Source organism: Hylobates moloch, unplaced genomic scaffold, assembly GCF_009828535.3.
Source record: "Hylobates moloch isolate HMO894 unplaced genomic scaffold, HMol_V3 SCAFFOLD_18, whole genome shotgun sequence".
In the NCBI taxonomy this organism is placed as follows: Eukaryota; Metazoa; Chordata; class Mammalia; order Primates; family Hylobatidae; genus Hylobates; species Hylobates moloch.
Genome location: NW_026652293.1, coordinates 28,669,482 through 28,813,660, shown reverse-complemented (window position 1 = coordinate 28,813,660; position 144,179 = coordinate 28,669,482). Strand labels below are relative to the sequence as shown.

General features: G+C 39.1%; 2 protein-coding genes and 1 pseudogene across 6 annotated transcripts in view; 1 reads left to right on the top strand and 2 right to left on the bottom strand.

Moving 5' to 3' along the window:
* The window catches only part of CUNH1orf21 (chromosome unknown C1orf21 homolog), a 254,200-nt gene extending 248,141 nt beyond the window's left edge, over positions 1-6,059 (top strand). The window contains exon 6 of the mRNA XM_032137430.2: positions 1-6,059. This exon is cut by the window's left edge and continues 3,408 nt beyond it. The gene's annotated coding sequence lies outside the window, so the exon portion shown is untranslated.
* Positions 6,060-67,687: 61,628 nt separating this feature from the next.
* Positions 67,688-132,551, bottom strand: EDEM3 (ER degradation enhancing alpha-mannosidase like protein 3). 5 transcript variants are annotated; one of them, XM_058430511.1, is made up of 22 exons: positions 132,183-132,541; positions 127,211-127,256; positions 115,325-115,425; positions 114,750-114,789; positions 112,275-112,387; positions 110,585-110,738; positions 104,790-104,924; positions 102,298-102,403; positions 98,459-98,556; positions 96,745-96,870; positions 96,465-96,548; positions 94,844-94,927; positions 94,186-94,310; positions 89,740-89,905; positions 89,030-89,184; positions 87,710-87,866; positions 85,468-85,659; positions 83,960-84,125; positions 80,126-80,311; positions 78,803-78,850; positions 71,231-71,659; positions 67,688-70,621 (listed from the first exon to the last, which is right to left on the bottom strand). In XM_058430511.1, the coding sequence occupies exons 1-21, from the start codon at positions 132,338-132,340 to the stop codon at positions 71,250-71,252; spliced, it is 2,850 nt and encodes a 949-aa protein (XP_058286494.1). In that variant the 5' UTR covers positions 132,341-132,541; the 3' UTR covers positions 67,688-70,621; positions 71,231-71,249. The 5 variants fall into 5 exon arrangements, with proteins under 5 accessions (XP_058286494.1, XP_031992472.1, XP_031992477.1 ...); XM_032136581.2 differs by having other exon boundaries at positions 67,688-71,659; positions 87,710-87,863; positions 132,183-132,551; XM_032136582.2 differs by lacking the exon at positions 67,688-70,621 and having other exon boundaries at positions 71,121-71,659; positions 78,803-78,847.
* Positions 100,461-100,925, bottom strand: LOC116457396 (riboflavin kinase-like; annotated as a pseudogene).
* Positions 132,552-144,179: the final 11,628 nt, after the last annotated feature.

Below are 144,179 nucleotides of genomic sequence, written 5' to 3'. Positions count from 1 at the left end.
ATGCAGCCCCCTTCTTGGTCCCATGTGACGTAATCCTGCTTTGTTATCTTCTATAACTTTATCCTGCTATAACTTTATCCTCTTCCCAGCCTCATCCCTGTTTTTCTCTTAGGGCAAGACTCTTCCATAAGCCTGCTAAAAAAAGAGATGATAACCTCTTACAAACTTTACCTCATGGCCTGTGAAGCAGGTTGGCATGTGGATTACAAGTCCTGCTTTGACACTGGGCAAGAATTTAAGAGTGTTCTATCTCTACTAGTCATAGAAAAGAAACATCGTTAAACATGTTGAGTTTTAAAGGAAGAAATATTTTCAAATTCTTAATCCAAGAAAATACTGAGTTGGAATCTTAGACTTCGGGACTCTGATACATTCTTTGTGAAAGGCAAAATAATTGGTATCTAAAGTTCTCTCCTTCCTGCCTCCCCTAAAGGAAAAGGATATTAGATTGCACACTATAATTTTACATAAGATCTGCCTTCCACACTTCCCTGCCGGAAGGCATTCTCAGAGCTTTATGTCTTCGTACCTCTCAGAGATTGGACTTTTTGTTGTTTAAAACCCCAACAAAAAAATAATAAGGCTTGATTGGTGGGGAGGGAATGTGTATTTAGGGGCATAATAAAAAGGTGGCTCGAAGCAGGAACTTTGGCCTCATGGTGTCGTGGGTGGATGCCTGGACTCCAGTGTGCCTGTAAGGAGCTGGGTTAGGCAGTCGGCTGTCACACTCACATGTGCCTGCAATAAACCTTTTGGAATTTCATGAACGAGGTCTATGAATTGCCTTTTGCCAGTGAATGGATGTATTTTTCCAAGGGGGGAATAGTATCCTTGACTTCAGCAGTCACCTTTTTGTGTGTCTCTGGAAAGGGGTCAAAAAAGTATGGTAAAGATGAGGCTTATGAGTGAATACCTCTGGGACAAACCTTTGGACTCACAAGCTATGCCATGTTTTTCAGGAGACTCTTGTACCTTATCTGGAATCTAATCTTGGGAGAAGAGGAAAAAGGAGCTAATATTTGTCATTTATACTCACTCTGTGCCAGATACTGTGCTAGGCATTTTATAATTGTTTTATGTCATCCTCATGATAATCCTGTGAAGTGGATCCATTACCCCCACGTTCTAAATAATAGATCTTAAGTGTGGAATGCATCTATCCAACATAAATGCCCATGTTGAAAGAAGGAAAGATGTCATTCAAGTATTTTTCAAATTCTTTTTATTATGACTATGCCCTTCGCAACACTGTGAAAACAACCCCTGTGGGCACCTGCCTTCCAGAATCTCTCTCTGGCTTCTCACCAGCTTGGTTTCCTCATGGGGAGTGTTTTATTTGGCCTCCCCTATCTGAGCTGCACACACACCAGGAGAGGCCATTGGCTAACAGGAGGACTTCAGTGCCCTGAGGAAAAGGCTTTGGGAATTTAGGCACACATTTCTCCCCTTGTAATACTTCTAGCATCTGGAAAAGGAACCTGGTATTTCTGCAGTTAGATACCAGATGCAACCAGAACAGGCTTTCGAGTGCTGTGATTTCTTTCCTGGGTTCCCAAGGCTTGTTGTTTCATCACAAGCTGTATCTTTTTAAGGTTAAAAGTCTTCACCTTCATGGGGGTCTGGGACAATCTGATCTCCAAGCATGGAGGAAAGGCAATGCCTGGACCACTGACTTGTATTGAAATCCTTTCTTGTGGGCTAGGATTTGATGTCTCTTTTTCATCTTTGGACTGGGGATCTGCATCTTCCAGGTCCATTTAAGCACTGAAACTAGATGCGAATCTCTTTCAAGACCTTACATGTTTTAGATAGTCATGTAATGACTGGGATAGACATTTAAATAACTTGTTCCAAGGTCGGAAGAGCCAAAGAACTCCTCAGAGTTCCTCTTCTTGCTTCTTGAATCACATCCTCTAAAGATGACTCACGTCTCCATAGCAACTGTTAAAGGTGCTGCCTAGAGGGGACCCGCTCCCACCTTTACTTACTTGGCTCAAAGGAACCAAAAGAATGTCCTTGTGTAAAGGGGCTGTCATGTCCAGTTTTCCTTTGAAATCAGGCCCCCGAGATCCTGCTTCTTTCTAACCTGGCAGCTGTCACGTCCCTTCAAGATGATGTGGGAAATGGCCCTTATAACTTGGGAACCACAGAAATTGCTATATTTCGGGAAGATTCACCTCTAAACTGAAGGCTTCATTCTGATAGTGTCTGCCCTCTCTACCCTGATTTCGCCCTTCTTTGCTTCCATTTTTAGCCCAAGGCTTTGAATTTGATTGAGTAAGACTTAGAGGCAGTATAAAGAACACCATAAACTCAGGCAGAAGTCCCTTAGGGTCTCTAGGGTTGAAAATAATTCTAGAATGTTAGGGGGACCTCTTGGCATTGACTCTAAAGGGAGAGAATAGCCCCTGTGTCCTGGCATTTCAGTCTAGACCTTCAGAGACTGTGCTCTCTTGACAGGCAAGCAAGCAAAGGAAGTTTTGCAATAGATTTCAAGCCAGTTTTTCCATTCAAACCAAGATGCAAATTCATAAAATTACTCTTTTCCTGGAATAGATCCAGGCAGCTGCCTTATTAGAACTTTAGATTCGGATCCATTTTCTTAACACACATACACATACACACGCATACATACATATACAGAGAGATACATGGAGAAAGGAAATTTACTCTTATCATTGAAATACTTCAAGAAAGAGCTGGATTTTGCCTTTCTGTAATCTCCAAGATAATGTCTAGGAAAGTAATGGTATAACTATAGGGATACTGAAACAGGAAAAACCAGCCATCACTCTTGAGAAAGTTTGAGTTCAACTCACATGGGAGAATCGAGGTCTGCTACTCATCTCGCTTGGTGCCCCATCTGTGCCTGGATGCCCTACTACATCTGCTTGACTCGTCTGGGCTGCTAGCCGGGGTGTTGTGGCTGACATCCTTTCCCGGCCTTACACACATAATGGACACATCCCTAACGGCCTGTGCCTGGTCCAGCCACATACAACCACCACATGTCTCACACACCGTCCCCCTCATCCATGTGGACTTGACTGTGGCATTTCAGCAGCTCCACTAGGATGCTCTAACCCCAGTGTGTGGAGTTGGGGTCCCTTCATCTAGGTTGACCCAGGTATAGCATTTTTAGCATTGCCTTTCCAGTCTTGATGATTCATTCATTGAACTTATGTATTTCTGGAGCCCCTGGTACACTCCAGGCACTGTGCTAATTGCCACAAAGCACAGCTGAACTAAATCCACCTTCAAGGAACCTAGCCATAACGAGGGAGGCAGCATGGAAGTAACCCTACAGAGGACAGTCCTGAGTGCTGTGGAGCATCTCACTGTGGCAGCCAGCCCAGTTTTGGCAATCAGGGGCTTCCTGAAAGAGGTGACATCAAAGCCCGGATGTGTCAGAGGACTGAGGGAGAGTGTTACTAAAGGACTTTCAGGCTGAGAGGACAGCATAGGACTCAGCCCAGAGGAGGGCCAGTGTGGACTGTCCAGGGCCGGCCTGCAGTACAGAGGCTGGAGCTTGGACTTGTAGAGGGAGAGAGAAGAGCAAGGGATGTGGACGGGGCAGTGAGCCCGGCTAGCCACAGAGGGTTCCTGGGGCTTTGCTGGGGATTCAGGGAGCATAAATAAGAGCTTTAGGTGGTGCTGTGTCCTCTGCAGCCCACTGCTGAGGTCCTCCAGACAGGTAAGATGTGGTCACAATCAGGGCCGAGGTTTCCCTCCTCACTGCGGCAGTGCAGGGGTGCTTGCTGAGATGATTCATCCCAGGGTGTCCTCTGTCCCTTACCCAGCCCCAACTCCTCTTCCTCTGCCAAAAGCTATTTGAATTCAAGGACTTTAACCTGGGCCGGATCTGGTTTGGAGACATAAAGGGGACAGCTCTGGGTCAGCATGACCTTCTTTAGAGCCACTAAGGCTAAGAATACCTTTTGGGACCAGGCTGGCCTAGACCCAGGGATGAGAATGCACCCTAAAATAAATATACGGGAAGCAGCAGAGGGCTTCCCTGTCTAGTGTGTGATCCTAACTAAAGGCAGCTCTCTTGGACAGCCTTCCCATGGATTAGGTCACATACACCTGGTGGCCAAGCCTCTGCTGGGTCCCAAATACACACCCAAGTCCTGCCAAAGAAAGGAGATTTGTGAAAAGCACAGACAAATTGTATGCAAGTGGAAAATACCCATAGGCCTAGACAGCTGTGGAGGGAAGACCTCGTGGGTACCTGGAGGCTGCCAGTGCTGGGAGCTCTGCAGGTATGAGTCAGGGAAGGCTCGGAGACAAGCGGAATCTCTCTATGGAGACAACTCGCAGTGCCTTTTAGGTTTTCCAAATAACCTCAGAGTTTAGAGCATTGGGTTTTTTTCTCCCCCTCCCCACCCCCAGAAAAATAATTAGAAAAATGTTTAGGAGAAAGGAAAAGAATCAGATGCATCAGAATACCAGCTATAAGCCAACACTGTTTCCAGAAACTCAAGAAAAAGCTCAGAAGACAGTTCCCCTGAGAGGCTGGAGGAGTTGGGGCTGAAGGCAGTTTTCCTAGCTAAGGGGCACTGGGCCTTGCTGCACCTTGGGGCTGACCTTTTTTGCAAAACCCCCACCCGTGCCCTCCTGGTGTACTCAACAGCAATGCCAGCTTTCTGGACCCTTGGAAAGGTGTTAGCTCAAACACCCACTTTTTCCAGATCTTCCTCTTGCTCTTCACTGAGGAATTTGTAATTCTGAGGCTAGCGATTCCCACTCGGATATTCCACAGGCCCAGGTGTTTAGATTAGAATTTGTCCAGCAGTAATCCTGATGCTGGAAACCAACAAACATTTGGCCTCACATTCACCTATTTAAAAACTAGAGCCCCTGGAAGGTCCCCTTAGGGCCATGTGTTCATGGAATATAAGCCAAGTTTGCCTTAGGGTACCTCTCCCCATTTTCTGCCCTGGCCCACTTCCCACTCACCTCCACCTCATTGCCAGAAAGGGATCAAAATGCCTCCATGCCAGTTGTTTATGGCTGCATATTTGCCCTTCCCAAGGGTATTTGCATTTTATTTAGGAACATGGCCTTATATTCAAGGAAAATCTAGCATCAAGATTACAAGGCATCACCTCTCAATCAGGTCTGGGAGGTATCTTGGGGCACTGCTCTTCTGAACACCTGCAGAAGCTTCCTCAGGTGAGTGTGGGAGCCCGGAAGGGTGGCCTCCGTAACCACTCTGCCTGCACATGAATTCTGCAAAGCAGTGGGCCCCCATCTGTTTCAATTACACATGCCTGTGAGCAAAAACTTCGTGAGATGCACTGTCTCTCTTATGTTTATTATTTAAAGCATATTTCCCTTTACTTTTGTACTACTATATTAGGCACATTATAAAAAGTATACAGCATAGAAACTTTAAATGAATAAGACACAAAATATAAACAGAGGCTCTGGCATTTTCTCTCTGAACTCCTGAGGGGGACCTTGGGTACCTCCTGGTATGTGCACACCCCACTTTGAACACCCTTGCTTTAGTGCAAATCAGCACACCTAAATAGCATCCCAAACCACTGTGCAACATTTGGCCTGCAGAATAAGAAAGTCCTAAGGCAGAATCTCCAGGAACTTCAAATCTGGGAGATGAGGCAAGAAAACTCACTCACAAACAACATAAATGTAAATAATTCAGAACCCTAAAGGAGAGCTGTCCCTAGACAGTAGTGGCTACAGGTGCTAAGCAACGGTCAGGTACACTGGACAGAGCCATGCGATTGTTCATCTTCCCTCTCTGGGTCTCCAGAAAAGGACACTGGCAATATCCCCAGCTCTCTCCTGATTGGAATTCTTTGAACCCTCGAAGTGCTCCAGCAGTACTACCCCCCACGTAGCAGTGGGCCCATGTCGCTTGAATATTATTTTTGATTTGACCACCAAGATGTAATGATGATTCTATTCCATTTTGAAAAGGGTCTGAGAAAGTGTACAGGTCTAATTATATATACATATTTATACATGTGTATTTTTGTTTATTGTTACATTTTGACATTGGACTTTCTATTAAATAATTTTTAAAAATTGGCCTGGCTTTGTTCTCTTTTATGTCTTTCTTCTTTCCTTTCTCATGGAGGAGGCCATTGTAAATATCTGCAAAAGACCCTGTTGGTGTCCTTGTCCCTCCTCTCTTTTGTCTTCCCTATTTCATGTACATAAGGGCTTCTCTTACCATTCGTAAATGTTCTGTTTTTACTGGATATGTGGTACAGCAGGCACCCACATGGAAGGCCCCCAACCTTGTTGTCACCTCCTCCAACTTCCAGGGACAGCCCACACTGTCCTATCAGCCTCAGCAAATTCACAAATTCAGACTTGATGAAGGTGCAAGAATGGGCAATGCATAAAATAACACCATGAACCTTCTCTCCTGCTCACTCCCCACCACACACAGACACGCACATACACGCCATGTGCACACACACGGTCCTGTCTATGAGACCTTGGACAAGTCATTTAACCTTCCGGAGCCTACTAAAAACAATCGTTTTCTCATGAGTTTCACTTGAGGAGATCCCACAGGAAGTGCTTAATGAACAACCTTCTGTTACACAATGACTCTTTTTTGTTTATTCATTCTACTCATTCAGCTGACATTTGTTAATTGCACAGTGTATGCCAGGGCCTGGGTCACCCACAGAGGGGCTCAGGAATGTGTGAATTTAAGGAATTCCGCACTCCAAGGTCAAAGGCCAGAGTGGCAGCATGAAGAATGAGGCCAGTACCATATAGTTTCTCACATACCCCACTGTCAACTATAACTACCTGGCACATTTTGGAGGCTGAAAACATATGGATTCTCCCACGCACTGGCCTTCCAGGATTTACCAAACAGAAATACACACACACATGCACACAAAGTCTCAGGGCACTTTGTCAAAGCATGAAGCCAAAAGCTGTTTCCCTCTGCTCTGTCTTCACTGTCGCATGAGCCTGTTTATTTCTGACAAGCGTTGGTCCCATCAGCCCAGCCAGCCTTCCGCCCTCCACCCTTGCTCTTGGGAACAGATTGTCTTCATGATTTCCAACTGGTGTGGTGAGAAGGAGGGAGGGAGGGAGGTCAAGCCAAGGACAGGGGAAGGAGTTGATAACTATTCCTAGGCTTCTTCCTCCAAGCCATGGAGCTGGAAGTTCAGATTTGCTGCTGAGTTTTATGAGCTGTCAAATAAGGCAAAAGGAAACTTGGGACCCAAACTACTTGTTCTTTCAGTAACAACAAACCTGTTTCTCCCAGCAGAGGCTCACTTGAAATCACAAAGGCCAGCCAAGCTGAAAGCTCCCTAACTCCACCTACCTTCCCCTCTCTCTCTCTCTCTCTCTCTCTCTCACACACACACACACACACACACACACACACACACACACACAAAGCTGGTCTACCGCACCTCTGACTGGAACTTGGGGAGCTTCCTTAGTCTCATGCCGAAGAGGAGTCAAGCTTAGGAGACCTCTGGTCTGCTTCTTGGTGCTCCCTGAATGCTTGTTAGTGACGTCAGCTTCCAGTTTACTGGTAACAGCTGGGCTGCTGCCGGAGGCCAGTAACCTGGAGTTCTCTTGCTTGGAAGCAGGTGATGGGAAGTGGGATGTGAGTGATGGAAGGAAAAGGAAGCTCAACTCCACCGAGCCTCAACACTTGATGGATGGGGAAATGTGAAGAAACAGACCACAGAAGCACAGGAGTAAGCCACTGTTTCTGCTCCTCAGGGGTCTCCAGGCCACCATCACCCCTGCCACTGGCACTGCCCAACCTGCCACTTCCTTCTACAAAGCTGAAATGCAGTAATGTGGTGGAGGACACAAACCTTTAACTTCCTCAGTTCACATCATGTTACTAATCCAGCCTTCTACTCTCCAGCAGCACTCAGCTTCTATCTGCTGGCCAGCTCTTTGCCTGGTCCTCTCCTGACACTGTCACGTTCCTTTGCCTATGCTGGCTCTTGCTGTCCCTTCACCAAGAAAACTCTCCCATTTCTCCTCCCCAATGGGAACCGAGCCTCCTCTGAGTTCCAGTTAATATTGAGCACTCACACAAAGTCTCCTCACCCTATGACCTAACATATGCCCTTCGTTCCTGCCAAAGAACATTCCCTTTAGGAGGGGCCGGGTGTGGGTGGCAAGGTGGGGTAGGAGTCCCTGACAAGGATGATCCAGGGAGAATTCTGGTGAGTAAGACCTGATCTTCAAGTGCAACTTGGTCTTCAAGAGCCAAGTTGCCATGCTGAGGAAGGGTGACCCCAGAGCAGAGCCTAGTCCAGGCGAGGAGCAGGTCTGAGAGCTGCGATGATCACAGAGAGTGGAACACCTGTGTTTAAGGACATGGCTACAGAACATACATTGTAAATAATGTTGTAGCATTATTTCTAACAGTAAAAAATGGGACACAATCTTAGCACCCATCAGAAAAAGAATGAATAAATAAATAATAATGAAGTTGATCTTGTATCAACAGGGATAAACCTCAAACACAACAGTGAATGAAAAACATGCAAAGGATACAGTATGACACCATTTATATAAAGTTTGAGAGCTTGCAAAACCGTATCATCTATTATGTGTGGATACTTACATGTATAGTAAAAGTATAAAAACATACATGGGAAACATAAATACCAATTTCAGAAGAGCAGGGAGAGGGCAGGAAATGGCATAGGTGAGGGTTAACACTGTTCTAGTCTTTTAAAACATCAGCTGAAGCAAATATGGAGACATAGGGACAATATTCTCTATACTCCTGCGTGCTTGTACTATTTTATCGTTTTTAAAGGAACAGAGTGCTCTAGGAGCAACTTCATGTTGGTGACAGACTGCAGCTGGTTGAGCTTTGGGTGCTGCAGTCCGCCACAGGTGAGAATGGTGACGGTGTGACAGGGAATGGGCACCACTCCTCTCAGAGCTCTGGTGGCTTTTCAAATCTGCTTCATCTCCTATTTCTAGGTCCTTGTCTCTAGTTTTCCTATGTAGATGACATGGGAAGAAGGAGACAAAGCTTTAACTTCCTCCGCTCACATCATGTTACTAATCCAAAGTCCCAGACTGTCTCTTCCTCTGAAGTCCCACAGCTTTAGTATGCTGCATGTGGGACTGGACCTCAACAATTGCTTTCGGATCAGATCTTACTCATCATCTTTGCCCTGGATGAGGCTCTATTCAGTCTTCTTGGGTGTGTTACAATTTGGCACAAAACACCTTGTCCACATGTATGTTCCCCCCAGGGCTGTCTGCCCCCCACCCACCAGACCCTCACACACAGCCCTTTAGGACTTGCCACAGCTCTTTCCACAAGGACTCAGAGTCCCTCAGGGGAGAGCACCCCCCAGAGTTTTGAGCAACATTGACTGACTGGCTGAGATGACCTGGGACAGCAGGTCCCACTCTGCAAATGCTTAAGAAGAATCACTGAGGAGGCTTTAAATACACACATACACGTGCATGCACACACACACACACACACCCGCCTCTGACATCTGACCCCTCAAAAGGTCTGATTTGTAACTACTGGAGTGGGGGATTCTGACAAGTACCAAGTTTGGGAGCCGGCATCTACAGTGTAGTAAACAGTGGCAGGTACAGAGTAGAGCTGGAGGAGAATGAGAGCACGCAGTCTGTTGCAGACAGGGATTTCATAAGACTAAGTGAGTTCTTCAGTGCAGTTCCAGACATGCCTGCCAATAGCTCTCCCTCCAGAACTTGGTTCTCCAAGAGTTGTATGGCTCAAATAAATGGTATTAACCATGGGTAAATGCTGAGGATGAATAGATGTTGAGAATCTGCTTCCTCACCACCAGAAAAAGAAATAAAAAAGGAGGTGTCACTTGGTCAGAGCCACCTTGTTGATTCATTGATGGTTTCCTTTGGGCCTCTGTCATGGCTGCACACTTGAATCACCTGGGGAGCTTAGACGGCCCATGTCCAGACCTCAGGTCAGTTGAGTCAGAATCTCTGGGCATGGGGCCCGGCATTGGCATTGTAAATATCATCTCACCTCAGGCAACCGAGCCACAGGGAGTGTTTGAGAACAACTTGTCCACCCTGCATGCCACTGAGTTGGGCACCGGCAAACAAAGTTGAACAGACTAAAGCCTGCCTCTGAAGAACTTGGGGATGGTAGGGTGCAGGTTTGCAAACATGTACTCCAACGGGCTGCAAGAGCCCAGGAAAGGAACTCAAAAGAATCCTTCAGGAGAAGGCGGTGAGAATGGGCAGCCACGAATGGGTAGGTTCTGTGCAGGGACTCCCCGGTGATGCATGAAGGAGCGTCCCTCTTGTTGAAATGGCACAAGAGAGTGAACCAACCCCTACAAGACCAAGAGTTCAGGCTAGGGAAAGGCCTCAATTCATCTGGCTCCCAGATATGCTTTTGCTCAAGCCATTTTGAAGAAAGAATTCTTGAAGCTATCTTGACAGGGGACCTGCTAACCTCTGCTGAGAACTCCTTTACTGTGCAGGAGTTTTATCCCTCTGAGCTAACCTCAGGCAACAGCTCAGACCTGCTCCTGTCCTACCCTTTCCTGAACCAGCTGCCCCCCATCCCTCAGAACACGCCGGCTGTGGGAGACACATTCAAGCTAGAACAGCCATCCAGGCAATGAGCCCCTTCCCTATAAGACATGACCAACAAACCGCAAGGAAAGCAAATCCCCAGGAACACCTTTGTATGAAGGAGGGATCCCTGGCTTAAAGGGGCTGAGGACAGTAGCTGCTTGTCCTCTCTGCAGGGTCTCCTCCACTGAATAAACAGAAAAAGCAGGACTTACATACCTGATGCCTTTGGAAGGGGGATTAGGGGTTGTTACTATAATGGGGGCTGCAGTGGTTGGATTCCTGGTAAAAGATCATCCCGATGAGTTTGGTAATTGCCTACTGGTATGTTACCCAAGACATAAGCATCCTCTCATGTGGTGCAGCCAGGCTCATGGCTGGAATTTCAAGCACTTGCTCCAATTGTTTGCAGAGTTCTGGTCATTGGTATGCTCGGCACTTGGCCATCAACTTGACGCTAGGTTCTCGTGGCTTGCTGTCCTATCAGGGACTGATAGCTTGGAATACAACCAACAGAGAAAATCCAATAAAAAGCCATTGTAGAGACTGATCTGCCACCATCCTGCTCCCTAGTGGCCCATCTAGGGGGTGGGGATGCTGGGCAGAGTGCTGGCTGATTTCCCGGAGGCTTTTTGTGTCCGCTGAAGACTCCTCTGGACATTTCTTGTCAATCACAAACTCAAGCTAGGGCCCACAGGCAAGCAAGTCTCCCATGATCAGACTGGAATACAAATTGGGTTTTAGATGTAAAGATCAGGTTTGATGGCATGTGATGCCATCAAACATGAAGGAGAAACCCCTTCCCAAAGCTCCATCACTCTACAAGTGAAAATTCAAGACTCTAACAAGGCTCTGTCTTGAGTTCCCACCCCCTACTCCCAGGCTTTGCCCAAAAAAGGAAAAAGGGAAGCTTTAAATCAGGTCACCCTAAATCCTCTTTTATCCTTGAGATTATCCATCTGGTATTTGTGTATTTGTGTTTCTGCCAATACAGTGGGATTTGGGTGCCCTGGGCCCTCTCTGGTTCCTGCTACAAGCCACAGAAGTAGCTTCAAACACCTGTCTCCCCCTTCCCCCTTTAGACGTAATTGGAAAAGAAAAGCTTGAGTAGCCTCCAAAATAGAAAGAAGTAGAGTCCTCAGGATAAGTAAGAAGACCCCAGGGCACACTGAGGCCTCTTCCCACATTGAAACATGGTCAGCCCTGAGTTCCTGCCCTCAAGTTACCAGTGAGATAGTCTTCTTAGCAGAAGCCAAGTCTGCCAAACTGTGGCAAAGTCCTCATCCTTCAGGTGAAATGTGGCATCAAGGCCATTGTTGGGTCCCCAATCGATCCATTCTCATAACAGTCTCTGCTACTTATTGAGCAGTGACTAAATGTTCTCTGATGTAATCCTGACAATCCCTTATAAATGGATGCTGATCACTCATTTATGGCTGGGGAAACAGCCTCAGAGAGGTTGAGTATCGTCCCCAAGGTCACACAGCAGGAAGTGATGGAGCCATGATACCAGCTCAGGTCCCCAGGCACATAACCATTCAGTGCCACTCACACATGTGCCTTGGGTCACCATGCCATCATCATCACACTTTGGTTACACCCTTTGCCAGCGTCACCACTGCCACCTTCTCCACCTCCCATCCAGTATGGCCTAGCCTTCCTTTGTTCAACCAAAACATCTGTCCTAAGTTTGTCCCTCCTGGACCAAATCTCACCAACAACCTCTCACTAGTGGAAGAGCACTGCTGAGAGTGTGAGCAGAAGCAGCCAGTCCCCGCCCCCGGCCAGCCTGGACCCAGGCAGACCTTCCTCCCAGCAGCTCCACGTGGAGATCCTTCCTCCTTCTTCTTTCTCCCACGCTGCCTTCTCAAGCTTTCTGCTATCTTCTGGAGCTTTTCTAGTCATCACCCAGATGACCTGGAGATAGTCCCTATTGGTCATGAGTTCTGCCCTTTTCTCTCCAAGCCACTCCAGAGAGACCTGTTCCCGTGAGTCACTGTGGCATCCTGGCCCACCAGCCCAGGTCTTCCCACAGCTCTCAGCAGCCTCCTGCTTTGTGTCAAAGGAACTTCGTTTGCCAAAGACTTGTTCATGTGTTGTCACTGGATTTATTTACATTTGCTACATGTCCTATTGGACTGAAGGACAGTGAAGGTAGCATCCCACTACCCACAAAGCCATCTCTCCCTGCCCCTCCGGAGTGCTCTGTTCCTACCGCTGATCCTGAGATGGGCAGCCACTGAGCACGCATGACATGAGTAATCATTCCATCCTCTTGGCCTGGGTTTCCTTCCTGGAGCAAAGGGGAGGTGGAGGCAGGCACTGATTGGGAAGGTGACTGTCAGATCACCTCTGATGGGTAAAAATCCTCAGTCTCACAGCATCTGTGAGCAAGGCAACTCAGCCTCCTGTGAACCCCCTAATTTCCAGGCTGGTGGGTGGTTATTTTTCCTCCAAAGCCCTCGGCTAGCCCTTCCTCTCACCCAAGGGCTGTGGTTTGGGGCATGTTTTGACTTGAAACAGTCAGACCCATGGCGGTATTTGGAGTTGTAAGCCCCTTCTGTGCTAAAGGGAAAACATGAATGGTCTATTTAGAACCTGCTAACAATTCACAGTATGAAAAACAGGCAACAGTTCTACTGCCGAAATGCCGGCTTTCTGAGAGTAGCCCCAGGGGAGCTGGCTGTGTGGCAATTCTGGCCCCTACCCTGGAAGACCCTGCACTAGTGGTGGCAATGATTCCAGAATATCACGCCTCTGTCCTGGCTTTTTCTCAGCCTCTCCTTAACCTCTTCCCAGAAGACTTTCCTCCAGGGGCCTGCGGTGTTCTTGTGCTGCGAGGGAGACCACTTTTCATAAACCGTATGAACTTTGCTCTGGACAAATGAGAGAAGGGTGAGTATTTGGGAGGGCCTCAGACAGATTCTCCTGGGCCTGAGTTGTTAGGTTTTCCCTCGCTGTCACAGACATACACAGAGTTCACTGAAGCAAGAAGCTGGCTTCCTCTCAGGACAAAATGGCGTCCCTGGAGCTGTAGATACATTCCAGGATGTTGTCAGCACCAGGGAATGACAGAGGTTTTATTTATTTCATTGCATCCTAGGATCAAAAGGCAAGGTGTCAATCACAGGTTTGTAAATATTCAACCTAATTAAAAATAACCAGTTTACTGAAATACCAAAAGCTTGTTTTCAAAGATTATCCACAATTTGGAGTGGCATTCATCTAATTTATAAAAACTGAATTTCCTCATAGATAACAAGTAATCCCAATAAAAATCCTGATTGGTTTTGTGTAGGAATTGGCAAACTGATTCTAGAATTTATGGAGAAATGAAAAGGAACTAGAATGGCAAGAAAAATTTTGAAAAAGAAGAACAAATTTGGAAGACTGGCACTACCTGATTTGAAGACTTACTACAAGGCTACAACAATCAAAAAAATATGATGTTACAATCAATATAGACAAATTAATGGAACAGAATAAGCATCCAGAAATAGGCCGACACATATATGGTCAACTGATTTTAGACAAAAGTGTCAAAGTAATTCAGTGAGGGAAAGGATTGCCTTTTTAAAAAAATTCTGCTGGTATAATTGGACATTCATATGTATAAAGTGAACCTTGACCTTTACCTCAAACCACACACCAAAATTAACCTGAAATGGATCATAGTACTAAATGTAAAGACTAAAATCTAAAATTTCTGGAAGAAAACACAGAAGACAAAGCCTTTGTGACCCGGGATTAAGTAAAGATGTTTAGATAGCAGACAAAAATCATGAATCAAAGAAGTAAAAATTAGCAAATTAGACTTCGCCAAAACTTAAAACTTCTGCTCTTCAAAGACACTGTTGAGAAAAATTTTACAGACTGTGATAAGACATGTGCAAAGCATATATCTGACATAGGTGTATATATGTTTGCACATATTTGATAAGTATGCCCAACATCATTAGCCCTTAGGGAAATATAAGCCAAACCACAGTGAAATACCACTCCACACTCACTAGAATGGCTAACACTAAAAAAGACTAAAAGTACTAAGTGCAAGGGTGTGAAACTATTGGAACATTCATATTTTGCCAATGGCAGGTGCAAAAATGGTATACAGTTGGCAGTTTGTGAAAAAGTTCAGTATTTCCTTAGTCAACCAGCAACACAATTCTTAGATATTTATCCAAGACAAAGAAAAACATATGTCCACAAAAGACTTGTATTTTAATATTCATAACAGCTCTGTTCATAATAATCAAAAAGTAGAAACCACTCAAATGTTCATCAACCAGCAAATTATTTAACAAATTGTGGTATATCTATATAATGGAATACTACTTGATAACAAAAAGCAATACAAGTGATAACCAACTCACAGATGCAGCAACATGGATGAATCTCAAAAGTATTTTGCTCAGTGAAAGAAGTTAATTACAAATGACTGTGTCCCATATAATTCCATTTATATGACACAGTGGAAAAGCCAAAACTGTAGGGACAGGAAACAGACCAATGTTGCAAAAGGCCAAGAGTGGGAAGGAAATCGTAAAAGAACATGAAGGCCCCTCTTGATCGTGTCGTAGTTACATGACTATCCACATTTGTTAAAACTCCTTAAACAAATTGAACACTTTAAAGGGGTGAATTATATGGTATGTAATTATACCTCAATAAATCTAACTTTCAAAAAAAAATGAATCTCCAAACTAGTTGGATAATGGAAACTCATTAATGTGGATCCCCTTTATTCACATTTTAGTGACAATTTATACCCACAGGGGCCAAATTTTACATTTCCTCTATCTAAAAATCGTTGTTAACTTTTTTTTTTCTTTTTGGAGACAGAGTCTCACTCTGTTTCCCAGGATGGTGTGCAGTGGCGTGATTTTGGCTCACTGCAACCTCCATCTCCCAGGTTCAAGTGATTCTCATGCCTCAGCCTCCTGAGTAGCTTGGATCACAGGCACCCACCACCATGCCTGGCTAATTTTGTATTTTTAGCAGAGACGGGGTTTCACCATGTTGACCAGGCTGGTCTTGAACTCCTGACCTCAGGTGATCTGCCCACCTTGGCCTCCCAAAGTGCTGGGATTACAGGCATGAGCCACCGCACCTGGCCTACTGTGAATTTTTATTATCCCACTAGGGGAAGGAGGAGAAAGATTCAAATTACTATGTACCAGGCTGGCATCATACTAGGCATTTTGTACTATAGCACAATCTAGTATAGTAGGATATGGTACCGTACAGTATGGTATGGTACAGTATGGTGTGGTATGGTATACTGTTTTTATCTGGTCTTTGTTATGGGCAAAATTGTGTTCCCCAAAATGTATATGTTGAAGTCCTAACCCCCAGTACCTTAGAATAGAACAGTATTTGGAGATCGGGGCCTTTAAAGAGGTGATTAAGATAAAATGAGATTGTTAGGGTGGGTCTAATCCAGTCTGACTGGTGTCCTTAAAAGGTGCAATTAGAGCACAAAAAGAGACACCAGGGGTACACAGGGGAAGGACTATGTGAAGACACGGTGAGAAGATGGCCATCTGCAACCCCAGGAAAGAGGCCTCAGAGGAAATCGACCCTGCCAACGCCTTGATCTTAGACTTCTGCCCTCCAAAAGTGTGAGGAAATAAGTATCTGTCATTTACGTTCCTTGGTCTGCGGTATTTTGTTATGGCAGCCCTAATCCAGCCCTGATACAGTCTCTTACAGTCCTCCCAACACACTAAGGTGAGATAGGCAGGGGAAAAAAGCCCAAAGCTCTGACAGTGTCGGTAGCCTGCCCAAACTGCAGTGGCTGGGGGGCAACCTGGGGTGAGACACGGGCCTGTCTGACCCCCAGAGCTCACACTTCTGCCACATGCTGTACCCCCAGCCCCCCACCACCTAGATTGCAGTTCTCAGCGGCTCAGAACTGGTTCTCTCATGTCTCTGAACAAGCTGCACGGCGCTTACTTAGTAAATGTTGAATTGATTTGAATAATTAAAGATTTCAGGATGCAGGGACCTACTTTAAATATCCAGCTATTTTCCAGGGCAAATAAATATCACTGATTTTTACAAACTGTGAATGCGATCACAAGAACTGAGAGCTTACCCACCCACCATGCCCTGAGTTCTGTGATTGCTGGGCCCAGTGACAGATGTAGAGTATGCCAAGGGATGGCTCCTGGTCCTGCTGTCAGGCAGGTCTTACAGGACCTGTGCAATGAATGCTGTGTTAGCCCCGATGTTCATTCATTCTGCAAATATTTATCAAGCACCTATAATAAAGCCAAAAGCCAAAATTTTTTTCTCTCCGACAGATTTATCACAGGTACTAAATTGTTCTAACTTCTGGCCCATTAAAACAAAGGGGCTTGGCCAGGCGCAGTGGCTCATGCCTGTAATCCCAGCACTTTGGGAGGCTGAGGCAGGTGGATCACAAGGTCAGGAGATTGAGACCATCCTGGCTAACACAGTGAAACCCCATCTCTACTAAAAAATACAAAAAATTAGCCGGGCGTGGTGGCGGACGCCTGTAGTCCCAGCTGCTCGGGAGGCTGAGGCAGGAGAATGGCGTGAACCCGGGAGGCGGAGCTTGCAGTGAGCCAAGATCGCGCCACTGCACTCTAGCCCCGACAACGGAGCAAGACTTTGTCTCAAAAAAAAAAAAAAAAAGGGGGGGGGGGGGTTTTGGTTTTTATTTATTTTGTTTTTTACATCAGATTTAATTTTTTTTTTTTTTTTTTTTTTTTTTTGGCCATTCTACCAAAACCAGGTGAAGAAAGCAACCCGGAGTTGAGGGTCTTGCAGTTCAGAAGTGGAGAAGGATCTCTTTATATTCTCAGCATTACCTGGAGGGCAGAAATTGATCTCGTGCTCATCTTTAGATTCTGAGGACTTAGCAAATAGTGAATTTTTGGTAAATGTGTTTTGGACTTAGAACTAAATTTTAGATAAATCAACTGCTCAGAGTAAAAGGCAGCCACTTGGGGAAGTGATTAAATGCACGTTTAAAACTCAGCCTCTGGGAGAGCCAGGCACACTGGGCTGCTCTGAGAGGTGTCCTCAGCTCAGCCAAGGTAAGGACAGGATGGCCCTGGCAACAAGGGGAGCAAAAAGCTGGAAATGGGACTTGACGGAAAGGAGAGTAGGGGACCATTGACTGAAACCAGAAAATGAAGAGGTGGAGATGATTTTATGCAGAATCCAGTGGAGCTTTGGGTTTGAGAGGCCAGAAGGCTATATGCATGGAGATGTCCAGCCAGCAGCCTGGAGCTGTGGAAGGGAGCCATCAGGACTCTGGCTGGGGAAGGAGAGCCTGAGGACTCAGCCTGGCTCTCCTTCTGCCTCAGTCCCCCTCTTCACCAATTGGCAGGTGTGCTGATGCTACCTTTTATGTATTCTTAAATCTTTTCCTTCCTGCCTACCACTTGAAACCATATGTCCTCATAATCTCTTCCTTAGATGACTGCCTTCTCACAGGTCTCCCCTGCCAGCCTCTGCTCCTCTGAGATTCACCCTTCACACCATCACCAGTCACTTGTCTGAAATGAAATTCTCAGGATCTCCTTTGCCTTCTCAAAGCCTGTCCCATGCTGGAATCCCTCTCATTCTTCAAGACTCAGCACAGGCATCCTGTCCTCCAGAAGGTGGTCCCTGAAGTTCCCAGGCTCAGCCAGGAGGGCCCTGTGCACTTAAAGGTCATTAAGTGTCCTGCGTGACCACACCAAACTGCAATTGCCTAGCGGTTATTACGTCTTCCTCCCCTGTAGCCTGTGACCTCCTCAGGGCTGCAACCATACCTGGGTGTCTCTCTCCTCAGCACCTATCCCAGTCCCTGGAGCATACAGGCATTCAGTTCTTCTTGGGAGGGAGAGAGAAAGGATGGAGGAGCAGATACTAATCTTGAAACATGTCTGTATATGGTGGGCTAGCAGCCAAGTTTCCCATATCCTACTTGAGGGGTCTTGGCTTCCTGCTGAGTAGGGAGAACTCAGGGCTAACTCCTGGCTTTGTCACCACCTAGCTGTCTGACCTTGATCAGGCTGTCTAACCTCTATGGGCCTCGGCTTTCTCATCTAATAAAGGGGTTGGGCCAGATGAACTCCACAGTTCCTTCAGCTCTGATTCTAAGGGCACTATAGGTCTCCTGACTATAGGAGTCTTGGCCCCATCTCTGCACCCAGGGAATCACCTCCCAGGGCCTCTAGCATTTTCCCTGCCCTGAACCTACCTCCCTGGTCCCCTGACTTCCCTCTCCCTGGGCTGGAGAAGCCCATGGCAGCCTCATTAAGTGGCACTGACTGTCACAGCCTGGCCCATGGAGCTTACCAAACAGCTTTCGATGGAAATTAAACGTACTTGGCTTCTCTTCTAAGTTTAACCAGCTGTTTTCTGGAGCCAAGATTACTTTCTCATTAAGAGCAGAAGTCCAGATGGCCAGGTCTTTGAATCTTCTTTATTGTCTTCTTTAAAAGCTCATTAAATTCCTCTTCCCACCCACTGCTGGAGAGGAGTCCACCAGGCCTCTGGGAAGCCCCGTCCCTCCTCCCATAGGCAGCCCCTCCTCCCTGCCAAAACTAGGCAGCAACCTCTATGAATAATGAAGCCCTGCTGGGCTCAAACCAGGCCACCTTTCCTTGGACCTGTGCCACTTGTGGAGACAGGAGATGAAGGACACAGTCTCTCTCCTCACGTTTCTTATAGTTTCTTTAAAAATGCAAGAAATAGCTATTGAGATAAGTTGCAGAATACACATCCCACTCCTAAATTATTCTTTTATCTCCCAATAGAATAACCCCCACTGGGTAGGGACCTTGTCTTGCTCACTCACCACTGGATTCCCTCCTCTTGTACATACCAGGCATTCAAGCTATCTGTTGAATGAATAAATAAATGTCATCTTCCTTGTCATATCCCCAGCTCCTAGAACAGCCTTTGAATCAACAAATTCTTGCTAAAAAATGAATGAATAGTGAATGAATGAATGAATGAAGGAATGAATAACTCGCACAATGCTTTGAAGGATGAAGAGGGGTTAACCAGAAACGAAACATAAAAGGAAAGGGGCAAGCAATCCCAAGAGCACAGAGGATGGCATTTGCAAAGGCAGAAGAAAGTGTGGAGCTTCCAGGAAACAGTGGCTTGTTGGAAGTGGCCCAACATTCTGTCTGAAAAATGAGTTTAATCGAAGATTTACAGGAAAGTGGCAGAAGACAACCTAGCTTTTCTCACTTCTTTCCCTTCTACCATCAACTTATCTCCTTTAGATCGTTAACAAAGTCACAGGGACTTCATATTTCCACCATATTAACCTCAATCTTTTTGTTTGCAAGCAACAGAAACTTCAAACTCCTCAAGCTAAAAAGTAAGCAGTTGTAGGAGATGGTTCTTGCTATTTATCTATGTTTCTATGTACACATGTGTGTATGTCTGTATATCTATCTCTCTCTAATCTTGAGTTTACTTCCTTCTGAAGTAACCTCATTCTCTCCCACTTAAACAGCTTCCTCTTTGCAACCAGGGGAACAGGTTTGCATGGCCCCCACAGTGTTGGAAGCACTCTTATCCAAATAAAAATACTAGGAGAGGGCAGGAGGTAGTGGCTCAGCCTGTAATCCCAACATCTTGGGAGGCTGAGGCAACCAGATCACTTGAGGTCAGGAGTTCGAGACCAGCCTGGCCAATATGGTGGAATCCCATCTCTACTAAAAATACAAAAATTAGCCAGGTGTGATGGTGTGCACCTGTAATCCCAGCTACTTGGGAGGCTAAGGCATGAGAATCGCTTGAGCCTGGGAGGCGGAGGTTGCAGTGAGCCGAGATCATACCACTGCACTCCAGCCTGGGTGACAGAGTGAGACTGTCAAAAAGAAAAGAAAAAAGCCCAGGAGAGGATTTTGATTGGTTCTGGTTGATCATATGCCCACTCCAGATCAATCTCTGCAAATATTGGCCAGCCTGGGTCATGTGCCTTCCCATGATGGACAGCACCATGACTGACAGACTCAAGAGAAAGAGAGGAGTGTTCCCCCAAAGGAAGAGATGCTGGGGAAAAATAAAACCACAGATCCCACCACATCAGCCATGCACACATCCCAAGCAGCCAGGTACCATGTTGGGACACACTGTAGTCATGTCCAGCTGTCCTCATTCAGCAGAGGAGGAGGTAAGCTTTATATATGTACTTTTTGTCTTACACTAGCCTCTTCTCTGGGGCTCAGTTTCTTCATCTGTAAAGTGAGTATGCTGGGCTAAATTCATCTTTAAAAGTCCCTTCCAAATAGGACAGTCTGGTATTTCTCAGAAGTTTACATTTCAAGGCTTGCTAACTTATCTTGGATAATGGAAATGTCTGTTTCCTTGATTGATTAATTCATGAGGTAAGCTTGGATATTTTATCTTTCTTGTTCTTAGTCATTTCAAAAACACTGGATGTAAGTTCAGCAAAGGAATCCAATCTCTTTCCCAAAGTAAATTTTTTAGTCTCATTCAGAATCAGGTAATTTGGATCATCCTCTGGAAGAATGAGATATTTGAGATGAAGTACTTTAGATCCATCCCAATTTTTAATTCTTGGGCCCCCAAATTTTATTATTTCGAATTGATCCTGGGAGCTATGGAAGGGGAAATCATTCCTCCTTAAGGTTATTTGAAACCCGCTTGACTTTAGTAGAGAATATTTCAGGTTAGTATCTGTAAGCCTGAAACTATTATTGTTGTTTTATACTTACTGAGCACCGTGATGTCCTTGTAAGGTGCAGAGAAATCGGAAACACTGATCCATTAGCCATTCACAGTGCTGTGGGACTTTGTGCCTTTTCCAAGTACATCCATCTTCTCCTGCACCCCCAAAAACTCTGGCCAGAAGCAGGACAGATCCAGAAAATAGGGCACAAAGAAGGACAATGATGTACTCATAGTTAACAGCTAGTTGGTCGTGCTAGAATATGAAATCCAAGCATTCTGAATTCCAGTTTAGTTCCCCTTCGATATAATCATCCCGTCTCCCCTTCCCTTCCAACCACATTCAAAGCCTCCTTCTCCCAGACCCAGAACCAAGCCCCAACCCTCCCTCACCCAGCTCCCAAGGCTTGTTGGTAATATCATGACCTTGGCCACTTTCCTCACTGAACCTTTCAATCTTGCCTCCCACAAGCATCTTGAGTTGGCACTGTGACTTCCAGGCACCTATGCTATTTGCAGAGAATGCCCTTTCCTTAATCCAAGCCCAATAATCTAAATGTTTGACTCCCTAAGGGATCGTCTAACACAACCAAGCCTTTGTTTGACGGTGGAGCCTGCCTCCCCTCATACCCCTCAGCTGTCTGAGGCCCACGCCCACAGCCCCACTCACCTGCACACAACAGAAGACCTGTGCCTGTCTTCTACAGCTGCGAGGGGGCCGCAGAGAATGTGGGCGCTGTCCACTGGCCCCAGGGGCTGAGGGAGTCTTCGGCGGAGCCCAGCTGGCATGACTCGCGAGTTCTGTAGCTGGTAGGATCCTGGGCTGCAGAGGCAGCACCTGCGTGGTATATCTTAGATCACGGGCTCAGGTAGCAAGTGACTCAACTTCTCCCCAAACCCCCTGCCACCCCTCCAGAGGAACCCTGTTCCTCAGAGATGACAGCTTTCTTTGATGGGCTTGAGTGGCTAAGCCTGACATGGTGAACAAAACCTAACTTGAGAAGAACCTCAATTGTCTTACTGATCATTTTCCCAAATAGTCTAGTACAAACCATATCCAGCAAGCCATTTCTTCTTGTATTCTTTCACTCATAAAAATATTTAGTGGAGGCCGGGCGTGGTGTCTCATGCCTGTAATCCCAGCATTTTGGGTGGCCAAGGCGGGCGGATCATGAGGTCAAGAGATCAAGACCATCCTGGCTAACATGGCAAAACCGCATCTCTACTAAAAATACAAAAAATTAGCCGGGTGTAGTGGTGGGCGCCTGTAGTCCCAGCTACTCTGGAGGCTGAGGCAGGAGAATGGCATGAACCTGGGAGGCGGAGCTTGCAATGAGCCAAGATCACGCCACTGCACTCCAGCCTGGGCAACAGAGCAAGACTCCGTCTCAAAAAAAAAACATATATATGTATATACACACATATATATATACATACACACACATACACACACACACACACACACACATATATACACAAATATATATATATTGGAGGTTGGGAGCAGTGGCTCACGCCTGTAATCCCAGCACTTTGGGAGGCTGAGGTGGGTGGATCATGAAGTCAGGAGATCAAGACCATCCTGGCCAACATGATGAAACCCTGTCTCTACTAAAAATACAAAAATTAGGCGAGCGTGGTGGTGCACACCCGTAGTCCCAACTACTCAGGAGGCTGAGGCAGAAGAATCACTTGAACTCGGGAGGCGGTGGTTGCAGTGAGCCGAGACTGCACCACTGCACTCCAGCCTGGGTGACAGAGCCAGACTCCATCTCAAAAAAAAAAAAAAAATTTACTGGATTTCACTATATTTTTGGAACATTAAAGAAGCTGACATGCTTTTCTAGAACACTCACTTTCCCCATGCCTCAAAGCCCATGATAAATGCTCCCTCATTCAGGAAGCCCCTCCTACAATTTCTATTTTAATTAAGTTAGATGGCACAGAGAACCCTGAGGGCTTACTGCTCACAGTTGTCTCCTAATGGCCAGACTTCTCTCAGCCACTGGTACTGCAGCTAACTCTGTTAGCGCTTGACTAGATGTGGTCTGAAACGTCCCAGAGCCAGCGTCTTTGATTCTCCTCTCCCCACTCAGAACCCTGCAATACATCACACTTTCTGAGCCCATTCTTTCTTGCAGGATCTCTCCTCCCTTGCTTGCAGAGGATTTCACAGGCAACCCTGCCTGTCTTTTTGCCACTTACTCTGGTCTTCTGCACATGGGAACCAGATTCATCTTCCTAACAAAGCACTGTGATTGTGCCCTGCACTGACTCAAAAACAGCCATTAATTTTCCACTGTTCATAGGATTCTTTCAGTCATTCATCAAGTACTTGTTGAGGACCTACCATATACCAATTACTCTGCAAGACCCTGAGGATACAGCCGTGAGCAGAATCGATTTGCAGTGTAGATGGGAAGAGCCACACAGGCAAGCAAAACAGTGATGTGATGAGCGCTGTCCTAGGAAGTACGTAGGGGTGTCAGGGAGGTGTCACGTAGAGGTGTCACAAGCACCTCACCTGGGCGGGGAAAGGTTTTCTGGGGTGGGACAGCTAATCTGGGCAGAAACTCCCTTGCCTGCACTCAAGGTCTAGGCCCCTTTTCCTCCAAGCTGTCCCCACTCTGAGTGTTGGCTCTGAGTAAGGCATTCCTTAGCCAACTTAAACACCCTGCCCGCTTGCCTTCCTCCCAGTCCTCAGTCCTGAATCCTTTCTCCATGTGTGGGACTGAAACTCCAGCAGGGCAGGACCAGCAGTCCTTCAGCCAAGTCCAGCCCCACGGTCAACACAAGATGGGCCCACATGATGTATTTTAAAGGTTTGAATTAGGTGCTCTGGCAGAGACCGTCAGGGCTGTAGCCAGGCCGTGGCCACCCCACTAAGGATGACATTTCCTCACCAGCCATGGGACATGCGTGAAGCTGAGGTGGGTCACTTCCAAGGCTGGGCTTTCGCAATGCTGCATGTGCCCCCCCACCCCCAACGCCCTTTCCTCTATTCCCCCTGCTGACACCTGGGCAGGTGGTGACCCAGCCTTGATCATGACCTTTCATATTATGACCAAGGCATGCAAAAGACACCACCGTCCTGGTCCCTTAAGCCACTGTATCGTTGGCACGGCAGCACAGGCTTATCTCAATGAATACAGTTGCCAGCGTGTCAGATTTCAGATTTCCAGCATCCACCAAAAAAGTGGAAGATCTAGCAACACTACGTCCACAGTCCTGCAGGGCAGCAGTCAGCAGGCACCGAGTCAGTTTGCCACAGACCCAGCCGTGCCTGGTGATCTGAGGTCTGGTGTCCCTGCCACAGCCCTTGAAGTGTTGCTTTTCTGACCCTTCACCCTTTTCTATAAACTGACTGATTCCTGCAGACAATTGTAATTTAAAAACAGCCCTGCAGCTTATTTGAAGCATTTGAGCCTCTGAGTAGAACATGACTCAGGGAATCCAGCTGCTGGTGAACCTCTTGCCTGGCTCTTCTCTCAGAACTTTGTGCCACTTAAAAACCCATACCTAGGCTTGGCACAGTGGCTTATGCCTATAATCCCAGCACTTTGGGAGGCCAAGCTGGCAGATGACTTGAGGCCAGGAGTTCGAGACCAGCCTGGCCAACATGGCGAAACCCTGTCTCTACCAAAAATATAAAAATTAGCCGGGCGTGGTGGCGCATGCCTGTAATCCCAGCTACTCTGGAGGCTGAGGCAGGAGAACTGCTCGAACCTGGGAGGCAGAAGTTGCAGTGAGCCGAGATCACACTACTGCACTCCAGCCTGGGCGATAGAGCAAGACTGTCTCAAAAGAAAAAACAAAACAACAAAACAACAGAAAACACCCACATCAGTTCTTTCAATCCTGGTTTAGGACCTAGATCAGACCCAGTACCTAACAAATATTCTGTGTGTCCACTTTACATCCCTGAAATTAAATTAATATTACCCACGTACACACACAATTTTAAAAATCAGTATAATGCCCTAATTGAAATATAAAACAGAAGTAAAAGTCATTTATGATGACATCATATGTGTTTCAATATGTTAAAGTTTGGTGCAACTACCTTAGCAGCCAGCAGGAAACAGTCAGATGCTTGCTTGCAGAAAAAGCACCATCGCAAATCTGATAGCTGCAAAAATGCAGATTGGTACAGGTGTGCGTGGTTTGGGTAACTCAAATACCACAAGTGGCATTGGCATTAGGGATGTGATTTTTCCGAAAGGTGAACAACACAAAATCTAGTTCATCCCTGATTCTCACAACAGTTGCATTCCTGGAAAAACTTCATGCATTTAAAAACATGCAACTAATACTCCATGGTCATGAGTCAAATGGAATTTGATTTTAGGCTCAGATTATTCTGAACATGTTCTCCACTCAAGAATGCACAGTGGTCTGGGTGTGGTGGCTCACACCTGTAATCTCAGCACTTTGGGAGGCTGAGGCAGGCAGATTGCCTGAGGTCAAGAGTTCAAGACCAGTCTGGCCAACATGGTGAAACCCCATCTCTACTAAAAATACAAAAAAAAAAAAAAAATTAGCTAGATATAGTGGCATGCAGCTATAATCCCAGCTACAACTACTTGGGAGGCTGAGGTGGGGGAATCGCTTGAACCAGGGAGGTGGGGGTTGCAGTGAGCTGAGATCGTGCCTCTGCACTCCAGCCTGGGCGACAGAGCGAGACTCTGTCTAAAAAAAAAAAAAAAAGAATGCACAGTGGGCACCCAGCCATTACACAGGACAAGAGCAGTCCTTCGTTGGGAGCCATCACTCAGAGCATTGCTGGCTATCTAGCATTTCTGCCTTTTCCCATTAAATGGCGAGACCATCCCAACTCAACGATTAAGACAACCAGATTCACCCCCACAGATGCTTTCCCAATGAGAATCACTGCACCAAACCAAGAAGACACACAAAGAGGTGAATGGGGATATTGGATAGGACTCCAAGATTTTCCTCAGATCTCAAAGAGAATGAGACATCACCTCAACATGATTTCCTGTGACTATCCAGACTTGTTAGGCTTTTTCTTAAGCAAAGGAATCAGCAATGAACAGAAAAGACTGTAGTAGCCTCCAAGGTGAGTGTCCCGCTGGCTTTTCCCACTCTGGACCCTGGGAGAAGAGGAGGAGGTAGACGACTGCTCGGCAGACAAGCCCTTCCTCCCCACCCCACTCAAACCTGACAAGATAAACTTCACTTCCTGATTTCTGTTTTTAAAAAGGAAGAACAAATAAAGCACGAGGCTGAAACTGAATGAAATTCAGTTCCCCTGTCCCTCACATCTCCTATTAATAGCCTCTTTGAATGAGTCACATTGAGACACTTATTGGCTGTCTCTGAGAGTGCTTTTACCCAAAATAATTCCCAAGCCATGTTTCTATGCTGCTGTGACGCTGGGGCAGCCAACACAGGCGCCGTTTCTCGAAGAAGAAACATGCATGTCAATCAGGTTTCACCTGGGCGGGCTGGGCCGGGGCCCAGAGTCAAAACACCAATTGGCCCCTCACAAACTTAAAAACACTGAGGGCATGAACGCTTCATCCTCCGGACTCTCCCCCAGAGACCAGCCTCCTGGTGTCTCCTTGAAGTAGCACCTCATTGTCTCCACAGACCTTGGTGTTGTCTCAACTCTTACATGGTTTCTTTAATGGCTTTTTGGGGAAAATGCTGTTGTGCTTCCACATGTGTGTAATGAGGGGACAGGGACAGAGAGAAAACAAGTGAGATGTTATTTCTCCCAGGACCCTAGAGCCAGGGTCTGCTCCTCCTTGTCCCTCAGAGCCTAATCCCCTCAGGGCAGGCACCTCACTTTCCTCATTTCATGCCACCCCAGCCCCTCATTTCCTCCTCTGTCCCAAGCCATTTTTAACTGTCTGACTGGGAAGGATCTGACCTGACAGGACAATTAAATATTAATACTGTGATGGAAGAGTCTGTGTGCAAATCGATTAAAAATAGGACATGTGGGGCTCAGATATTTTTAACCTATTTTTTCTTTCTGTCTGGAAAACTCTTGCTGCATAGCTCAGACCCGGGTGCCTTGGGGCTGGGATGGATTCTGGAAGGTGAGGAGGGCAGGCTGGGAAGCTGGTCACCACAGTCCTCAGATGGGTGCTGTGTGTAGGGGCTGATGTGGCCTTTCTCCTACCACGCAGACAGAAGGGGGTTCCATGCACCAGTCCCCTCCCCCTCCATCAAAACCTCCCAGGACTAGCTGTCACTCTCTTTGGGCTCCCCTCCTCCTCCATCAAAACCTCCCAGGACTAGCTGTCACTCTCTTTGGGCTCCCCTCCTGTGCCAGTTTACATCAGATGTTTGTAATTATTTGATTTTTTATTGCACTGTATTCTAGAATGTGAGGGAACACATTCTAGAGGGCAGGAACCATCTACTCCATCTTTCCACACAGGTCCCTGCCCAGCTGGAATCTGCTGGGCACTTAATAAATGTTTGTGCAATGAACCAACAGCAAGGCAGTGACATCTGCCACTTGTTACAACTTCCTTGTTTGAAACGGCAAACCTGTTTAATGACAATTAATCCTTCTGCCCCTTCCAAGTCAACTCGAGGTAGCATGTGGGTGAAAACAGTTTACATGGAGAAAGTATAATGTTTATAAATAAACATTTATTCCATCATCTCTTTCTGTAAAGAAGCAGAGTGGGCAGCTGCTCCCAGACCCTGAGATAAATTGATTACCCACCATCAGCAGGCACAGATTTTGGCTCTGAGCTTCCTGGAAGCCCAGGCCAAAAGGAAGACATTGTAGGCAACATGGTTATAGTTTACTCAGCCAAAAGATCACAAATCAGTCTGCAGAGACAAAGTTTTTCCAAAACTCTCTAACTCAAGAGTGATTTGGTATGTGAATCCTTCTTACACTGAAATCCTAAAGCAATTAGCTGGACATGGTGGTGGGCATCTGTAGTCCCAGCTACTCAGGAGGCTGAGGCAGAAGAATCACTTGAACCTGGGAGGTAGAGGTTGCAATGAGCCAAGATGGCGCCACTGCACTCCACCCAGCCTGGGCGATACAACAAGACTCTGTCTCAAAAAAACAAAACAAAACAAAACAAAAAAAACCAGAAATCCTAAAGCAAGCTTGTCCAACTCACAGCTCACGGGTTGCATGCAGCCCAGGACGGCTTTGAGTGTGGCCCAACACAAATTTGTAAACTTTCTTAAAACATTATGAGTTCTTTTGCAATTTCTGCTATTGTTAGTGTATTTTATGTGTGGCCCGAGACAATTCTTCGTCTTCCAGTGTAGCCCAGGGAAGTCAAAAGATTGGACACCCCTGTCCTAAAGTGTCATTTAGCTGTTCCTCAAATAAGCCACACTGACTTCTGCCACAGGACTCGTCCATCTCCTGGAATGTTCGGCAGAGCTTCTTGACATTCGCCTCTCTGCTCAAGTGTCCCCTCAGAGCAGCCATCCTGCCCCCCAGCACCCACTCCTAGCACCACACTCAAACCACACTTTGCCTTCCTTTATTTCTCTCCATTGCATTTACACTCCACTCATCCAAGTCCTTTACTTATGTGTTTGCCTGCTTGTTTTCTGTCTCCTTCACTAGATTATAAGCCTCATGAGGGCAAGGACTTTGTCTGTTTGGTTCATTGCTGTATTACCAGGTCCTAGATTAGTACTTGGTATCTAACAAGCATTAAATATATATTAGCTGAATTGTGAATCAAGGACATTTTCAAGCAGGATTTTTGGAAGTGACAGAAACACTGTTTTAAAAGAAGACTCCTGTAATTATGAAGACTCTCTGATGAGTATGATATAACATGTTCCAGGTACTTTGATTTCTTATAATACAATTTCATACAGGGATAGAAAGTGGAAGATCTATAAATGGGTTGCATTAACAAGTTCCTGGGTCTGTCATCTGTCTCAGACATCAGGAGCCTAAGTGAGATTTGGCAAGTCTTCTTTCACTCAGGGTCTCCTCTTAATTGGACTTCCCAGCAATTACTCCAAGTATAGCTCTTCAAGACTGCTTAAAATGCGAACCTTCTGGTTTAGCTACCGGACAGCAAGACAAAGTGCCACTCACCTGCAGATGCTTAAGAGCTGGATTTACAGCCTCGTCGCCTCATCCTCTGAAAAAGAGAACTAACTTCAGTAGGAACAAGGACAACTGGAGTAACTACAGGCAGAGCCAGTGCCTCCTGTAAGAGAACTCTGAACACTGTCTGGAACTCACACAAGTTCCTGGAATAATGCTTTAAATTCTATAATCTGTAATGCCTTAAATTCTATATCTGTATGATATATAATCTGTATTAGTTATCTGTTGCTGCATAACAAATTATCCCCAAAGCTTAGCAGCTTAAAATGACCAGCATGTATCATCCCACAGTCTCCGTGGGTCAGAAATTTGAGAGCAGCTTAGCTGGGTGGTTCTGGCTCAAGGTCCGTCACCAGGTTGATATCAAGATATCGGCCAGGGCTGCTGTCATCCAAAGGCTTGACTGGGGATGGATACTCAAGGTGGCTCACTCACGTGCCTGCTGACAGTTTCTCACTTGTTCCCCTCACCACCAGGGCCTCTCCATAAGGCCACTTGAGGGTCTTTATGACATGACAGCTGGATTCCCCCAGAGCAAGTGATCCAAGAGAGAGTGAGCAAAAGAGAAGCCTCAATGCCTTTATGGCCTCGTCTCAGAAGTCAGTCTCTTCCACTATGTTCTATTTGTTGAAAGTGAGTTGCTAATTTCAAGCCATATTCAAGGGAAGAAAAATTAAGCTCCACCTCTTAAAGGAAGAATTAAAGAATTTGTAGACATATTTTAAAAGCAGCACACTGGCTAATGTGAAGAAAGTGGTCTCAGCAGGAGAAATATGTGCAATAGCCATTACCAGGCAGAGAGGTTCTGTGTTAGAGGAAGCATGATGCACAGAGAAGATCCTGGATGAGGAATTAGACATTCCAGGACTCACATCTCAAACCCATCACTTACCAGCTGCATGAATTCAAAGAAGATGTTTACCTTCTCTGGGCTTCAGTTTTCCTTTGTTTAAGATGGAGATAATATTACTCATTTTGCTGAAATACTATGAGAAATAGAGAAAATCCATGTCAAGCTCTCTGGGCACACAATAAATACTCAAGAAATGGTAGGTCTTATTAAATTGTGCCATGACACCTCTGTGAATCCTTAATTTTTGAAGAATTATAAATGGGTATACTGTACACTGTAGGAAAATGGATAAACCACTAAAGAGTATTACTTAAGATATGCCACATAAATGGCAGTAGATGTGTATCTAATATAGTAATTTTGGTTTGATACCCAGCTTATGAATCTGGGATATTTATGTGTACGTGTGTGTATGTGTGTGTGTGTGTGTGTGTGTGTTTACCCTGTGCCCCTAGTTCTCCAATAACATTTAAATGGCTTACAAAAATACCAGTTGCAGCCAGGCATGGTGGCTCACACCTATAATCCCAGCACTTTGAGAGGCTGAGGCGGAAGGATTGCTTGAGTCCAGAAATTTGAGACCAGCCTGGACAACGTAGGGAGCCCTCATCTCCACAAAAAATACAAAAATTAGCTGGGCATGGTGCAAGTACCTGTAGCTCCAGCTACAAGGAAGGCTGAGGTAGAAGGATCACCTGAGCCCAGTTTGAGGCTACAGTGAGCTGTGATTGCATCACTGCACTCCATCCTGGACAATAGAGCAAAACCCTGTGTCCAAAAAAAAAAAAATGCCAATCTCAGCTGGGTGTTGTGGTGTGTGCCTGTAGTCTCAGCTACTCAGGAGGCTGAAGCAAGTGGATCCCTTGAACCCAGGAACTCAAGCCCAGCCTGGGCAATATTGCAAGACTCCATCTCTATTTTTTTTTTTAACGAATTGCAGAATAAAGTCATTGGAAGCAAAATGTTATGGCCATGTGCAGTGGCTCACGCCTGTAATACCAGCACTTTAACAGGCCAAGGTGGGAGGACCACTTGAGCCCAGGAATTTCAGATCAGCCTGGACAACATAGTAAGACCCCATCTCTAAGAATTAAATAAATAGTCAAGCATGGTGGTGTGCATCTGTAGTCCTAGTGGAAGGCTGAAGTGGGAGGATCACTTGAACCCAGGAATTCGAGGTTACCATGAGCTATGATTGTGCCACTGCACTCCAGCCTGGGTGACAGAACAAGATGTTATCTTAAAAAAAGAAAAAGAAAAAGAAAAAAAAAGTAAAGGAAAGAAAGAAAAAATTTTAAAGTATGCTGTGAAAAACAGAAACCCAGAAATATGCAAAGCACAAATGAAAAGAGAAAAAAGACTAAAGCGAGGAGGAAAATAAAAATAATCTGAGACAAAATTTTGGGCTCTAAGCCAAAATGAACAGAGAATCACGATCAGGGTCACAAGGAGATACTAAGTACTTTTTCTAGAGCTTAATTTTAAAGGGAATGTCTCATGAGAAAGTCACCATAAAACACCCAGGAAGATGTAAGACTATCCCTAGGGGAGCTATAATCACTATTTTTTAAAGCCTATGGCATCCTATGAGCATGCAGAGGGCATGATCTTAAAGCTGCCACTCGATAATGGCAATTCTGCCCGGGTCACGTCTGCTTGGCATATGTAGAAGAGTGCGTGGAAGACAGCCTACATGTCTTTTGGTAATACTTACCTAGTATCCAAATTAAGATGGTAAGAACAATAGTATGCATTTTTTGAACACTTACTAGGTATCAGGCAATAAACTTGATGCTCTCCATGCATGATCTAATTCAATCTTGACAAAATCCTGTGAGATTAATACAATAATTAACTCCACTTTCAGAGGGGGAAACTGACACACAGAGACTCCGGATCGCACAGATTGTGAGCAGAAGAGTCTGGATCTAAATCTGGGCAATCTAGAGTCTGTCCTCTGAAAGTTCTCACTGTGAGCCTGGAATACTGGGGACTGAGATGCAAGTGGAGGTGGGTGAGGACACCTGGAAGGCAGGGATGAGGCTCTCCAGCAGGGCCTGCTGGGCAGTGGCCTGTATTAATTGAGGAGCCCCAGGATGACAAGCAGCAGAAACGAGAAGGGTCTCAAGAACCAGAGGAAACTCCCATTACCTCTCATCGTTTTGTCTAAAACTATAGTGTTGTCCTAGTTCTGCTAGCTCTGGGGCTCACACAAAAGACCACAAAGGCATCTCAGTGGCCTGGGAGCCAAGGATGTGGTTCTTAGATGGACGCTCCCCAAAAAGAAGTCCATAGCCAAATAAGATCAGAAAGGCCACCAAGATCTATTAGCATAATAAAGGCCCTGGGACATTCTGTAGTCAAGAAATCTATTTAACATCCTTTCATCTGGCATTGCCCAAACTTTGTATTGTTGAAGAATGTGTTCACATCCTGCAGCACTAGCAAATGCTGACCTAAAAGATCTCTAAGGTCTCTTTCAGTTCAAGGAGTCCATAGTTTTAGTTCTTCTTTAAAAAAAAAAGCAACAATAAGAACAAGGAATGAAAAGGTAGAATGCTTAAGCTCAATTTCAATCTCTGCCCCTGGTTAGCTGCAAAACCTGAGTTAAAAATACATCATTTACTTTCTCAGAGCCTTGGTCTTCTTATCTGTAAAATGGAGATAATGATGGTGTCTCTATCATTATGCTGCTTTGAGAATCAAATTAGGTAATCTATGCACTCTGAAACAATGTATAAATTATAACTTGGCATATGAGTCAGCTATTACTATTGTAAACTAAAACAAAACCAGAAGTCGAACCTGAAAAGGTTTTAATCACCTGGTTATCTGTTCGGGACTCGCCATGGCTCTGCTTGCCCTTAGACTTTGTAGTAATGACACATTTTCCAAATGGAGCAAATCCCTTGAATTCTCTTTCCCATCCTTCAGATTGATACTTTCAATGTCATTTCAATTTAGTATTTGGGTCGGGAAGAGAAATCAATTAAAACCAAACAAATTGTTTGTTCTTCTACACAGGAAACCTCTGGTTGAATGAGTTTGAAGCCTTTCATTCAGTGCCAAAGGCTGGTGGTCAAATTAAAAACAGCACAAGACAAAAGGAGACTACTAAGAGAGGAGAAATTCACTGGAGAAAGCCGAATTCCAGTACAGCAAATCCCATACAGACAGTCCTAAGACACAACTCTTTAGGGACTAGAAAACATCCCAATCCATCCAGAGCAGCTCTCTTTCTGGATCGAATGCTTCTTTTTTACTTCTGAGTCTGGTAGCTGGTGAGATAAAGTGATTCTGGCCCAGACAACACCTTCCTGTCTTCTGCGCATAATGAATAATATAAATTTATGTCATGAGAAAAGATCACTCCCCAAATTCTTCCACCCCATTTGCTTATTTTCCTCTTTGGACTTTACCCAAGCCATGACTCTCCTAATCAGCCAGTTCAAAGAAACCTTTCATTTGAAAGGTTTCTAATTTTGAAAGAATTAGTGTTTCTAATTTTGAAAGAATTGTATCTTTCATGAAACAGTGAAGCTAAAGGTCCAATATGGAGTCTGCATGATGAAACTTTTTTTTTTTTTTTTTTGAGACAGTCTGGCTCTGTCACCCAGGCTGGAGTGCAGTGGCACCATCTCGGCTCACTGCAACCTCCACCTCCCAGGTTCAAGCGATTCTCGTGTCTCAGCCTCCCAGGTAGCTGGGATTACAGGCCTGCACCACCAGGCCTGGCTAAATTTTGTACTTTTAATAGAGACAGGGTTTGACTATGTTGGCCAGGCTGGTCTCGAACTCTTGACCTCAGGTGATCCACCCACCTTGGCCTCCCAAAGTGCTGGGATTAGAGACGTGAGCCACCACACCCGGCCTGAAACTTTCTAATGATTGTTTTATTCTGAAAGAATATTTCTGATTCTGACTGGATCACTGACTTAACATTGAAGGACGTTCTTGGACTCATTCTCAGTAGTAACTGGGATTCCTCAGAGGAAGTGTTAGAATTGTTGAGAAATGAAATAGCTCTTCCCAGGATTCCCAAAGATACAAAATGATGGTGCCATGAGTTGGAAACTATGGTTTCCTGCATTTTTATCTGTGGTGTGCAATCAAAAGTCCAGGTTCTGCATTTCTAAAATGTCCTGGTTAATGAAATTTCACTCACAACTTTTTTTTCCCTTTTGATTTTATGGAAAATGTGAAGCATTCACACAGGGAAGAAAATACAGCCTCTTTTCATTTTGCTTAAACCCAGGAAGGCTTTATTCAGTAGCACCTGTTTGGGTGGACTTCAACAAGCATCTCCAAAATACAAACGTTCCATTAGTAAACTGTTTAGGAAATAGACCATGCTCAGAAACGAGCCCGCTGAAAGAGCTGCAAAGTTATTCTGCTGTTTCATCCTTGCTTATTTTCCCCCCATGGAGTTCCGTGTCCTATTTTTAAACTATGTTTCACCTTAAGTGACAAAGCAGCCCTTTGGAAATTATATGTAAAGTCTATTATTTTAATTTGTTTATTAAAAATTATTTAGTCTCTTAATTAGTATTAGATCCAAAAGAGTGCTGCTGTGTTTATTTACATATGTATAGACATATGTATATATATGTTATGTATATTTCTTGCTATGCATGTAATATATAAGCATTGTACATTATATATTATATAACTTAGATAATATATAATAATTATATATAAATGTTTATATGCTATGTATATTTACATATATACACACATGTATATATGTGCATACATAAAGCACTAAGCATGGAACATATACATAAAGCACTAAGCATGATATATATATAATATATGCTTAATACTTCATGTATATTTTCCAGTCAATCCTTACAATTCTATAATGCAATTGTTAGTTCTCCATTTTTCAAGCAAAGAGCCTCATTAGAGAATTTACCTCTCTAGCCCAAGGACGTGCAGTCATAACAAACTTGGTATTTCACCTCAGTGCTGATTCTAGAGCCTGTGTTTTCCCTCCTGTCCATCGTTCTGATTTTCTCACAGCTAATAATATAGGAGCATCAGATATTCCTGTACTGGATGGAACAGAAAGGAAGCTAAGAGCTCATCCACTTCACCTTCATTTTACGGGAGGAATGGGAGCCCAGAGAATTGACATGACTTGCTCAAATGTACGTAATTAACTGACAAGAGCCATCACTTCTCAGCATCTCCTTTTACTCCAGAATTCTACTCACATAGTAGAATCTCACTCAGTGTGAGAGTTTATTGGAATTTACTCCCCCAAATGAAACTAGATTTATTTTATTTTCTTTATATGTAAAGGAATTCGTGATCTAAAAAACAGCATTCACTCTGTCCGCATAAAATTGTGAATATGCACAAAGAGATGTATGAAAGATGAACTCTAAAATACTCATGTTGATTATCCCCAGGTAGTGGGATTTCAGATTATCTGTCTCTTTCTCTACACTTTTTTGTGTTTGAATATATGTGTTTGTATATATATAATATATATATATAATTAGAACATGCAATAAGGTCAGATGCTCAATTAATAACCCAGTGTGTAGTTTTTCTAACATTCTTGTGTTCATATAACAATATAAAAACATGTATACATGTATTTAAGGGTTGTCAATATTTGTTTTACAAAAATGTTTTTTCCCCATACATTCTCTGAAGTTTGCTTCTATCACTTAACATTTTGTGAAAATCTCTCCAAATCAATTGGTAAAGCTCTATTTAAATAGTGCCCAACATTACATGGTTGAGAATATGCCATGGTTTTACCCATTCCCCTTTCAATGAATTCTCAGTTTGTTTCTTGATGTTTGCCACCAAGCAATGCTGCAGTGAATATCCTTATACTGGTGGCTTTATTTCTGTAGAACAGACTTCCAGTAGTTGAACTGGTAGGAAAGTCCTCCTTTGCTACTCTCTCCTTATTATTTTATGTGTATTCTTGGACATATATAGTCTTCCACATGAATCTTAAAAAATTCTGTCTCCAATTAAATAAAAACCTTACTTAAAATTCCATTAATTATACATGTTATTATTGAGGAAAATGACATTTTTATGGTGTGAAGTTTTCCTTTCCATACTATATCTTTTGATTACTTTTCTGATCTTGCTTTAGATCAGTTGATAAAATATTATAGCTAACTTCATATGGCTCCTGTGCCTTTCTCATCTATATTTATATCCTGTAAAATTTTCATACTAATTCTAATATTATGATATTTCTTGAATTTTCTAGGTATAAAATTACATTACTAAAGTATGATATTTCATCTCTTCTTTTTCCATATTTATGCAAAATATTTCAATTTTTGCCTTCTTGCATTTACTATAATTAACTAATGTTGAATTTTGGGGATAATGAGCATGTCTTTTCTGTTCTTGATCTTAATGAAAATGGTATTCTCATTTCATTATTTATAATGATGTTTGCTATTGATATTTGTTCATCTTTATCATATTTTCATATTTTTCTATTTATATCTTTACTTAGTTTTTTGACTAATAATGTGCTTTAATATACTGATATAATGAATTTCATTAATATATTTATTAATATTGAACCATTCTTATATTCTTGTATTTTTAGAATAAGCCCTCCTTGGTCAAATAGTATTACTATTATGATACATTGTTCTCTTTGCTCATTCTTTCTTAAACATTTTTGCAATAATATGTATTAGTATGCTTGGGTGATAGTTTTCTTCTGTTTTAAACTTTTTAAAGCTTTCCCACTCAAGTTATTCTCAATTTATTCGTAGGGAATTTTTTTCTTATTTTCGAAGTTATGTGTATCTCTTATGGAATCCTGTAGCTAGAATTTTCTTCCTAATTCGTTTTTTAACTAATTTTTAACTAATTTAAAAGCTGAAGAAAACAGTGATTTTAAAATGCAAGCCACTGTTTCCTGAAAAGACTGAAACTCAGATTCACTTTTGGTAGACTGTCCTTTTATTCTGGGAAAACCATATGAAGAAACCGTGTGGTTTCATAAAGTTTATTCAGAAAAAAACATAGTAAAATCATCCCTCTCCCAAAAGAAATATTTTTGCCTCAGAAGCTGAGTGTTCTGCAGGGTGATGCTAACACGTGTCTGCTTGTGCCAGAGCTCAGATTTCTGTAGACTGGGTTATGTTTTCTTCTGTCTGGAGCATTTCATGTTTGTTTTATGGTGAGGAGGGAGGGAAAGAGAAAAATCGGAGAAACGTTTTCCTTCTCTGAATGATTTAGAATGCATCCTGTATCAAACTCACGAGGATTTTTAAAGCATAATTTGCAAGATGTAGAGAGCTGGTAAGAAGCGCTACAGAACCAAATCCCATGTATGACACAGTAAGAAAGAAATGGACTGGCTTAGGGCAGCTCAGCCTAAACTATTTTGTAAGATTAGGCCACCCAGAATCTGCTGAGGAGAAACCAGCAGGAGGTGGCTGTCCCACCCCCTCCCCACCTGTGGGTGTAAAATGGCATTCCCCAAGAAAGAGACAGTCATTCCCCATTTGAAAACTGCTGAGAAAGGGTAGATCCTAGTACAAGAAATGGAGCCTGGGAAGCCAGGCACTGAGTTGGGCTGAGGCAGAGAGCATTTTCTTCTCTCCTGACCTTGGGCATTTGGGTCTGGACAGGAACTCATGATGCAGGGGTGAGCAGGCCCAGCCAGTGGAGCCTGGCCCCAAAACCCTCTGCAGAGGCCAAGGACAGGCCCACCTGGGCCTGTGAGCCCTGACACTGGCCACCTCTAACATTAGTTATGACCTATTCTCTACTGTGTCCTACTTCCTTTTTGATGTCCCCAGCCCTTCAGAAAATTCCTCTAAAGAGCACCAATACTGAGGGTGGTGAAGGAGGCTGCTTCCTCACTGTGGAGGAGGAAGAAAGCTGTGTCTTCTCTGCCACCTCACCTCCCCAAAAGCAGATCACTGTGGGAGTGTAGTTAGTCCCCCGCCTCTATCCCTCCAGGGTCTGCCTCAGTTGCAGGCAGTCTCCTTGCCCCCGACATTCCCTTCCTGGGCAGCTCTCATATGGAGACTGAGCAAAGCAGCTTATAAAATCCTGTCCCTGGCCGTGCGTGGTGGCTCACTCTTGTAACTCCAGCACTTTGGGAGGCCGAGGTGGGCGGATCACGAGGTCAGGAGATCGAGACCACGGTGAAACCCCGTCTCTACTAAAAATACAAAAAATTAGCCGGGCGTGGTGGCGGGCGCCTGTAGTCCCAGCTACTCGAGAGGCTGAGGCAGGAGAATGGCGTGAACCCGGGAGGCGGAGCTTGCAGTGAGCCGAGATTGCGCCACTGCACTCCAGCCTGGGCGACAGAGCGAGACTCCGTCTCAAAAAAAAAAAAAAAAATCCTGGCCCAGGTGGCACAGAACATTTGAAGGGCAATGGTCTCTCCAGAGATTCCTCACCTGGTTGCCGGAAGCTTTATTGGGTCTGCATTGAAGCTCTCTTCCCAGGCCCTACTCTCTTTCTTTTCTTCCTTTCCAAGGTGTTGGTCTCTAAAACACCGTGAAGTCCTCTTGAAGAACGCTGTCCTTGCTTCTGCCTTTGGAAACCCAAACTGCAAGGGCAAAGGGCACAGAAGCAGTGGTGTGCTGACAGAACAGAGAAGTGGGAGAAGAAGACTATAGCCTGCACCTGAGCACCTGGAGGTGGGTGTGGGGGATCTCAGAAGTAATTGACAGGGTCAGATGAAGAAGACGGACCAGTGATCTGTGAACCCTTCTAGCACATGGACCCTCTGACTCTGATCCTTGCCACCTGCTTTCTATGACAAAACAGACTGCAGTGTTTGTTCATCGATTAAACTCCTTCCCACAAGTTTCTCTTGGCCAAGAATGTCTCTTCAGCCCTGAGCTTCCCATTTACTAATAGGTCTTTGTCACTCCAAGTGACAAGGCTTCCCATCTCCTGCAGTCTTATCCTCTAATCCAGTTATTTCTGTTTTTGGAGCATAAATAATAACTCCCCTGGTTTGCCCTTTTAGCTTCCCCAAAGCTTATGCTTCCCTATTCTTTCCTCCAGTTAGAGCAAGAGCAATCAGACCAAGGTTTCAGCTCATGTTTATCACACACCATCTCAACAAAATCTACTAATGCTTTACAAGCCCTCATAAGCATTTCCTGCAGGCTCCACCACTTTGAGAAGCAGCAAAGCTTTTGAATTATCCCTGCTAGTGGCGTGGTGGTAAAATCAGCTCTCTGAAAAGTACATACATACATAAAGAATAATATAGCATTTGCTGATTTCCAATTTTGGTGGTGTAAATGCTCACACCATAACAGATTTCAAGCTACCAGTGAAATTTCACAGGCTTTTACAACCAGCTTGTAAAGTTCCTGAGTATTTAACATTGGCTTTTGATATCCTGTAGGAGCTGGCTACAGCAGCCACTGGCAGGGCTATCCTCCAATTCTCCAGATCACCCCCAACCAGCACCCATCTTATTCTCTTAGCATTGTCCTTGACTAACTTAATTTTGTCATGACAGCATTCACCATGGCCCACACTGCCTTAGAGACACATTGCCTATCTGATCTCATTTAATCCTCACAAAATCAACCATCTTTATCTCCATTTCACATATCATGGTTACTACTGGAGGCTTATCACCGTTCATCAGACCTGCACTACACATAAAACATAACACACTGCATTGTTGGGCAAAGCAGTGCAGCCCTCTTACAAGTATTTTTTTTAACACAATAAAGTTCTTTCAAGCATAAATTTATTTTTCCATGACAAAAGTAATGAATCACTTTGCAAAGAAAATTGGAAGACAACCATTAATTCTTATATGTGTTAAGATTATTTGATGTCATGGTAAAATGTTTATGAAATATTACATTTTAAAAGTGTAGTCTAGTAACCTACAATGTGATACCAATTCTGTAAAACAGTAAGTGTATTAATGAAACACTCTAAGTAAAGGAAAAATGAGTAATTATCTCTCTTTTTTAGCATGTTTTAATTGATATATCATGGTTATATATTTTTGGGGTACATATGATATTTTGATACATGTATACAACATGTAATGATCAAGTCAGGGTAATTGGGGTGTCTGTCACCTCAAACATTTATCTTTTTTGTGTCATGAACATTATAATTCTTTCCTTGTAGTTGTTTTGAAATATGCAAGAAATTATTGTTCATTATAATTTTTTAATCAAATATTTTTAAATTTTTTATTTTTATTTTTTTTAGAGACAGGATCTTGCTGGTCACCCAGACTGGAGTGCAATGGTGCAATCATAGTTCACTGCAGCCTCGAACTCTTGGACTCAAGCAGTCCTCCTACCTCAGCCTCCAGAGTTGTTATCCATAATTTTGAACAGTAGTTACCTGTGAACAGTGAGAAGCGAAAGGTTTCCTCTTTTACAGTTTCTGTATTTTCCATAATTGATACATCATCACATATTACAATTATGATGAGAAAACATGATACATATTTTTATTTGGAAAATATATAAATAAAAACAAAATCTATGACCTCACCGTTCAGACTCAACATCTCTTCCATTTTGATGTCATGGATGTTTCTGACGGAGGTTTAATTGAAAAGAAACAGCATCAATAAGCATGGGCTCCACAGTCTTCCCACATCCCTCTGAGTGCCCGGGGAGGGGCTGGGGACTCCTCCCACACCTTAACCCACAAGGACCTGTCACATGGACCTTACATTCTCTCTAATCTTTCCCAAAGCCTTGCAAGATGGGAGTAATATTATTATTCCCATTTCAGAGATAACAAAACTAAGAAACTCGTCCTCTGTGAGTTTCTGTGCTATTAGGCTGTGTCTCATGTCCCCGTACAAAGTGTCTTTGTATGGGAGGCCTAATGGTTAAGAGCATGGACTTCTGTCCGACAGAATTCATTAAGTTCCAGGCCAGACACACTACCGCTCTCTGGAAATGTGTCCATGGGCTAGGGGTGGCACTGAGCTTCCATTTCTTATAAACTAATGACCACAAGATCGTTTTCCTTAAAGGGTGGCTGTGAGCCTTCAATGACACAGTGATGAAAAGACCTTAGCACAGTGCTGGGTAACGGCTAGCTACTTCAGAGGCACAGCTGAGACTTGCACAGAGGTACCTGGCTGCAAAGTCCGGCTCCTCTACACTCTGCAGAGCTGTTTTCCCCACTCAGAGTTCCTCTCCTCCTGGAGGCGTTGCCTCGCCCGGTCCAGGATCTCTGCCTTCGGTTGAAGCGCAGTGCCCCCAGCCGTCCGCAGGAGGGATCGACGCCTCTGTCTCACCGAAGCGAGGGCGCTCGCTGCGGAGCTGGGGGTGGTCTCCTCTTCCCCCCATCGTCGCCCAGCAACCTGGGGGTCCGCGTGGCTTCTCCCTGGCCGGGGGATGGAGGATGCGCTCTCCTCTGTCCCTTCAAGGCCTCTTCCTCGTCCCAGGTCTAGTCTCCTCCTTGCTGACCAGGCATCGCGAGCAGATGAATCTCCCTCCTCTGGGCGGTTGTCCCTGTCAGGCTGTCAGGACCTGATTTTCCCCGATAAGCCTTCCTCAGGCAGGTGGCCTCGCCCAGGCCTCGGAAAATGTCTGGGCGCAACCTGGGCACACGGCCCTCCCGCTGGCGAGCAGGCAGCGCCTGCGTTCTTTAGGATTTGGAAGAGCCCTGCCAATTAGCTTGTACTCTGCCCACATGCCCAGGACTAAAAAGGAAGCAGGCCAGGCCCGAGCAAAATTAGACAATGGGCTCCCAGCACACCAAGGGCGAGGGCGGCCCGAGCACCTGCTGTTCTCGCCCCTCAGGGCTGAAATTGGGCATGGAGTTGGCGAGGGAGGCCTGGCAGGGAGGGAGGGGGTCGAGCTGTGCTTTTGCTACAGGGCCTTCTTCCTCCACGTTCCAGATGGGACTCAACGCGGGCTGCCCAGAGGAGGGGATGGGAAAGGGCCAAGCCCTGCGACTGGATTCTTTCGGGGCCACAGAGGGCGGGTGCTTACAGCTGGGGTCAGGCACACTTCCGTTCTGCCTGGAGGACAGGACAGAGTGGTGGCTTCTCCAGATACAGTGCTGGCCGCTCAGAGCCCGTGTGTGGAAGACAGTCTGGTGCAGGGGTTGAGGGTGAAGATTTTTGGAGAGAGGCGCAGGCGGATTCTTGTCCCACGTTCCTTATTGACCCACTCTGCAACCTCGGTTACTTGAGAAAAGTTAAGATTTCTTTCTCCAAAAAGCAGAGACAATAAAAATTTCTAACTTGTAAGGTACCCTGTGAGAATAAGAGGAAATAAAATGTGGAATCCATATAGTATCTGCTTATAGAGTTACTGAGTTCTATTTTGGGATGAAGAAAAATGTAAACCTTACAACGGGAATATTTTTATCTTTGAGGTTCACTAAAGCACCAGAAGGTATGAAGGCGGAGAGAGGAAACAGGGCAATGGAATGAACACTTCTCAAGAATCTCTCAGGTGCCACGGACCGGGCCAGGTGCTTTCCATGTGTTGACTCATTTTACAGGGCAGGTAACATTTCTGAAAGATCAGGTGGCTAAAAAGCAGACAGCTTTCTGGCACATTAGACAAACAAAAGAAATGTTGGAGACTGGAATGCCTGCTGTGTCAAGACACCTAATTAGCAAACAACGTCAGAGTGAATTTGTCGTGAGAGTCTCCAGCTCTGCCAGAAGAACTAAAATAAATGTGTCACCAGAGGAATCACAAAGCAAAGTCTATTATTGTTCTGGGGATTCTGGGGATTCGATGCACAAGTCAGAGGTCTGACAGGGGATGGGGCATGTGTTACGTCTTAGTAACGTGCTAAATGGTAGTGCTTCCAGATCCCCCACAGAATCCTACTGCAGTCAGAGATCTTGATGTCAGTTGAACTTATCTATTTATAATGAGGAAACATTAAAGTAACTCAAACCACCAAAATAAAACAGGTTGACAGTGACTAAGCAACAACAGAGTGCTAGATTTATGCAGAGATTCTTTCTTTCAAGTTGCTGAGACATTTCACAAAGGAAAACTGTAGATTATCATCAGCTTCCATTTGGGGACTTAGAAATCCACCCAAGACAAAGACAGTGTTGGTGTCATTCCTTCCAGCCCTTGGCTGAAACTATTCTTTCCTATGTCACCAGTGAAGTGGTGACTACTGGCCAACGCCCAAAGAATGCTTTCTCAGTTTTAGTTTAGAGACCTCTCTATTCCACTTGCATGGTTAGACACTAACTGCTGGAAACTTCCAATCTGAAACACTCCCTGGGGAATGTCTTATTTGCAAATTTTACAGCTAAAATCCCTCCTCCATAGACAATCTATTAATGAACAGTACCTGCAAATGTGGGACTCTATGGGGGAAATTTTATCACTACAGTTGGTGTCAGCATCATATTATAATTAATCCATCTTTACCTAAGATAAAGATGTAGGTTCAGATAAATAATGTCCCCCTCCCTTTAACGCTTGTTATAGTTGTGCTAGGCCTATTTGTGGCCACACCTGGGATTGAGTGGTTGAGATGAGATGCGGAAGAGATTATCTAAACTTCTCGGTGATTTTTTTGCTAAATGAATGTCTTTTAAAGCACCATTTCTGATCCCATTTGGCTTCTCTCTAGCCTCTATCAATTAATTGTTGACTCAAATTGGAAGAGAGGCTATATGGGGTCTAGAACTTTACTTTGTTCATTGTTGTTTCCCCAGGACCTCGAAAAGTGCCTGGGATATAACTCACAAATATGTGTGGAATGAATGAGTAGTTCTATCTGTTTCATGTGTGGGTCAATGTAGGCTGTACCCACGTGTTCCTGGAACATGTAATAGTAACAAAGACTTTGGCTAAGCTTCAGAGGCCATGAATTAATAGATTTGGGAAGAGGTCACTTTAGGATTTATCAGCTTCAAATCTTATATAAACTTCTTACTGGATCCAAAAGACTCCATTATTTATGGAAGACTCATGGTTTGGCCATTACAATGGTGAACGAGGTAAGGTTTTGGGACATACGTAACCAGGCCTGAATTGGTTGAATATGAACTCGAAAGTTCAAATTCAGACTAACATCTTTCTTTTGTCAGCTCTTCAATCTCAGCACTTGTCAACTTAAATAACAAACAGAAGAGGGGCTCTCTAAAATAAAAATGATATTTATTCACGAGAAAGGCATTGCAATAGAAATATGCGTGCCATAGTAAACTGTGTGCATACTAAGAGAGGTAAAGAAAGACAAAAATGTTTAAAGGAAAAATGAGATGGATTACATAATTGTTTGGAGATAATTATCCTTGCTACAAAGATCAATAGAAAGGGTGATGCCAGTACAAGGTTGGACAAGCAATTACTGGGCAGATATCTTTACAGAAGTATTCGTGTGTGTGTATGTGTGTGTGTGTGTGTGTGTGTATGTATAAGATTGTGTGGCCTTCGTGCAATGTTGTGGTTTTTACAGTCTTTTGTGATATTTTTGGTTATCAGGTACACAAGCAAGCGAACCCGCTCTTCATAGCCTTCCCCAACCCTATTTGTCAAGTGTTTTTTTTCTTTAATACTAGTGAAATAAGATAGAAAGGAACAAGTCTCATACCTGATGTATGGGCCAAACAAGAAGTCCATCATGCTGCCTAATGTCATGACCAGAGAAGTTCAGACTGCAAACCAGGAGAGTTGATGTTTTCATGCTTTTCTTAAGACATCGAAAGACTCCACATCATGAGACTCTTACCCCTTTTAATGCCTACATTTTCACTTGGCAAGATAATAATGTAAGTGAAATTTCATAATCAGTAGCTCTTGCTGGAAACTTGACTAAGAGATCCTTTAATATCCATTGGTTAAATAGGAAAACAGGCCACATGGTAATAACAGCTCTCACTTAATTCTCTTTCGTCATTTGTTTATCTTTAAGCCTCAGTGTATGGCTCAAAACCATTATTTAAACTGGGATTTTCATACTACTATTATTTTTACTTTGTTGTTGCTGTTGTTGTTGTTGTCTGAGACAGAGTCTTACACTGTCACCCAGGCTGGAGTGCAGTGGCACCACGGGTCATGGCTCACTGAAGCCTTGATATTTTTACTTTGTATTTTCCCTTTTTAAACTTTGTATCTGCAAGCCCTGTGGTCCCAGCTACTCCAGGGGCTGAGGTGGGAGGACTGCTTGAGCCTGGGAGGCAGACGTTGTGGTGACCCCGGATCACACTACTACTGTACTCCAACCTGGGTGACAGAGACCCCATCTCAAAACCAAACAAAAACTTTGTATCTATTACTTATTAAAATTTTTGCAGAAACACAACCCTAATAGGATAATACTAGCCCAGCACTTTGAGATGATAACAAAAGACTATGGAACAGACAAAATTGAACTTAATAATAGACTCCAGGTAGAATTAGCATGAGAACCACTTTCTTCAAATCTCCCTTATTGTTCAAATGTGGCACTGACTCTTAGCCGCCATTCACTCCCCACAAGGTGGGATGAGACCAGCAACTGGGACCAAGGGCCATCACATCCAACTACAGGATAATCAGTGATGCTTTCAGAGAAAGATCTTGATCAAAGGTGGGAAATGTGAAAGTTGTCAGAATCAAAATGGAGTCACCAGTATTTAAAAAAAAAAAAAACTTGACAAATAGGGTTGGAAAAGGCTCTGAAGAGCAGGTTTGAATGCTTGTGTGCCTGATAACAAAAACTATCACAAAAGACTGCAAAAACCATAACCTTGCACAAAGGCCATCACAATCTTACACACACACACACACACACAAACTTCTGTAAAGCTCTCTGAGATTCCTCCCTCAGCAGCTTGCCTTTTTGGCCGTGTAGTCTTCTCTAGGATTAACATGCTTAGGTTAAAATGTTTGTGAACACTTTTATGTTAGTTTTATTTGGACGACATGCACCTGATTTGGCTCTTTCCCCTTGCGTGTTTCTGAAAATCTTCCAAGAGCCAAGAAAAACAAAACAAAAAAACAAAGAAGCAAAAAATACTCAATAGTGGATGCAGGATGACTAATTGAAAGCCATTAGGGTAGTCACCACCGTTTAAATTATCAGGCATATTAACCAGATAAAATATTAGGCATGCAGACCAAAAGTGAATTCACCAGAAAAAAAAAAAAAAAAAAAAAACATGTCTCAGAGACAGACTGCAAATTCTGTAGAAATCAGAGCACTCAAACAGAAAGACACTTGTTTTTATACCAGAAAGGACTTACCAGAAAAGACATACAGTCTTTTATCATCCCGGAAGAGATGTAAGATCCTTCATTTAAGGCAGCCTTATAACCAAACCAGATCCCAAATAATATCAAAAATGCTCTGACAAAAAGAAATAAGCTCAGCCTAAGACAAGACTCCAGGGCCGAAAAGGCTAGCCGCTGAGGCAGGGATCTCAGAGGGCTCAAGTGAGGACTGCACGCCGAAGTCAAGAACCACTGATTCTTCTGAGAGCGAGCTTTCTTCAGGTCCCATTTTCTGACACCATTTATGTCAACCTAAATAACAAACAGAGAAAGGCTCTCCAAAAGAAAATGATACTTATTCATGAGTAAGGCATTGCAATGGGAATACGTATGCCCTAGTAAACTATGTGCATACTCAGAGAGGTAAAGCAAGACAAACATTTTTAAAGGAAAAAACAAGGACAATTAATGTAATTGTTTTGAGATCTCGGCTACAAAGATCAATAACAAGGGTGACACCAATCTGAATTTGGACAGGCCATTGTTGGGCAGATTCCCTGGCACAAGTATTTTTTGTGTAGGGTTGTGACAGCCTTTGTGCAAGTTTGTGCACTTTGCTGAGTCTTTTGTGATAGTTTTTGTCACCAAGCATACAAGCATGAGAATTCTCTCTTCACTGCCTTTCCTGGCCCTGTCGGTCAGGATTTTTAAAAAAATATCAGTGACTCCATTTTGTATCTGACAACTTGCACAGACCAAATGTGCGTATATCACAGGCTCCTGTCTGCTTGGATTCTGGTCATGTCTTCTCATTGAGTATAATTTAATGCCTCAAAAAAATTAATCACCTAATGAAGACCTCTTCCCTGAAGATCTGTTTGTGGTCTGCTCTGACTGGTAGGGGTCTCAGGCAATTTGCTCACCACTTTGAGCTCATCAGGAATTGCAGTAAATACAGTCTATCTCCTTCAAATTATTGCCTTATCAGTTTACTGGATATGTAACTAAATGCTACGCTCATTTCCTTCTTGATAAGGGCCAGCCTGAGGTTTCCAAAGCTACTCTGCCTGAGAATTCAGTGGTCCTCAGTTATGTTCCAGGCCCATGGTGCAATGATAGCTTCTTTTTTTTTTTGAGGCAGAATCTTGCTCTGTTGCCCAGGCTGGAGTCCAGTGGCTCAATCTTCGCTCACTGCAACCTCCGCCTCCCAGGTTCAAGTGATTCTCCTGCCTCAGCCTCCAAAGTAGCTGGGTTTACAGGCACGTGCCACCACACCCAGCTAAGTTTTGTATTTTTAGTAGAGATGGGGTTTCACCGCCAGGCTGGTCTCGAACTCCTGACCTCAGGTGATCCACCCACCTCATCCTCCCAAAGTGCTGGGATTTCAGGCGTGAGCCACCGTGCCCAGCCCTTGATAGCTCTTTATCAACTTGTGCAGGCATCTCTCATGAATAAACAGCAAGATCACCTGTTGTCCTGTGCTGAGCTTTCCTCAACCTTTCATTCTGTGGATTAAAGCCAATTTTGGATTTAGCTGCTAATGCTCAAAATAAAAGCTCAATCAGTAACTGTCCCTGCTTCATAAATGGACCAGCATTGTATGCTGCCTTCAGATCCGGGGTCAGTTAAGTATGGTTTTCTTAAAAATATACATAATTTTTTGGAGGGAGTCACAGAGGAGTGCCAAATAGGGCATGTTTTGTGCCTTTTGTTTAAAATGTATGCTAATGATTTACAGTCCCTTTTTGATCTTTGCAAAGAATGCCTGTATTTCCATCGACCCAACCCTTCCTGCTTTTGAGGGTGGAAAAGCTAGTCCTCTGCATGGTCAGAGAGCAAAAGCAGAGATTTTCCCTCTCTACCTTCAGATACAATGGCTTAGGATGAATTACTGCTAAGCCAAAATCACTTTTTGGCGTATGTTCCTAAAAATGTGATTAGTCTGTTTACACTCTAGGCAGCAGGTGAGCTCATTCTATTTCACAGAGATTCATTCCACAAGCAATGGTCACTGAAGGGTTCAAAGAAACCCATGCCATTTAAATGTGATACGTTGCAAGTATGTTGTTAGAGTTTTTCTGTAGATGAGATAAATGTTTGCTAACTATTATGCTTAATTTTTCTTCGTTATGCTCTCTGGTGAAAAACGGGAATTTCCTGTGTGTGTGTGTGAGTGTGTGTGTGCACGCGCGCGTGTGTGTGTGGTTATTTTTGGAAAAAGTCTCAAAAGTATCGTGTAAAGAAGCTCCTAACCCTGCCCACGTGGTATGTCTCCCTCCATCCCCCTTTTTCTTTCTTTAGCACTCTTCTAGGCACAAGAACAGAATGATGAACAAAAGTTGCACAGTTCTTCCCCTCATTACTCTTACATCATATTGGAACAAGAGTATTGGGTTTTGGCTTCTTACTTTTTATCCGAAGATTCAAGTCTTATTTTCCCATTTAGTTGCTTTTGAAATCATGTGGACCCGGCTCTTGGCAACACAGAATCCACATCTAACCTCGTTCTACTCAGCTCTGCTGTCCCAAACGTATTTCAGATCTACCCTCTTACCCTTTCTCCCATTAAGGTTCAAAGTACTATTACTGGTTTCCAAATTTCCTTTAAAACAGTATTATTTCTTCAAAAGAAAATTGATTTGGAAACCAATTTAATTGAAGCTACTCTATTTCTATCCAAAACAGGATGTAATGCTAACTGCCTCCCTGAGTTTCCTACTTTGTCCAGAGCTCTGAGAGAACCCTGCCAAGCCTACTTTAAAACACTCTTCCCTGGAGAACTGACTTACCTGGAGCTTGGCCTCTGGGGGCCCACACTCTAGGCTGAATGATAAATCCGGGGCTGGGCTGAGAGTCAATTTGGCCCTCAAACTTAACAGCACTGTTCCTCATTGTTTTTCTGTACATTTTTAAAAGGGTTGCCTACCTTTTTCAGAATCGATGAGCAAAATCTCACACATCCTCATGTCCATCTGGTGCTCTGTATTGTGTCCGAGGCTACTGCAAAGTGATAAAAACTAGGACTCAGTTTTGAAAGGAGAGGCAAGCGAGGTGCCATTGTTGAAACAGGCTTTCCGGTTGGAATTGTTAAGACTGAATTTCTTTTTCTCAGCAGGGCTTGTGTAGAGAGCTCCACACCTCACTTAGTGTAAACAGCAGGTTCTTACCCCACAGTCAAGTAAAAAAGAAAGATAAACAGGTCAGATCTCAGATACTTGTAAAGAGGGTTACAAAGAGAATAGCTTGAGCACATATTGCACAGAATAAAAATCGGCTGGTCCAGTGTTTGTATTTCTGGAGGGTGGGAGACGGAGGGAGGGAAGGAGGGAGGGAGGGAGGGAGAGAAAGAGAGAGAGGTGTTTCTAATTTAGACCTGCAGTATAATTTCACCATCTGCTGGAAAGAGTCCCCGTGACACAAAATTCTGCAGTTTCCCTACCTTCTCACACCTCCACACTGTTTCCACTCTATTGCTAGGAGAGGCTGTCTAGAACTGGAGAGTTTTAAGAAGCTGTTGGTGGAGGAGTCGTTTTTTTACATATCAAACTCCTGTGCCCCAAATCTTTCCCAGAATCTAGGGGAAGAGAGGACAAGGCAGTTTTGTTATTGCTGTTGTTTGTTTGTTTTGAAGAGCATTCTTCTTTTTCTGAATATAAAAGTAATACATCTGACAATGCCTGGTAAGGATATGGAGACATAGGATCTCTTACACATTGCTGATGGGACTATGTATTGATTAATGCAACAACTTTGGGAAAACACTTTCTTTTTATTATTAATTGACAAGTCATAATTGTATGTATTTATGGGGTATGATATGATGTTCTGATATATGTACACAATGTGAGATGATTAAATCAAGTGAATTAATATATCCAGCACTTCAAATACTTTTTTAACGGTGAAAATGACACTGCCATTACAAAATTATAACTGAAACAGGGAAAGATATCTGACCTAAACAACTCCATCTTGCTTCTAACCTCCAAGCTGTCCCTATTCATTCCTTGGCATAGGCCAAACTAACTTTGGGAGGAACTTAGTTTGTAATTTAAAATAAAAATGAAAACAGCCCTTTCCCAAAACAAACCTCTTTCTTGCATGGGGTCTAGACTGCCTTTGTAGGACTAACAAATTAATCAAAAGGTTAGAAATTATGGTTTAGGAGTCATGCTACTGGAGGCTACAAGATTCTGAGCCCTCCCCACATTGCTCCTGGGGATAAAATCACTATTGTAAAACCTAAGACCAGTGCTTGAGATATTTTGCAGACCCCACACCTGATGAATCAGCTGGCACCACCCAGATTGAAAAACTGGCTCATCTGATCTTGTGGCCCCCTACCCAGGAACTGACTCAGCGCAAGAGGACAGCTTCGACTCCCTGTGACTTCATCTCCAACCTAGCCAATCAGCACTCCCAACTCACTGCCCCCACCCACCAAATTATCCTTAAAAATTCAGATCCCCCATGGGGATACTGATTTGAGTAATAATAAAACTCTGGTCTCCTGCATGGCCAGCTCTGTGTGAATTACTTTTTCGCTGTTGCAACTCCCCTGTCTTGATAAATCAGCTCTGCCTAGGCAGCGGGCAAGGTGAACCTGTTGGGCAGTTACAAAAACACTTAAAATCCACTCTCTTCGCAATTTTCAAGTACACAACATGTTGACTATAGTCACCATATGGTGCAATTGATCTCAAAGAACATATTCCTCCTAACTGAAACTTTGTACCTTTTGACTAACATCTCCCCATTTCCCCAGCCCCCAGCTTCTGGTAACAACCATTCTACTGTCTGTTTCACTGAGTTTGTTTTAGATGCCACATATAAGTGAGAGCATACAATGTTTGTCTTTTTGTGCATGGCTTATTTCACTTAACGTAATGTCCTCCAGGTCCATCCATGTTGTCACAAATGACAGAATGTTCTTCTTTTTCAAAGCTGAATGGTATTTCCTTGTGTAGATTTGACACATTTTACAATCCATTCATCTGTTGCTGGGCACTGTGGTTGAATCCGTATCTTAGCTATTGTGAATAATGTTGCCATAAACGTGGGAGTGCAGACATCTTTTCAACATACTGATTTCAAATCTTTTGGATATATACCCAACAGTAGAATTGCTAGATCATATGGCTGTTCTACTTTTAGTTTCTTAAGGAACCTCTATACCGTTTTCCATGGTGGCTGTATTAACTTACATTCCTACCAGCAGTATACGAAGTTCCCTTTTCTCTACATCCTTGCCGACACTTATCTTTCACCTTTTTGATAACAGCTATTATGACAGGTGTGAGCTGATATTGTGGTTTTAATTTGTAATTTCTCTAATAGTTAGTAATGTTGAGTATATTTTCATGTATCTGTTAAGGGGATTGCATCAAACCAAAGAGATTCTGCACAGCCAAGAAAACAATTAGCAGAGTGAAGAGACAAACTGTGGATTGGAATAAAAGATTTGTTACTACCCAAAGCAATCCAGGGTCAATGCAATCCCCATCAAAATACTGGCTGGGCGTGGCGGCTCACACCTGTAATCCTAGCACTTTGGGAGGCCGAGGTGGATGGATCACTTGAAGCCAGGAGTTCAAGACCAGCTTGGCCAACGTGATGAAACCCTATCTCTACTAAAAAAAAAAAAAAAAAAAAAGCCAGGTGTGATGCATGCCTGTAATCCCTGCTATGCAGGAGACTGATGCACAAGAATCATTTGAACCCAGGAGGTGTAGGCTGCAGTGAGCCGAGATTGTGCCACTGCACTCCAGCCTGGGTGACAGAGTGAGACTCTGTCAAAAAAATAAATGAATAAATAAATAACATTATTCACAGAAATAGACCAAAAAAAAAATCTTAAAATTTTTTAAGACCCCAAATAGTCAAAGCAATCCTGAGCAAAAAGAACAAACCTAGAAGCATTGTACCATCAGACTTCAAAATATACTACAAAGCTGTGGTAACCAAAACAATATTGTACTGGCATAAAAACAGACACAAAGACCAATGGAACAGAAAAGAGAACCCAGAAATTAATTCACATATCTACAGCCAACCGATTTTTGACAAAAATGCTAACAGCATTCATTGGTGAAAGGATAATTTCTTCAATAAAATGTGCTGGGAAAACTGGATATCCATAAAGAGAAGACTGAAACCACCTCTCATCCTATACAAAAATCAACTCAAAATGGATCAAAGACTAAATGTAAGACCCCAAACTATAAAACTAATAGAAGGAAATATAGGGGAAATGCTTCAGCACATTGGTCTGGAAAAGACTTTATGAATAAAATCTCAAAAGTACAGGCAATAAAAGCAAAAACAAACAAGTAGGATTATATCAAACTAAAAGGCTCTGCACAGCAAAGGAAACAATCAGCAAGGGGAAAAGACAATCTAAAGAATGGGAGAAAATTTGTAAGCTATTCATCTGACAAGGGTTTAATATCCAAATATACAAGCAACTGAGAACAAGTTAAATAATCCAATTTTTTTTTTTTTTTTTTTTTGAGATGGAGTCTTGCTCTGTCACCCAGGCTGGAGTGCAGTGGCATGACCTCAGATCATCCCAACCACCACCTCCTGGGATCAAACGATTCTCCTACCTCAGCCTCCTAAGTAGCTGGGATTACAGGTGCGCACGACCACGCCTGGCTGATTTTTGTATTTTTAGTAGAGACGGGGTTTTACCATGTTGGCCAGACTGGTCACGAACTCTTGACCTTAAGTGATCCACCTGCCTTGTCCTCCCAAAGTGCTGGGATTACAGGCGTGAGCCGCTGCGCACCCAGCCAAATAATCCAATTTTAAAAGGGGCAAATGATTTGAACAGACATTTCTCGAAGGAAGACATACAAATGGCCAACAAATAAATGGAAAAAAAAATGCTCAACAACACTAATCATCAGGGAAATGCAAATTAGAAACACAATGAGATATCTCACTCCAGTTAGGATAGTTAGTACCAAAAAGACAAAAAATAACAAATGCTGGGGAGGATGTGGGGAAATGGGAACTCTTATACACTGTTGGTGGGAATGTAAACTAGTATAACCCCTGTGGAAAACAGTATACAGTTCCTCAAAAACTACAAATAGAATCACCATATGATCCAGCAGTCCCACGACTGGGCATGTATCCAAAGGAAAGGAAATCAGGATATTGAAGAAACATCTTTACCTCCATGTTTATTGCAGCACTGTTCACAATAGCCAAGATATGGAATCAATGTAAGTGTCCAACAACAGATGAATGGATAAAGAAAATGTGGTATATATACATAACGGAACATAATTCGGCCGTAAAAAGAATAAAACCCTGTCATTCACAACGACATGGGTGGAACTGGAGGACATTATGTTAAATGAAATAAGCCAAGAACAGAAAGTTAAACACCGCATGTTGTCTTCACATGTGGAAGCTCAAAAAAGTTGATCTCATAGAAATAAAATGTAGAACAGAGGATACTAGAGGCTGGGAAGGATAGGAGGAAGGAGGGGATAGGGAGAGATTTATTAAAGGATACAAAATTACAGCTAGGAGAATAACTCCCAGTGTTCTATGCCACTATAGGATGACTAGAGTTAATAATAATAATAATAATATATTATATAGTTTCAAATAGCTAGGAGGATATTGGATGTTCCCAACACAAAGAAATGATAAATGTGTGAGATGATGGATATGCTAATTACTCTGATCTGATCACAAAATATATATGAAAGCATCGCTATGTACCCCATGAATACATACAATTATTATATGTCAATTTCTTAAAAAGAAAATATTTGCAAACCATACATCTGATAAGATGTTAATATCCAAAATATATAAGGAACTGAAATAGCTCAATAGCGAGAAAACAATCTGGTTAAAGAATAGGCAAAGGACCTGAATAAGCATTTCTCAAAAGAAGACACAAAAATAATCCTATATTTTACACTATGACAAGCATTTCCATCCCCAGGTTTATATACAAAACGAATTGTTACAAAGGGACTCTGGGACACATGTATAAGGATGTTTACAGCAGTGCTGTTTGTAAGAGCAAAAGCCAGAAATAGCCTAAATACAGAATAAACAATAACATATTCACAAAGTGGAATATTACATAGTCATCAAAATAAATGATCTACAGTTGCATACATCAGTAGGGATGAATCTTAGCAATACAATATCAAATGAAAAGAAGTGCATTCCAAAAGTTAATATATAGCATGCTGCCTTCCCTAAAATTAAAACACCAACATTAAAAAATAAGTGTTTTAGGACTATATATCAAACAGATGCAATTTCGTTAAAAGGAAAACAAGGGAATGACACGTTTTGGGATGATGCTTACCTTGGGTAGAAAAAAGTGGTGAATGGGCTGAAGGAGAATTCACAGCTAGATGTAAATATAATCCAAATATATTCCACCACTTTTGTGTGAGTCTTAGCTTTCGTATTAACCAACAGGTTTATGAGTATGTATTATAATAAACAATAATAAATAATGGCTATGCATGGACCAACGAGTAGACTCCTTATTAAACCACCAATTATGATTAATTCAATTCTGAGTGTGTCTGGAGTCCAAAGGAAAAACAAAAAGGAAAACTTATGCATTAATTGTGAACAATGTAGCACCCTAGCAAAGTATGTGAAGAAAAACTCATCTCTAATTGTGTCTACCCAGAGATAATCAGTGTTAACATTTTGGTATTTTTTCTAATTCATATTTTTGAACAAAAGTATAATCATGACATTTAAACAGTAGTCTTATTATTTAAACTTAACATTGCATCTATTTTTCCACATGATAAAATAATCTTTGAAAATATGTTTCTAATAGCTGAGTTGTATTACATTTTACATATGCATGATAATTTTTTGACTAATCCTTTGTATACATTTCTTCTGGTTGTTTCAATTTTTTGTTATTATGAATAAGCCTGCAATAAGCTGTTTGCACAATAAATATGGGTGTCATCTTTGATGATGTACTTAGTATACATTTTTAAGAGTGGAATAAAGGTGTGAAAAAATTTTAAGTTAGGCCGGGCGCGGTGGCTCATGCTTGTAATCCCAGCACTTTGGGAGGCCGAGGCCGGCGGATCACGAGGTCAGGAGATCGAGACCACGGTGAAACCCCATCTCTACTAAAAATACAAAAAATTAGCCGGGCGTGGTGGCGGGCGCCTGTAGTCCCAGCTACTCGGAGAGGCTGAGGCAGGAGAATGGCGTGAACCCGGGAGGCGGAGCTTGCAGTGAGCCGAGATGGCGCCACCGCACTCCAGCCTGGGTGACAGAGTGAGACTCCATCTCAAAAAAAAAAAAAAAAAAAAAATTTTTAAGTTATTGTTACATATTGATAAATTGAAGGGCACCATTTTTATGTGAGAAATAAATTGAAAACTTTTTTCAATATATTGCACATAAAAGTGCTTAATATACATGTAATAGACATTTAATCAATATCCATTGACTATGAATGCATGTAATTACAAGGTTACTTAAAATATTTTAGAAGATGATAAAGGACTATCTTCCTCATCTGCCAGGCTATGAAAATTAAATGACTCAGTATTGTGTCTTAACTTTTAAAGGAAATATAAGTGTGTGCCATGGGAGCTATTCTTTTTGTTGCATTAATGAAAACAAATAAAATTTATATATCATGTTATTCCTTTAAAAGTGCTTCCATATGCATTATTTCATTTACTCTCCATGACAAACAATCATCTAAGATATTTGTTATTATATAACCCCCACTTTACAGATGAGGAGGTTGACACAAATTAGAATACTTAGGCAAGCTTATAAAGCTTAAAACTTATTGCATTTTATTTTTTACTTTTATTTTTTATCTTTTTGTCTTTTTTTGAGATGGAGTCTCACTCTGTCACCCAGGCTGGAGTACAGTGGTTTGATCTTGGCTCACTGCAACCTCCACCTCCTGGGTTCAAGTGATTCACCTGACTCAGCCTCCCAAGTAGCTGGGATTACAGGTGCCCGCTGCCACTCCTGGCTAATTTTTGTATTTTTAGTAGAGAGAAGATTTCACCATGTTGGCCAGGCTGGTCTTGAACTCCCGACCTCAGGTGATCCATCGTCTCGGCCTCCCGAAGTGCTGGGATTGCAGGCATAAGCCACTGCACCAGCCTAAATCTTAAAGCTTAGAAGAAAAGGCAAATCTTCTGAATTCCAGTTCCAATAATAGTGGAATGACATATTAGACTATCTGCACATAATGATTGTAAGCTGTCCACAAAATATTTTGCCCAATCATTTGAAAGGCAACAGAGATCAACTAAAAGCAGGCAGAAACTGGGAGAGAAATATTTAAAGTCAATGATCAAAGCTCTTACCTTAAAAAACAAGAAAAAAAATAAGTAAATTAAAGGTGTAGAGGGGGAAATAATAGAGATAAGAACAGAAATCAATGAAATAGTAAACAAACTGTAGGAAGAAATATTAACAAAGGCCAAAATGTGTTTATTGAAAAAATTGTTAAATTCCTAGCTAAACTGATGAGAAAAAGAGAGGAAACACAACCTGTCAATTTTGGAAATAAGAGTATCGTTAGAGAGTTTATGACAATAAAAAGATAATAAAGAATTATTATAAACAACTTTATATAAATAAATTCAACACTTTAAATGAAATGCACAAATTCCTTGAAAAACACAACTTGCTAAAACTGACAAAAGAAATGGGAAATCTGAATAACCATTTACCTATTTTAAAAATTGAATTTGTTATCAAACTTTCCTACAAAAAGAATTCAAGGTCCAAATGGCTTCACTAGTCAATTCTTTTTTTTTTTTTTTTTTTTTTTTTTTGAGACAGAGTCTCGCTCTGTCGCCCAGGCTGGATTGCAGTGGCACAATCTTGGCTCACTGCAAGCTCCGCCTCCCGGGTTCACGCTATTCTCCTGCCTCAGCCTCTCCGAGTAGCTGGGACTACAGGCACCCGCCACCACGCCCGGCTAATTTTTTTGTATTTTTAATAGAGACAGGGTTTCACCGTGATCTCAATCTCCTGACCTCATGATCTGCCCGCCTCAGCCTCCCAAAGTGCTGGGATTACAAGCGTGAGCCACTGCACCCGGCCTCACTAGTCAATTCTATCAAACATTTAAGGAAGAAATAACACCAATCTTATATTCTTTGCGAAAATAGAGGAGGAGACATTTCCCAGCTTGCTTTGAGGCCAGCATAGCCCTAATACCAAAGGCTGATAAAGATATTACAAGAAAATAAAATCAAACATATCCCATATCAATATTAACAAAAAAAATTCTGACCAAAAATATTAGTGACTAAAATTCAGCAATATATTAAAAACCAAAATACATCATTACCAAGTAAGCTTTATCCCAGGAATATTGGGGGAACCCACCCCCAATATTTCAAAGTAGGTTCTTTCTGTTTTCCATAAGTGTCGGCCAGCTGAGAATAAAGAGAGACAGTACAAAGAGAGGAATTTTACAGCTGGGCTGCCAGGGGTGACATCACATATCGGTAGGACTGTGATGCCCACCTGAGTCTCAGACCAACAAGTTTTTATTAAGGGTTTCAAAAGGGGAGGGGGTGTAAGAACAGGGAGTAGGTACAAAGATCACATGCTTCTGAGGGCAAAAAGCAGAACTACTACTAAGGGTCTAACAAAGATCACATGCTTCTGAGGGAACAGGACAAAGGGCAAAAGCAGAACTACTGATAAGGGTCTATGTTCAGCAGTGCACGTATTGTCTTGATAAACATCTTAAACAACAGAAAACAGGGTTTGAGAGCAGAGAACCGGTCTGACTGCAAATTTACCAGGGCAGAGTTTTTCCCCACCCTAGTAAGCCTGAGGGTTCTGCAGGAGACCAGGGCGTATCTCAGTCCTTATCTCAACTGCACAAGACAGACATTCCCAGAGTGGCTGTTTGTAGACCTCACCCCAGGAATGCATTCCTTTCCCAGGGTATTAATATTAATATTCCTTGCTAGGAAAAGAATTTAGTGATATCTCTCCTGCTTGCATATTCATTTATAGGCTCTCTGCAAAAAGAAAAATATGGCTCTTTTTCCTCGACCCCGCAGGCAGTCGGACCTTATGGTTGTCTTCCCTTGTTCCCTAAAAATTGCTAATATTCTGTTCTTTTTCAAGGTGCACTGATTTCACATTGTTCAAACACACACATTTTACAATCAATTTGTACAGTTAACACAATTATCACAGTGGTCCTGAGGTGACGTACACCCTCAGCTTATGAAAATCACAGGATTAAGAGATTAAAGTAAAGACAGGCATAAGAAATTATAAAAGTATTATTTGGGAACTGATAAATGTCCATATTAAGATGAAATCTTCACAATTTATGTTCCTCTGCCTCACCTCCAGCCGGTCCCTCCGTGCAGGGTCCCTGACTTCCCTCAACACGGGAATACAAGGTTGGTTTAATATTTGAAAATCAGTGAATGTAGTTCACTATGGTAAACAGTATAAAGGAGAAAAACTATACAATGTATGCAATAGATGAATCAAAGTATTTGACAAAATTCAATAGCCATTTATGATCAAATTCTCAGCAAATTAGAAATAGAAGTTACTTAGCCTGAAAAAGTCCATCTCTGAAAAGTGTACAATTAACATCATATATAATAATGAAATATTGAATACTTTCTCCCTAGTTTCATGAATAAGGCAAGAATGTTCACTCTCACCTCCTCTATTCAACATTGTACTAGATGTCCTAGCCATCTCTTTTAGGAAGCCAAAAAGAGAAATAAAGTCATCAATAAAGACTGGAAGTAAAAAAGTAAAACTGTCTTTTCTTGACAGACAGCATAATTTTTTATACAGAAAATCCCAAAGAATTTACTTAAAAGTTACTAGAACTAATAAGTGAATTTTACAAAGTTGTATGACATAGGTCAATATAAAAATTAATTATAGCTCTGTATATTATCAACAAATAATTTGAAAATAAAATTTAAAAACAATTCCATGTGATCATACTCACGACAAAAGATATGCAAAAACTCTACATTAGAAGCTTCGAAATATTGTTGAGAGACATTAGAGACCTAATTAAATGGACAGACATATCATGTTCATAGAATGGATGACTCATTTTTTTGTTTGTTTGTTGAGACAGGGTCTTGCTCTTTCACTCAGGCTGCAGTGCAGTGGCACAATCATGGCTCAGTGCAGGATATAGCTCACTGAAATAGCTCAATAGCAAGAAAACAATTTGATTAAAGAATGGGCAAAAGATCTGAATAAGCATTTCCCAAAAGAAGACATACAAATAATCCTATATTTTACACTATGACAAGCATTTCCATCCCTAGGTCCAAGCCTCAACCTCCCCAGGCTCAAGTAATTCTCTCACCTCAACCTCCTGAATAGCTGGGACTACAGATGCACACAACCATACCTGGCTAATTGTTGTACTTTTCATAGAGACAAAGTTTTGCCACATTGCCCAGGCTAGTCTCGAACCTCGGCCTCTCAAACTGCTGGGATTACAGGTATGAGCCACCATGCCCAGCTGACTCTACGTTTTAAAAAGTGTCCGTTCTAGATTAAATACAATTCTAATCAAAATATAATCAGGCGTTTTCTTTTTCTTTAAGAGATGGGGTTTTGCTCTGTCACTGAGGTTGGAGTTGTGATCAAAAGCACACTGCAACTTCAAACTTCTGGGCTCAAGCCATCCTCCCCGCTCAGTCTCCCTGGTAGCTGGAACTAAAGGCTCAAGCCACCATGCCTGGCTATGCGTTTTTGAAGTAATTGACAAGTCTATTATAAAATTTACATGGAAATGCAAAGGAACTATAATAGGCTGAAAAGGGGTATCAAGATCGAAAGTAACAAATCTTGAAATAACAATCCTGAAAATAACAAAATTGGAGGACTCACACTACCTGATTTCAACACCTACTAGAAACTATAGTAATCAAGAGAAAGTGAAAGTTGCATAATTGCCATGAGAACCTACGAATTTGATGTTACTGTATAAATACTCTTTAAGGTTCATTTTAATGTAGTCGATCATTTCTTACCTCAGGACAAATAATAGGCTATCTCTGTTAAAAAAAAACAAAAACAACCAGGGGCCTTAGAGTGTACCACAGTATTTCCCAAAGTAAAATTCATATACCACTGGTCTGAAGATCCTTTTAAGTGGTACATGGAAAAATACGTTATTTAAAAAAAAATTGTGTGTTTAAAAACTATTCTGTGCTTGAAGTTACAAAGACCATTTTTCTATTAACGATGGTCATATAAAGTTTCCTTCTGACATAAAATGAAGTTTTAAAAAAGCAGATGGACTTATGGACTAATACAGGAGTGCTAACACCTCATTCGGACATTAGGCAGATTTACACCCTCACTCCCACCTCGGCACTGGCAGAGCAAGAAAACCCGGGCTTCCCCTCATCCACACACTCCTTCCCCTCCAGGGCTGAGACTGCTTTCACTATGAAGTCAAAAGTACCAGGAAGGGTGTTTTCCACAGACAGGTAGGCTGGCTCCCAACTCACCAATCAGGTAACCGACGGACGGAAAGGCAAGCCAGGGGTTTACCTTAAGGAGGGCCTTCTCTGTGGAAACACGGGGTGTAGGAATCTAGTGTCTCTGTCTCTGTGTCTCTCCAACACACACACACACACACACACACACACACACACAGGCCATGGACCTCTCAGCATCACCTCTTCCCCAGCCTCCCGGGGCCCAGGTGTTGTTTCTGGATCTCTGAAGACCGAATGTAGTGGCTACCACCACTCTCTTATGAACAGATTGTGTGCGATCCTGCCACGAATTCAAAGCTCCAACTCAAAATCCAGGGTATGTGCATCTGACTGGCAGAATTAAGCAATGAGCCTGTCTCAGGACTGCAAGGGAGGCTGTCGAAGTAACTGTATATGATAGCCTTTATTTCTACAGTGGTGTTCATGTGGTCATTGGGGTGGGGCCCAGTAACAGAGGACATAGAGAAAAGTATATTGGGCAGACAAAACTAGCATTCTATAGAGGAGAAAACTGAGTCTCAGAGACGTTAGGTAACTTGCTAAAGTCACACAGCAAGTAACTAATTCTGCATTTACAAGATCAAATACTTTTTAATCAAGTTCTGGTATCTAGAGCCCCAGGAATTCTGGTTCTTATACATGAGAGAGAAAATTTGGGAGAAAATAAAGAAGCAACAACAAGATGCAGGCCTCAAGAACCAAGGAAAAATGATGCCCTACTCTGAATCTACAAGGCTCTGTGTGGTCCGAGCCTACACCAGGGAGATGCTCTCCCGACTTGTTCCAGAGGGATGAGTTGTGCAATGTCCATTTTTGATGGTGAGGTTAGAATTCCCAGGAAAGCAGTTTTGTTTGTTTTTCTTGTGAAGCCAGCACTTTATTGGAATAATTGTCTTGTTTCTATTCAAAGTCTGCTTTACCTCTGTTCCCATAAGCCTCTGACAATTTTGAGATTTTTCTGGTTTTTGGAGATTGTACAAAGACACTGGCACTTTGCAGCCTCATCTCTCAGGCTCTGGGTGTGCCACACACTCTGAAGCACACACTTTCCATGGTGGCGGTTCTCCTCTGGCCGGCCGCCCAGGCTGTCGCCTTGTCCATCTCTGCCAGCGCTATTGGGAGGCAGCTGGAGGCCCTATGCTGGAGAGCTGGCTGGCATCCCCGCTTGGCTGGCCCACTCCTGGGGATTCTCAGGACGGTGACCACAAGAACGGGCTGATGTCCTGAGGACGTACCCTCCCTCACATGTACTTTGTCTCATGCTGAGAGTCAATTTCTTACTACAGTCACAGAAAAGCTGTGTAAGCAATTCAGGCCACTCCTTGATCTTTTCTCCCCCTAAACGCCTGGCTTCTGAAAGCTCATTATTGTTTCAAGGGCTATTTTTCTGCCATCTTTTGAGAGATTGAGACAATTAGGTCAGTTTCAGCAGGTAGATCCTCTTCCTGCATCTCTACCCAGACCTATCAGAAGTCAAAGGATACATCACCCAGCCCAAACTGCCTCATGCAGTCACCCAGAACTGATTAACACAGAACTTACACGTGAAACCCAAGGACAGCAATCCGGAGGGACAGTAGGAGGAGGGGACTGAAAACATATTTGCATGCGGCACTTTATACAATAGCCGATGGTAGCAATTGTGCTGCATTCTCACAGTGAGTTTGGCGGTGAGCCACCTGCTTTGAATACAGCCATCCTTTGAAACAGGTTCTATTTTTATCCCCACTTCACAGATGAGGAAACTGAGGGACCCATTTCAAGGTCATACAGAGTACGGGCTGGAACTGGGATTTTAAGCTCAGCAGTCTGGCTCCAGGGTCTGTCCTCTTTCTCTTGTAGTGATACACGATATTTTCATACTTATGGGATACATGTGACTTCTGTTATGTATAATAAAGGTTGAGAAAATGTCAACTGCCCTCCCCCAGATCCTTGGTACCACCACTAGAACCCTCCAGGAGCCTTCTCTTTTTCCTGCATCTACCCTCACACACTTGCCTGTTTAATTTAGCAGTGTATTTCTTTGATTTCAGTTAAAACTCCATTGCTAAGCCTGTTTTCTCATCAATAAAATGGGAATAACAAAGGTATCTGTCTCACAAAGTTCTTACAAAACCATAAGTTCTAAGTACCTGATAAATGTAAACACCCAATAAATGAGCATTATTATTACAAAGATAGTAGAGAGTTTCACAGAGGATTGATTTTGTTTTTGTCCCCCCCACAACCCCTGTTGCCCAGGCTGGAGTGCAGTGGTGCCATCTCAGCTCACTGCAACCTCTGCCTCCCGGGTTCAAGCAATTCTCCTGCCTCAGCCTCCTGAGTAGCTGGGAATTACAGGTGCTCACCACCATGCCTGGCTAATTTTTGTATTTTTGTAGAGACGAGGTTTCACCATGTTGGCTAGGCTGGTCTTGAACTCCTGGCCTCAGGTGATCCACCCGCCTCGGCCTCCCACAGTGCTGGAATTGCAGGTGTGAGCTACCGTGCTCAGCCTCACAGAGGTTTAGAAAGTACTGGCTTAAAAAGACACGCCTCTCACTTGGTTAGCCTAGAATTTTCCATTATTGCCTTACCAATACAGAGATAAACAGGTTACCATTCTTTCCTGTAGCTCTTACTCAGAATTTCAAATTTAGAATGTCATATTCAGTGATTTTGGTCTAAACAGGACCATTTTTGCCATTACCACAAAGCTTGGGAACCCTTGGCTTCGAGACCCACAAGAGGGCCCACCCGGCAAAGGATCTGTATCTTGGTCTCAGCATTTTGAGCTCTGCCCACACTTGTGTTAATTCAGATGAACTCACAAAAGAAAGTACAGGATGTATTCTTTCATTAATGAGTTTACTCATCAGGAAAGGAAGAGAATAAATGCTGCTAATCAGAATAGCCAGTTTTCAGAGAATTAAAAGACATTTTTGCTTGAATGTGCTAAAAGTTTAAATGAGGAACAATACATTATCTAAGTCAGTAGTTTTTACACTGCATTCAGTGGAGCCCTGGAGTTTTGCCAAGGCATCTCAGGGGCAGCTCTGAAGTTCTGAAGTTAGTAATTATCCCTCTGGCTGAATGTCAACTTGAACAGAGTGGAGGAACTCAGGCTGTAAGGCCTGAGGACGACTGTGAAGCAGCTGTGCCAGAACCTTCACGCTGCCTAAGAGCATAATCAGTTCTGGAGATGTGTGACCTTGGTCAAGTCACTTCCCACCTCTGGCGTCTGTCTTCTCTGTCCAATGAGGAGAATCAATGGTGTGACAATTTAAAAAATCTTTTGGCTCTAAAATTCTGAGACCCTCACATGAATTGCGCTCTCTTCAATGTTTACTTCCAACAAAAAAAGATTTTTAGGGCTACCTTCATACAACTGTCTTCAAAACTGGCACATCATTTCTTTGACATTTCTCAGTGATTGCAAATCCTAGCTAGCCCTTTCAGGATCAACGTGATTTGGGGAAGTAACAGAAAACATCCACTCATACTGAACCAGGTGTTTCATTAAATTCACCCCACAAGAGCTTCGTGAGTGTCTTTCAAGAGCTAGACACTGGCAGAGGTGAGACAATAGTGACGAGGCCAAACTTTTCCTTTTTCTCAAGTGGCTCCCAGGCCAGTAACAAGCTGGTAAAACACATACATGGGTTTCTTGCGTGGTTTGTAGATGTTTCCTAGGTGGGGCCATTGTGGCAGGAGATGATGAAATGTTGGAGCCAAGGATCAGAGAAATTGGTAGTTGCCTTGGAAACAAGAAGACTTGTCTCTTGTATCTACCATTTTGAAGTCTGATAAGTATCCTTTGACTCAAGAGACCATAAGGCCTGAAGCTGTAAGCAGTCCTTTCTCCTATTCCCATCCCTTTGGGGAGTCACTGTCTAGCCCCTCACCATAATTTTTTCTTCATAAACTCATTGTTCTTTTCATTTACTTTATTTTCTATCTTCTTTACTACATTTTATTCATTTGTCCACTACAACCACCACAGGTCCTTTAAATACCTTCAACTCCCAGATCCCTTTGGTAGCTGGCTGGTTGGCAGGTGAATGTTGTTTGTAAGGGTATCTGAGTCAGCCTTCATAGCAGCCATATTACACACACTTGGTTCAAATAGATAATTATGCATAGTTAGGAGAGTCAGTCTGTATCGCAGAAATCAGGCTAATCTAGGTTCAAATCCCAGGCCCATCTAACTTGCTCTGTGGCTTTGGGCAAGCCGCTTAAATGAAATTATAGATATTTTGCAAGGTTGCCATATGGATAAGGAATCACATATATAGAGCACTCAGTGTATATTAATGCCTAGTGAGGGTTCAAAACGTGGTGGTTCTGACTAGGTGCGATAGCTGACACCTGTAATCCCAGCACCATGGGAGGCTGAGGCGGTCGGATCACTTGAGGTCAGGAGTTCGAGACCAGCCTGGTCAACATAGCGAAATCCTATCTCTACTAAAAATACAAAAATTAGCTGGGCATGGTGGCGCACGCCTATAATCCCAACTACTAGGATGGCTGAGGCAGGAGAACTGCTTGAACCCGGGAGGCAAAAGTTGCAGTGTCCCGAGATTGCACCACTGTACTCCAGCCTGGATGACACAGTAAAACTCTGTCTCGAAAAAAAGAAAAAAAGTGTGTGTTCTTTTTATTATTAGGACTGCAAGGATGATACCAGTGTTCATATAGCTTATTAGAGAGCTGGCCTGGACCAGTCCTCTTTGAGGTGTTGCTGGAACTTGAAGGAACCACTGTTGAGCTGAGCAGAAGCTTATAGATACACCCTAGGGGAGTATGTGGCTTAGATGGGGCTCCTGGAGACAGCGAGCCACCAGGAACCACAGAAGGAAGAAGGTGGGGTGAAGCTGAGTCAGCAGTCTGGCCAGACCAGTTGATGGAAGCACGACCTGAACTGGATTCAAGAGAGAAACTTTCATTGCCTCAGGTTAAAGATGGTCTCAAAGGTTGACATTAGAAAATGTAGAAAGGTGAAGCCAGGCGTGGTGGCAGGTGCCTGTAATCCCAGTTACTTGGGAGGCTGATGTGGAAGGACTGCTTAAGGCCAGGAGTTCAATGCTGCAGTGCACTATGTTCTCACCTGTGAACAGCCACTGCACTCTAGCCTGGGCAGCATAGTGAGACCCTGTCTCAAAAAATTGTTTTAAAAAGAGTAATTGTCGGAAAGTGAATGGATGTCCACTTTCCATTGACCTACTTGATTAAATGAATAATCTACATTCAAAAAGCCACTTAATCACCACCAGGGCCATTAAGACATATGAAAATCTCAACAGTTGAAAGAGGTCTGTGGTGCATATGATAAATTTGGAACTGGAAATTGGTGAATGATCCTCTAAAAACGAATGGGGTCTTCCTTGTACATACACATGTGGAGGTGAGGATCTGGCAGCTCGGAGGCTGCAAACTGGAGACCATTGCTGTCACATATATTTTGTTTAACTTGAACAATGTTTTAAAATAAGATTTCACCTGAATTTCTGGTTTTTCTCAAATGTTAAAAGATGGAGCCACACATTCTTCCATACCAACAGTCTGCCTGCACCAAGTACCCACTGTCTCCTGTGGATATTTAGTGGGGTAGGGGACTTCAGAAAAGGTTGCTAAAACCAAGAAACTACTTTTTAGGGGTTTCAGGCTATTTGCCACTCCCTCCTTGAAATGCTTTCTTGGTTTTTATACACTGCTCCAGCCTTGTTTTCCTCCCACCTCTCCAACTGCTCTTTTTCATTCCTTTCTACAAAAGTCCTTCCTCCTCTGCTGTCCCCAGATTCTAGGAATCTCAGGGCTCTATTTTAGATCTTCTCTCTTCCCTATTCCACACAGTCTTCTTGGTAAACCTCATCTCCTCTCAAGGTTTTGAGTCCCAGCCAAATGCTGCTTATGTCCATGGTAGGTGTGCAGTACACATGGGATTGGTTGAATTGTGCAGAAACACGAGATAGGAGGATTCTGGGGTGATTTTGTTTTGTTTTTGAGACAGGGTCTCCTATGTTGCCCAGGCTGGTCTCAAAGTTCTGGGCACAAGTGATCCTCCCAACCTCACCTTCTTGAGGAGGAGACGGGATTATAGGTGTGCACAACCATGCCCCACCTCGTGTGTATTTTTCATGTTCTCTTCTTTCGCTGACCTAAACTACTTATTTTTAAAAGCATAATGCTTATTTTGGAAACTTACGAAAATACTGACATACACAAATAAGGAAATAGCAATTGCCTACAATCCAAGATAACCACTGTTAGTATTTTGGCTATTTAACTAGACCCTCACTCCATGATTTCCATCACTCTCTATCCCCTCACCATAATTTTTTCTTCATAAGCTCATTGTCCTTTTTATTTACTACTTTATTTTCTATCTTCTTTACTACATTTTGTCCATTTGTCCACTACAACCCCAGGTCCTATAATAGTGCCTGGCATACAGAAGGCATGCACGCACTTAGTCTTTGTTGAATAAATGAGTCAATGTCATTATAGATATGTGTGTGTGTGTATATATAAAGTGTGTATGTATATATGTGTATGGAGAGAGTGAACAAGCACTGGATCATACTTTATATACAATTCTAGAGTTTTATTCACTTAGCATTACCTTTGTGCATGCTACTGACTTGTTGAAAACCCTTCAGTGATGTCTTAGAACAAGGTCCAAAATCCTTACTTTAGCCCACAAGCTTGGGTTTCTACAGCCTAAAATGTCCCCAGAATTCACTCCCCTGAGGATAAAATCAAAGTTTAAAAAACAAAAAAACAAAAACAAAAAGGAAAACAGAGTGATAAACATCAAGACATAAAAGTATAAAGATATGCACAGTGACTCTAAAAATTCAAATTAAAACTAAACTGGAATATTTACATATTTTATTAAATCTTTACAATCAGTAATTATAATCAAATACACAATTATATACAGGATTATATACATTTTGCCCAGACTTTTACATCACAGTACATAGTTTCCCTTAGAAATATTGTATACATTTATCACCAAACAATAAAATCCAACAACAGTAGTGTTACAGCACCTGTTAGTACAGACATCTTTTTCATAAATTACATCATAAGAAAATATACGGCTGTAAATTGGGCTTTTAAAAATGTCTTTTATAAAATCTGAACATACAATATTTCATTCACAGAATGTTTTTTTTTCTATGTTCTGACTGAAGCCTTGTGCATAAAACGACCGGCTGGAATATTTACTAAATTCTACCCCCCTCTAAAATTATAAGCAGTATTTGAATTACTTATGCTGAGCTTTCTTCATGATGAATTTGGCATGGGGTTTGGGGAGAGAACAAATGTTGGCTTTACTATAAAAAGGTTGTGTGATGGTAATTTAAATTTTAAAAGCTTCTTGAGAGAGTAATTACATTAGTGAAGTTAAAATCAGAAAGTGTACAATTTTTCATTTTACTAATACTGTAAAGAAAAAGGGAGACGTATAATGCCAAGAGTTAATTTGTTCTGAAACAATTATACTCTTTTTGGAAGCCTATTGCAATTTAAGAAGAAAAAAGAAAACCTGCCTAACAAAGCATTCCATACCAAACGTATCTAGTAAATTACAATTCTTTCACACTTAAAACTTTATGGGAAAAGTATTGCAAATAAGGGCATATCATTTCAATGAACTTTTATATGCAGAAAAAAACTCTAGCTATTTTATTTTTAGTAGGTAAACAGATTGTTTTAAAACTTGAAAATACCTGAATTAAGTACTTGCTCTGATATCTCTTAACTTTCAGCTAAAATCCTTACTTGATTCTAGATTTGTAAACATTATATAAATCTTTCTTAAACAATTTTATGGCTGTGGTGATCACTTCAGCTATATTTCTAAGCAGTCAACATTTAACTGAGGTAGACCAGATGTTTCTAAATTCGGGGTTTCATAGAATCCCCTGAATCTTTAGCAAGTTACTAAAATGTCTATAAAAGGTAACTAAAAAACAAAACACTAAAAAAAAAACAACTAATGCCTTTGGAATTTTTAATGAACTCAAAAACTACTTTGTGGCAGTACGTCAAGTAAGTAAATGAATGTAGAGTCAATTACAATGTCGGAGTTTTTTAGACGAACATTATATCCTCTTTTCTTAACTAGGGAAATATTGAGTATAATTCCTTCTGGGTATCAAGAAAAAGTGGTTAAATTTTTTCCTTTTCTTTTTTTAAGGATTTACTTCTCTAAACAAGTGAACAATTTGCTTCTAAGCGTCAATGAAAGGCAACACCTCCCTCTAATGGCCAAAGGAAGAGAGTGGCAGTAAGCGGGCTTTTCCAATGTGTCACACAATCCTTCATGCCATTAAGTTCTTCTTGTTGGAAAAGAAATTAGGTTGTTTTGAGAACTTAGAAAAGTTAGTTTTAGACAACAATGACTTTCAGCTACAAATACAAAATCAAATCCATGTGTATAAGGCTTCTGTAATCAATGTCTTAGAGGAACATCTGCTCATTTTCTCCAAGCCCCAGTCCTATAAATCAAGGCAAGTCAAGTAATTAAGCTTCAGCTATTTTGGCAGCTTTGCAATTAAAATGAACAAAGCACTATATCTATCCTTCCATATACTGTATATATTATAGTTCTATCTTGTTACACCAAATCTCACATGCAGAGAGACTAAAAATATCCATTTTGGTTTCAGGTATAATTAAAAGCCAATAGGGGTCTTGCATACTCTTCTTTTTCCCCCTCCCCGAAGTGAATTCTCCATCAGATTTACTACTCCCTGACTCAATTATATTTACCTGGAATATCTGAATGCAGGTATTTATCCTCTCAGAAAAGAATATGTTTACCTGGGATCTAAACATACTGTACACGAATATACATAACTACAATACAGCACTGCTGTTTTTAACAGCTCCACTTATAGCTCATCAGTACCTCAAAACCGTGTTTTAGGAAAAAGTTTTGTGTAATGTTATGGTAAAGAGAAGAAAATTACGTCTCTTAAATATTACTTTAGAACTGATTCAGGCAAGTTTAAAAAATAAATAAAATGAATAAAGCCATGATTTCAACTACAGGGCTGTCTACAGACATCAACAACAAAATTTAAAAATTTTTAAGACTTATATGTGGCCAGCACCAGACTACAACAACAACAACAACAAAAAAAAAAAAAAAAAAAAAGGGGGGGGTGGAATTCTCATTAAGCTATATGGCTATATGTAGTTGCTATTGTACTTTTTTTTTTTTAAACACAGGTCACCATAGACTAATTTTCAAGTCCATATCGGAAGGAATATCTGTTAAAAACAAAAACAAAAACCATGATTCAACAGAAAATGTGACAGACTACTTAGGTGCAACTTTAGAAACCTAAGTTTCAAAGGAGAAAAACAGTAGTTACTCCAGGAATTTTAAATCACTAACCACAGTTTTATCATGGCTCTATAAGACAGAAAAATGGAACAAAATGTATATAGCTGTTGGCGATACGAGCCTTGTGGCTCAAATTGCATACCAAACATGGGATGGAGTAAGGCTGATGGCTAGAGGTAATCACCTCTAAGAGAAATGAACCGGAAAGGATTTATAATCTACCCTACAAGGATATAATGCTAGGTTCCATTTCAGAGTAGTCACAGCTTTCCCTAGGGAAGGCCCAATGGGAGGTTCATATTGCAACATTATAGTTTCTCCCTTACTCCATTTTTCAGAAGTATTAAATAAGCAATCTCCACAATATATTATATGACCTTTTTACCTGGTCCCACTGATTAGTCTTTATGCAGAGAACTCACTGAGAAAGTACACTGGCTTCACCTTTGGTTTAAATAAAAAAGACATTGTTAAGAAGGAAAAAAAATCAAGTCATCTTGATCATTTGTCACTAAATGAAACAAGAGAAAGCGATGAGCACAGACTGTTTTCACCATAAATGCATTTGCTTCATAACCACTTAGGTCACTTAGAGTGTTTTGTGAAGGCAGCATAATCAGAATGCCACAATATTCGGATGCATCTTCCCAAAAGAGCCTCTAACCTCCAAACCAAGAAAGGCGAGTTTCCTTTAATTAGAAGGCTACCAAACTCCTATTCCCCACTCCACTACTAAATGAATGTTGTTTCTTGTCTATCCAGAGACTACAGAAATCTGGTTCGCAGGAATGCTCAGTAATCTTTCCCTGGCCTGAGGTGTTGCAGGGTGGTGCAGTGCTGCATTTGAAGGGGGAACTTTGGATTTCCATTTTTGATGGGACAGTTTTAAACAAGGTCAATTCTAACACAGCATGCTCCAGATTCCTACGATAACTACGCCAGTCAGAACGTGGTTTTTCATCACCATACTTAAAGCCTCCCATTAGAAAGCCTACTTAGTATTAGGGTGTCTATTAACCACACACAGTTTACCTTTTCTTTTTAAATACCTACCAACAGATCGTTTAGCAAGTCATAGCTCATCCTTCTCCATCATTTCAAATGCTTCTATATCTTCATTCCAGTCTGCTAATATGGAGTCTATAGGCTGGACCTTTTTACCCCAGCTAACATTAGGATTGGAATCTTCCTCAGTTTCTGATTGTTCTTGAAGCTGGTTATCTAAATCTGTACATTCACCATTAAGATTTGTAGTCTCATGGTTTTCTGTGGGATTAGAAGTCTGTTCAGAAGGGGAAAGGCTTGCAGCATTGTCCGTATCTGCTGGAGATAATGATTCTGGGTGAGAGTCTAGAGAATTTTCCTCAGAAGACTCTTGATCAACCAAATCAACCTCCTGAGAACTTGCTGAAATCTGTCCACCACTCTGATTCTGAGAATCATTTTCAGAGGATGGTTGTTCTTCATTTTCCATTTCAGGATCTGTATGAGAAAGAAACAAATCTCATGCTACTTCTCTAAAAAAATGTACTACTACACTTTCCAAAGCATATTGGTTTTTGCAAGAAGATGAAATAAAAAGTGAAAGAGAATCACGTTAATGCAGAATGGTGAGCATCAGCACTGAAATGAAGACTGTCTTTATGCAGTCACATTTTCCTATAGATTCACTGTGCAAAATGTGTCAGTGTTAGAAAATAAACGTTCTTCCAAATTGGAAGGAATGACAATAACTAAGACTGACATCAGTGGACATTAGTAAACCAAGAAGTACACTAACCAATAATAATATTAAAATATATAGAGATTTGCAATGTATGGCTAAAATGTATTAGATACCTAAAGCTTATGCATGAGAACATATTAAACAGAATCCATTTTAAACAGCATATATCATTGCTATATTTTTAAATAATATTCCTTTGAAAAGTGAAATTCCTACTCAGTAAGTCATAAAGATGCAGATAACATAGATTTTTTTGAATGACTAAGGGTATTAATGTGACTGATCAGAAATATTTTCACAAGAACTGAGATTATTTACAAAATTCTGTTATTTTAGGCCTATGAATTATAAGATATAGTCATTCTAAAATCCACTGGAAGGCTGAAAAATGAGTTAAACCTCTTATAATGAATATACAGTGAAACCACTAGAGGCATTTTATTTAGAGTTCCTACAAGAAATTGCTTAAATAGCATCGACGCCTACATGCTACATCCTGTTCAGTCTCTGCCTCTGTGATGCAGTCGGCCAGCAAATATCTTCCAAGTCATCATTTGCATAGTGCTAGGGATAAAATGAGGAGCAATACCAAATGCTATACCTGCCCTTATGGGTCTTATAGTCCAACGGGAGAAAAAGATATTATACAAATAATCACGGAAAATAAATAGAAAACTCACCTGTGACACGTTATGAAAGAGAGATAAGGATGTTGGATGCTCAAGTCCCTTATGTAAAATGACACAGTATTTACATACAACTGACACATATCCTCCCATGTATCATCTCTAGATTATTTTATAATCTCTCTATAAAATCATCTCTAGATTATTTTATAATCTCTCTATAAAATCATCTCTAGATTATTTTATAATACCTAATACAATGTAAATGTTATGCAAATCATTGGTATACTGTATTGTTTGGAGAATAATGACAAAAGATGTCTCTGTATATTCAATATAGATGCTTTCTTCTTCTTGAATATTTCCTATCCACGGTTGGTTGAATCCATGGGTGCAGAACCCACAGATACAGAGGGAGAACTGTAAGGAGATTTGAGAAGTTTCTTCAAAAAGTTCCTTCAGAAAGTGACACTTGAGCTGGGGTTTAAAGTATAAGATAATGTCAAAGAAGGGAGGGAAGAGGATTTATTTAAAAACCAGAAAAAAAAACAAAGGAAATGTAGACATGCAGGAAGGTGTGGGTGGGTACTGTTGGGGCACAGAAAACAATTCCCCAAAATATGGTGCTTCAGTGTGATGAATTCTCGGAAAACTGAAAGGTCTCAGAAATAAGCCTCAGAACCAAAATCTGTCTCTGACCTTCCCCTGCCTGTCTCTCTGATCCTCTTTCCTGAAGCAACTGGGGGGATTCTCTCTTGAATTTTCTTATCTAAGGAAGCTTCTTTCCAAATGAAATGCAGTTGTCTCAAGAATCCCTCCCTAGGACTCTCATCAAATAACGAGAAAAAAATGAGCCATCAGAGAAAGTAGAGACTAGGGGTCCTCACCACACCCAAACAGACTTTTCTTCTGTTCTTCTGAGGACAGCTGAGAGATTAACTGGGGGACTTTATCTAGACACTATGCAAAGAGAATCCTTTACCAATCATTGTCTGAGCATCGGACCTCTTCATTCCCTAGTATTCCTCTACCCTAAGAAGAGGGTATTTAAGCTTCAACCACCTGTCCCCTTTCATATTTTGTATGGCTCCTGTGCACACACGTACACATAATAAAATTATTATGCTTTTCTGTTGTTAACCTGTTGTTGTTGTTTTTTTTTTACCAGGGGTGTCAACTGTAACCCTTTATGATGGGGAGGAAAGGGATCACCCCTTTCTGCCCATACAATGCATATATGTTCACCCTGATTAGGTGGGATTACTTGACTCTGAAAGTTTACATTCTTAGGGGTTGTTTTTTGGAGGGGAGGGTCAGCGGGGGGGCGGATTGAGGAGTTCCACACAATCTCTGTCTTCTAAGCTGTGAAAAAGGTACAATTTAATTAGGCAATTAGGGAAACCAATGGTGCAGACCAAAGAAAGAAGGTAGCTGGCTACTTACAGCTTATTTATCCTAGGTTCCCTAAATTCAAGAGAGAACAAAAAAAAATCTCCAAGTTTCTTTCTAGATTGTATTATTCCAGATTAGAAGGAGAGGAAAAGGCGTAGGGTTGTTTTACCTGGTAATGAAGATTGTGCTTGTGATCAAAAACTCTCCTGGAGTTACATATACAATATTATTTTGGAAATCTAGCTGATGTAATCGGACAAGAAAGTAGAATAATCAGTGTAAATATAGAAAAAGATCAAATTATTTGTATTTTCAGATTGTGATCGTACACTGTCAAAGCAACTTTAATAAAAAAATACTATTAGAATTGATAAAATTTGGTAAGAAGACTATGCAAATACCAATAACTCCTTTGTAGTAACAATAAATAGCTAAAAATATAATCATTAAACCTTTTCATAATAAAAATAAAGCTACAAAACACAGAATTAAATGTATTATAAAAGGTGTAAGACCCATATTGCTTAAATAAAATCATGAGAACATAAAACAAGATTTGATTATATTTATAGGTATATTCTTAAATGAAAAGTCTTAATATTTAACATTTTCCTAATTTATATGTAAAGTATGCAATTATATAATTTCAAAATGAATCTCATTTGTACTTCTTGTTTTCATTTTAGAACCAGATACAATTAATCTAAAGTTTCTATGGAACAGCATATGTCAAAGAGAAGTCAAGAAATTCTAAGAATCAGTGAGGGGAGAGTTGCCCTATCAGATAATAAAATGTACTCAAAACAGCAAACTGTTTTATTATTGGCACAGGAATAAACAGATTAGTAGAAGAGAAGGGTAAGTCTAGAAGCAGATCCAACTATGCAAGAATATTTGATATATAGCAAAGATGGTAGTTTAACTGAAGGAGAAATGAGTGGTTTGCTTCATAAATGGTATTTAGTAACTGACAACTCAATTGGAAAGACTCCTAACTTATATTTTAAAATTCCATATGATTTAGAGACCAAAATGTAAAAAATGGTAAACATGCCAGAAGAATTTAGGAAAATATTATGTAAAAATAGGATGGAGTGATCTTCTGAAGTGAGACAGAAGACCCAGGAGCCTTAAAGGAATTAGTATTTCTGATTACATAAAAGTGTTATGAAAGTTACATAAACAAAGTGAAAAGATGACACATTGGGAAAATTGTGTGATGACATGTTGGGAAAATGTGTGTGTGTGTGTGTGTGTGTGTGTGTGTGTGTTTATGTGTAATCTCTGTCTCTATATGTGTGTCTTTTCTAGAAAATTTATAGAACCTCTATTTCTTTATGAGTATGTATGTAAATATAGGAAAAGAAATGCACACACACACAAACAGAGAGGTCCTATAAAATATCTAGAAAAGACACAGAATCTTATTTAAAGAAGGCAAAACACGAAACGTATGACTAGGCAATCCATAAAGAGAAAAAACAAAAAATATACCTATAAAGGGAAATATGCTGACTAAAATAGGAAGAAACATGTACTCTCATATCTTGCTGGAAGGGATGTGAATTGCTACAACCTTTTTTGGAATGCAACTTGCAACATCCATTAAAATGAAAAAGACCCATATCCTTTCTGCCAGCATTTCATTTTAGTAAATCTCAATATTCTAGAAAAAAGTATGCATATCTAAGAAGATATGTACAAGAATGTTACCTACACCATCGTATACAGTGGCAAAACAAAAACCTGGAAATAATTTGGATGCCTAATAGTGACATGGTTAAATAAATTGCAGCTTTCAAAAGAATAAGTTATGCTATCCTACTAGCTTGGAGGAATGTCTTTAATATAGCTTTAACTGTAAAAGGTAAGTTACTGAATGATACATATATTTAGAAATGTATAAAGCACTAAGAAGAATATAAAAGATTACACATCAAACTGTTAACATTGGTTGGTTATCTCAGAAAGATGAGAGATTATTTAAAAGTTTTTAACACACTTCTGGATTGGTCAATTTGTTACAAGTTTAATTTTATAAAGTTTTCAGAAAGATACCAATAACTATTCTATGCAGCATTATAGGAAAGTCACCAGGGGCCAACTAAATTTAAATGCAGAGAAACAGAGAGAGAGAGAGAGAGAGACAGAGAGACAGAGAGAAGAACTTTGAAGAAGATGCCCATGGAAGAAAATATTTTGGTTTTCGCAAGCTGAAGGAGCTATAGAACCAGAAATAAAAGCAACAATCAGGAAAGTAAAAATGGCAGTTAGAGAACTACAAAAAGATAGAAGAGTTAAAGTCTGCCACATTGCTACAAATCTTGATCCTAAAGTGCCTGTTTTCACCAGTATGTGAGATCAAAGTCCTAAGAGCATAACAACCACAATATTAAATTCAGGAATGGTACATCAGAAACATAGAAAGAATGGAGAAAATCTCAAAATACAGAGAAACGAAATCAGTATGTTTTAATAATAAAAGAGGAAGTGAACCTTGGCAAAGACTTAGAGATTGGATGTTTTACAACCAATCATTCATTCATTCATTCGTCTGTACATTAAATGTTTACTGAAAGCAAGGAATATAGAGATGAGAAGCAGCTAAAGAACTATTTAACTATCATAGTAGAACTGTATTAAAAGGACACCCTTAAATTTTACCTAGGAGAATAAGAAAAATTTCATAAAGAAGGTGGCATTTGAAATTTAGGATGTCTAAATGTTCTCAAAGAGGAAAAGGGCCATGGGGGAGGAAAAGGGATTGATGGGGAACTTCTAGAAAAAGGGAAGAGATGGTGCAAATGTGAAAATGCATGAGAAAACATGTCTTGGATGGAGAAGGGAAGGTTAAGTATCAATTCTGCTAAGAAGAATGTTTCAGATGTTTCTCTCCAGGTAGAGTTCATCTGCATATGTACTAGATTTTTCTCCTAGGAATCAAATCCTTTCTAACAGAAACTTAAGGTGTGCAGTTCAGCTGTAGAACAGATTCACGCCAATCAAGTTCGGTAGGGGATAATCAGGAAAAGTGACCCTGCCTGACTTAAATCAGAGCATTGCAAATGATGGAATCTTTTTTTTTCTTTCCTCCATTTTCTCTGTCTGGCTCTTTACCAGATAGACACAAATATAGTAGCTTGAAAGCATTTGTCTAGAGCCCTTAAGGCACTATAGGCTTACACTCTAAGTTGCAAGCATGACAATGTATTGGAACTTAAAAATGCTGATGTTTTTTCCCTGTGAGAAATACTATTGAAAAAAGGAAATTTACTATTAATTGTAAACTGCTTCAGTTTGGACCTAAAGGTAACAAAACATTGCCTTTTCTTTGTGGGCACAGGGTTGGAATAATTAAGTACCTTTACAAACTGAAATTTTGGAAAAATGAAACGCTGAGAGATATGATACTGAAAATTCTGTTCAACAATAGACTGTGGATAGCTTAACTTTCAGAAGTGTCACAGGTTTGACCTAAGGAAGCAACATCACTTGATAAAATGCTAATGCTTTTTGGCTTCTAAATGTGTATTAAGATGACCAGAAAATTTCTGCTAGCAGAACAGTTTCAGATATGTCTATACTAATGGCATGGACTTATCAGAATAAGAAGACAGGAGTGAAGGCTTTTTAAGGGCTTCTATTTTCTGTATTAAATATGAAAAGGACTTCTTAATCAGCATTGTGTGACTTCACAAGGAAAAATATGTATTTGTGGAATGACATTTCTAGAAAAGGCAATCTGGAGAACATTTTATTGTTCAGATTTTAAGGATGTTGTTACTTAGTGTACTTATATAATCTGTTAACTAGTACCCGTGATGGTACAATATGGCCTGATACATAGCTGGGAGACAGAAAAGGGGTGCTTTATGAATCTTGTTCAATATTTCTCAAAGTGTAGCTGAGGAAGCAGCTACAACACAATCACCTGGGATGTTTGTTTGAAGTTTCAGATTCTGATTCCCAATCATAAAGTCTGTATCAGAAAGTCTGACTGAATATTTGGAGCAGGACTCAGGAGCCAACATTTTTAACAAGTATATCTATTGATTCTGATGCAGGGGAGAAACACTGATGTATGTAGTAATGGTATAGGACAAATGATAACTGCTACAGACTGTGTAGCTTCTTAGGATATCCTAAGTGAATACATTTGTTGATTTCATAACACTATTATCACTGATTTCTGTTACATTAATAAACAATTAGACTGTATTTTGTTGCTAATTAATATAGCTGTACAGTTCTATAAAGAGCTATTACACAAAAAGGGGGCTTTTCAATACTTTTATCAAAAGATCACTCTATAACAATCACAGTTCAATAAATTTATAGACTAAACTTTTCAAAAAATATCTTTTAAATAATGCCCTTTTAATGCAAGGTCCTTAAGGGGATACTGTTCACCAAGAATTTTTATTTTCTGGGAGAATTAATCATGTCTCATACCCTTTCTCTGGTATAGGAAGCACATGCTTTACCATAATCCTGTAGTCCTAACCCATGTACCATACATACACAGGAGCTTTTAAAACAAGTCAATACTTTAAATATTTTACATTGTGTTCAAATAAAAAGTGATCAAAGTAATAAATACTAAAACAACAATGCCTTTGTTAGAGTGACTCTTGTATGGACATAGACATAGAATTCATCTATTATATGGGATGTATAATTATTAGAATTTGTTATGACGGGATCAATTAAAAATTATGTGACTGCTGACTAGACATGAAAATAATCTAATTATGTTACACAAGGTATTATCATGGTATCCACTGAAACAAAATTATATATGTATTTGTGTGTGTACACACACACACACACAAATACATATATACGTATATAATTTAAGGCTTGTTAATGCAAGATACTTACTACTATTAATAATGTAGCTTGGAATCATTTTACCTTTTAATATTGCTGCTGAAATTCCAGTGGTAGCACAAAATGGGGGAAAAAAAGCAAATGCATTAAAGAGTTACATGAAATAATAAAGAGTTACAAGAAATAATAATTTGCCTATGTTAGATGTGCCTAAATGCATATATGTAAGCAAAAAGATCTGAGTTTAGAAAAGGGCCCAGGAAAAAAATAGAGGATTTAAGATTAGAAAACCTTTGTATTCTGTTCTGTTTCCATCTATACATTGTTATATACAAACAACCTACTTGCTCACTCCATTGCTCATAAATAACTGACATTTCAAAGAATCTCAAAGAAGAATAAAGCAATACAAGAAGACAAAATTAGGCTAGCATGATTATGCTAGCATGATTATCACCGAACATTTTTTTTTTAAATGTCCCACTTTGAAGTCACATTGAATTGAATCAGTTTCCTACATATCTGTCAAACACCCCAGGGGATGTAACAACCCTGTACTATTATGCAACTTCATCTATTTAACGGTATGGGAGAACTTTAGCTCTCTCTTCAGGTCTCTCCAGCAGACGGGAAAGACTGCTACCACAAGCAAGATCTGAAGGCTCACATTGCCTCATTTCTCCTCTATCCCTGGGTGTGAAACTATGTAAGAATACTAGTAAGGCCTTGCATTTATATTGTAATTTGGGTTTCAAAGAGATTTCAAATTACTAACAAACATTTTGGCCTACAGAGGACTATCTACTCTCATAAATTAAGACATACTATCTTGTTTTTCAGAAACAGCCATTTGTAACTCTTATATCCATGTGATAAACTTAGATCTCATTGGGAAGAAGCTGCTAGATTTCTATTGCCTTCACCAAGACAGCAGTCATTTGATTATAGGTGGCCTGTTGAGACCAACTACTATGATATTGTATACAACATTCTATATATGTCTTCTTATTCATTATAAAAGACATGTAAGATGTAGTATCAGTGAAATCAAATGGTGAACATTTCCGGATGTTAAAATGGCTTTCCTGAAGTAGTCTCTTGTATTTTTATCACCTGAACAGACTCATGGCAAAAATTACAAATTACACTTAAAAACGTACGTCTAAAAACATTCTAACTCAGAAAACAAAGCAAAATAAATGTTTTATTATTCTTATTTCCAAAAGAAAAATATATTTTGAAATTATCTTCTAAAAGTTTTACTTGTTTTCCCAGTGAACCCCCAAAAAAAATTTTTTGTGACTCATTCTTGTTATCAAACTAGCAAAATTAATACTAAGCTGCATAAAAAAACAAATGGTATTTTACTCTTACCTCGATCTTTTGCTTTATCAGAAAGGAGCACTTCTACCTCCTCATATTCCCGGATGGCATCCAGTATGATACTTCCTTCTTTGCTGAATAAGAACAGCATGGGGATCTTGATGTCATCCGTATCCTTTCCATCACCTGCCATCTGGAACAGAGGGGCAGTATCACTGCTGCTCCCCTCATTGTCATCTAGCCAGAAAATAAATACAGCAAACATCAAAACATCTAGCCATTAAAAAGATCTATCTACTAATTGTTACTGATTTTTTACAATGACAGAATTAATTTTATGCATCAAGAACCATAAAAACCAACATAATTTTTGGACCCACTAATTCTCATAGAAATGTATCCAAAAGAAATAATTCAAAAGAAGCAAAAAGCCCTATGCCCAAATAATTTTACTAGACTATTTATAATTGTAAACAACTGTATACCATTATGAAGTAAATTATAATGACCTACTTGATAGGACACACAGAATAATAATACATTTAAAAAGTAGAATACAAAATTCTATGATTATGACTATAAAAATCTCATATGCTTATGGTAAAGCCTAGAAATGAAAAAAATCAATGACTTGGATTACAGTGATAGAACTATGAATGAATTTTATTGTTGAAAATTTCCACTACTGGTATGATTACATTGTTTTACCAAACTAAAAATGGACATTTCTTTTTTATATAATGCACACAAAGAATAGTTATGACTATAGTGCTTCTTCCTCTGTAAGCTAAACTAAACAGTATTGCTATTTTGCGTTGGTTAAATAATAGTAGTAGAACTATTAATAGTAGTAGTACCAGCAACATGCTGTTTTACTGGAGACGACAATCACGACCACCTCCAACTCGCATGCCAGTCTCCCAGAAGAAACTGTCTGTCCTGTCTCAGGGTGCTCACTCTCATAGGTCCTGCTAAGTGCAGAATGTATGACCCATCCTCTTAATAATAACTGATTAGACAAAAGATGGCTACCTGATCCTGAGTCTCTCTGGGGGACCTGGAACTGGCACACAGAAAGACTGTTTCAGTTAGCAGGGGGTAATAGTCCAGTTAAATGACACAGACTTAGGGGCTGAGGCTGCAAACTAGAATGGCCATTTTGGAACTGATGAACAAAGAGAGACCAGGCTGGTGAGAAGCTGGAAAATGAAGCAGAATTGCAAAGAGAAGCAGGGAAGAAAAGTTCAGAAGGACCCAGAGGTAGAGATATAGAGAGAAAAGTGAAAAACATTCACTATCATGGATCCTGGTGATTTTTAATTCCCACTTCTACCTCCTGGTGAATCCTAGTTGTATTTGTACTATTTAATTCATTGAAAATAATCCATTTCCGTGTAGTGAAAAAACCTCCCTTCTTAAACCAACGTAATTATCTCCTGCAGTCACATGATTTCTAAGATAATTCGTACTTCCAACCCTTCCAACAAAAAACAGCTAATTCCTAATTTATTCATTTATATACAATTAAAACATAAAAACAAAATGCTTTGTCAGAAACAAAAAACTTAGGAGAAAGAAGTCAACCCAAGAAAGTTTCTCATTAAAAATTAAATTTTTGGCTGGGCGTTGTAGCTCATGGCTGTAATCCCAGCACTTTTGGAGGCCAAGGCAGACCACTTGAGGCCATGAGTTTGAGACCAGCCTGGCCAACATGGCAAAACCCCTTCTCTACTAAAAATACAAAAATTAGCCAGGTGTGGTGGCGCGCGCCTGTAATCCCAGCTACTCAGGAGGCTGAGGCACAAGACCCACTTAAACCTAGAGGTGGAGGTTGTAGTGAGCCAAGATCATGCCACTGCACTCTAGCCTGGGTGAGAAAGCAAGACTCTGTCTCCAAAAAAAAAAAAAAAAAAAAAAATTCTGAGAGTAAGGATCATCATCTCTTATTTATTTATCCACAGAACCCAGTATAGCATTTTCCAACTAATAGCTACCAAAAAAAACATTTGACAGGCCGGGCTCGGTTGCTCACGCCTATAATCCCAGCACTGTGGGAGGCCAAGGCAGGTGGAACACCTGAGGTCAGGTGTTCAAGACCAGCCTGGCCAACATGGAGAAATCCCGTCTCTACTAAAAAGAAAAAAAAAATACAAAAATTAGCCAGGTGTAGTGGCAGGCACCTGTAATCCCAGCTACTCGGGAGACTGAGGCAGGGAGAATTGCTTGAATCTGGGAGATGGAGGTTGCAGTGAGCTGAGATCATGCCACTGCATTCCAGCCTGGGCGACAGAGCAAGACTCCATCTCAAAACAAACAAAACAAAAATTGACAATTATTGCATACTATAGAAGATCATGAGAATTAGACTTCACTGAAAAATATAAAAAACCAAAATACCACACAAAGAAATATTTTTAAACATTAATGCATAAATTCTACACTTCATACTTTACATTTTCATTTTGAAGTCTTGGTAAGAAATGTTCAAAATGATAGTGACGGTTAATATACTAAATTCTGCAATAAAACTAATCTAAGTGTGGGAAATACCCAAGGATAAAGAGGATGATTTAAGTCAGGGGTAGGCAAATTTCTTCTGTAACTGGCTAGATGATGAATAAATATTTCAGGCTTTGCAGTTCTCTCCTGTAAGTACTCAACTCCATCACTGCAGTTCAAAGCAGTCATAGACAATACACAAACAAATTGGCATGACTGTGTCCCAATAAAACCTTTATTTACAAAAATGGGCAATGAGCTGGATTTGGCCTATAGTCTTGTAGTCTGCCAACTGCTGATTTAAGTCATTAAACAGGACTTCTCCTAATGTTTATTAATAAAATTTATGCATCCATTAAATCAACATAATAAGTGTTAATATTCTATTTTACCTCAACTATTTTTTTTTTTATTTACCTTAACTATTGGGTGGCGGGGAAGGGGGGGAATCCAAAATGGATTTCCGTGTGAGAGAAGCTGTACAAAAGAACTCACAATCAGCATATGACCCCAGGTCTTTCAGTTCTTTCTGAATGTAAACTCCTATTTACTTTAAAACAAAAATTTATATTTCCCCTGATAGTCATGGCCTATTTATCATGATATAAGTGATTGTCTATGAAAGATAAAAAAGTAAAACCCACTAGTTGATACATATAGGTAAGATGATTTAAAGGTGGTAATTTGTCATTTCAGTGGAAAAAGATCCAAGGGGATAAAGATCTGCTAGCAATACTGTAAACATTGTTATAGTAGTACTTATCCTATGTCTGCTATTATGCCAAGAAATTTTATATATATTATCTTTAAACCTTACAACCACCTAAAATATATTTATTATCACTTCCACTGGAGCTCAAAAAATATTCTACTATCAAATCAAAAAATATTCTACTATTTAATCTACAGATTAAAAAACTGAAGCTAGGCCAAGGTTACACTGCAATTTTGTGGTAGAGCCAGAACTGTACTCTCATGTGTCTGCCTCCAAAGCCTGCATCTTTGTGGAGTAATGGAAACTTTCAATGGCTCCCCACTGGAGGTGGCACAGTGTAATTCTTGCCCTTCGGGGGTTATGGATCTCAAGGGCACCTTTTCTTATTCATGGTACTGAATTCTTTTACCACTCAGTCCTACCCCACCCTCACACCTAACCCCAAGTATTTTCACTGACAATAATATACCGAAACTCAAATCTAGACTTTTAAAAAAGATGTTAGATATCTAGAAATTAAAAGTCATTGGATTACCTATCCTTTATGTTGTCTAGGTGAGGTAAAAAAAAAATATGACAAACTCTTTGATAAAATTTTAGAAAATAAAAGGAAAAAAATTCTAAAAATTGTCTCCCCTTCAGTCAACACAATGACATGGATGATTACTTACCAATAACAATGCCACCAATGGCTCCAGCATTCTGGATGTTGCGTGCCTTTTCTGCAAACATGCACTGTCCTCTTTGTATCAATGCGATTTTTCCCATCACTGCCTCTGGGTTAGTAAGCTCTGAACAACCATTGTATGGTTTACTGCTTGCAACAAATCCTCTTGTCTGTCAGAAATAAAAGGAACTTAAATACTTTAATCTTCTCAAATGGCAATCAAGTCATTAAACCTGAATATCTAGAGTTTTAAGAGAACTAGAACTCATTTCTTTTCTAATGATAACATATCTAACATATATTCAGCATAAAATTTTGTTTTAAACATTTTGCATATTACAGTACTCAACCAATATTTCTAGTGTGCTTTGCAGTTTATAGAACATTTTTATATAAACTACAAAATCTGTTATTTATAATGACCCTGAGCAAAACAATATAAACATTTCCCTTTCACATATGGGGAAATTGAGACTCAGGTTACCTAATTTGCTCACAATGTTAACACAATGTTTTTAAGTGGTAAAGTTGGGATCTGTAGGCAGATTCACTACATTTACAATAGCTGGGAACCAATTTGAAATGATCATTGGTAACAAGAAAAGTTTTTGAAAGAGGGGAAAAAAATGGACTTAGTCTATATGAATCTGCAAGCAGTTCTTTTTACCAGAAAAATTAAATCCACCAAGGAACCAATTTTTTAAACACGTTACTATAAAGATGTTTTAATATCCCTCACTCTCCTAAAATGTAAATTCCATAAGGGCATGGATCTTCATTGGTTTTGTAAACTGATACAGCAAGCAGTGCACAGAATATAGTAGGCACTCAATCAACAGTTGAAGGAATCAATCAATCTATATAGCCTCTACATAGTTTAAAACACACATGAGAAAAAAGTCTAAATTAGCAGTATTGGAGTGAAAAGAGCATTGGCTTTAGATTGTCGTGATACTTGGGCTCTGGTCCCAGCTCTGCAATCAATTAGTTAGATAACCTTGTGAATTGTTTAGTTATGTAAGTCTTTGTTTTCTACGTTATAACTATGTTATAACTATAGAGGATGGACTAGCTTAATGATCTTCAAAGTTTGCCCAGTGGAACCTCAGGGTCCCAGGCTTTCTCCAGTCACTTGAGCCAGAGCTTCTGTGCTTTTAGCTGTTTTTTACATTAAGCTCTTGGTTTAGACTTTTGTTCAAAGAAAGGTTCTAGTGCTCTTAGAAAGTCTGAAAACCATTTTTAGATCAATTACGGGTACTAAATTAGAGAAGAGACCAAGAAATTGAACAGAACCTGAATAATACTTTAGTTAAAATTCTATAAGCATATTATATACATAAATTATGACTCAAAGTTTTCAAGACATGCTTTTACTTTACTTAAATCCAGGAGATTGACTATTTCAGTTTTTTAAATAAATTAAAACTACTAAATTAGAGAAGAGACTAAGAAATAAGGCAATACTTAATATTTTAAATTCAGTTTCAACAACTATATTTTAAGTATACATACCTCTTTATGTTTAGACAGATCCAGCCCAAACTGAGCTGGTCCAGCAGTCAATACTACCCTGCCGAAAAATGGGTGGGAAACAATTTGTACAGCTCGTGGAGGCAGCTGCTGTTCTTTTTGTTGCTGACTTGACAATTCAATCATCTCCTGCATGAACCTCAACCCATCTTCAGCGTCAATTGAACTAGCAGCCTATGAAAAAAACAAATTCATTTTATCCTTCCTTTCTGGAAACTTCCACCAATTTTTTGATTTCCTAAAGACACTGTACTATAGTATTCTACTCTACAACTTCTTCTTTCACTTTAGGTCACCACCAAGTATTCATGACCTTATTTGTACTCAAAAATAATACTTTCAGAAATAGTATTTCTGAAAATAACTTATCTGTGTTTTTTTTTATCAATGTCACTTTCGCTATTCTATAAACCACTTTCGATTCAGATTGAGAACTGGACTTCTAGCAAATGCTCAAATGCGCACTTTGCTTATTTTCCCCACTGGCTTTCCCTCTGAAGAAATAAACCTCATACCTGACCCACACTTTCCCTCCTTGAAATAGTAAACAACCAGATTCAATTTGATTCAAAACATATCTGTCAAGCACTTATTCCATCTCAGCACTTGCCTAGGCTTTGGAGAGACAGTCCTTTAAGAAGTTTGTGTCTGGAGAAGAAAGACATGTAAAGTTAGCTATGATAAAACTTCTCAAGTGGGAAAGTGGAAAAGGAGCACAGATGAGGGAACAATTGATTCTGCTTGTGTGTACCTGGGAAAGATTTAGAATGACACTTGAATTGAGTCTTAACAGAGGGAAAGTTGAAGAATGACTGACTATAATAGAAAAAAATAAGATGATTCCTGATACTTTACAGGAAAAACCAACAAGACATGATAGAAGTTAGAGGATGGAAAAGGATAAGAGGAACTGGGAGAGAAGAAGAGTTCAAACCTATCCAGAAATTTCCAGCTTTGATGACTTAATGATGATAGGTTTTACTGACATGGAGAGCCAAAGAAGGAAACAGAGGTTGAGGTGAGGGTAGACAGAGAGTAAACAAGAAAGAGATAATTCAAGTTTGGACAGATTGAGATTGAGATGCAAGATGTATGAGAGGTAGATGAAAGTTGAATTTAATAGTAAAGTTAGGAATCAGGATTCACATACAGAGCTAAGAAGTCATATGTATAAAGATGATAGCTAAGCTTGTAGAAACAGGTGAGACTGTTGAAGAAGAGTATATAGAGAAAAGAATATCATCCAGATTCTTGGAAACTGTTTACATTGAGTGGTTGTGCCAAGGAGAGCTACAAAGCAATAAACGGTGAAGTAGAAAAAGAACTTTGTTTCTGAAATATCCTGGGAAGCCAAGAAGGGAAAATGTTTTATGAAGGGTTCAGCCAATAGTTACAGAAAAGTTAAATCCCATAAGGATTAAGAGGCCACTTGGCAGTAATTATGTCATTGGCAGCCTAAGTAAAAGCAATGTCACAAGAGATGTCACTCCCACTGAGTGCAAATAAAATATAAGGAAGAAGGAAGAATACTCTTAAAAGAAGGAAGGATGTGGCAAGAATATGGATGAGATGAAAACTTGAGGGTGTGATCAAGTTGTGGGAGGGTTGAATTTCAGATTAAGGGATACCTGAATATGGTTCTAGGTTAAAAATTATTCAGCAAACTATGTGGTTTTCTCAGAATCAATACACTAATAAGGTAAATAATTTAAAGACTTCGTGTTATAAAAACTTTCAAAGTAAAAATCAATAAAAATTTCTCAAAAAGACATGTTATTTTTCCTAGGCACAGACAAATAAATGCCTGTGATGAACAAAATACTTAAGATTCAGTAGCTCTTTGGAGACTAAAATGATGTAAAACATGGAGATATGAATATTAAAACTAATTACTAGCTTTTGAAGTTATGTTGTAAATAGAAGTAATGGGAAAGCCAATGGACTAAGAAACAGAAAACTTAGAGTCCTGCATTTGATTATATTATATTAATTTGCTGAAGCAAATTACCCAACCTATCTCTGATTTATTTAATTGATTTCTATTTTAAAGGAGTTGAATTAGATGACTTTCCAAGATACTTTCAAGTCCTAAAATTCTCATTCTCTCACTTTAAACAATATATTTAAAGTGTTTAGAAAGTTGAAATCCATTATCTTATTAAAGCTAATGAGACCAAAGAAAGCAGGGCAGAGACGGTATCTAATTAGTGTAGCAATGTCTTACTTGGATTGCATGTTGGACCAACTGGACTCTCCCATCTTTGAGGTGAATCAAACTCACCCCCATCTTCTTCAGGATTTCTAAATGCTCAGGGTTAGTGGCCATGAAATCTCTGGCTCTCAGAGGGGGTTTAGCTCCACTCCTGAAACTCTCCTCTCTGCTAAAAGTAATTACAGGCAAGGCTTAAAAAACTATAAATTAAAATTGACAAAAAGCACATGTCAAATAAAAATAATGTTACTCGCAAAATTGCTAGTTTTAGAACTAGTGAAACTGGAATAACTAGAAACAAGTATTTTCTTATATATAATTTAGGTTAACAAGTGGTATAGCTTTCAAATATAACATTTTCTAGTTATAAAAGTATGTATATTATCTACATAAGGCAGTATTAGTCAAGAGAACTATAACTATTTAAAGGTACAGAACAAGTTTGCTTGGGGATTTGTTACTATTGATGTTATCCTTTAAAAACACAGATTTTTCTCCCAATATTTCAAAAGCAAATCAATACTTGCATCAGTGAATAATAACACTTATGTAAAAATAATTTTTAAAAAGTCCTTGTAATGGCCTTTCTAATATAACTACTCATCAGAAAATGAACTCATTAAGCCAATTTTAACAAGCAAGAATAAGTACTCCCTCAAAAAATCAAATCCCAACAAACAAAATACCTGTATTTTCACTACACAGAAACTATAGACAAAAGGAAATTTTTTTTTTTTTGAGACGGAGTTTCGCTCTTGTCACCCAGGCTGGGGTGCAATGGCGTGATCTTGGCTCACCACAACCTCCACCTCCTGGGTTCAAGCGATTCTACTGCCTCAGCTTCCCGAGTAGCTGGGATTACAGGTGCCTGCCACCATGCCTGCCTAATTTTTTGTATTTTTAGTAGAGACAGAGTTTCACTATGTTGGCCAGGCTGGTCTCGAACTCCTGACCTCAGGTGATCCACCTGCCTCAGCCCCCCAACATCCTCAGATTACAGGCGTGAGCTACCATGCCTGGCTAGAAAATATTCGATGAAACTATTCCATGAAAAATGAGTTATGGAAGTTAAAAACTGTTACATGCTGCCCACTATTATTACTTTAGTTCATAAAAGATACATTGAAAGTTTCCAAAATAATAAAAAAGTATACTGCAAAATAAGCTTTACTATCTAAATTTACTACTAATTTTTATTTTGACCAGTGATAGCTACATATCTCTTCAGCCTATGTCAGTGTCTTCTTGGCTGTTGATACGTGCTCCCTAAGTTCTCTGTCATTTACTAAGAAACAACTTTGATATTAGAAAATATAAGATAATACATCTTACACTCTGATGATGCCTCTAGGACAGCTCTTATCCACCACATTTTTCAAGGGCTCACGAATACTTTGAGCATACAATGGGTCATTAGGGAAGAGGATCTGAGTATTTGGACAAGTCCAATCAAAGTTACTGTCATCCAGTTCTGTATATTCCGAGGTCTACAAGATAAAAACATTTTATGTAAATAGAAATAATTATTTTACTTAACATATATACATATATATTTTTTTGAGAAGGAATCTCACTCTGTTGCCCAGGCTGGAGTGCAGTGGTGCAATCTCTGCTCACTGTAAGCTCCGTCTCCTGGGTTCACGCAATTCTCCTGCCTCAGCCTTCTGAGTAGCTGGGACTACAGGCACCCGCCACCACGCCCGGCTAATTTTTTGTATATTTAGTAGAGACGGGGTTTCACCATGTTAGCCAGGATCCTGACCTCGTGATCCACCTACCTTGGCCTCCCAGAGTGCTGGGACTACAGGCCTGAGCCACCGCGCCCGGCCTACTTAACATAATTTTTAAAAGGAAACAGTTAATGAAATATGTAAGTGTATACAGGATGCAATAAAAGAAAAAAAAATAAGAAAATGTATATATTTAGTTTCTTCTTACCATACATATATTTATTGAATTCTAGTCATGGATTACTTTTCACTTGGAAAAATAAAACATATAGAAATAAAAAAGAGAATAAGACATTTAATTTAAAAACTCACTGTGTTCTTTTTAGAGATGCTTTGATTTGTAGTAGAGAGCCAAAGAGGTAACAGATGAGCTTCTGTTGTAAAGATGTAATCTTCTATGTCAAAAATAATGTCTTCTTTATCAGCAAATAACAGGTAAAGATATTTAAACATTTCGGCCAAGAAGAAAGAATCCATTCTAAAATAAAAAGTCACAAATATATATAAGTAGATAAAAATAATTTAAATGCCAACTATATGAAAGCCATAGAGTCAAGTTTAATAATCCTATCTACACCAACTTAGATGTTCAAAGAACTATAGAATGTATCAATCTACCAAGGGCAGAATAACCTTGACTCCAAGTACATTCCATGTTAATGAAAAAGACCAGAGGAATTGTCTACCACATTGATACACTTAATCTTGTGAATAATGCAGACAAGATTTTTCTATAGGCATTTCAATGAGGGAAAGTTCTCCATCTCTTCTATAGAGAATCAACAGCAGGGAGGTAACTGATAAATTTTACTAGTGAGAATCATGTAAGAATCTTCAACTAAATTAAAGAGCTGGAAAAAGTCACACAAATTTGATGGAATTTATTATGTAGCTATTTAAGTGATTTAAAAAGAAGGCTTTAAACATGAAGAAATTACTGCATGTAATTTCCTGGCCAGCATGGTGAAACTCCATCTCTACTAAAAATACAAAAATTAGCCGGGTGTGGTGCCAGGCACCTGTAATACCAGCTACTCAGGAGGTTTCAGCAGGAGAATTGCTTGAACCCAGAAGATGGAGATTGCAGTGAGCCGAGTGCAGTGTCACTGCACTCCAGCCTAGGTGACAGAGCAAGACTCTGACTCAAAAAAAGAAAAAAAAAGTTACATGAAAAAAGTACAATGCAAAGTCACATGGGCTACCATCATAAAATTCTAAATATTTATTTACCTGTTAAGAAGGGAATGTGGAGAAATAAAGACAGTAAAACTATATGTGTTTTTACAAATGATTTAATGTTACAATGTTTTAACAACAATTAAGAAAAGTTTAAATTAAAAGTGTCAGGAAAAAAGCATAGCTGGTAGATGGAGTCATAGTCACATCAAATTTAATTCACTACTCCCCAAAGCATCGTAGGTTTTGGCAGTAATAAACAACTTCTAGCTTACTGGACAAGTTGCACAATTTCATACCTCTGGCCAACCACAATTCCTGGCACATAGTAGGCAGTCAATAAATGTTTACTAAATTAAACGCAAGTTTAAACAGCGTGATTAAAGAATGAGCTGGAGAGGGAGTAGAACAAAGAAGTAAAGAACATGGGCTTTGGAAATAGAAAGATCTTCCACTAATTAGTTCTGTCACCATGGGGATATTATGTAAGGACTATGAGCTTCAGTTTATTCTTCTGTAAAAGGAATACAACAACACACTCAAGACATTGGTGTGAAGACTGAGATATTAAATGTCAATTATTTAGCATAGCACCTGGCATACATATGAGATTGAAACTACAGCTATCATTTTTCCTACATATATATGATTTTTTATTTTGGAACAAAAACTCACCTGAAATGTTTCAAAACATTTTTAGCCATTTTGGATATTAATCTTTTTAGACAATATAAAAACACTTTCCTGTTTATCTGCAATACACTTATCATAATTTAACCTTTTCTGATGGACTGACAGTTATTACATGAGCAAATGCTATCTTGAGAACTGCAGACAGATGAGCAGGATACTGATAATTGGCAAATACTAGAATAGACAATTTGTAAATATTTAGAAAAGAACAAGGCATGGTAAGATAACTACAATATGAATTGGGCAAAGCTAGCAAGTTCAGCATCAGATCATATGATCTATTTTATATTTTAAAATCATAAACATACATAAATAAAAATACACAGGCATTAAAAATGTCTGGAAGCCTTTATAAAACTGCTAACAGTGGTAATCTTATGCAGTTAGGGGACAGTGTCTTAGCAAATATTTTCCTATTATTTTTGCCATTTACATTCTTTTTAGTAATTATGATTAGGAAAATACAGATATTTCCATTGTGAAAAGTATGTGTGTATGTCTGTGTCTGTGTAGATGATGGTAACCTGGAGGACAGTGATAGTGCTTAGATCTATAGGGTAATAAACCACCACATGCAAAGAGCCTGTAACTGAAAGCTCCTGAGTGCAATGCCACAAGGCACTGGTTGTGGTCCAACCAAAAGTTCTTCCTAACAGTTTGGATGAAAAAAATGTAAGGCATGCTTATCTAAACTATAGATCATTGAAAACTGGTCGTTTAGCTAATGAGATTCAACCTCTAGACCAAAATCTAGAAAAAAAACAAAAAAAGAAATTTTGCTGAGTTAAGTATAAAAGTTCAAAGTTTACACTAAAAAAAAGAAAACTTGGCTGCTCAAAGGCAGGGTGGAGAACACTCATTTGTCAGCACACTATACAGTTAAGTATGTGAAACTAGTTGATCACAAGCTCACTGTGAGCTGAACATAATAAAGCTCCTAAAAAATCTAAAGCACATCTAATAACACAATATGATGAAGAATGGTAGTTCTCAACCTTTCGTTTGGCTAAATACACCTGAAAGGCGCAAGGATCCCCTGAGGAACAGTGAGTCAATGAAGCAGTGGTCTTCAACTGGATAGAGGGTGGAAACTCATCAGCCTCATAGAACATTAGTGACCCTTTGTCTGAATACAGACAGTTATGGTGCTGTTGTGCCAGACACATCTTGAGTATGGTTAATTCTGGATATGATATTTTAAGAGTTATTGTATATACTGGAATGCAATCAGAATGGGGCAATGTCAGTGGTAAGAGGTCCAGAAACAATGTCACAAAAGGAGCATTTGGTGGGGAAAAAAAGAAGGATGTTACACTTTGAAAAATGGAACTCTAAACAGTAAATCATGTCTTCCTCTGTAATTCTTCAGCTTGTTACCTCTTTTGTATTTTAGAACATATCACATGGTTGTGATTATTTCTTTACACACCTATCTTATTCACAAGTCATGGGAGTGCAGGGACTGGTTCTATTTTATCTTTCTACCCCACACTTAAGTGCAGTGGCTGGCATACAGTAGGTGCTTAATTATTGTTCTTTAATGAATTGCCAGTATAACATCATTGTCAAGAGCCAATCTGCCTAGATTAGAATTCTGATTTAATCTTACTAACTGTGTGACCTTAGGCAAGTTCCCTAACTTCTCTTTCCCTTGGTTTCTTCACCTTTAAAATGAAGACTATAATAATACACTTCAGAAAGCTGTTGTAAGGATCAAATTAGTTAAACACATAAAATGCTTAGAAGACTGTCTGGAGTGCAGGAAACAGTCAATAAATGTTCCAGGCAAATACACAAGGTATCTGCTTTTATTTCTTGCTATTATTTGTATGCCTGCTTCCAGAACCTAACCATTTCTCATTAGCTGTGGTTAGGGATGGAGATTCGAAGCCTAATTAACCATTATCCGAATACTAAGTGAAGAACTAAGGGACAATTCTATGGGTAGATGATGAGTGCTGTGTTTCTCATGTCTTCAGTCTCACTGCCTGGAACTTCTTTTACATCTTTCTTCTTCTAATTCTGGGTTATCCTTCAGGACATAGGATCCTTCAGGAACCCTTCATTGACTATCACATCCCAACTTGTGCTTGATGCCCCTTTAGTATGTTTCATAACACATATACAATGTTTTAAAAGTCTGCTTATTGGCCTGCCTTCAGTGATTCAAAGACAGAAAGGACTTATCTTCATATCTTTAATCCTTAAAAACTAGTAAGAGCCCTGGCACATAAGGGGTCTCAGTAAATATTTCTGGAATGAACATTTGCTAACCAAATGAACAAACAAGCTTTGGCATTCATTTAGAGATGTGATAACCAGATAAGTGATCTTAGAATTATCAGAATGCTTGTGAATTTCATGTGGAGCACTTTTTATAGCTTGAATACTTCATACCATCTACATCTATCCACTGTCTAATGAAACAGAAACTACCACTGGTCTTTCCCACCCCTGCAAGTCAGCAACGGTGTAAGAGTACACACAGCTTTTGAGGAATTCTTGGCCGAACACGAATCATATTCCAGATCATTCCTCATCTTGGTAATTTCTAATGTCTTATGTAATATAAAAGGAAACTATTATCAAAGAAGAAAAAAAGCCACATTTTAGATAGTCCTAATACCAAAGTTCTGATATTTAACATCATTGATTCATTTATTTAAAAATCATCTGAGCACCTACTATATGCCAGGGACTATGATAAAAATACAAACTTTTCAAACAAATTAAAATTAGTCTATTCAACAGTTTAAAAAAGTAAACACAAGGAACAAAGGTTTCTAACCCTTGTAAAAGAATTAAACTTATTTGAATCCTAAATGGTAGTTGCATTTTGTGTTGTTTCAGAGAGACCCTGAGGAAAGGGGATGTTAGCAATTGTCTTACCTGTCCTCATGGCTTCCAGTACGAACATCCTTCATGGCAGCAAATCCACAAGGCACTCTAGCATATTTATTTAAATTTTCAATAAGTGTCTTCCCTACTTCAAGGTAGTAAGGATCTCCTGTAGCCTATTAAAAAGGAAAATATATGTATACATATATATAGCTTATATATTACCACATATCCATTCATTTATCAAATATTTATTGAGTACCTACTAGGTGCCAGGCACTGTATCAGGCACTGGAGCACATTATATAGAACTGAGTTCTGAAAAAAAGCTGTGAATCTGCTTTACAGAATTTCTTAAATACACAATTATAAAATTCAACTATATAACCTTAGTTTTTAAATTTCTAATGCTCAGAAAGGCTGCCTGACTGAAGAAAGGCAAGAGACATGCTTTAGGAAAGCAGCTCTAGAACATAAAGTTTCTCTTTAAAGAAACGTTTACATAATATTTTTTAAAGAAAAAAACCTTACATGTCAATTCTTGCATCATTCAATAATTCTGTGGACTAGATGAATAAGAACCATGATATAGCCAATCATTATAATATTAAAAGGGGACTCTGAAAACCCAATCACAATTATAAAAGAGTGAGAGATCCAACAGAGAACGGGGGCTAAACTTTAAGTAAAATGGGGTATATTTTCTTACTTTATATAAGAAGTAGGTACTTTCTGCAAATTCTGGCCTTAAAGGATGTTGAGCCCAGTGTACTCTGAAATCTGTGGTAAACGCCTGAACAAAACAACATACAAAAGGCATAAAAAATGTGATTAAATAAACAAGTAGTTCTAGAATATATAGAATAGATATAAATAGGTAAAAGCAATTAAAATAGCAATCATGACATTTTCATCAATAAAACATCAATTTTCATTGCTTAAAATAACAATTCATTTTGCAAAGGCTGCTATTTTTACCAATTAAATTGATTATTTTTTCAATGATCATTCTGGCTATTAGAAAACTCAGAAAAACTCAGTAATGAAACTCAGTAATGCCACTACATGGGTCCTGGTGGTAAACATAATTGTGTTTTCTTTTTATCCTTCCCTCTACTTTTTCTTCTGAATTATTACTTCCCTGGTTCTCATATTTATTTTTAAATTTTTTAAATCGACAAATAAAAGTGACATATATTTATGGTATACGACATGGTGTTTTAATATATGTATACACTATGAAATGGCTAAATCAAGCTAATTAACATATGCATTATCTCACATACTTATCTTTTTTTGTGGTGAGAATACTTAAAATCTCTCTTAGCAATGTGCAAGCATACGTATTTCATATTTTAGCTTATACTTTCTAACAGCCTCAAATCCTTTGTGGAATATGACACAGCATTATTTAGAAATAAATAAAATTAGTCTATTTGAAATTTATTCAATAACAACAATCAATTGGTTTTTAAAAGAAAATAAAAGCAAACAAAAACTTTTATGGGAGCTAAATAAAAACTTCATTTGTGATAGATGTATTAATTGAAACCTCAGTTTATTCTGTATGGATATGAATTGTCTACAATGCACAGTCCTACTCACCTGAAGGCTAATAAAACTATACTTTCCAAAACAAACACTTTAGGAACCCTTCTAAGTTGGTGGAATGCTTAGATATCTCACAGAGGGTAGTCAATAAGCAGGGATAGAACAAGGCCATACACACATTTGGAAATTTTTAATGGTACATTTCTGGAAAGCCAAAAAGTATGCTATTAAAATTTTGTCATATCAAGCTAGCAAGAATATTTATTACTAATATGATGTATAAAAATCAGGAAGAATAATTCTCAATCAGCATGAGGAGGAGATGGCATTCTCTACATTTCCAGAGGGCATGTGTGAACAACAAAAGTATATCTAATATACGCAGTTTTCATAAGACAAGCTTTAGAAAATAAAAAGTGACAAAATCTTCCTAGCTGGTAGGTACATACAAGAGTTAGAATGACAGAATATTACAATGGCATTAAGTTAGGAAGAGTTGAGAAGAACTAAGCCTGGAATTTTTTTACATAAAATTTTAAAAATGTCAGCATTACCCTAAATCAGACTTCTCTTAACACACAAAGAAAAGCAGAAACATATATAATACTGTACAAACCAAAAATAAACTATTTAATAGGAAAAAAAAAAGAACCAACAAGCCTTGAAGATGCCATTTTCCACCTTTATATTAGCAACTTATAGTGTATATGTGTATGTGTGTGTGTGTGTGTGTGTGTGTATGTGTGTGTGTAAGATTATTCCAAAAATTATTTGCTTACCTCTGGTAGAAAATTGTGTTTTTTAATCACCTGATACAACATTTCATGAGTTTCAATAGCAGGTCTAATATCCCCCTTTAACACCTAGAAATCAACAACAATAAAATTACCTAATAAAATATGAGCTGATTTTATCTCTAATCATTACATAAACAGAAAAATGTATAAAATACAATTCTGAACTGCAACTATGTTTTGTAGTTCAGTTTTAAAGATCAAAAATGCGCCTAATTAACATCATCATCTTACGTTCATATTAAGAAGATACAATTCTTTATACCTGCAAGCCTGGGAAAAAGGCAAGCAAAGCATCCATCCAAGTCCGAGCATTCAGCATTGGTTTGTGGATATGCACATCAAGTAGAAGAGGTGGCTGGCTAATATACCTCATTATGGCATCATAGTGCTAAAAGATCACAACATGTGTTCATGAAAGTTAGATGAAAAAAGAGGTACTACTCTAAACACATTAAATAGCACTGTGAAGAAATTAAACTAGAATTTATATATAAATTCACTAATTACCAATTTATATAAATATTTAAGTTATTTTAGATGGAGACCTTTCTAAAATATGTATGTACTCCTGTATGTCCTCTAACTCACAGGCAGACTATTAAAGACTACCTGTAATATAGGACCTTCTGAGAAAAATGGAACTGAACATCTCTATGTCCTGTGGTGTTAGCCCGTGGTTAGTACGTCTTTGTGGCCCACTGATGCTCATAGGTCCCCTTGGAATACAGCTATCAGCTTCTATATTACAGAATTTGCTTTTTCCTGTATCTTGGAAGTTTGATCCCTTCTCGGCTAACAATATTTTGGCACTCACTACTATGTAAACTAATGCAGTTAATCACTGCTGCCACTCTTATGGTTTGCTATCTCAGCTTACTATGGTCTTAGAAAACTCTTTTTCCCTTCTTTTGTCTTCTCCTAGATATTTCTCGCTTTGACAAAAGGTTGAGTTGTGATAACAAGCCAACAAAAACAGTTATTTGTCCCCATTCACCTCAATAAATTCTTGTTATAATCTAATAAACAATCCGTGATAATTTTATAAAGTATTCAATTAATGACATTAACTTTTACTAATTTTTTTGCAAATTTACCTATTATTTAATCACTATTATTGAATATTGGCCATAGGTTAAAGGCACTGCTCTAATCACTCTGAATGCATAAACTCGATCCTCCCAATAACCCTATAAAATAGTACTAGTACTCCCATTTTGTAGATGAGAAACAGGGGCAAATAATATTAGTTAACTTTCTCAAAATCACAAAACCCATAGGTGGTACAATCAAAATTTAAACCAGTACCTCTCTCATACTTTTAATCACCATGTCATACTGTCTCATACATATAACATGGATGAACCGATAGGTGAGCAAAGAAGTGGTAGATTAGTTTAAAAACAATATAGTGATATAACTGATGAGTTTGCTATATTCATTTCAGTTTGCTTCAGTTAAAAGGGTGATTCAATTGGGTTCAATAATCCTCCCACTTTTCCCAAAAAATATGCTTGTGGTTCTGAGGCAGTCTTAAGACTTGCTTTTGAAATGAATACTCACTAGTTTCTCCAGGTCTTCAAAGCCCTGTATCCTTGGTGTAATCAAAGACTAAGCCAAACTTCCAAGATTTCAAAAAGAATTGGAATCCAAAGGAAAAAGCTAACTAGTAACATATTTCAATAATTCTTATCCTTGTACAAACAAGATTAGGTAAAACTCAAATCTATTACATCTCTTACTGGCAGATCTGCAAAGTTTCTGATAAAAGGTGAAAATAAAACTACTTTATCAACTAATTTTTTGGAATGCATATCACTTTTTACGCTGTCCCTGTTCAACATCATCAGGAAATACTGACACAAAACCACTACACATTTTAAAAATTATTTTTACAATGTCATTCAGGTAATGGAGTTTCTATAAAAATCTGGACTCAAATGAAATTGATTATAAAATATAAAACTGTATCAACTTACTGTGTTAAATCTTTCCAGAAAACTGTCATCTCCAAGCAAGACATAGGCTTTTAACAGATATTCATAATATGAATCAATCCCTGCTCCAACTCCACTATCTATGGAAACACAAATGAGATTTTTCATTATACAACTGTTCAATTTTTTTTAAAAAAAATATCACTTAATCAAGATATCAAGGCCTGAAAACATTCAGACTAATCACAGTGATACCACTATAACTTACTACTGTAACTTCTTATAATCAATACAAAACTTTGGAAAATGTACACAATTAACTAACCCCTAAACACACTACCTGATTCTCAAAACCAATGGTTATTTAACAACATGCAAGGGTAACAATAAAATATCAAAGAACTTTCACCCACTTAAGGAGAATATAATTAGTGGCAAATAAGACACAAATGTTTTTACTTTTTCCATGTTTGTTTTTAACTTTGCTTCATAAAGCCACTAAAAATTGAGTCTTCTTTCAAGTATAGGATTTCTAACTTAAAATTTTGATAAAGAAATGAAAAAACCACAAATGGCATTTTTTGCCATAAATTCATATACCAAAAAGTAAAACATAATCCAACTGAATTACATATACTTCCCTCTTCTCCAACAGCTTCAGACATTTTTCTATATATTTTGTATTATTAAAATCAATTCTAATTTATGCAGATAAGAAAAAAATGATTTATAATGAATCATCTTCAAAATTACCTCTAAATACTTCTACTCCATCCCTCCATCACCACCAAATCTGTTGCTAAAGTGAACCATGATGCAATATACTCTTTGAGGGGGCCCAAAGCAATCTGTAATGTTGATTTATTAATTTTCCAAAGACTTCAACTTTTTGCCAATATAAACAAAAAGATGCAAGTAGCCAAAAATCATACAGTTAGTAGGAAGAAAAATCCATACTATATAGATTATTTAATGTTTATTTATGCCTTTCCCTCAAGCTATAAGCACTCCTTAGATTAGCTTTAAATTACATTGTGCATATACACAACTACACCAGTTTAGATTTGCCCTGGAACAGATAATTATATTTAAAATAAATAATTTTCTAACTATTTCATAGTTTAATTAGCTCTTAGTTTCACTAGCTGGAAAATAAGCATCTTGTGTTCTTTAAGAAACTGGTATGTATAAATGAATAGTAAATTCACTTAAACCTTGAGGAAATCTAAAGATGAAGTCTCTTGTTTTGCTTTTTCCAAAAAAGGAAAAAAGAACCAAAATCAAGAAAAAATTAAACAACAATAATAATATCTACTCTTAAAAAGAAATGTTATCTAACACAAAAATGAAACCTACAGATTCAAAAAACACCAATTTTACTGTCTTAACCAGTAAAAAAAAAAAAAAAAAAACGATAGGCAGGTGGAGTCTAGACCACTTAGAACTGAACCAACTCTAGACAAAAATGAAGATGGTACAATGATATGACTGCAAGGAAATGATTTAAAAATTTTCACAGTTTTCATGTTTGTAGCAATATATTGATGCACAAAATATCAAAAACACAAAGTCTGGATTTTTCCTCTTAGGTTTATAATACACTATCAAACGTCTATTTAATGCATTTGTATTTGCATTATAAATACATTAAGCCTTCTCTGTTTATGTGTATGCTATACAAGCACATACATGCTGGTACGTTACCATGAAAATAATAGTTCTTATCTCAAACTAGTGACTTGTCTTTTTATCCATATTTATATACATTTCATTTCTATTGTAAGACACAACACTTTTCTAGTGGTACATTTAAATCAACATATTATGTTATTTTAAATCTTCATTTTTAAATGAGTATTTTTAGTGTTATGACATAATGGATTTAATTTAACAGCTGAAGTACAATATGGTAACTACACTGTACTATTTAATTCACAGATGTAGGAAAATATTTGTTTTTTAAACTATAACCAAGATGAAACTAGACAGTTACAAGCAGTGAAATACTAGAAAACAGTGAATGAATACATAAGATGATTTTTCATCAGTGGCCATTCAATATTTTGCTTTTAGGAACTTGGAAGAAACTGTCTTGAGTTTCAAATGTTCTGGTAAATCTAGTCATTTCTTAGCTTCCTCAGTATCACCCTGAATTACTGAAATAACTGACTCTGAAGAGTCAAAAGTTCTTTTCTGGTCTGAGGTTGCCAACAATGGCCACATTGAGGATTTCCCCATAGAAGTCCTCTTTGAAGATATACATGATATGAGTTTCCATGGACTTTTTTGTGTTCCTGTAGTATGGGTTCCATCCCATGCTCACCACCATCTTATTGACATCTCCACTTCCAAAACTAGTCCAACCACAGTAAACGCCAGTGGATACATCACCTGGAAGATTATCTACTACTTGTTCAGGAAAGTTAACTGTGGGGATGCCAAGATCCTTGGAGCCACGGCCGAAGCTCTGCACTACTTGGCTTCAGCAGAAATATGGCAGGTGCTTCATTCTGCTGGGGTATGGGCTGTGTCTGGGTCTGTGCATCCACAAGGTGGTGCTTATTACATTATTGAAATGACTAAGTAAAATGGGCCATGCATGAACCACTAATAAGACTGTTGTGTCATAACACAATGATTATGCTTAATTCAAAATTAATTACGATTAACTTGCACCTGAGGTCTGAGGTGGGTTTAAAAGAAAAAAAAATTACAAAATTCTGAAGGCACAATTCAGATCTGTTTCAGGAAGCATTTAGATGACACAGAAAAATTTTATACAATACTGAATAAAGGTAACAATTTTATTTTAATATGTTTGAATTAATAATTTTATAATTTTTATTTATTTAAATGTAGGCAGTTACCTTTTATTTTACATATAAACAAGATAAGCTTTTTAGAAATAGAGAAAATGTATAAAAAAGATGCTTTCATTAAGAATATTCTAGTTTTGTATAATAATAATAATAAAAAAAAATATTCTAGTTTATTTCCATTCGTCTGTGCTTATCAGGGTGTTTTATAAAGATAAAATCACATTCTTTGTACAATTCAATATCCTGTTTGTTCACATAACATTGTTATATGTTCCTTCCCATGCTTCTGATTTATTTTACTGACATAAAATAATTTTTTTAGCTTTTTTTATTGATGGTTATTTAGACTGTTTCCCAATTTTCTGCTATTAATAATTGCATGGGAACATCTTGGGAACAAATAATTTTCTCTGTTTTGTATTATTCCTCAGACTAGATTCCCAGAAGTAAAATTATTAATCAAAGGGACTAACATCTCGTTACTGGGCACTTACTTCATAGTAAGTGTAGTACATGCTCGACACTGTTCTAAGTACTTTACTTCGGTTAACTCATTTAATCCTTATACAGAACAACTAATTACTATTAATATGCCCACTTTACAGACATGGAATAGAGAGGCACATAGAGGTTAAATAAGTTTCCCAAGATCACACAGCTTGAATCCAACAACACGACTCCAGGGTCTACGCTCTTAGCTACTATATTTCTGTAGGTAGGAAAAAAAAAAAGAATTTATTAAACCCAGATTCTTACTAAACCACACCTTAATGTGAGATGGCTGCGGAACTCTGGTTCTCTAGTTTTCAAATGAATTATAGTGTTTCATCTGTATCCTATAGCTATAATGCTATATCCATTAAGAAATAGAATACTAAATCATCTAGAAGAAGTGTGCCACATTTGGCATCAAAAGAAAATCTGGCTAAATTAAAATTCCAGCAATCTGGTGAGAATCTATGCTTTATAGTATCCCAAAGATTATTTTAACAAATGAAAATTCTTTATTCCGAACCATTTTGAGGATGCAAAGGCTTGATTTAAAAAGCCTAACTTACATACCTTTTCGTACCCAATCTCCAGTATGAATATTTATAGTCACGCCCACTAAATTACTACTTCGCTGTCTTTTTTCCCAGAGAAAATCAAGAGCTTTTCTGGCATATTCCTGTAATTTAAAAAATAAATAAATAAATAAATGCATATTTGAAGAACTAAGTATCTTTGGCAAATAGGAAACAAACAAAACTCAAAGACCGATAGGATATTTTAAGAATTAGGTTAAATTTCAAAGATAACTATTTATAAAACAAATTTCCTTAAAACTCAAAGCTTGGCTCTTTTTCAACCAATCAGTGTAGTTAGGAAAGACTGAATACGCTATTCAGAGGAAGGCTCACTTTCCTCCACTCTTTTTGTTTTTTCTTCATGTCATCTACTCTTGTAGCACAAGTTCATATTCACACACATGTATTATTAAATTATATTAATTGCTTACATAATTAGATATACTTGTTAAAGTAATTTCTACCACTTAAATGCAAAGTAAAAATCTCCCTACTCTTGTTTAGAAAACTGGATGAGAATTTCAAAGGTAGTATGCTATCTTTGAAAGTCATTTCAGATCCTACTTTTTAAATGGTATGCAAGTTCATTAGTAAAAAGCTATTAAATCAACTAGGCTACCAAATATTTGATAACAACAAACTTGTAACCTTATGACATGTTTTTCTTTTTCTCATTTATCTACTAGATACTAAATAAAATGAGTTGGAATCAAATTTTTGGCTTTGGATGAAAAGATGTTACAAAATATAAATGCAAAGGGCAAGTACAGGCAGGTTTCTAAATTAATTTCAGAGCATGAACCTATTTAGCACTGCAGAAGGACTTCTACAAAAGAAAAAGTCATTAAACCAATTTGCCACTTGGTAGATTACAGAGTGTAAAATAGTTATAATTCTTAACTCAAACTATGCTGATTTCTCTTAAACACAAAGCAGGTTATAATTTTAATTAAATGGCAGAATTTCAGAGCCAGGAAACTTTAAAAAGATTCTATTTCCCTAGTCTTATTTTACAGCTAAGAAAACAGGCCTAGTGAAATTCAAGATTAGCTAGAGTTTAAAATTGAATTACAGGACAAAAAAAATAATATGAGAATTCAGATCTCTTTATATATTAGACCAAGGGTCAGCAAACCTTTTCTGAGAAGGACCAGGTATTTTAAGTGCTATGGGTCACACAGTAAATGGCACAATTACTCAACTCTGTTACTGTAGCACCAAAGTAGGCACAAATAAAAACAAACAATTGAGCATGGCTGTGTTCCAATAAAGCTTTACTTATAAAAACAGGCAGTGGCTGGACTTTGCGCACAGACTGTAGTTTGCCAACTCTGTATTATATCAATGCTTTGTCAACTGCATCTTCTCTGATAATAAATTACTGCATATTCAAGAATTTTTTTTTTTAAATCATGACTTTCAACAGATTTATTCATAAACACAAAATAGCCCACTGGAAAGAGTATGGGTTTCAAATTCAGAAAGACATGGATTCTAATTCCAACTCCATGCATCACCTACCAGCTGTGCAGGTCTCTCATACTCTTTGAGCCTTATTTTCCTCACCTGCAACTGCATCAATACCTGAGAGTGTAGTTATTAAAGTATGCAAAAGTGTCCACACTTTTTAATGAAGGGAAAATATTAGTGAACAAGATATAGAGCAAAAATTTAAGTTTAAAAGATTAACCAACCAAACATGATATATCTGTCCTTGAGACATTTGAACATACACACATACATTCAAAGGCATAAATACATACAAAGTAAATTTGTTTTCTTTACATTCAGATCTAATATCTGTAATGTAAGTATACAGTCCCTATTTCTGCTTGTTCTGTTTGCCATTTGTTGGATTTTTAAACATTAACCTAAGTCATATGCTTGAAAAAGAGGGTGCTTTGTGTTACCACTGCACTCCAATGACATGCTTAAATAATTAGATTTTTTAAATGAGAGACATAGCTAGTCCACAACAACTATGTGGGGATATTAAGTCTTTTGGATAATGAATAACATTTCCCTTGCAGTAAACAAATTTACAGATTAGAGTCTCAATCAAGACTTAAGTACAAAAATTTCACTGTGTTTTAGAAGATTAGTGAAGGTTTCAGAAATTTCAGAAGTGCAATAGACCATCTGGAAGTCTAACAAATAAAACACAGGGACATAGTATTTCATATAAGACATTTATGATATCAAGGAGACATCAAATTCATTTAAGTAATATGGCTACAAAAATTTCTAAGACTAAACCTAAACATACACTTTATAGTCGATGAACAAAATGCAAAGTTGGATTTAACATAGCTCTCTTACAATGTTCTAGGTTTTTGACAATTAAAAACCATGTAAAGGAATTTAGACAAAAAGTTCACTAAAATAACAGTAATTCTCCAACTAATAATCCTAATATTTAACCAATGAAGAAGATATAAAGGTAGTTATGCCCAATACCCAGGATATCAAAGATCATAAAAAGCAAACCTCAAATATTGTTGCTCCTGTGAATCGACTTAAAGCAGCAAATTCAAGGATCAAGGTACCTGCACAAGCTGTACAGGTATCTGTCTCAGTTCCTGTCCGAGCTTCTGGTTTTCTGATGCCAAACTTTAAATTAATCTGAATACAATTAGAAAATTGTCATTAGCAGTTATCAAGACAATGACTTTCTGATAAGAAATTACTTTTCAATCGAGTCTTTGTATAAAATCATGAAAATAATTCATAAAATAACTAAACACTGAAATTCAATCTGATGATCTCTGTGACTTTCCAACTAGCATGTAGGGAAATATATTCTAAGCACATAATATTCATGAAGTAAGGAAGCTTTTATTTCATTCCATCCTCAATGACATCAAAACTCAATATAATCATTTCCCTTGTTTACGCCAAGGGAAATGATTATAATCCAAGGGAAATTACACAGAGAAGGTATCTTTTATAATAATTTTGTTCTCTGGACAGTTTGAACTAGTAAGCATAAGAATAGGGAAGCAGACCAGCCTTAGAAGAAATTAGGGTTGGTTTAGAATTTGTGAAAAACCAGTCTATATTATATATTAACTAGTTCATCATAGAGAAAAAACAGATTGTTACGGTATATATTTGAAAGGAAATTAAAATTTCATTTACGGGTTTTAAGAGTTTTGAAATACAGAGTGTATCACCTTGCTGGCAGGCTAACAACACAAGGGAAATTTTTTCAAAGGGGTATTTCTTTATTAAGTCGAAGACAACCAAATAGGCCACGAGCGGTAGCTCATGCCTGTAATCCCAGCATTTTGTGAGGCCAAGGCGAGCGGATCGCTTGAGGCCAGAAGTTTGAGACCAGCTCGCCAACATGGCGTAACCCCATCTCTACTAAAAATACAAAAATCAGCCGGGCATGGTGGCGTGTGCCTGTAATCCCAGCTACCTGGGAAGCTGAGGCACAAATCTCTTGAACCTGGGAGGCGGAGGTTGCAGTGAGCCGAGATAGCACCACTGCACTCCAGCCTGTGTGACAGAGCAAGACTTTTACTACTACAATATGAACCTGCATTAACTAGACTCAAACTGAGCGGACACTGATTAAAATTAGAATATTTTTCAGCAATCCAAATAACCAACAAAAAAGGAGGTATATGCCAAGGATTCAGCCAATAATAAATAAACAAAAAAAAATCAAACATAAAACATCACGGGTATACTCTTGGTTCAGTTATTATCCAAACTCTATATAAAGAGAAGCTCAAAAAAATTTATGTTTCAACTTATCTGCAGAAATCAATTGCTAGGTATACCTAGTGCCTTAACAGTGTCCAATCAACAGATTCCAGGCATTTCTAAACAAACACCCCCTCAACAACAAACAAACAAACAACAAATGTGAAACGTAGGTGAGACATGGAGATTTGATCACTGTTAATGTTGTCCTCAGTACTGCCATTTATCTTACTTTGTAGACTGCCACTTGAGGCATTTTCATGTGCTATTAGTCTAGCAGTACCCCTCCATCCCTTTCCAAACTTATAATTATCTCTAGCATTTGTACTTTTGTAGCATTAGCTAGTTTTAGGTGGTTCTGAACCATAAACAAGAATGAAAAGTATCTCCTGCCCCCTTATGCTGCCTGTATCCCTATCTATAGAACTAAAATTGAAAATTGATACTAAGAATAATTAACCTAAAATGAAGCAATCCTTAATAACGAAACAAAGATGTAATCGCATGAATTATACTAAGGTAAAGTATAATTTTACAAATATTTGCAATAAGAATCAACAGTGAAAAATATTTTCTGGTCAGTTCCATTAATTACTACAATCAACTGATCAATATTTATTGCTTACTTACCTACCATGTGGGGGATATTATGATAGTACACAAAGGAATAGATCCTTGTCCTCAAGGAGCTTAAAATCCAGACAGAGCAAGTAAGACAGATATATAAATAGAGAAAATAACTAACAATGAAAAGTCATCAATTAAGTGCCAAACAAATGGAAGCCACAAGTGCTAAAATGTGAATTTCAGAAAAAGAAATAATGCTGAATTGGGAGTAGTTGAGAGCTAAGAATGACAAAGTCTAAGAGTAGTCACAAGAAAGCAAAAGCAAAATAGAAAAGAATAAACATCTCTGTATCCCACTTTCAGTATCTTTTCCCTTAAAATGGAAATACTTTGAATCATTAACATTTTAGTACAATAATACTTAAGATGTTTGTATATTGAACTGTATCCCAAGATGACTGCTATAAAATTTGTAAAAGGACTATTTATTAACACAATTATCTATAGTATCTACTCATTTAAATCTTGTATCCTTCCTGAAGATAAGTGGTATTAAACAACTTTTTTAGGGGGGGTGGGGATGGAGTCTCACTCTGTCGCCAGGCTGGAGTGCAGTGGCACGATCTCAGCTCACCACAACCTCCGCCTCCCAGGTTCAAGTGATTATCCTGCCTCAGCCTCCCAAGTAGCTAGGATTACAGGCACACACCACTACATCCAGCTACTTTTTGTATGTTTAGTAGAGATGGGGTTTCACCATGTTAGCCAGGATGGTCTCGATCTCTTGACCTTGTGATCCACCTGACTTGGCCTCCCAAAGTGCTGGGATTTCAAGCGTGAGCCACTGCACCTGGCCAGTATTAAAGAACTTTTAAATGCAGAACCAAGATGCATTTCGGCATCCAAGGGGCATTACCATTTCCACAAATCAGGGAAGAAGGGATCCTGTGGTTGATCTAGGGGCTGGTAGATAGGTTCCTGTCCTCCTGACTAGGACTCAAATGACTGAGTTTAGAGATGGCACTGGTAGTAGTATCTATTACTGCAGAAATTAGTAACAAGGAGCTTATTGTCCTGCTTTCTTGAGAGGTTTAAGACAAAAAGAGATGAAAGTATTTACTAAAAGTAAACTGAATTAAATAAATGTTTATATATTGTTTAAAAAAATTTTACTTTTAATTTTAATATGCTAAGAAAAAATGATCAACAAATTTAACTGTACTAATAAGCAAAGAAATCCATATTAAAATATAATTCAATTTTTCCTCATTAAGTTGGCAAAATAATAATATACAGTAACAGTTAAATGACACATGTACTTTTACACAACACTGAGAAGTAAAAAAGAATCTTTCTGGAAAGCAATTGGGCAATAAGTACCTGATTACCTTAAAAAGCATTCCCTACTCTGTGACTTATTACTTCCTCTTCAAGTAATTTATCCTAAGGAAGAAATTAAAAATGTGTAAAAAGATGTGTATCAGAATGTCCACAGAGGCCAGGCATGATAGCTGCCATCTGTGAGTCCAGTACTTTGGGAGGCCAAGGTGGGAGGATCTCTTAAGCCCAGGAGTCTGAGACTAGCCTGGGCAACACAGTGAGAACCCCATCTCTACAAAATTTTTTAAAAAAAATCAGCCAAGCATGGTGGCACGTGCCTGTAGTCCCAGCTACTCAGGAGGCTGAGGTGGGAGGATCACTTGAGCCCAGGAGTTGGAGGCTGCAGTGAGCAATTATCACACGGAGTACAGACTCCAGCCTGGGTGATAGAGGGAGACTATCTCAAAGCAAACAAAAAGAATGTTTACCGGAGAGCTATTTAAAATATCAAACTAGAAATTTAAATAAGAAGAGATTTCATTCTAGTCTGTTTAATTTTTAAAAAGTGCTAGTCACAACTCACTAAATTGATAGGTAAAGCATTGCCCTATATCATGCTATATCTCCAGTCAAGGATGACTTCTTGATGGTATTTGTAGAGAAGTTATGCCAGGTGATAGAGATGGTAAGCCTAAAGGCATGGAATGAAAAAAAAAAAAAAAAAAAAAAAACTTAGAGACTCTGGGGACACTATAGATTATTCTGGCTGAAATGGAACAATGATTTCACTGGGATATGGAAATAAGAGAGAATGTCAGAAAGTCTACTGCCAAACTGCAAAAAATTCTGAAAGTTAAGGGACACTCAATATAATACAAACAGCCATACAATTTTTGAAGATAATTTGACAAAAATTAGATTTTAGTGATACTGGTTTTTCAAGTGCTCTGAAGCATAAACCAAGAGAGAAAAGAGTAAGACAGGTGTAAGAAAAGAAAAAAACTGACAGAGCTTGGTAATGGCTGAGGTGTCTGTCTTGGATAAGAGGGAGAGAGTAATAGTGTTAATAAAGAATGAGAAATAAATCAGAAGAGCTCTTCCCATCTTCAATGGCTTCTTTCGCTCTGCTTTAAATATAAAATTTTCTTAGGGGAAACCAATAAAGCTCCTTCAACTGACTTTGTTGCCAACTCTCCTTTAACTACCAACACAGAAGAAATCTTAAAATGAGTGGTTCATTCCTACTTACTTTCATCTACTTTGAATCCTTTCCTCTTTATTCACTACAACTTCAAGGCTCTGTTTGCACCCAATTCTCAAGTTTTCTAGAACATTTCCTCCTTTCGAAGTTCCCTTCTTTGGATTTTATAATACTGTACACTATGCTACTTTATGGTTCTCCTCTTAAATCTCTGTGTACTTTACTTTCCACTGGCTGTCCTTCCTCCTCATGCCCTCCCTCTGTCCTGTGAGTTCTCTCTCTATCCTCTCCTTTGGACAGTTAACACCTACATACTAACTGCTTCAATTATATCTTCTACACAAATAATTCTGTGCCCAAGTTCTGGTCTAGTATCTATTCTTCCTTCTGCAGCATAATCTAATCTGTAATGTAATGACACATTAAAGCTTAAATTATACATATACACAATGGAATACTATTTGGCCATAAAAAAGAATGCGACCCTGTCATTTACAACAACGTGGATGGAAGTGGAGGACACTATGTTAAATGAAATAAGCCAGGCACCCAGGCGTGGTGGCTCATGCCTGTAATCCTAGCACTTTGGGAGGCCAAGGCAGATGGATCACGAGGTCAGGAGATCAAGACCATCCTGGCTAACACGGTGAAACCCTATCTCTACTAAAAGTACAAAAAATTAGCCGGGCATGGTAGCGGGCGCCTGTAGTCCCAGCTACTCAGGAGGCTAAGGCAGGAGAATGGCGTGAACCCAGGAGGCAGAGGTTGCAGTGAGCCGAGATTGCACCACTGCACTTCAGCCTAGGCGACAGTGCGAGACTCCATCCCAAAAAAAAAAAAAAAAGAAATAAGCCAGGCATAGAAAGACAAATTTTGAATGTTCTTACTCATTTGTGGGAGCTAAAAATTAAAACAGTTGATCTCATGGAGACAAAGACTAGAACGATGGTTATCAGAGGCTGGGAAGCGTAGCTGGTGGGGATGGGGAATAGGGGATGGTTAATGAGTACAGAAACAGGTCAGACAGAATGAATAAGATATAGTATTTAATAGCACAACAGAGCGATTACAGTCAACAGAAATGTATCATACATTTTAAAACAACTAAAAGAGTATAATTGGAATGTCTGTAACACAAAGAAATGATAAATGTTTGGGGTAATGGCCACCCCATTTACCCTGATGTGATTATTATGCATTGTATGATTGTATCAAAATATATCATGTACCCCATTAATACATACATACTATGTACCCATAGAAATTAGAAATAAAACTTTTTTAAAGCTTAAACTAATCTAATTGTCACATCACTTAGAAGTATAATCAGTGAATTGAAATGAAAATATAAATTTGTTATATAGCTTTGAAGCATTTTTTTCAGCCTCAAGCAGGTGAAGAACAATGGCTCTGATCACAAAACTTCATTTTATAAAACAGCAAAGAAAGTATATAAAGACTCATATTTTTCAGAAGTACTTACTCTTGGATAAGGAAGGCCACTGGTAGTGTTGAAAGCCGGTAAAAGTTTGTAACCTAACTGCTTTGCCATTTGGAGAAGTTCATCATTGTACCACTGCATATATTCACCTTTTTCTTTCAGCATGATTGCCAGTGAGTGCCCACCCAAAAGACCCCTAGGATCACAGAGATGAAACATGATCCGTATCTTATAGACGATTAAAAGTTACCATCTAAAAACGTGTGGGTACTTTGTTATACAATTTAACATATTTAAGGAAGGACAAAAATTGTTTAAACATTATTTACTTAACACTGCTCATTTTACGGCAAACCATTACAATTACAGAGTCAATATATTTTTTTAAAAATTAGATATTCTATCCTGTTGTGAAGTGTTTTGTGTTCTTAAATAGCTTAAATTTTCTTAAAGAAAATCCTAGATATTACATTTAACAAATCTAACAAATATTTCAACAAATTTTAAATTTAAAAATTTAGTTGTAACACCATGAAGTCTTTAACTTAGAATATTATTTAAAACATAAAACCCTCTCACTCTAGATTAATAGACTCTGTGTAAAACCACATAACAATTTCTTATATTTAATTGAAGAGTAGACTCACTTTGACAAAAAGGAGTTACAATAACAGACATTTAATCAAAACTATAAAAATTAAATAATATTGAAACCTGAACTAATAAATCCTGTAATTTCATCTTTTTAAAATATCCTGGCCAGGTGTGGTGGCTCACGCCTGTAATCCCAGCAATTTGGGAGGCCGAGGCAGGTGGATCACGAGGTCAGGAGATCGAGACCATCCTGGCCAACATGGTGAAACCCCGTCTCTACTAAAAATACAAAAATTAGCTGGGTGTGGTGGCAGATGCCTGTAATCCCAGCTACTCGGGAGGCTGAGGCAGGAGAATCACTTGAACCAGGGAGTCGGAGGTTGCAGTGAGCCAAGATCACGCCACTGCACTCCAGCCTGGCAACACAGCGAAAGTCTGTCTCCAAAAAAAAAAAGTCCCAAGAGCATTTCAAACTGTTTGTTGAGAGGTAATCTTATAAATTCAGTTTCATTTGGCTTACCTGAAGAGGTGCTTGGCTATGGTTAACAAACTACGTAAGCTGGTGAAAAAACCTGTGATGAAGCTGACTAATGTTCAACCTATATTCCCTTTTTAACCAATACAGATATTACCTTTGAGTCTAGAGATGTCTGTGAGTGATTAAATACAAGGTAGTGCCACAGACTCTGTGTTTCATAATGTTCCAACTTACATCTTTTAAACACAAGAAACTTCTTGCATGATTACTATCAAGAAATAAACAGTATATCCTAAACTTTTCTGATATTAAAATTATAGACTGGGCGTGGTAGCTCAAGTCTGTAATCCCAGCATTTTGGGAGGCCAAGGTGGGCAGATCACTTAAGGTCAGGCGTTCAGGACCAGCCTGGCCATCATGGTGGAAACCTCGTCCCTATTAAAAATACAAAAATTAGCTGGGCTTGGTGTTGTGCACCTGTAGTCCCAGCTACTCAGGAGGCTTAGACAGGAGAATCGCTTGAACTCGGGAGGTGGAGGTTGCAGTAAGCCAAGATTGTCACTGCACTCCAGCCTGGGTGACCGAGCAAGACTCTATCTCAAAAAATATATATAAATAAAAATAAAATAAAATTATAGCTTTAGTGTCTTTCATACTTACCCAAGAACTCTGATATTTGTTTCAAAGACTGATACGACTACATCGTTATCTAAATTAACATCTCTTAAAACTTTTCTCACTGCATCTTCAAATTCTTTAGTTTTATTTAATACCTGGGAGAAGAAAATTATGAAATAAAGTTCTTTTCTATCAAGTCAAGGAGAAACATTCTTAGAATGAGCTATTAAAAGTCAGTCTACTTTAAAACTCTAAAAAGTGACAAACACAAATAATATTTCTAAGTATAAAAATGTAATAATGTCTAAAACTGAAAAAAATTAAGTATCTAATTATATAGCATCTTTATACACTTCTTTGCATACACTGAATATTATGAGGACTTTGAAGCTACCATCATCAGACCTGTTAACTGGATTCTTAACGACCCAGGCTACATGAGGTGAGTTCTAGTAGAATTTGGCTTCTAAGTCAAAACAAAATTAAAAACCATCCTATTCACCAGATACATTCTAAAAGTTGCTTTTATTCTCAGAAGAAAGCACTTGCTTCAAGGCATGTTCAATTGGTCCTAAACTATACATCCCCTGCTAGCTTCACTCCATGGATGCCCTGTTCACTAAGGAGGCTATACAATGTTGTGGTCATACAATGTTGTGGTCATGCCCTGATTTGAATGTTTCACTCACTACCTTTGCGATCCCAGCCAAGTTACTTCCATTTCTGAGCTTGTTCCTTCATCTATAAAAAGAGGAAATACCTACTCTTATAGGGTTGTTTTCTTAAATAAGATAATGTATGTAAAATGATTTTAGTAGAGTGTCTGACTTAAGTGCTTAAAATAATTACAACTATTAACCATGCAGATCTAGAATCTTGACTAAACTAAGAACTTTGTGGATTCTTGCAATGAGCAAAAGTGGTTCCTGCCATCACATAGGCTGCTATGATTTTTCAGTCTAAATTAAGGCCGCACATGAGATGTTACCTAGAGCCTAGGTGCATTAAAAGTAGTTTTCCTTTACTTAACTGTTTAATCTCTCCTTGTTTGATAATAATTTGTTGTGCTTTTTCACTTGATTTGATACTTTCAGTAAAAATTCTGATTTATAAAACATTCCATAAGAGTATCTCCCTAAATTCAGTAAAAGTAAAATTTAGGGTAAGTGTTGACTAAAACATAATATGAAACATGATTTTAAACTGACTGCTCTCCCTTCTCAATCTCAAAGTCCACATCAAGTCGGCAGCAATAAATGCAGTGCATCTATCACTTTTGGAATGAGACATAACTGTTCCACTATCCCCACCCTCCATACACATATACATTTTAGTATCATTTTGTTAATCTAATTCTTCTCCCTGGGTTTATCTTCTCGGAATTTTTCCCTCTTGAACTCTTCTAGCTTGTAATCAGACTCTTCCATGTGTTTTCTTTAAGGCCAATAAACCAAAAACAAGGCACACAGTATTTTCTCTTTCTCATAGTTACTGTAATATAGTTTGCATATTCCATTAATCTCTGAAAAATGAAGCTGTGACTTTCAAACCCTGAGCAGCTAAAAAGATCTAAGATCATGATTTTTCTCAACCATAACGCCTTTTTGAACCACAGAGCTTTGGAAGGGATGCCCAGTCCCACTCCACAACAACTGAATCAGAATAACTTAGGAGGACCTATTTTTTTTTAAATCACAAGTGATCCTCCTAAGCTGCTTTTAGAGTTGAGAATTTTTGTTCTTAAAAAAAAAATAATCCAGTGAAAGAAGAATGCAGAAACAACATTGAGAAGACTAGTTCCAAAAAATTTCTGACACCCCAAAGGTTTTTTGTTTTGTTTTTTAAATATTAATCACCACTTGGGACATTAACTGGAAGTTGAGAATTATGCCTTAAGGAAAATTCTCACAAAAGCCTACTTTTATACCATAATGATCTAAGAGTAAAAAACTAAAAAGATACTGTATTTAGAAATCATGACATCTGTAGCTCAATCTTTCCCCTCTGTCATCACAAACAGTCCTGAATCAGAAATAAATTTCTGTATTATATGAGGTTGAAAAGGAGTACCAAGAAGTGATCACCTGATGCTAAAAATCACTGCTGGGAAAAATTAATTTTTTGCTTATGTACACAGCAATATAAAGATTCTAATTTAACAATTTTGGTATCATTTTGGCATGTCATTATGGAACAACATCAATGGTATTTTCTAAAGTTACTTTTTTCCAATAGCTTCAACCTCCTTGTCCAAAGGGGGGAAAAAAGGACCTTCCTAATTAAGGTGTCATCACATAAGCTGACATCCCCATAAATTATTTGGGTATCTCCGTTATATTACATAATTCTATTTGACATCATCAACTCAACAGTGTAAAAGATTTATTTAGAAGCAAAGATCAGAACATCTTTAATTCTGAAGGCTTCTATTTCATACCGTGTTATGATCATATTCACAATACTTAAGTGTGCATATCATGAAATTAACAAAATAAATCCAAGAAGAGTCAAACCTACCACAAGAGTGTCCAAAGAATCAATCAGTGTCAGAGAAAATCTAAGAAACAGGTGTAACAAGATATAAAACATTAGAATCCTAGTTTATGAATGTACAAGTAGACTTATCTATATTCTATTGACTTGTAGTTTCTATAAATTAGTACTTCCGTGTATCTATAGTACAATGTACCTATAAAGCTCTGAAACTGAAAAGCCTTTACATTTATGTTCAATGAATCTACGTATCTTCAAGATGCATAGAAACATTCACTAGCTCTGAAAACAAATGAAAATATTAAAACATCAACAGTCTAATGTGCTAATGACTTTATAAATATTTTTAAAGTTACATAAAAGTTACATATATTTTAAGTTAAATGCAGCTTAACAACTAACTTTTCTCTGATCCAAGATGTAAACAGATAATCTTTTATAAATGATAACAGAAGGGAATAAAGGAACATAATGTAATACATAAAACAGTCTTTAAAATTTAGCCAATCCCTAGAAATATTATTATATGTAAACTGCCTCTAAAAGTCTAAGACTTGGGAACTCTGAGATGCCACGCCATGCCCTGTGTTAATACTCACTTTCCCAAGGCATCATCGACGTCACCGCGACTTGGCTCTTGGCCTCTAACTCGACCTCTACAGGTTAAAGGCATGAGTTCATCAGCAGGGTAAGCATGTTCCTGCAAGGAAAACTTTAGTAAGTCACTAAGGAAAATAAGAGAAAGCACACATCATTTTGAGAACATAACTTTTTCACAGTTAAAAAATAAAATAAAAGTTAGTCAAAAGTTGTACTAAATTTACACCCTGTGGAATCTTTTCAAAAATCTTTAATTACAAATGTAATAAAAAAGTCAAACAACATCAAAAAAATTTCTTTAAAAAACTGATAATCTGCTTCCCCTCGCCTCCCCAATCTCACTTCCTAGAGGTAACTACTGATAAGACTGGCATTTAACCTTCCAGATTTATCCCACATACATTCAAATACATACACATATATTATTCTAAAATTTTATTTACCAACAGGTGTTCATGCCGTATGCACATATTGCTCTAAAATTTGTTTACTTAAATCATGGCGTTTTCTTCCCATGTTTTTAGAATGTTACAGATGTACTCATTCTAATAACTACAAACTGGTAACATTAGCTAATATTTAATGAGTACTTATATTCTAAGCACTATTCTATCTATATATTTTAGTTAATTTAATTGTCACAACGCTCTGAAGTAGATTCAGTTATCTCCAATTCATGGATGAGAAAACTGAGGCCCAGAGAAGTTAAGTAAGCCTAGATCACATATCTAGTAAATGATCTAGAATTCAAAGCCAGGTACCCTGACTCCGGAGTCTATCCCCTTAGCAGTACCCATTCCTCAAAGTATCCCTTTACTGATGAACATGGAGGTTGATTTCAATTTTTTACTATATAAACAATGATGCAATAAACACCTATGTGCATGTATCTTTTGAACATATGCCAGTATTTCTATGTATCAGATACCTAAAAATAGACCCATTAGGGTCAAAGGTATGTATAACTAATTTTTGGTAAATGCTACAAATTGAGGACACCAATCTACACTCAATTACACTCTCACTAACATAGGAAATGATTAATAGTTCACATTTTGCCAATCTCCTAGGAAAAAGATGGTATCTAAAGATTCATTACTAATAAGGATAAAACATCTTTATGTATTATCCATTGCTATTTCTTTTTTGAAACATCTGTTTATCTTTTGCCCATATTTCTATTGGTTGCTTTTTTTGGCCAAAAGAGACTCTCATACATTATGTTTGTCACATACAGTAAACATTTTTCTCTTTTGTTTGGCTTTTAACTTTATCTTGCTTTCACCTTATGGTTTCTGGCTTTCAAGCATGCTTAAAAGGATACCCTGAGCCTCTGAAAACAGCGCTGTTATAATTTTTTTATATTTAGATATTTACTCCATCTGGAATCTATTTTCATTTATAATATGAAATAGGAATGTAACTGCATTTGCTCCCCAAAAATAGATAATTTTCTAAATACTACTTTTAAAACAATCCATCCTTTCCCCAATGGCTTGAAATATTGGGTTCATTAGTTCTAAACTTTACACAAACACGTTTCTGTAGTATTTATTCATTTTACAGACCTATTTGCCTATTTCTACTCCAAAACCATTATTTTAATTATTTTATCATTAAAATTATTTTAATTTTAATAAAATAATTAAAATTAAATTAATTTTAAATAAATTTAAATTATTTTATCATTAAAATTAAAATAATTTATTAATTATAAAAATTAAAATTAAATTTTAATTATTTTGTCATTAAAATCAATAAACCATTATTTTATTATATAAAAATTATTTTATTAAGTTTACTCTTCTGGAGAACTTTGACATTTCCTTAAATTTTACTTAAATTTTAATTGGAAGAACCGAATTTGGGGAGAATTGATATCTTTAGCAACTGAGTCTTCCCTTCTCAGAATACAGTAGGTCACTGTATTAATTCAGATCTTCTTTTATAAATTCAGTTCATCCTATAGGTTGCATATATTTCTTAATATTTACTAATAGGTACTTTATAGTTTGGATTACTGGGATTTTTGTTGTTTTAAGAACGACCATGACAGTTCATTTCTGGTGTAGATGGTAATGAAGTACATGGAGGAATCTTCTTTCCCTATCCACTACAAACACAATGAAATGCTAAATAAATGTTATAAATTATTTTTTAATACATAGTTGAGCCTGAGAATAAGAAATTTTCAAGTACCAAAATTAAACGGTGGAGTACAGAAGATAAAGCTGCACTGACCACAACATGGGTATTAGGAATAAAGACAGATTTTAGAGGGAGTTATGTTGATGCCCAAAGGACACAGGAGTTGATGCTGGTGGCCCTGCATACATGGCCACAAGCCAGGGCTAGGTTCTTTAAGTTGGGTGGTTGCTTTTGTGAAACTGGACTAGAACATTTCTACCTACTTGCCACGGTTCTTAACAGAAAAGAATAAAAACAATAAAGACCTGCTGATCTTTATATTTCCTTCACCAAGGGACAGTTTCTGAAAGATTCCTCTAAAATTAATAAAATATAATTATGAGAAATATTTTGAGGTTAGAATCGTGTTAAGTACATGATTCAACTTTAGGTAATACTAACTCCCTGTGCCAAGAATAATAGGATTAACATACTCATAATTCTCCCCCTCAATATAGGATTTTTGTCAGTTATGTTATTAGAGGGAGTCTCACTTTGTACGGTCTCACTATGCACAAGTTTCAATTACTACAATTTCGTTACACACCCAACAATATGGTTCAAATTTCAGTTATCATGATATATTAACTGTAATTACATAAAACACAAACTTTGATGCTAGCTCTTTAGTCCACAAATCACTATGTAAATAACATGCTCATCATGATCAGTGATCAATCACATTACTTCTTTCAAAGTCTGTCAAGTGAATGATCACTCTGTTTACTCAGTTCACACAGAGATAAGTGTATGTTGCCTCCTTAGTCACCCCATGATAATCCTACGTAAAAGTTTACAAAAATGAACAATCAAAGGGGAATTAGCCAACAAACATGAGAGTCTGGCAAAGAAATAAAAAGTGACAACAAGAAGTGAAATTTGCATTGAACATAAATGAGGTTATCAACAAATTTTAGCTGACCATGGGAATGTCAACACTTTCTCCATTCAAGAGACTATAGATAAGCAGCCACAGAAACTTAATAAAGGCCAAGTTACTGACACACATTAAGAAAGTGGTTGTGACATAAAGGTTGAAGATGTCACAGAAAAAGCTATGCCCACAAAAAAACTTCCCATTAAAGAAATCCTCAGAGATACTTCATGACACTGAAAGAGCAAAGGACAAAATATTTGAAGCTGATCCAAATTTAGAAAGGAGTATTCCAATTCACCAAGTATAGAAAAGATGCCTCCTCCATAATGGAAGTTATACAATGAGAAGGCAGCAAGGCAAGCACTGTTTAAACTACTCTTAATGAGTTTTTTGTTTAAAAAATAATAATAATAAGGCCAGGTGCGGTGGCTCATGCCTGTAATCCCAGCACTTTGGGAGGCTAAGGTGGGTGAGTCACCTGAAGTCAGGTGTTCGAGACGAGCCTGGCCAACATGGTGAAACCCCATCTCTACTAAAAATACAAAAAATTAGCTGGGTGTGGTGGCAGACACTTGTAATCCTAGCTACTCAGGAAGCTGAGGCAGGAGAATCGCTTGAACCTGGGAGGCAGAGGCTGCAGTGCGCCGAGATCTTGCCATTGCACTCCAGCCTGGGCAACAAGAGTGAGACTCTGTCTCAAAAAAAAAAATAAATAAATAAAAAATAAAATGAAAGCACTTTAAATTTCAATGTTTCTAATATTTTTAATTACTGTATAGTAAATAATAGTTTTGCTATTTTTTTCATTTCTCTTATAACCATCAGAAAGAAAAGTTTTGATGCTTTGACAAAGACTTTGAAGGTTTATAACATCTACATTCTGGTCTGCAACCATAATTTCCCAAGTTGCTAGCGTTAGAACTCAAGTGGAGCTGATGCACAGCATTCTTCTAAGGCTTCTCCAATTTCTTAGTTTTTACTTTGTTCGTCTTGATTGCCTGATATACTCAGGTATTTTATTGCTTATTTGTTTTAAAATAAGAGTAACATGGGTATTGTAGTTCTCTGATATTCCTGGGTTAGGCTGTCTTTTGCCTTATTGGAAGAAAAATTTGAATGGTTATAAAATGGCTGGAACACTTTTTTTCCTTCAGAAGTTTGAAGATAGTTTTATACTCTTCTTGCATTTGCTGGGTGTTGCTATGGCAAAGTTTCTAAGACTAGAGTGGTCTTTTGTATCTTGTATATGACTTGTTTTTATTATGTGAATGTCCATATGATTCTTAGTTCTTGAAATTCAGCAAAAAAAACTCCCGATTCCATGTCCAACTCTCTCCTACTGCTTCTCAGTCAACTTATTTAGATTCCAAACTTATAGCAAATTAGCAGCAGAAATACAGACTAGTGGCCAGGAACACTAAACACATAGGAAAGGGAAGGAAAAAATACACACAGAAAGGGAGGGAAAAAAAACTTTTAAAGCAGGCTAAAGAATACTTAGCATTGAAGATGGCAACCTTTCAGACATTTAGAAAACTGAGTGCTCTGGTAATGATCCATTCCTGGGTAGAGGATTCTAGGCAACAACTGTTTTGATAACATCAGAATCCACATACAGCTACTAAATTCTGAGCTCAATACCATGTAATTGTAATATTATATATAATATTTCAGCATAAATTCCTAATCACTTTTTTTTTGAAATGGAGTCTCACTCTTTCACCCAGGCTGGAGTGTGGTGGTGCAATCTCAGCTCACTGCAACCTCTGCCTCCCAGGTTCAACAATTCTCCTGCCTCAGCCTCAAGAGTAGTTGGGATTACAGGTGTGTGCCACCACACCCGGCTAATTTTGTCTTTTTGAAGAGACGGGGTTTCACCATGTTGGCCAGGCTGGTTTTGAACTCCCGACCTCAGGTGATCCACCTGCCTCGGCCTCCCAAAGTGTTGGGATTACAGGCGTGAGCCACCACGCCCAGCCCCTAATTACTTTTACATGTCTGTTTTCATGTGTCAAATTCCTGACTACTCTTTTATGTGTCAATTCCAACAGAACTGATTTCCCAGAATGTACATTTTTATTGCTTTATAGTTTTATATTTAACACATATAAACAACACTTAGAAGAAATACAAAAATTTTTTAAAGTTCCTAATGTATTTCGAAAGAATCTTTGTAAAACATCATTCAAATGTTTAGGTTGTAAACAGTTCCTTACTATTTTAAACACTGCATAGAAAACTTCATACTGCTGTTTTTTAGGGTTTTGTAACACACACACACACACACACACACACACACCTCTGAAATTAATATAAATTCAAACTCTAAATATGAAATTCAAATCCTGAAATTAATCTAGATAATAAAAATATTAATAGCAATTGCAACCCAGAATAATTAAATAAGGGAGTTTCAAACCAGGTGTAAAAATACTTTGTCTCTTTGTTTCAAGATTAAGAATAAAAATACAACCACGCCTTTTTCTTTGGGTTAACCACAAAGCAAACTACAGACAGTCTGCACAAATTCAGAGCAATGCATACGTGGCAAATTAACAGCCTTATCGAGCTTCAAACATCCTGGCTTTTTGAGGCACAGTAATACCTCCTCTCTCTTCACAGTTTACTGCTGAGGGATAAGTAATTCATATTGATATGACTCAGAGCCATGAGAAACATTTAATAATTATCACTCAGAAATAAAACTCAGATGATAAGAGAGTCCTATATAAATTAAGTAGGACATGTACCTAGCTGAAAGCAAAGAGCAAAAATAAAATAAAATAAAACAAATCATAATAGACCCTCCATATCAGACTCCAAATTTACCAGGGCTTTGAGGTAACAGACTTCTGCTCTAAACCACTCAAGTCAAAGCAGCATCAAAAACTGACTCTTTGCTCCTAGATCTGGTAACTTCAGCAATTTTAAAAAAGAAAAACAAAGCTGAAAGACTTAAACTGCCTGAGTTCAGGACCCACTATTAAACTACAATAATCAGGACAATGTGATATTTGTATAAGGGTAGATAGATCAACAAAACAAAATACGGAGTCTAGAAACACACCCATGTATATACGATAAACCAATTTTTTTACACATATTTCAAAATAATTCAGTAGGGAAAGGATATTATTTTCAACAAATGGTGCTGGAATAACTAGATAGCCACATTAAAAATATATATAAATCCACCTTTACTTCACATCATATACAAAAATTAACTCAAAATCGGTTATAGATCTAATGAACAAGCTAAAATTATAGAACGTCTAGGAAAAAAACAAGAAAAAATTTGTGACATTGGGCTAGGCAAATATTTTTTAGGTAGGCTATAAAAGGCATGAATCATAAAAGAAAAATAATAAACTGGACTTGATCATAATTTAAAGTATTTGTGCTTTAAAAGTTCCTGTTAAGAAAATTAGAATGTAAAGCACAGACTGGGAGAAAATATACCCAAAGCATATATTTGATAAGGGACTAATATCCAGAACATATTAACTTTTATAACTCAGTAATAACAGAAAAAATGACCTGATTTTAAAGTGGACACAAGATCTAAACAGATTCTTCATTAAAAAATATATATGAACAGCAAATAAGCATATGGGAATATTTTCAACATCATTAATCATCAGGAAATCAAATTAAAATCACATTGAACTACCACTATACACCCAACAGAATGGCTGAAATTAGTAAGACTGGAAATACCAAGTGGAAGGACACAGAATAATTAAAACTCATACACTGCTGGTGGGAAATGCAAAATATTATAGCTATTTTAGAAAAGATTGGCATTTCTTATTAAGTTAAACTTACACTTACCATATGACCTAGTAATCCTATTCCTAGGTGGGAAATATATGAAAATGTATGCCCAAATAAAAACTTGCACTCACAGGTTGACAGTAGCTTTATTAATACAATAATAGCCAAAGACCAAAAATAAGTCAAATACTCATTAAATGGTGAATGGACAAAGAAACTATGTTCTATCAAATCAACTAATACTACTGAGTAATAAATAAGAATTACAATATATCTCCAACATTGTGTTCTATCAAATCAACTAACACTACTGAGCAATAAATAGGAATTACAATATATCTCCAACAACATGGATAAATCTCAAAAGCATCATGGTAAATCAAAGAAAGTAAATCAAAAGACTATGTATGTATGATGCCATTTATATGAAATCCTAGGAAAGAGAAATGTATAGTGACAAAACACAAATCAAGGTTGCTAGGGGTCAGAGGTGGGGAGAAGGAATTTACTGCAAATAACTATGAGTTAAATTTTTGGGGTGATGAAAATGTTCTGTATCATGACTGTGATGGTGGTTAAACAACTGTATACAATTGTCAAAACGGAATTGTGCACTTGAAATTTTATTGTCTGTAAATTTTATCTAAAAAAGATGAATTAGCTGAACAATCTGGTTCTACTGAATTAAAATTCTATGTAGAGTATCAGAGTGTGATTACAAAATGTTTTGAGAGGATACTATAGAATTTCTTGTGTAATTTTGGTAGGGTTTTAGGATGTTCTGAAAGCAAAGGCCAAGGAACAATGACTCATAGATGACAGTCCCACAACAGTCTACACAAAAAGAGGTAAATATAAATTTATATCTCCCTTACTCCCATTAGTACCATGCCTAAAATACTTTGTTTACAGAATTACTGTTTTCGATGAATGAACCATTAACGAGAAACACTGAGTACAGAGTTTCAGATTGGGAAGATGAAAAAATTTCTAGAGATGAATGCACAACAATATGAATGTACTTAATGCCACAAAACTGTAAACTTAAATGGCTGAAATGGTAAATTTCATATTATGTATATTTTACAACAATAAAACATTTTTTAAAACATTGGGGGTAGGGGAGAGGCACTCCAAAAAAATGTACATAAATCTAGCACAGGAAGTTCATTTTAAAACAGTTCCTTTGGTTTGATTAATAAAGACTATTCTACTGTTGCCTTCACAAAATCAAGCTTAATAGTGGTTATTAGGTATGATTCTACGAAAGGAGATTGTGCTTACCAACTCTTTCCAAGCTTATTTTTAATCTTTAGGGCTCTTACCAGAATATAGTTTTTGCTTGTAACAGTTTGAGTTGTCTAACATAGACAGGAAAAACACTGGGAGTTCCAAAAAGGTTCTACATTTGGATGGCCCAAATACATGTCATTTTGTCATCTAAATTAATCTGCAAACTAAACTGAACACAAGTACTCAAAACACGCTAACAGAAGCCCTAAAGTGACTGTGGCTTGAGGTTAAATAAGGTCACACAAGAACTGCTAAGATAAACACCAAATTCATGTTATTTGGTAAACGAGAAAGCCATCTGTGCAATTCACTGTGGGTAAACTGCAGCCTGACTGGGGCTAGAGATTTGTCAAACGTAGTCGTTATAATATTAATAGTTATGCCAATAAGTGTTAAAAATCCAAAAATCCCTAGATTTAAGTCCAGAGATGGCAGAGATGTAGTAATCTACCTAAAGCTGGCAGGACATTTTTATTAAGAAATAGCATTAACAGAACCTTCTATTGCATTAATAGAAAATAAGTTCAAAGGGCATATGCCAAGAACAGGAAAGAACGTATGTGCTTTAAGCAAGTTCTATGTACTATCTCTGGAGAACAAGTTCTGAGTTACAGGCTAAGTGGATTTTAGGAGGGCAATTTCAATTTAGGCAGGAAATAAATAATAATGATAGTAGTAGTCGTTATCAGTAGCAGTAGTAAATTCTTACATCATGCTTCCTATTTGCCAGACACTAGTTCTAAGCACTTTCATTATATTAACTTGCTTAATCCTTCTAACAACATTGTGAGGCAGACAAACCATTGTCTTCATTTTGCAGAGACGAAGAAACAGGCTCAGGAAGACTAGGTAACTTCCCCATTGTAACCCAGATGAGAGGTGGCAGAGCCATCTCAGGGTATCCTGTTCCAAGTCCAGAGTTCTTGCTCTTAATAATACTATATTGCTTGTCTTTGGAAAACACCACTGCTTTCCTGGGAAGCAAGAAGGTTAAAGGAATTGTTCTACTGTAGACCAGACTGGAGAGCAGTATTAGAAAGAACTAGTGAGAAATGAGGAAAAACTTTCAACATTTATTAAAAGCCTGCCATGTACCAGGCATTTTATATTTTAGGATAGTAGGCAACTGACTACAAAAAAGTAAATAGATTTACAGGCCCTGAAATTCACCTTAAACTCTTATTTTTAATTAAGTTTACTATTTCTTTGCATTTAAAACACAAAGATATATCACAATGATCAAATGCCAAAAAAAACACATTATTTTACTTCATCTTCACAAGAATTCAACTCAGTTCTTTCAAAAAAATGTACTAAGCATTTATCTACTAGGCACAAGACATATAAAAAAGGTGAATTTATTAAAAAATAAAGAAATTGGTTACTGTTCTTTAAAAAAAATCTATAGTCTACAATAACTCTTTGCAATTATTCTCATTTTAGATAGAAAGACATTGCTCAGATGGGTTAAATAACCTGTTTAGGGTCCAACCTGTAAATAGCTGAGACAGGATTTTACCTCAAGCCCTTCCAACTCCAAACCTATACACTTTTACCCTACAGAAAGCTAAAAGTGTTTCTGAGTATAGGGACAAGAAAAAAATTTCCAACTGACTTCAAATAACAAATACAAGGCAACTGTATTCTCTTTAATATTTTAGAACTGTGTCATGTTAGTTGAGAACTTGAAAAGAGGAAGTGTAAATTCTAGACTAAATCTTGGATTATAGACCTCACACAGATTGAATATAGAACAAGTACACAGCAAGAGTCACTCATATTGTAAAATAGTTGAACATTTTAAGATACATATTATAGTGGACAGGTATGGTCCCACTGGAAATATAGAAAAGAATGTTATTTTCAGGAGTTCCCAGTCTTTGAAGCTGAAATCCCTCTCTCTTAGATCTTGTAAGTAGTTAATTGTAGCAGAAAGTTACTCAGTTAGGTCCCAATAGGCACAGGCCAGAAGTCCTCTGAAAGCTGCCCTCAGTACCTGCACTGTCACAGACCTACTAAGTGTATTCTACAGTTAGAAAAAAATGTATTGATATAACTTTCTGCCATTGATATAACTGTTCTACCTAAAAAGAACAAGATATTAAAGATATCATGCTTTATAAAGAGATGATCCTATTCATTGTGAGAAATTGAACATATCCAGCTATATGCTATTTTATTCAACTTTGGAACTGCATTCGTGAGTATGCATTTATGAGATGGCTAAGGTCTGAGGGTATAGCATGGATCCACTTGGCCATCTCAAAATCATTAGCTGAGATTTGTTAAATTATGCTTTGCGCAAACTGAATTAACCAGGGATAAATGATTTTGAAAGAAATAAGGGTTGACATGTGGGTGACAAAAAAAAATTAATTAAAAAAGAGAACGGGTGTAATGGCTCATGCCTATAATCCCAACACTTTGGGAAGCCAAGGTGGGGAGATCACTTGAAGTCAGAAGTTCGAGACCAGCCTGGCCAACATGGTGAAACTCCATCTCTACCAAAAATACAAAAATTAGCCAGGCATGGTGGCACACACCTGTAATCCCAGCTACTCAGGAGGCTGAGGCAGGAGAATCTCTTGAACCTGGCAGGTGGTGGCTGCAGTGAGCTGAGACAGTGCCAATGTACTCCTCAGCCTGGGCAACAGAGCGAGACTCCGTCTCAAAAAAAAAAAAAGAACATTAAGGGAATGACTGAGGTCTTGAGAAATAAATTTGAAACTGTGTTTTTAATGTTGAAATACATCCAAAAAAATCATATTCTAAAAACATTTATTAAGAATTCAAAATGTGCTCTCTCCAAATTTGCAATATAAAAGAGAACAAGGACTGTCAAATATAAAACATGTTTTAAAACTAAAAATGCATAAATTATACATATTTAGATGTTCATAGATAACAATGATGTTGGTGTATGAAGATATTTGGTTAAAATATGATAAAAAATGGATTCACAGAATCAGCTGAAAAATATTTTAAGCAGAACTAAAGTTAGTCCTCTGACAAACTTTCCCAACTACATTTTATAGGTTGTAATCATAGAAGAAAATCTGCTGACATATTTTAAAATGTAAAAACAAGGTTATAAGGGATAATTGTCAGGATAATATGATTAAACTCTTTTCAAATTACAATTTATGAGCAAAATTTTTTCTGAATTCCAGAATTTGCTAGCTATTTCATCTACATTGTTGCACAACAGATCTCCAGAACTTTTCATTTTGTAAAACTGAAACTGCTATTTAATCTTAAGTGAGCCCTAAAACATTTTTAAATAATATGAATCAGCAAACTAGAAAGCAAAATATATTCAATGCAGAGTCCATGAGGATACAATTAGGACAGAGGCTAATAGTATCTCTTCTAAGCATTGGTTTTCTTCAGTGTATAATATTGTAAACATTTTTTTAATTAAGAAAATAATTTCCCTTAAGACCAGAGATAACATCTTTTTCATGTATATATCCACAATATCTAGCTATATAAAGCACTCAGTGAACATTGTTGATGGCACCCAAGGAAGCTGTTTAAATAACAAAGTTTCAGAATCTAATTTCAATTTATTCTTATCTGTTCAATAAACTGGTTCCCTAAAAACCACTACCAGAAAGACTAATTTTATCCTGTTTTTTAAAAACTTCGTTTTAAAAAATGTAGTTGTATTGTAGGTTTCAAAATTCCTATTTGACTGTGCTCACATAACAATCAACTCACATAAATGGTAGGTAAAGATAAGCTTCCTACTTACCATATAGTTACCATAAGCATGATCAAACATTTCCAGTACTTGACTCCTAATTTTAAAAGAGCAGAAATGAAAAAAAAAAAGGTAAGTATATTCTATTCATTATCTTTCAAAAAGTTAATTCTTCCTCATACAAAAATATACCAATAAAAACAAAAGAAAAATTTAGGTAGAAAGGGACATAAACTGAATCAGAAACTACAACAGTTAGCAGACAAGCTTTCATGAACTCACCACATAGAGCTGAGCTACACTTTAATGATTACTAGTAATTTATGTATAATTCATCTTATAATTTTTCCTAAGAAAACTGATGAATGATAGATGCCATCATCAGAGAAGGAAATCTGATGCAGAAAAACAATGACCTCTTAACACAATTATTTAACATCTCTGCCTTGAAGGGGGGATTTTGCTGGAGAGCCCTTAAAAAGAACCATTATTATTGCCATTTATTGCTTCCCCTATATGTTCTACTAAGAGAGAGGTACACGGGTGTGTAGTGACACGAAATAACAACGCTTTATGAAGCCTCTGCCTTTGCACTTACATTGAATAAAACAACTAATGCCTAGTTTAAGTACATATTTATTAACATGTTTGCCACATTTTCAAAAGATACTTTTTATGATGTGCTCTACTCTAAAAAAAACTGTCAAAAATGAAATAAATAGTATTCACTTAAAAAATGAGAAAACTAATGCTCAAAAAGACAGCTGTGTGTTTTGGCCAATTCTGTTTCGCAAAATCTCCGTAACGGTTGTTTAAAATGGAGATGTCTGATCACTACACCAGAATTTTACTAAATCAAAATCTGTACGGTTGCGACTGAGGAAGCAGCCTTTCAGTTAAGCACTCTCAAGTTCAGGGACTTGAGGACTACAGGAAAAAGTACAAGTTAATGGTATGACTAGACAAGGCCAAATAATTAGCAAAGGAAAACATAGCCTAACAATCTTTTATTAACTTTTTCTTTTTTTGGAGACAGGGTCTCACTCACTCTGTCACCCAGGCTAGAGTGCAGTGGTACGATCTCAGCTCACTGAAACCTTCATCTCCCAGGTTCAAGCGATTCTCCTGCCTCAAGCCTCCCAAGTAGCTGGGACTACAGGCGTCCGCCACCATGCCTGGCTAATTGTTGCATTTTCAGTAGAGACAGGGTTTTACCACGTTGGCCAGGCTGGTCTCGAACTCCTGACCTCAGGTGATCCACTCGCCTCAGCCTCCCAAAGTGCTGGGATTACAGGTGTGAGTCACCACGCCTGGCCTATTAACTTTTCTTTTACCAAAGCTCCAATCACTGATGGCAGGAATTGAAAAAAGTGTTAAAGAAATTGCTGACTATATTTTTATTTGCCTCCTGTTATACTGCAATTGTCATTTTTAAAACTATAATCACAGATTATGAAATACTGGTAATAATAGAGCTAGCAAACAGAAAAGACCTCAGCTGCAGATCCTGACTATGACGACCAACAAAATCAAGTACACTCAAACTTGTGAACAAATCCTGACAACTTTTTATGAATAATAACCATTTAAAAACACTTCATTATTTAAAAAAAGACCTTACCACAACTTTGCTAAAGCACTAATTCTTTGTAAGTTTACATATATATGTTTATATATATATAATTTTTATATGTGTGGTTTACAGCTCTAGACTCTTATCCTGTCCTAAGCAGAAAAAAAAAAAAAGTTTAAAATGTCCCTTTCAGGAACTCATATCAATGAATGGAAGATGGAAGTTCTTTTTTTTTCCTTCCCTGAAATGGAATACAAGATTATTACCAAGAAGTAGAAATTCCTATAATTGGCAATGGTAGTGCCTAGACATGTATATTACAAATGACATAAGCTTTAACTTGCTAACTCAACTTTACAAGCATTCAATTTTCAAGATTATCAGTAAATCATGATTGCATACAAGGAAAACACACTATTTTCCAATCCTTACATTTATGAAGCATATGAGCAAATCTTAGAACACATATTTCAAAGTGGAGCTATTTAATATCATTGCTCTGACTTACACATAGAAGCCTAACAAAGTCACATGTAAATACAGAATGGTATAATAACTACTATATTGAACAGAAAAAAAGTTTATATGTTTTATCTATTCAAAAATTGGATTAAAATGTATTGGAAATCAGACCCCGTTCAAAAGTTACATCACTCTTAAGTAATCTCTGTAAGTCGGCCTTTTCTTTTTTCGAGATGGAGTTTTGCTCTTGTTGCCCGGGCTGGAGTACAATGGCACGATCTCGGCGCACTGCAACCTTTGCCTCCGGGTTCAAGCGATTCTTCCTGTCTCAGCCTCTCAAGTAGTTGGGATTACAGGCATGTGCCACCACACCTGGCTAATTTTGTATTTTTAGTAGAGAAGGGGGTTTCTCCCTGTTGGTCAGGCTGGTCTCGAACTCCTGACCTCCGGTGATTCACCCGCCTCAGCCTCCCAAAGTGCTGGGATTACAGGCGTGAGCCACCACGCCAGGCCAAGTCAGCTTTTTCTAAAGTTACATCTCCTGCCCACGTGCTACAGAAACTGGGTTGTTTTCTACTTCATTTTTTAAAGAAAACATAACATTAACAAAATATCCTGTTGCAAAATTTTAAAAACAAAATCAAAAAGCTTATTCCATGAAGGGTAAGACTACATATAACCAGCTAAGTAATTCCACAAAGTGTAAGTTATTGAGCAATTGCTTACTATTCATGACAATTCCAGTCTTTATCATCTGTTTGGTTTTTTCGGGGGGAGGGTAAAGGGTGGGGCATTTTCTGCTTTTATCGCGAATCATTATTTGGGCTTAAAAAATTGCACAAGTAAACCTAATGAATCAAAGTTCAGTTTTCTGAAAATTCCCAGAGGAGAAAGCAGTCATATAATTGTGTATTTGTTGTTTATGGCTCTAGATTCTTACTCTATCCTTACTCAAGGGTAGAGCAATCTAACAAGCCTAAATAATTGTAATTTCACTTTCATAAATGATCTCAAAATTTGAGCTGCAATTTCAAGCCAATTTGGTTGAACTTTTCCAGTTAAAAACTAATTTTGGTCAAAAATGATTTATCCAATGACTCTTTTACAGATAAGTTTTTAATAAAAAATGGAGAAAGAGTAGTGATGGTCAAATAAGATTCTTGTGGTTCTTAACAGACTTGATACTTCTCTTCCAAGTCTAATGAACGTGCAACACACTGGAGAGAGCCTGGCCCTGGGATCAGACAGGCCTGGGTTTGAATACTGGCTCTACCAATTACTAGCTCTGCGGCTGAACAAGTCAACCTTGGGTCTCAACTTCCTCATCTGCAAAATGTGGATCACATTCATTGGGAAATAGGAAGGAGTACAGAGATAACATGTAAAGCATTCACAGAGTGAGATATTTGGTAAAAATTATCAACGATACATTAAATTCATAATGAGAGAAAATGTAAGATACTTATTAGAGTTTACTGGTAATTTTATTTTGATGGTTGATACTTCAACTTTTTTCCATCAAGTGATCTTTATTGCTGTTTAGAAACGAATACAAGACTCTTTGCAATGATTTAAAGTACATAAAGTAAGACCTGATGGTTCCACCACCCCTCCAGCCTAACCCCATGAGATAATCTTCATTCCACGTTTTTCTGAGCTTAGGTATTATTTTTCTTTAAAAAAAAAAAAAAAACATGGGATGGTACTATACATATTATTCTACAACTTGCATTCTTTTTGTCTTGGAAATATATTCTGGATAGGCTTCCAGTGACATACTTCCTTCTTCTTAATGTCTCAATATTATTCCATAATATGAAGGTACCCTATTCAACCATTTCCTCCAAGGAACAGCTGTTCTTTTAAAATGCACTTTTTTTTTTTTTTCGAGAAAGAGTTTCGCTCTTGTTGCCCAGGCTGGATCTCTCTCTCTGCATTAAGAGTGCTTTTATCTTCTTAGAGTAAATTCTCAGAAACAGAACTGATGAATCAAAGAGTGTGCACAATTTAAATTTTAGTAGATACTACCAATAAATTACAGCAATTTACACTCTCACTAAGCCTTTTTTTTTTTTTTTTTTACTCCTTAACTAGCCAGAACTGTATCCTTGTGTTTTCTATTACATTTACTAATCTGATGGGCAAAAACCAGCTAGCTCCTCGTTTTAATCTGCATCTCTTACGTTTATGGAGGTTGAGTAACTTTTCATGTTCATTTACCACTTCCATTTCCTCTTCTGGCTTAACCGTTCATGCCTTTCTCCCATTTCCTACTGGTTCTTCGCTTTCTTCTTATTCATGTGTAGGACCTCGTGTATGTATTACTGACTCTGAATTAAATGGTGTAAATAGAATTGATAATTTTATGGCACTGTCAAGACGGAAAAAAACTACTGAATAGGTATACTTGAGACTTTTGAATAATTTCCCCCCATACATTCTGTTCTATTATGAAAATACAGTGCAAGAAAACACTGCAAGGAAATAGTAAAATGTGTAAAGTTCAAGTTCCAATGAACGCCCCCTTTTCCGTAACAGGTGTAAACATCATTTCCTTAACTACTGTGAGATCAGCAACATTTTCCCAGCTGGAAGCTCACTTGTGCGAGAAAGCTAACCATGCCTCGGTCGACAGGCAGCCAACCGCAAGACTCCAGCGCGCAGCGATGCGGGCTGTAGCCCCCTTCTTGGGCCACTGACATGGCAGCCGCGTCTTGGGCCACTGACATGACACACCGCGCCTGGCTTCAAGGAGCCTGCACATGTCACCGGCGGCCAGGGCGACACCCCGTCAGCTCCCCCGAGGTCAGGTCGCGAGCGGCGGCTCCCACCTCCCCGGACCCTGTCCACCCCTCTAGGGTTCTCGCGCGGCAACAGCCGTTCCAATCGCGACAGGAGAGGCCACTACGCGACCGGGTCGCAATGACAGGCACCCCTCCTGTGGTCAGCCTCACCGAGAAACCCACCCCAGGCTGCCAGCACCCTTACCCAAGCTTCTGTTTCTCCTCCCTACTCATGGGCTCGGCCCCCGCCGTCCACACGGAGGTGGCCGACACCAGGCAGAACGCGGCCGTCGCCGCCACTAGGCTCCATGGCGCTCGCTGGGGGACCGGGGACCCACAGCCCCGGCCGCCGGCTTCGCTCATGGCCCCGCGGTTCCGCGCACGCGCAGCTGCTACGACCTGCCGGTGAGACCCATTGCTGGACGCCGGTGGCCAGGGGGCTGTTAGCCGTGCCGAGACGGGGCAGGATGCGGAGTAACACGGACGGCCGCCGGCGCCAAACTGTTCCCGAAGCCACCAAGCCGGTCCCCAGCGCCAGCGCTGCCACCGCCCTCCGCCCTCAGTATCCCGGAGCGCCTCCCCCAGCTTTCCGGTGTCGTAGTCTAGGAAACCGCCTCCCCAACGTTACTTCCGGGTAGGGCCGAAGCCGTAGAGCCTCAGGACCAATGGTGACCGCATGGGAGAGGGGTTGTCTCCGGCGACTGGAGAGGGCATTGGCCAGGAGAAGTGAGACGTGGACAAAAGGCGGGACTGGAAAGGGATCTCTCGCTTCTCCCGCCTCCGACCCGCGGAGTTGCCCCTTGAGGACTACCAGTCCCAGTGTGCACTGCTTCCTCCCCGGCTCTCCCGCAAGCCGACTCGGAGCCGCGTCGCTTGCTTCTACCCAGGGTGGGCGCGCTGCACCCTGGGACTTGTGGTCCTCCGAGGTCACCGGAGGTTGCTGGGATCCCACCTCCCCGTTTCCTCGGCGCCTTGCAGTCCACCCTGCCTCGGTGGGCTGCGTAGTCCCGGGAAACCCGTCAGCTGTTTACCCCTCTTCCTCAGAAAGTTGTTTCCCAGAGAGCTGGCTGAATGAGGCGCACTGTCCCCAGGTCAGTGCTGCTTGCGTTAGGGAATAGTGCTGGAGTAGTCGTCTACCCTCAGGGAAATTCCAAAACACAGTAACAGCAAAATGAATTGAGCCTTTGAAGGCATTGCGCTAAGTTTTTACTCGCAATCATCTCAGGCACTCTTCTCAACTCTGATAGGGTAAGTACCACCATCCCCCTTTTACAGACGAGGAAACAGAGGCTTAGAAAAGTTGGTTAACAAGAGCTCGTCACACTGCTGGATTAGAATCCATCCAGCCTCTGATTCGGAAGCCCTTGCATTTAACCACCGCGCAGTACTACAAGGATGAAGGAGCACGTGGGTCCTCGTACATGATTAATAATAGTTATCTCAAAAGCTCAATGTAAGGAGAGCCGTGTGGGCTTCAAAGAAGGTTTAATGAAGGAGCTTGGAAAATTTTGATGACTGAGTCCCAGGTTAACTATTGGTAAGATGACACGTCAGTTCCCCTTGAAAAACCACATTGTTTTTCTAGTGTGGTCATTCAATAGGTAGTTGCGGAGTTTAGGAGCTTGGATGTGATCTCTGTGACCACAGTAAATTACTTACGTGTCCCTTAAGCAGCATTCAGCCGTCTTTCGGGAAACGTTTCTTCCTTGACTTTTATCACCTTACCTTTTACCTCTTAACCTCTTACCTCTTACCTCTTCTCTGGCTGACCCGTTTTCCTTCACTCTCTCGCTACTTTATATTAAAATACAGGTGTTCCCTTAAGGTTTTCTTTTTGTCCTTTTTCTTTCTGTACTCTAATTATTCCTTGGTGATTTCTTCTCATAAGGATTCAGCCAACATAGCTCTGTGGTTGATTTCTAAATCAATATCTGTCCTGATCATTAGACCCACATTTCCACCTCCCTAATAGAAATGTCCTAATGTCTGGCCCAAGGGTAGCTCAAACGTAAGATGTTTTCTGATTCAAATTAATGCATCGGAATCATTGTCAACTCATCTTTATCCTTCGTGGTCCACGTGCAATTAATTACCAAATTATATAGATTTTACCTGTTCTATCTTTCAGATTATTACTTTTCTTTCTATTCCCACTTTTGCTCCATTCGAGCTTCCATTACCTCTCTCCTAAACTATTGCGGTGGCTCAATAAATGTTAAATATACTTGCTTCCTTATTCCTTCAGTTTTCTTATCTATAAAGTGGGAATAATATGGTCCTTTTATCCAGTAGTCCCCAACTTTTTTGGCACCAGGGACCACTTTCGTGGAAGGCAATTTTTCCACAGGGCGGGGGAGACACCGTTCCATCTCAGATCTTCAGGCATTAGATTCTCATAAGGAGCATGCAAGCTAGATCGCTCGCATGTGCAGTTCACAATAGGGTCCATGCTCCTATGAAACTCTAACGCAGTTGATCTGACAGGAGGTGGAGCTGAGGTGGTAATGCTTGTTCACCTGCTGCTCCTGAGAGGCAACTGACTGGTACCAGTCCACTGCCCCAGGCTTGGGGATCCTTGCTTTTATCTACTAACATGGATGCTGTGAAAACACATGAAGTCATTTCTGTACAATATTTAATATCCTTTTTTTTTTTTTGGATGGATCTCCAATCCTACATTGGTTCCATCCTAGTCCTCTTTGGCAGCATTAATGTTGAAGTTACTGATGATCTCCCTGCTGCCCTACTCTCCTCTATACATGGCTGTCAGAATTGGTATTCAAGAACATCTGCAAACCCTCTGAATACCTTCTTTCTTCCTTCTAGTCTGCCCTGCCCTCAAATCCTATGTGATAACTAAATAATTCCTATTCTGTATCCTTTCCATGCCTTTGCTCATACCATCTCCTATGCTACCCCATCATCTTTGTACAACACTCACCACCTGTTAAGGCTGGGCTCAGATTCCATCTCCACAAAACCCTTCCAGAATCTTCTAGTTAGCAGAAGTTATCCTCTCTCTGTGCCTCCATGGTGTTCTGTGTCTTTGTTACTGTGTTTTTCACAGTCTGCATACCCACAACATTTTAACCACATGAAAAGTATTGACTTTAGCTTATTTGTAGGTTGTCTTAGTCCATTTTCTGTTGCTATAATGGAATACCTGAGAGTGGGTAATTTATAAAGAAAAGTAATTTATTTCTTACAATTCTAGACTGGGAAATCAAAAAACCCGGCACCAGCATCTGGTTGGCTTCTGATGAGTGCCTCGTGCTGCATCATGACATGGTGGAAAAGCAGGCATGTGTGAAAGAGGTGAAACACAAGGGGCAGCCTCTCTGCCTAACAACCCATTCTGGCGGTGACTAATCCAGTCCTGAGAGAATAAGAACCCACTCTAGCAAGAAGTAACCCAGACCGGAGAGAGCAGCATTAATCCCTCTTAATCACCCCTTAAGGGCCCCATCTCCCCAGATCACCATACCAGGGACCAACACAGAAATTCCAACACAGAAATTCTGGGGGACACACTCAAACTACAGCATAAGGATATTCTGAAACACCTAGCACTGTGCCTCTCCTGCTGTAGATGCTCAGTAAATGTTGAATATACTTGTTTCTGTATTCCTTCAGTTTCCTTATCTAAAAAGTAGGAATAATAGAGTCCTTGTATCTACTTATGTAGATGCTATGAAGACACATGAGGTCACTTCTGTACAATATTTAATATTATCCTTTCTTCGGGCAGATCTGCAATCCAACATTGGTTTCATCCTGGATCCTCTTTGGCAGCCTTGGTGATAAAGTTAGCTAAATAAATACCTGTGAGTTGGTCTTGGCTCTTGCATAGAGAACATTACAAACTAAAGGTCAACACCAATCATACAGTATTTGAAAACTAAGAACAAATAAAATAGAAAAACAGTGACATTCAGTTATATGGCAATATAGTCGTCAATAATTTGAAGTGGATTATTAGCAATAACACAGTTTTCTTTACCTTCCTGATGTTCCAACCCTTTATAAGAAGTCAAAATTGACTATGAACTATCACTAAGAACGTACTAAAGAAGAAGTACTGGCTTTTAATGTTTAACATTTTCTAGCGTATTTGTTTGTTTTCAAGTTAACGCTGCATTTTTAAAGATTATAATGGGAAGCCAGAACATAATTCTTTTTCAAACTGCTAAATAGTAAGTATCTTTTTTCCCTTGTTGAAACTCCATTTCTAGCCAATGATTGAGTCTATTTTTCACTGATCTCAGCAACCTTAAGTAGAAAATCTAGTGTGACCTAAAAAGTTCTAAAACTTATCAAAGGTGGAGCCCATGGAAATAAAAGAAAAATATATTCACAAAATGCATTTCAAAAAAGAACACTTTTTTTTTTTTTTTTTTGCTGGGCGCAGTGGCTCACACCTGTAATCCCAGCACTTTGGGAGGCCGAGGTGGGCGGATCACCTGAAGTCAGGAGTTCAAAACTAGCCTGGCCAACATCGTGAAACCCTGTCTGTACTAAAAATACAAAAATTAGCCGGGCATGGTGGCAGGCTTCTGTAATCCCAGCTACTCGGGAGGCTGAGGCAGGAGAATTGCTTGAACCCAGGAGGCGGAGGTTGCAGTGAGCCAAGATCGTGTCATTGTACTCTAGTCTGGGTGACGAGCAAAACCCTGTCTCAAAAAAAAAACAAAACATATTTAACCCCATAATGAAAATAATGGAAATTCTTAGCTAATTGGGACTTTATGAACACTAGGAAAAATTTATTTACATTATTTTAAAACCTATACACTTAGTGATAAAAAGGACATAAGAGTTAATTGAGAGAGCCTAGTGTTGTACAGAGGGAAAAAGACTGGTGGAAAGCATATCCGAAAAATAAGGATAAGAACTTTTAAAGATATAAAGATTTTCGATGTATAAAACCCGTTAAAAATGGTAAGAAATAACAGCCATTTCTAAAATGCCCTTTAACCAGTTAACAGTCTGTTTGCACAGCCTTGTAGCTTATGTAAATATGCATGCTCACTTTCTTGCTTGATGGGTCAGAGGTTAGGGAGGGATAGGAGCCCTGGGTAGAACCATATGGATTCAAAAACATAGGGAGGGGCTCCATTTTAATATTATGGCTCAGAAATAGTCCCAGGAAGCTGGGACCAGCTGTGCAAAACTGGTCATAGAATAGCAGTTGCCCCTAAATGATTCGAGTTCTTTAATACTACAGTTCTAATTACTCCTGAAACTCTAGTATGGAATTTGGGAGTGGTGATTTTGTCATTCTTCAAATTGCTTTTCCTATTCTTTGATAGTGTGCAGAATTGACAGAACAGTTTTCTTCTAGAGAACCCAATCTTGCAAACGTTAAATAAAGACAGTAATTATTCTGTATTCACAATGAGTGACTTTGAGGCCTGACAAAGAGCACCTCATGACAAAGATACTCGGTGAATGTCGTCGACTGACTTCCTGCGTGGCTGTGGGACTGACTTTTTCAAATTCTAAGAAACAGAATGGGAGATTCAGATGATTCACCTTCCCCAAAGATGTCCCCAGGGCTTTTTCCACCTCTCAATCTTGATTTGAGATCTTCAAAATCACTTCAGCTTCAGATTATTATCCCATTTCTCTCGCTGGCACTAGCTCCAACTCTCGCAGGCAAGAAAGTTTGCTCCTGTGTCATGATTGTTTGGTTGGGTCACTTATTTAGTAGCCATTTTCCATTTACTTCAAGTATCAGAAGCAAAACCAAGTCACACGGCTCTTCGAGGGAGTACGTTTTGTGTTTGTTCCCTCTCTTAAATCCCCATTTCACCATCAGCGTAGTTCCCACTTATTGGTACAGTGTGGCCACAGGATTTAGGTGAGCACCATTCAACAACAGTTTGCACAGGTACCATTCAGGCCAAGAACAATGGCTCCGAGACAGCTGTGCTGATTATTGGCTGGGCTTCCTTAAGCAAATGACTAAATCTCTTTGTGCTTTTGTTTCCTCATTTGTAAAATGAGAATAAGAATAATACCTACCTCACAGCATTTTTAGAAAGATTAAATGGTTTAATTGTTATGCCTTCCTTTTAGGGATGTTGTGAAGATAAGGAGATGGTGTGTGTAAAATATTTAGTACAGTTTGAAGGAACTCTAAATAGTAGGTATCCATACCATGATTATGAGATAAAGAGAAAACATCGCCATTGTTGAGAGTAGGATTCAAGGGTGAGTGCAGCTGCCCCAACAGCACCCTTGGCTCTGGTTTTATTCTCAGCCCTAAATCTTTTTCTCTTTTTTAATTATTATTTTTTTAAAAAAAGAGAGAAAGAGAGACGGGGTCTCACCATGTTGCCCAGGTTGGTCTCGAAATCCTGGACTCAAGCGATCCTCCCACTTCTGCCTCCCAAAGTGCTAGGATTACAGGTATGAGCCACCATGCCTGGCCCCAGCCCTGAATCTTGTCTACTTCCTTTGCTTGCTTCGTGCTGCCATTGCAGGCTCCCCATCCAAAAATGCAGCCCTCTCTAGGCCAGCAACTCCAGAGACTGTTGAATTCAGGCACAGTTTGTATGAGCTATAGAGCCTCATCCCTGTATTAGAGTAAATATGCACAAAAAGACAAGGTACTTTTCTCTCCTCTTAAAATTAATAATGGCTTCATTTGTAAGACATTTTAAGTTATAAATGTTCTGGAATAAAGTTGTCAGAAAATCTTTGCAGCTTTTTGTTTGTGTGACTTTCTTCAGTTTTACTTTGTTTTTATAAAAGCTCATCTTACCTCCAACCTCCAAGGGATTTAGAAAGATAGTTTTACTGGTTATCTAATAATGTATGAAATTAAAGAGCAAAATGAAAGGTGCCCAGCTGATCTTGTCAAAAAGCATTAGGTAGAGTAATCCCAACATTAGGACACTTAAGAATTAAAAATAAGTTATTTCTGTAATGATCCTATCATTTCTCATCCAAATCCGACATTCTTCCTAGGAGCTCCCTTTGCATACATATACATATATGTTTTGTATATGAATATATCGTATTATATACACGTATACAATATACATATATTGCACATGTATGTATTTGTATACGTGTACTTGTAATACTGTCTTTTCACCCTTTGTTCCTCTTCTTATCCTGTAATCCTCAGAGTGGTCCAAATTTGCCAATCCCCAGCATTTCTTAACCTCAGAGGTAAATGCTGACAGTCCTTAAATATTTGAAATTAAATATTTCCTGGCCTCCAGCTTAAAGTTGTATGAAAATAGTGCTTATTTCTGTTTCTTCTCCAAATGTATTGATAAGTTTGGAGTTTTTTTGGTTGGGATTGTTTTTTGCTTGATTTTTTACAAGTAGGGCTTTTAGTGGGGGTAGTGAAGACTTGTGATGGATGAGAAGTAGAATAAAGAGTTCTTGGTTTCTTTGCAGATCAATCTCTTTGTGATACTTTAAAATCAGTATACAACCTTCAAATACATGATTATACTTAAAACTTTGAGAGAGTGGTGTTAGATACCACGGCTCTCTGGAAGATCATATTTTTCTTGGCACTAGGTAATGAGGCAAGTATAGTTTCATTGTGCACAAAATGTACTATTGTTCATCCATTGCTAGAGATTAATAGACATTATTATTTACAGAAGTAGTTCTTAAGCAAATATAATCTTCAGAGCCTTCCTAGCCCTTTTTGGGAGACTTGCACCCAATTTTAGCACAATCTCTGGGTTCCCAAGGCCCCCACTCTAATGTTTAATGTTTTCTCCTGGTTTTTCTCTGCATCACCTCACATCACTTCTTCTTCCTTCCTACTCCAGTTCATTCTGCATGCATATGCATGTGTGTGCCCACACACACACAAACACACACACATTTGCTTTGTGCCTACTCCTGAACACTGAACTTTGAATCAGCTGACTTGGGTTCTACATTTAGATCTGCTAGTTACCATTTTATGGAAGTCTGTTTCTCTAAGACTCAGGTTTGGTTTTGTTTTTCTCAGTTCATATGGCCAAGAGAAGTGGGCAGAGGTTCCAGATGTAGAATCAGATTAGTGGTTTAAAAGAGTAAAATAACTATTACAGTTTAATCATGCAAAACTACTGGCTTGTTTTTAGTAGATAGACGTAGTAGTCAAATTATAGGAGTTGGGGTGAAAATTATTTCCCAACAATTTCATAACAAACCAAGTTAAAAATTAAACCAGGTATCAGGCTGATTTCTGTCACACGTACAGACATTTATTAAACAAATATGTGTTAGCAAACAGAAACAAGGTGATACACCTGTTCTGTGAGTTTGATGAGGTCCCAGTTCTCTGTCTTTTTAGGTTCTGCAATCATGACCTTGCATGAAAGATTCACTGGAAGCAGATGAATAATATTCCAGAGCTAGAATTCCATCACCCTTACAATAAGCATCTGGCAACCGGAAGTCCTTCAACTCACACACCATCCCTAATCGTCTGGCTTTTTATAACTTGTTCATGCAAGAATGAGAGTGTCTCTAAAATATTTTAGCCAGTCCTTGTATCTTGGAAATCACTAACTATATGACAGTCTGTTTGTCATATCTATTGTGATGACTGACAAACCACTAATTCTGACAATGAAAATTCACTTTTGACATATGTTATAGAATGATTTTTGCTATTAAAGAGATAAGAGTGACAGATGTAGTACCCACCTCTGTAGGTGTCTGCCTGATGAGACCACTACCTGCCATCTTAGAATATGAATTTATGATTAGTGCAACTGACTGCACCTTGATTGTAATTTAACCTAAGCCATACAAGATATACTGTCTATACTGAAGAATTTTGGGGTATATTGGCAGACATCATACTGATAATAATATCTACAAAGAACATATAAGGCACTTTCTCCCCTCCTCCATGTGAGAATTATATCCTTGTTTTACAGATGTAGAAAATAAAGGTCAGGCCAGGCACAATGGCTTACATCTATAATCCAGCACATTGAGAGGTCGAGGCAGGAGGATTGCTTGAGCCCAAGAGTTCAAAGTTGCAGTGAACTATGATCACACCACTGCACTTCAGCCTGGGTGACAGAGCGAGACCCTATCTCAAAAAAAAAAAAAAAAAAAGTAAGTAAATGAAGTTCACAGAGAGGTTACGTCACAAGTCAAAAGCAGGGAAATGGTAGTAAAATTTGGATATAAGTCCAGACTATTTCTACCATACTAAGATGACCATAAATTCTGGTTTGCTTGTGACCAGATTTAAATTATTTTCATGGTATCTATATTAGTCCATTTTCACGCTGCTGATAAAGACATACCCAACACTGGGAAGAAAAAGAGGTTTAATGGACTTACGGTTCCACATGGCTGGGGAGGCCTCACAGTAATGGCAGAAGGAAAGGAGGAGCAAGTCACGTCTTACATGGATGGTGACAGGCAAAGAGAGAAAGAGAGCTTGGGCAGGAGAACTCCTCTTTTTAAAACTATCAGATCTCGTGAGACTTATTCACTATTGCAAGAACAGTCTGAGAAAGACTCACCCCCATGATTCAAGTACCTCCCATTGGGTCCCTCCCACGACACATGGGAGTTGTGAGAGTTACAATTCAAGATGAAATTTGGGTGGGGGCACAACCAAATCATATCAGTATCCTGATTAGTGTCCCCTTTCATTTTCAAAACTGTCCCAATTTAAACAAAAAATAATATGATCACCCAAATTATACTAGATTGCCTCCAAAATCCAAGGACCTTCATCCCCCAACTATGTCAGACTCTATCAGACATATGAACAAGACACAGCAGTGTTCCTGTCCTGGCCTCTTCTTGCTCCATCACACCATTTTGAATATAAGGGAGAAAAAAAAACACACACCGTATAATTAGGTGGCACAATCTAGGCGAAGAAAGTCCTGATTACAGGAAATACAAGTCTATTATAAAGGAAAGTATAATGATGAATCACCAAAAAATTGGACAGACTATCCTAAAACAATGAAGATTATAGGAGGAAAATTAAGAGCAATATTGAAATTAAGCTATGTTTTCAACCAACCATGTTTGCCCAAGAACATTCATATTGACTAAATTTGGTGTCTGTTTGCATTTATACTTAGCCTAGAACACTAGAGGGGAAAATAGTTTTGCACCCAAATTTTACCATGTTGAGGTATAATATAAAAGTCACACTTGTGTTATAGAATTAGATTTATTAGTCAACTGTGGGAACTAGCTGAAAAGCACTTCTCTTGTTTGCACTGAAAGTTGACTCGAAGAACATTCCTTTTTCAGGCAAATCCAAAATCCCTTATCGCTGCCATGAACTTTTCCTGAAATTATAAAGACAGCTGGCCATTGCTGTGTATGGGTTGGGAAATACTGGCCTTTTCTCAGCTGAGGGTTCACCATGGCAGAGACATGCTGCCCTGTGCCCCAACCATGAGCAGACCTTCAGAACTAAGAAGTGCCATTGTGTAGGCAAAAGCAGCCCTCTGTCTGTATCATCCCGTGGCTTGTTATCTATACTGTATTTATGCCAGTCAGAGACTACTGCTCCATTGTTTTCCATGCCACCCCTCTCTGATGGTTACTATTCTTTGAAGCTTCTGCACAAGATTAAGCTACAGCCACTAATGTTTTGCCACCTCTGACAGTGCCTGAGGTCTTGCCATTGATAGGCTGTCACAGTGGTTGGCAGCAATGGCAGAATACGAATATCTGAAGAGGTCAGCACGGCCAGCTAGACAACCTGGAATTCTCTGATTAAAGTTAATTCTGGTCCAGGCATGGTGGCTCAACGCCTGTAATCCCAGAACTTTGGGAGGCCAAGGCAGGCGGATCACCTAAGGTCAGGAGTTCAAGACCAGCTTGGCCCACACGGTGAAACCCCCATCTCCGCTAAAAATACAAAAAATATTAGCTGGGCCTGATGGCACATGCCTGTAATCCCAGCTACTCGGGAGGCTGAGGCAGGAGGATCGCTGAGCCCAGGAGACAGAGGTTGTAGTGAGCCGAGATCATGCCACTGCATACCAGTCTGGCAACAGAGCGAGACTCCATCTCAAAAAAAAAAAAAGAAAAAAAAAGCTTCAGCATGTAGATTAGTAGCATGTTAGAAGACATATCACTATTTATAATACAATGTATTTAACACCCACATTTTGATAATACCTACAGGGCATCTGTGGTGTCATGGACAAGGAGGGGGTCATGGGAATGTTTTGAGCTGGGAAGATAGGATAGTTGTCTTCATTGCATTTTCAAAAGAAGAAAGCTTCATTCTTTCTTTTTTTTTTTTTTTTTTAGATGTAGTTTCACTCTGTTGCCCAGGCTGGAGTGCAGTGGTGTGATCTCTGCTCACTGCAACCTGCAGGTTCAAGCAATTTTCCTGCCTCAGCCTCCCGAGTAGCTGGTATTACAGGCCCCCACCACCATGCCTGGCTAATTTTTGTATTGTTAGTTGAGACAGAGTTTTGCCATGTTGGCGAGGCTGGTCTTGAACTCCTAACCTCAGGTGATCCACCCGCCTTGGACTCCCAAAGTGCTGGGATTACAGGCGTAAGTCTCCGTGCCCAGCCCATTATTTCTTAACCTAATAAATGAGTATCACCTGCCCATCACCCTCTTATTAAGGTGTTAAGAAAATGGCAGCTAGTGTCTAATTAGTCCTAACAGCATTCTGGGTGCTTTATGTGTGTATTCTTTATTTTCATTTTCTAACAATTCTCTGGGGGTAAATTCTAGTATGATTTGCATTTCCCAGATGAAGAAAGTGAGGCAGCAAGATGCCCTCAGGCTCCCAGTCATTAAGTCGTACAGCCAAGTTTAAAACCCCTGCAGTCCAGCCACAGACACAGCATTCGACCAGCCAATGCCCTGCCTCACAAATAACTTTCTAAGATGGATTAGCATGCTCCCTACCACCTTGTTGCCTAAAATAAAATCCGTAATGTATTTAAATATTCAATATGCCACACTTGCACTGGAAAACATTACAAACGTTATACTACCTGTAACAACATTTGATCTACAGGACATTTACATTACCTTCAAATGAGTTTAAAAATTTTTTAATTAATTTTATTTTTTCTTTTAATTTTTCAATTCTATTTCTTCTATTTTTTTCTTTTTCTGTATCTCAGTGGATGCAAAGAGTTTTTTTAATATTAAGAAAGATCAGCTGGGTGCAGTGGCCCACGCCTATAATCCCAACACTTTGGGAGGCTGAGGCAGGCAGATC

Coding starts and splice junctions, on each gene's coding strand:
- EDEM3 (XM_058430511.1), bottom strand. CDS start 132,340: ATGAGCGAAGCCGGCGGCCGGGGCTGTGGGTCCCCGGTCCCCCAGCGA. Junction 104,925..110,584: donor GTGGCCTTCCTTATCCAAGA/GTAAGTACTTCT, acceptor AATTGTATTCAG/ATTAATTTAAAGTTTGGCAT. Junction 96,871..98,458: donor TTCTGGAAAGATTTAACACA/GTAAGTTGATAC, acceptor GTGATCTTTTAG/CACTATGATGCCATAATGAG.